Source organism: Epinephelus lanceolatus, chromosome 11 (assembly GCF_041903045.1).
Source record: "Epinephelus lanceolatus isolate andai-2023 chromosome 11, ASM4190304v1, whole genome shotgun sequence".
Taxonomy (NCBI): Eukaryota; Metazoa; Chordata; class Actinopteri; order Perciformes; family Serranidae; genus Epinephelus; species Epinephelus lanceolatus.
Genome location: NC_135744.1, coordinates 2637284 through 2775011, shown reverse-complemented (window position 1 = coordinate 2775011; position 137728 = coordinate 2637284). Strand labels below are relative to the sequence as shown.

Here is a 137728-nt window from a genome sequence, read left to right as displayed (position 1 = left end):
GCGGATAAGGAAAAACTCCCCCAAAAAAAACCCCGTTAACGGGAATCTTACTATATAATCACAAAAACTCTGTCTGTGTGTCTTTGGGTGTGTCTGTGTGTGTCTGTTCCATGTTTTTCTCCTCACTGACTTGGTCAATCCATGTGAAATTTGGCATAGTGGTAGAGGGTAATGTGAGGATGCAAATGAAGCAATATTACATCAATTGGCCAAAGGGGGGCGCTATAGCCACCGATTGAAATTGCAAACTTTGAATGGGCATATCAATGCAACCAGCTACAGGTGGTTAGCAACTTTGTCTACCTTTTCCTTTAAGCTCCAGTACCGCCCCGGGAAGCAGAACAAAGATGCTGACGTGTTATCACGTCGTCCCCATGGCAATCTGCGTGACGACCCATCATCTCAGAAAGAGTGGGACAGGATATGTCAGTTCACACAATACCATCTGTCAGATCCAGATAACATTGACGCTGTGGATCAGGGGGTCGTTCATGCCATCTGTGAGAGACAACTTGTCTATTGTGCCAATGATAGAATGGTCAGTGATGGAAGTATCTCCCTCGTCAAAAGCCACTTCTGGAGATGCTGTACCTGACAGCTTTGAGCAGGAAGATGAGCTCAGAGGACTACCCATTATCCCTCACCTGTCAGAGGTGGATTTCAACAATAAGCAGAGAGCTGACCAGTGCATTAAACATGTCATCTCCCAGACTGAGCGTGGAGAGAAACCACCGCCGACTTTGAGAACAGAGCTTCCAGACCTACCCCTGTTGTTGAGAGAAGCTTGAACTGCGAAACGGCATCCTCTATAGAACACACCAAGAAGAGGGAAATACACAGTACCAGCTGGTCTTACCTGAAGAACTTCATGGCATGGTCTTGACAAGCCTGCATGACAAAATGGGTCATATGGGAAAAGAAAGCACGCTGGATCTGGTCAGAGCCAGATTCTATTGACCGAGAATGGCCTCAGACATTGAGAAGAAAGTCAAAACGTGTAACACGTGTGTGTGCAGGAAGACATTACCTGAGAGGGCCGCACCTTTAGTGAATATAATGACAACACAACCACTCGAACTGGTCTGTATGGACTTCCTGTCCATCAAACCGGACAGAAGCAACACAAAGGACATCCTCATGATCACGGATCAATTCACAAAATATGCAGTGGCTATCCCAACATCAAACCAAAAGGCTCGAACAGTTGCGAAGTGCTTGTGGGACAATTTCATCATCCATTATGGTATCCCAGAGAAACTGCACAGCGACCAAGGTCCCGATTTTGAGTCATGGCTAATCAAAGAACTGTGTGAAGTTGTGGGCATACAGAAAAATAAAACAACACCGTACCACCCCAGGGACAACCCGGTGGAACGTTTTAACCACACTCTGTTAGACATGCTCGACACTCTGGAAAACCAAGATAAGTCACACTGGAAGGACTTCGTGAAGCCTTTGGTCCACACGTACAACTGTACCAAAAATGAAGTGACTGGGTTCACACCATACGAGCTAATGTTTGGACACCAGCCACGGTTGCCGGTCGACCTCGCATTTGGCTTACCAGTGAAAGAGCAACAACATAAATCACACTCCCAATACGTACAGAACCTCAAATCCCACCTCGAGGAGAGCTATAAAATAGCTACACGGAGTGCTGCCAAGGTAGCCGAAAAGAACAAAACACGGTTCGACAAGCATGTGACCCCATCTGCTCTGGACATTCGAGATCGAGTGCTCGTCAGGAATGTACGCATTCACGGAAAACACAAACTCGCTGACAAATGGGAGCCCACTGTCCATGTGGTAGTGAAAAAAGCTGGAGACCTCCCCGTCTACACAGTTAAATCAGAGAACGGAGAGGGCCCCTGGCGCAAGTTGCATCGGGATCTGTTCCTCCCATGTGGGTTTCTCCCCGTAACAACAGAAGAGCATTCACAACCAAAATCAGCCAAAAGGCGTAGGACACGTCAGAACACTTGCAAAGACACTGGAGAAGTTGATCGATCCTCAGATGATGAGGATATCATTCCTGTCACCTGGTCCCAAGAGAAACTGTTACACATGTACAATGATGACGACATGTGTCCAGGTTTTGTTGACTTTATTTGCACAGGACAACTGCAAATATAACAAGAAAGAAAGTCTTGGATGAGTATAGACTCTCTGTGTTGATATCTTGACTGTTTACGCTGTACAACTGAGTTTACTTCCCTACACGCACAGATTGTAGCCAAAAATAATAAAGTGATACATAACGCATCTGTTACTGACCTAACATCAAATGAATACTGAATAAACAACATAACATGTACAGCCTTCTCACTAATAAACTCAATATTGTGGCTGCCTTTATCATTGACTTGTATTGTACACTGAGCACCTTATCTTATATGAAACACATCTTGTAAACTGCTTATAGTGGCTGCTTATATACACAGCTTGATGTTATAAACCTCTGAACACAATGTTAATATACATTAAGACAATAAAACGAAATGGTAAGGTCACTATCATTACAGCGCGACGCCATTACGTCTTACACCCACACAACGTGCGGGACACGGCTATGTTAGCAGCTAAGGCTAGCTGTAGTTAACTGCTGTATTTCTGACATAAATGACCTTATAAACATACACAAATGGCACGAGAAATGAGGGATAAGCTTAACCGAAATTTATTGGGCGCTTGTGCACTTCTCTCACCTGCAAATATAACAAGAAAGAAAGTCTTGGATGAGTATAGGCTCTCTGTGCTGATATCTTGACTGTTTACGCCGTACAACTGAGTTTACTTCCCTACACGCCAGGATTACAGCGGCAGTCACTCAAATTACAGCGCCTATACTGCGACCTACTGGTGAAAATGGGTCTTGCCCTGCAATTACATAAAGTGAAGCAGGTGAGGTTTTATAAGTGACACAAGTCATTTTAAATTGTATTAATAAGAAAAATAATGGTAGGGGGAGTCAGTTAATTACAAGAACTAATAAAATAATAATACTGGATATAATCTGAAATCTCCAGAGTGCCACACCCTCCCCTACTTAAGCAAAAGAAAAAAAAAATGTTGTTACACTTTTTTTTTTCTAAACTCCATAAATGCTTATTCCGATATTACTGGTGCTGACTCCTGAATAATCGCTATGGTTACACCACTAATGGTATTTTCCTGTTCAATAAAAGCATTCTTCACAGTACATTAAATTAAACGCATTTAAACCCATACTAGGAGTTAGCACTGCTCAAATGATACACAATACCCAAGTTTGTGGAGGATAACCAATTATTTTCTATATTACTGGGATAAATTCTCTACTGTAACTAGACTCGATTATTGGCCAACACTTCACTTTAGTCTGTTACCGCACTCCTAAAATCTACAGTTCAAGCACCATAACGTGTTTGTCACCATCTAAATAGTAGTCTGTGACACTACAGTATGTACTATAAAATTATTGTCATATTCTGTCCATTCCTTTTCATGTGTTGTACACTAAACAGTCCATTTGGTCCTCTGTTATTTAATTTTTTTTTATCTTAGTCTGCTATCAGTTTGTTACGTTAGTCTCTAACACACAGTCTTTATGTCTGTGGGCATCCACAGTCTCCACAATGTCTGGAAGCAAGGTGCTGGTGTACACACCTTAATACTGTCCATACCAGCTTGTCTGACAGTGGGTTGTCCTAGTGCATCATACGTCAGCATCCTTGGCCGCCGTCGCTCCCTCTGAGGGTGGATGTGTTGTCTCAGAGGTGATGACCCTGGATCCATGTCAGAGTCTCCGTCTCGTTGCTGATGCTGCTCCTCTTCATCAGATGTTGGCTCTCTTTGTTGTTCCTGTAGATCGTGATGATCCCCTGCTGTCTGCAGCTCAAGTTCCTCTTCTCCATCCACATCCTGTAGCTCCGGGTCATTGTCTCTTGGCTGTACTTCTTCCACCTGTTGTTCCGAGGCCTCCGTCTCAGCATCACCTCTGCCTTTGAGGATGTGTCGGTGTGAAAACCTCCACACAAGTTCGCCTTCATCCTCACTTTCCATGTCTGTATCCTGAAGTAGTGAATGTGGCTGAGTTTTCCCTTTGTTTTGTGTCAGGCCTTTCTTCCTTTTGTCTTGCTCTTTTCTCTCTCTGTTTTCCAGAGGTAGGCTGTCACACGGGAGCAGCAGATTTCTGTGTACTGTGCGGATTCTGCCTCCTCTCTCTGGTTTGATCTCATACACAGGGATGTCGGGGCTCTTTTGACTCACCACCACGTACACCGCATCCTCCCAATGTGAACGGAGCTTGCCAGGCCCTCCTCTTTCAGAGAGATTGTGGAGCAGGACTCTGTTGCCAGGATGAAGTTGGACTCCGTAGGTCTTTTGGTCGTAGTGTCTTTTACCTCTCGATGCTTCTTTCATTCTTGACTGCCACTGTTCCACATACTCCTCATAACTTACTTGCTGTTCCTGTGATGGTAAGTTGAACAGGATGTCTACAGGGAGTCAGGGTGTGCGGCCGAACAGCAGATAGTATGGAGAAAACCCAGTAGCCTCACTCCTAGTGCAATTGTAGGCGTGCACTACTTTTGCCAGCGAGTTCTTCCAGTCTGCCTTTTCAGTGTCAGTCAATGTTCTCAGCATGGACAGGAGCGTCCTGTTGAAATGCTCTACTTGTCCGTTGCCTTGCGGGTGGTATGGTGTAGTGTGAGAGCGACACATGCCACAAACATTTTGCATCTGGGAAAACATCTGGTTCTTGAACTCTCTCCCCATGTCGTGATGGATTCTCACTGGAAAGCCGAAGGTGGGTGCAAAGTGATTGAAGACTTTATCCACAACTGTTCTTGCCAATTTGTTTTTTGTTGCATACGCTTGTGCAAAGCGCGTGAAGTGGTCCATTACCACTAAGATGTATTCGTACCCATGTTTGCAGGTTTCTAGGTGTAAAAAGTCGATGGACACAAGCTCAAAGGGGTAGGTAGTGGTAATGGAAGTCAGCGGGGCTCTGGTGACTTTGCTTGGTCGTTTCCGCTTCAAACACTCACAGGCATGCATCACAAAATGTTCCACATCACTTTGCATTCTCGGCCAGTAGAACCTGTCTCTTATCAGTCCCAGAGTTCTTTCCGCCCCCAAATGTCCCATTTCTTTATGTAGTTCTCTGAACACAGTGTCATGGTGCTCTTTGGGGAGCAGGAGCTGATCTCTGCCATTAGCTCTCCTGTAGAGGACTCCATCATCATTTGCATGCAATCTGTTCCATTGTCTCAGCAGGATTCTGACATCAGGTGGTTCTGCTTTCAGGGCGCAACCTTTTGGAAGATAGTCTTTGGCTTTGAAGTGCAGAAAACGACCAATCACAGCATCTTTCTCCTGACTCACCCTGATTTCCTCTTGTGAAAGAGTCTTTCCAGCAGACAGTGGTGAGGGGTCTTGCACTAGACTGATGGCACTTTGGTTGACTACAGTTGTCTCACGAAAGGCATCCTCTCCCAGCAACACTGCACTCTCCACAGCAGCCCTGATTACAACCTGTGTTACCTCTGCTGTGCACTGGGCCATATAGTGATGGATATCGAGAGGCAGTCTGGACAGGCCGTCGGCGTCTGCATTCTTCTTACCCGGTCGGTATCTGACTGTGAAGTTGAAGTCAGCCAATTCACCCACCCACCGATGGCCTGTTACGTTCAGTTTTGCTGTTGTGAGGATATATGTTAGGGGGTTATTGTCCGTGTAGACAACAAAGTGTGGGGCATAATAAAGGTAGTCTCGGAAGCATTCGCGGATTGACCACTTTAAGGCCAAGAATTCCAGCTTTCCAGAGTGCATATGCTAATTTTTCTCAGGAGGTGTTAATGTCCGTGAACCATATGCAATCACCTTCATCTTGCCTTCTTTCTGCTGGTATAACACAGCCCCCAGGCCCTCTTGTGAGGCATCACAGTGGAGTATGAAAGGCTCAGCAAAATCGGGATAGCCTAGAATGGGTGGTTCTGTTAGACAGCCAATCAACTTGTTTAGAGCATCCAGGTGGCTCTGAGACCATTTGATAGGTGTGCTGGGTGGTGGCCGGCCCCTCTGCTTTGGACTAACCTTTTTTCCTTTTGTTTTAGACACAGGTGGTGGAGTTCTGTCTGGAGGCAGGGTCAGCAGCTGGTACAGTGGTTTTGCCACCTTAGAAAAATCTGGGATGTAGACCCTGTAGTAGGAGAGGGAACCAAGGACTCTGCTCAACTCTCCTACTGTGGACAGCGGTCTGTCTTTGAGGGCTTGAACAGGAGCTATCTCGACTGGATCCATGGTATACCCCTCCTCTGATACCATCCGACCGAGAAAGCGCACTTTCCGCTTGAAGACTTCACATTTCTGTGGACTGAGTTTGACACCGTGTTGTTTGTATCTTTGCAGGACAGCACGGATGTGGTCCACATGATTGTCAAATGAAGGTGAGTGGACTAGATTGTCATCTAAATATGGCTGGCAGATGACATCACGAAGGCCCCTCAAACAGTCCTCCTTTGAAACTCTGCTGGAGCTGAGCTGAGGCCAAAGGGTATGCGGTTCCACTGGTACAGGCCCCAAGGTGTAATGAAAGCTGTGAGGGGACGACTCTCTGGGTCTAGGAACCCCTGGTGATATGCTTTTCCCTGATCAAGGACTGAAAACCAGGAGCTGCCATGCAGGGAGTCGAGCATGTCCTGGATCCTGGGAATCGGGTGCCTGTCTGGTACAGATTTTCTGTTGAGCTCCCTGTAATCACAGCACAGCCTCAATTCACCTGACTTTTTCTGGACGCAGACAATTGGAGAGGAGTACAGTGACCTTGACTCTGCAATCCATCCACGGTTCAGGAGATCTTGGAGGTATTCTTTCACCTCTTGGTGCAGAGGTTTTGGCACAGAAATGTAGGTTTTTCGAACAGGTGTGGTGTCATTCAGTGTGATGTGCATATTTAAGGTGGGGATGCATCCCACGTCCTTGTCATCATAAGCAAAAGCATGACATTCTTCTCGTAACAGCTGTCTCACAACCTGCTGCTGGTCTTTGCTGAGATGATCTAGTTTGACGGGTGGATCCCACTGAGAGGGTTTGTGGCTGAGCTGTGGGTCGCTGGTTACCTCATTTATCTGGATGGGATGCTGCACAGTGTTTTGTTCAGTTGTCTCTGTTGTCTTCTCAGAGGACTCCACTGTGACTGGGTACACTGCTTTGATTTCTTCCAGGTGTCCCAGTATAGTGCGACCACCAAACCAATACCTAAGGTAACCCGCGGCACTGCCACACGAGGTGTACCAAGGAACCATAGTCCAAGCCTTGCTAAAGAGAATGTGACTACAAACCTCAACGAGTTGGTTGATGATGTTCCAGTTAGTGCGGATAGCCTAGCTGATGTTACTCCAGCTAGCCAAAGGACACAGAACCAATGTAATGATGACCAGACTGCAGATGATGGTGAAACCTCATGTGAAGATAACTCACCTGCTGTTGCAGACTTACCTGAAAATGTATCCAATGAACCTGTGGAAAAGACAAACCTACCTGGAAATGTATCCACTGAACCTGTGGAAGAGACGAACTTACCTGAAAGTGTATCAGATGAACCTGGAGAAAAAACAACCCTGCTGGATGATGACAGTTCTGTGGAAAAGAGGGAGTAACTAATGAAGACCCTGTGAAAGACTTGTTGGATGAGGACTATCCTGAACAGCTCTCAGTTCTCTCAGACATGTCGGAGAGTGATGAGATGAATGGCACTGGCAATGAAGGACAGAAGGAGAAAAGTAAGGAGGAGACAATTGCAATGGAAAGGAAGGATGAGACAGTTGCAATGGAGACAAGTGCAGAGGAGACAGAGGAACAAGCGGACACCGATGACCCTGTGAGGAGATCTGAGAGGAAGCGTCAGCCACCGAGGCGACTTGACTATACCGAACTGGTAAACCCCTTAGTCACTGTGGTGAAGTCACTCTTTCAAGGGCTGACAACTGCTTGGGAAGATATCATAAGCAAGAGTGAGGAGCCTGTTTGTTTTCCTGCCCTGTCCCGTCAAGCAATAACCATTTCAACATTGCAATGCACAGGGACGTGCATGAGTTCAGGAGGAGAGAGTGTAATCCACATGAAATATGTGACTACTAAACCCAAGTATGTAGTTTAGATGTGTTGTCCCCTGCCCTGAAAAGCATGCACCGAACTAACAGAAGAACTCCTGGTATGGAAATATGCCATTAAAGTTATAAAACCATGATTAATCCCCTCATACCAACTATTAACGAGTTGTTTGGTTATCAGGACCTGAATCCTGTCCATCTTTTTAGCAAGCCCTCTCGTTACGAGCTTTGGTAAGGATTGCTAAGAATGCTGAAAATGCTAACCGCTAGTTGCTAGTAGGTCTAAGCACCATGTTGGCATGTTACTGGTTACATGATGCCTGTTCAGATAGCGTTTCTTTCTAAAAACCAATCGGAGGTATGATGCCTAACAGTAGTGCCTAACACTACTGCACGTGTCGGCGTCTGTGTGTACCCGTCAGAAGCTCTGTCAAAAACCGAGTTTAATTCAATTTTAGCCTCATTTTTCAGGATACAGTCTTTAGATTATTGTTGTTTATAACCGTATCATTTAAACACACTCAGGAATTTAACCATCAGACTTGGATTTTAAGATGTTTTTATGAACCGCTCTAAGCAGTAGACACGAGCGGCTCACGTCGGCCTATATCCACCAAAACACCGGCTTAACCACCTTCATTCAAGCCTGCAATCCGGGCCCTTCACTTCATAAAGCTAAGTAACATATTTGAATGGCAGCCAGTGTTGTTAGCGCTCAACAGTAACGTTAGCTTGCAAGCTAGCTAGCTAGCATTAGCGCACTCGGTGGCTTTGTATTTTGTAATTAGCATCGGCTGCGTGCACAGGCATTAAACTAAAGCAGTAACATATTTTGACATTGACTACTGTTCACCAGATAGACACTTTAAGGCATTTTAATTGGCTAACGGGTGGCCGGATGCTCGTTGGCTCTCGTGGAGCTAGTTAGCTTAGCTAGCGGCCTTACCTCCGGGATGTCGCCGTCCTCCATCACTTCGGCTCTTAAATTATAACTTTTAACCCAGTTTTATGCCACTTATAATGCACTACATTTAAGATTTTATTTGTTTTAAGGTCTGTATGTTGGCTGGAATGGATGATCTTGTGTTTTCGATGGGCGGATTTTAAGCTTTTGGAACACTTGTGTGACAGGTGCCGACACAGCCACACCCCAAACTACTTTAGCGCTTCGCTAACTTTTAGCAATAAACTAGTTTTTCTCCATTCTACAACTGGATCAACCACAACGATACTGCTCGCCTGGGAGGGAAAGATCCTGTGAACACTTCGGCCACCCCAGAACCCATTTTTACACCCTCTGTGCTGTTTTCTGGACACCGGACTGACTGCAGCTACCTGGCAAAATTCTCTCGTTTTTTCCGGACACCCATTCATTTCAACGGGCCCAGTGTTTAGGCCCGCGCCGGCTACCCCATCTGCCCCCCATGGTTCCACTCACCTCTCCACATAACTGTGACAGCTGTCTCCACAAATACCAGAAGATCGCGGAGCTGGAACAGCGCATTTCCAATCTGTACTGGATCAGGGATGAAGAAGCTCTCCTCAACTCCGTAGTTGCCATAGGTGCTGGCCCCCCTGGTAACCCTGCGGATCTGGACTCCATCGTCGCAGAGCTTGGTGCCGGCTCCACGGCTACAGTGGATCCCGACTTGGCCCCACCTGAGCTGTCAGTCTCGGTTACTCAGCTCCAAACTGATGATACAGCCACCGCAACTACATCCAGGCTGACCTCATCAGTTCCAGCTCCACATCCCCCTTCGGAGGACCCATGGCTGCTGCTGAGGGCCAAGCCACAATGGGCGAACAGCAGTGCAAAGGCTACTTTCACCTTCAATCCTAATCCGAGGCTCAGGGCTAACAGCTCCACTCCCAACCAAGAGCCATGGTCCACAGTACATGGTAAAAGGCAAGAGAGGTCCAGCCCGATACCTGCTCCACTTTGTGAGCTCCAATTGGAGAATAGATATAGCGTCTTGAGTGTTGAGGAATTCCCTCCGCTCCAGACTGTCCATTCCTCTCCTGTTTGCCCTCTGACTCATCCGCTGCCAGCAGCCCAGGGGGTTGGGGGGTCTGCCCCGGGACCCTCGTTCAGGTCTGCGACCTCCTCCTCCCGGCGCAAGATTGTGAAGGAGGCTGCTCGCAGGGCGAGACGCTCCGGTGATCTTCCCTGCCGTGAAGGGTCATGTGAGCCCCCAGCCACCGCTGAGGCTGTGACTCCACCTCACACCCTGCCAACAGTCCCCACAGAGCAGCAGTGCTCGCCTTCTCATCCATGTCCCTTGTTCCCTCCAACTACCGCCATAGTGGGTGACTCCATAACCAGAAACATTCGCTTTTTCAATTCCACCACCCATTGTTTTCCAGGAGCCACCGTCTACTGCAAACATTTCCACACTCAATTAAAAATCTGGTCTTGCACATTGGATCCAACAATGTGGCCGCCTGTACTATCCACGGTTTTATTTTGCAGACAATTTTAACTTATTTTGGAACCGCCCCTCCTTTTATCGACACGACGGACTTCACCCGAGCAAGCTAGGAAGCTGCATGTTAGCTGACAATATACAGCACACTGTACACACCATACCACACACACGCGTGACTGTTTACATGCCACACCCCCTCCTCAGTGCCTTCCTCTTCTTCTACGGAGCCCTCCGTGGACATTGCCTCCCATAACTACTCCCCCTACAGGCTCCAGCTGTCACTAACCTCAATAGACAACGACCTGTCCCAGCCTGTCCAAACTGGTCTTGTCCCTACTGTCAGAATTACCAACAACAGACCAAAAAAACACACCCTGCCCTCTGCTGGCCGAAACCCGAATAACTTGATTTCCATTCATACACAATCAGGCCCTTCTGTTCCACCAAGCATACCTGTAAAGATTAGCCTTTTAAATGTAAGGTCCTTAAATAACAAATCTTTTATTTGCAATGATTTTATTACCTCCAATGACACTGATATTTTTTGTATGACTGAAACATGGTCAAAACCAGATGAATACAACACCGTAAATGAAGCTACAGCTCCGGCGGAGGGGTCGCTGTCATCTACAGAGACAATTTCTTTTATAAGCCTGTTCCCTGTGGGGAATTCTCCTCCTTCGAAAACTTAACATTTTGTGTTAATAAGCACCAGCAGATTTTATTCCTTTTAGTTTACCACCCTCCTAAGCCCAATGGCACTTTAGTCTCTGAATTCTCTAACCTGCTCTCTCTGCTTTTACCTAATTATGACCGGGTCTGCATAATCGGTGACTTCAGCATTCATGTTTGTTGTCCTGGTGATGCTCTTGTGGGGGAATTTCTTAATCTTTTAGAATCGTTTAATTTTGTTTTACATTCCACAGGGCCCACCCATGAGAAGGGCCATATCTTAGATCTTGTTATTTCATATGGTCTGAAGATTGATAATGTGGACCTTATTAACACCTGTATATCCGATCATTTTAGTATTGTTTTAAACTTGTACTACTCTCCTTCGCCTAAAGTCTCACCTGCCCTCACCTGCTGTCACATCATTAACTCAACAACAGGAGCTAAATTTTCACACGCTTTTTCATGCCTCTCTTCCAAATGACCTCTCTCGCATGATACCAACCTCCTGGTGAATTCATTCAGTGACCTCTACCTGAATACAATGGACTCAGTAGCCCCAGTCAAAACCAGAACCAAAATCACTTCCTCAGTCTCTCCATGGTTTAATGACCATACCCGCTCCTTAAAAAGAGAGGTATGCAAAATAGAGCGTAAATGGAAGTCCTGCAAACTTCAAGTTCACTATGAGCATTTGAAAAGCCTAATGAATAATTACAATGCTGCAGTTAAGGACGCACGAGCAACTTCTTCCTCCAACTTGATCTCCCAGAATGCTCAAAACTCTAAAGTGCTGTTTCAAACACTTGACCGAATTGTTGGTGCCCCCACCAATATTAATTTACATGCATCACCTTAACTCTGTGAGCAATTTTCATCATTTTTCACTGAAACAATTGAAAACATTAGATCTCACACCATCAGCAGTTGACCCCACAGTTCACTTGTCCCGAAACCGCCAACTCACCAGTCCTACTCTATGTTAGTCCTCTGCTCGTTTAGTTCAGTGTCACTAACTGCACTAACTGATCTCAACACAATGGTGATGCGCATGAAATCCTCCTCTTGCCCTCTGGATGTGGTCCCTACCAGACTACTGAAGGAGATTATGTCCACTGTTGGTCCCTTCATTTTATATATTGTCAATCACTCTCTGACCTCAGGTGTGGTTCCTGCTCATTTTAAATCTGTTCTAATTGAACCTCTGCTCAAAAAACCCAATCTAGACCCATCCATTCTGAGCAACTACAGACCAGTCTCAAAGCTCCTAGAAATGATGAAGTGAAAAAACTGTATTCAAACAATTAATAAATCATCTATCAGTCAATAACTTATTCGAAAAATTCCAGTCCGGCTTTCGATCACTTCATAGCACAGAATCATCTCTCCTTAAAGTTTGCAATGATCTCCTATTGACTCAAGATGCCGGCAAGTGTTCCATTCTAGTTCTCTTGGACCTTAGCGCCGCATTTGACACGGTAGACCATGACATTTTAATTGACAGGTTAGAGAAGTGGGCAGGAATCACTGACGTGGCCCTTAATTGGCTCAGGTCTTACCTTTTTAACATACTCTTCGGTATCTATAGCTGGCTCTGTTTCTACCCCCACTAATGTCTCCTATGGTGTCCACCAGGGGTCGATCCTGGGCCCTATTATCTTTTCCATGTACATGCTCCCTCTAGGTGACATCATCCGTAAATACAACGGCCATTTTCATTGTTATGCAGACGACACACAGTTGTACATCCCAATCAATTCCGATGATCAGTGTAATATAGCAGCCCTCCACAACTGTATCACAGAAATAAAATACTGGATGTCAGACAATTTTCGCCAACTCAATCAGTCAAAATCCGATGTCATTGTTATAGGTCCATCCACAACAAAAAAACTAAATTTGGAAAGCCTTGGCGATTTAACACCTCTTGTAAAACCCTCAGCCAGAAACCTTGGCATCATTTTTGACCAGGACTTGAACTTTGAGCTTCATGTAAAAAAAGTGGTCCAGACATGTTTTTATCATTCCAGAAACATAGCCAAAGTCAGGTCTTTTATCTCAGCCACAGATTTGGAGAAACTCATCCATGCTTTTATTTCTTCATGCCTCGACTATTGTAATAGCTTATATACCTGTCTCAGCCAGAAATCACTTCACCATCTACAGTTAGTACAAAATGCTGCTGCTCGGCTTTTAACTAGGTCTAAAAAATGTGACCACATCACCCCTGTTTTAGCATCCCTGCACTGGCTGCCTGTTCATTTTAGGATTATTTTAAAATTCTTTTATTTGTTTTTAAGGCCAGACTTAGGCTAGCCCCTTCCTATATTTCAAACCTTTTCTCCTCACACAAACCAGCTCGCAGTCTGAGATCTGCTGATAAGGCCCTGCTAGCTGTTCCAAGGTCTAGGCTGAAAACAAAAGGCGACAGGGCCTTTGCAATCAGGGCCCCTAGACTCTGGAACGATTTGCCTGAGGAAATCAGGTTTTCAGAGTCTGTTCCTCATTTTACATCGCTCCTCAAGACACACTTTTACAGGAAGGCTTTTATGAAGTAATGTTTAAGTTGATGTAATGTTTAATTTTTATATGTATTTTGTGTTGATATTGAGTGTGTGCTGATATTTTATGCTGTAAAGCACTTTGTTATTTATATTGAAAAGTGCTATACAAATAAAGTTATTATTATTATTATTATTATTATTATTAATGTTCAACAGCACAGTGGTACAGATAGTATCACTATAATTGCCAAATATGTTTGGAGAAAAGATTGCTAATAACGTTAGCCCTAAGCTAACAGCAAACGTTTCAATGTTATTTAGTGTGGATGCTAACACTGCAGCTAACTCAGCTATGCTAGCTATCGCCCTAGTACTGCAGTGAAGCAGTGATAGCGTGGTGCAGCATTAAAGGTGCATTACATTCAGTTCTGTTGACTTAACAGTCATTTTATTGTAGAAGCATTCACTCATTTTGATGTTTATGACTCAGATGCCGTTAAATTATTTGATTTTGATTGTTGAAATGCATATGTTGAATAAAATGAGTGATGATTCAGTTAATCTAAATGGTTTAAAAGGGGAATATAGGCTATTAAAAAAAATGTATGTTTGAACAATATCTTAATTTCAAAACATGATTAAAAATATAAATATAGAGATAAGCTGTTAAAAGATAAATAGTGATTACAAGAGATACTTCATGATTTCATTGTTATTTTAAAATGTTTATTCTGATTTAGAAATTCATGATGGATTGATTATTTGCACTAAAATACCTTGTGTAATGCATATTAATTCATTTCACAGTGATTTAAATACTGTATATCCTGAGCAATTGCTTATACGTGGGAAACATTTTGAATGATAGAAATAAGTTAATGAGATAAATAGAAAGAGACGATAGTAACTTGTACACTCTGCACTGTGTGCATAGATTGGTTTTTTGATCAGGATTGGATCAGTCGAGATCTGGGCCCCTGTGGGTTCAGTGGCAAGCTAACCTAAGAAACTGTGGATGGACTGGAACTACGGTGTGGCCAACTGTGGGATCCGTCCCCGGAGAACATCAAGACCATCAACTCATTCCATTCATCCAGACACAGATAAGACTGACACTTTAAATCTACCCTGGTAGTGTTAGAAACAGTGAACACACAGACCTCAAAGGATCGCACACACATCAAGGAACTTTCATCTCCTTCCCTTAAAGGGCCAGTGTGTAATATTTGGCATGGTTTATTGTCAAATCTGAATTTGAATCTGAATATTCTACCCATTAATATGTTTATATACAGTACAGGCCAAAAGTTTGGACACACCTTCTCATTCAATGCGTTTTCTTTATTTTCATGACTATTTACATTGTAGATTCTCACTGAAGGCATCAAAACTATGAATGAACACATGTGGAGTTATGTACTTAACAAAAAAAGGTGAAATAACTGAAAACATGTTTTATATTCTAGTTTCTTCAAAATAGCCACCCTTTGCTCTGATTACTGCTTTGCACACTCTTGGCATTCTCTCCATGAGCTTCAAGAGGTAGTCACCTGAAATGGTTTCCACTTCACAGGTGTGCCTTATCAGGGTTAATTAGTGGAATTTCTTGCTTTATCAATGGGGTTGGGACCATCAGTTGTGTTGTGCAGAAGTCAGGTTAATACACAGCCGACAGCCCTATTGGACAACTGTTAAAATTCATATTATGGCAAGAACCAATCAGCTAACTAAAGAAAAACGAGTGGCCATCATTACTTTAAGAAATGAAGGTCAGTCAGTCCGGAAAATTGCAAAAACTTTAAATGTGTCCCCAAGTGGAGTCGCAAAAACCATCAAGCGCTACAACGAAACTGGCACACATGAGGACCGACCCAGGAAAGGAAGACCAAGAGTCACCTCTGCTTCTGAGGATAAGTTCATCCGAGTCACCAGCCTCAGAAATTGCAAGTTAACAGCAGCTCAGATCAGAGACCAGATGAATGCCACGCAGAGTTCTAGCAGCAGACCCATCTCTAGAACAACTGTTAAGAGGAGACTGCGCGAATCAGGCCTTCATGGTCAAATAGCTGCTAGCAAACCACTGCTAAGGAGAGGCAACAAGCAGAAGAGATTTGTTTGGGCCAAGAAACACAAGGAATGGACATTAGACCAGTGGAAATCTGTGCTTTGGTCTGATGAGTCCAAATTTGAGATCTTTGGTTCCAACCGCCGTGTCTTTGTGAGACGCAGAAAAGGTGAACGGATGGATTCCACATGCCTGGTTCCCACTGTGAAGCATGGAGAAGGAGGTGTGATGGTGTGGGGGTGTTTTGCTGGTGACACTGTTGGGGATTTATTCAAAATTGAAGGCACACTGAACCAGCATGGCTACCACAGCATCCTGCAGCGACATGCCATCCCATCCGGTTTGCGTTTAGTTGGACGATCATTTATTTTTCAACAGGACAATGACCCCAAACACACCTCCAGGCTGTGTAAGGGCTATTTGACCAAGAAGGAGAGTGATGGAGTGCTGCGGCAGATGACCTGGCCTCCACAGTCACCGGACCTGAACCCAATCGAGATGGTTTGGGGTGAACTGGACCGCAGAGTGAAGGCAAAGGGGCCAACAAGTGCTAAACACCTCTGGGAACTCCTTCAAGACTGTTGGAAAACCATTTCAGGTGACTACCTCTTGAAGGTCATCGAGAGAATGCCAAGAGTGTGCAAAGCAGTAATCAGAGCAAAGGGTGGCTATTTTGAAGAAACTAGAATATAAAACATGTTTTCAGTTATTTCACCTTTTTTTGTTAAGTACATAACTCCACATGTGTTCATTCATAGTTTTGATGCCTTCAGTGAGAATCTACAATGTAAATAGTCATGAAAATAAAGAAAACGCATTGAATGAGAAGGTGTGTCCAAACTTTTAGCCTGTACTGTAAGTGTATAATCGCTACAAAATAAAATTTGTTTGGTTTTCGTAGCCTTATAATTATGCTTTTATATATATATATATATATATATATATATATATATAGCAAGGGCCTTGCTTTAGAGAGGTCGCCATCTTGCGCCACCATGTATGTAAGGCAGCCCAAGCGGACAATCCAGCCAGCCAGAGAACGCGTTTTGTGTGTATAAATAAATCAACGAAGACAGCGGAAGGAAGGAAGAAGGAGGAGGAAACAGCAGAGTGTTAGTAGTTCGTCGATGGAGAGTAGTGAAAAGTTTTTTTAGTTCTAAAGTTTTTGAATGGACCACACTTACCACACAACAGGAGAGAATGAACCCGAACCATCATCTGTGAGGAAAAGAAGACACAACTTCACTCCTTGTGATGCACTCTCTGCGGCGCTTTTCCTCCTGATGATATATCTCCCCAACGATGGTAGCACCGAATCCCATTCTGTGCAGCAAAATAGGAGCAGAGGATTCAGCCTCTCTTCTCGCCTGCTCAGCATCCAACACATGGATTTCCTCATCTGTATGCTTCGGCTCAAACGAATGGGTATGGCTCTGGGTCTGTGTCCGCTACAAGAAACTCTTCAAAATTGCATTCAAAGTCGTCCATTGCAGCTACTATAGTCCAGAGATATTGCTAGGCTAAATAAACAGCTGAGCTCTGTTTACAGGCAACGCTGTCAGTCAGTGTGCGGGCTGGAGATTGATGGAGCAGAGAGGGGAGGGAGTACCCGCTAGGTACTGTAAGCGGGTATGTGTGTATGGAGTGTGTGTGTTACGCTAGAAGAGTCAGAGTTTGGGATGGAGTCTTTAGCCCCCTGGAGTGTTACCGGAGTTTTTGGAGCGCTCAAATAAACTGGTCTTTTTCCCGAATGCTACTCTGGTCTCCTGCGCATGAGGGATTCATTACAATATCGTAACATGGTTTAGATTTCTAAATAAATATTCAACTCGCTAGATAGATATGGAGCTATATTTGTGTCTTTATTACATGCGAGAAAATAAATGATATGAGAAGGAAAAAAAATGTTTGAGAGAAAAAAAAATATTTGAGAGAAAAAGTTTTCACACTGATAGCAAAAAATAATAATATTTGAGACTAAAAAAGTTTTGAGAAAAAGTATTTTGTCATAGAATATAAAAAAATAATTTGATTTAAAAAATGATTTCCAAGAAAAAAACTCTCTCAAAAACCTTTTTCTTACTCTTTTTCTCTCTCTCTCTCTCTCTCTCTCTCAAAAAAAAGTTTCTCTCAAAACATTTTTCTTCTCTCTTGCAAAGTCTTTGCTCTTGTGTCAGGATTTTGCTCTCACTGTGAAAATAATGTCACGGGCAGGGCCACGTTCCTATTGGCCAGTCTCAATCGAATTGACAGCTAGGTGAGGATCGTCTTGGGAGTCGAATTCAACTGAATCATTCATCCACCACTGTGGATTCACCGGCATAGATGCGCTGCGTTATTTGGGAGCGGAGACTCCAATGTTTGGGTAAGATGGTGACACACACAATTGATGGGTAGCTAGCTGAGCAAGTTGGTTATCAAAATCATTCCTATAATGAATCCCTTTTCTCACCTAACGTTATTTTACCGAGATTGTGTTATTAATTGCACTAGCCAGCTAGTGTTAACTTTACATCTAGCTAGGTTATCCCATTAACGTTACTTTACTACGGTGCTTTTCTCTTCCAACATTCAATGTGTGGCAGGGTGAGCGCTGCTACACCTCCGCCCTTAATTGGCATCAGCTGGGCCTAATTTTCAGTTGTCGGAGCCTAATTGCGCAGTGGTGGCACCTGCGTTATTTGGTCTTCCCCTCATGGCGCGCTCACTTCTACCTGGCATTTACCTGGCGAGGGCTGTGTGTGGCGTGCTCCGGTTGGCGTGCTTTGTGTGTGTCATGCTCCGGTTTCTGTACCCAAACTTGGGACTCATAAGGTAGGCATGGGTTCTGCAATGTTTGTGTACTGTTTAAGCGTATTATGGTGTCACAGCTGCCGTGACTCTTCACTTTACAGCGGTGTTGGCCGTTTCTGTTGTTTGCAGCTTCGGAGGGGACTTTGAAAAGCATGGTGTCTGCTCTTCCTCACTGCGAGACGGTGACTGGGTTTGAGCTGTGCGCTGTGCATTAAGCTCCCTTCGCTCCGGTAAGCTCGCTCTGTTTTTTTTATTTCTACTTCTGCTAGTTCTGTTAACTTTATGTTAACAGGTTGTCCTGCTCTCTGTCCTGCTGTAGCTGAGGCCACAGCTTATGGCTTCTTCTCCTCCTCGGCGCTCTGTGTGGGGCTGCACTCCGTAGCCCAGTGACGTGGGCCGTCAGCTGGGTTACTTAACAAACTCTGATGGTGTAAAATATTAACACCCAAATGGATACATTTATATTAATTAGCACAATAACAGTGTTACTTCAAACTCTTATAGTGTAACATTTTGACACCAATATGGATAAGTTTAGATTAAGTAACACTACAATAGTGTTACTTAAAACTCTTATAGTGTAACATTTTGACACCAATATGGATAAGTTTACATGAAATAACACTACAATAGTGTTACTTAAAACTCTTATAGTGTAACATTTTGACACCAATATGGATAAGTTTACATTAAATAACACTACATTAGTGTTACTTAAAACTCTTATAGTGTAACATTTTGACACCAATATGGATAAGTTTACATTAAATAACACTACAATAGTGTTACTTCAAACTCTAATAGTGTAAAATTGTGACACCAATGTAGATAAATTTAATTGTCACTACAGCAGTGTTACTTCACAAACCAAGTGTAAAATATTAACACCAGTTTATTTAAATCAACACTATGATGTTATTGACCAGTTATGTTATGACCACCAACACTGATGTAAAATGTATACTTAACTAGTATTTACTGTGCTGCTGATACAGCATATATGGACCACTGGTTAAAATGTACATGAAATAATCACTCCAAAAATGACTATCAAAAATATTTATTTTCCATTGACAAGGAAAATTACTGATGAAATATATTTAGATAACTTAAATAATGCAACCGTCTGGCACAACATAAGTTAGAATCTGCACTGTAAGACATTTGGATATCAAAGGGTTTGAAGTATCTCAAGTCATCAGGTCTGACAACTGAAACATTATGCGCCATGTCAACAACATGAAAGGCATGGAAATGTTCTACAAATTCAGTCTCCATTTCAGATAATAAAAAATAAATGTCACCTTTAAGACAGATGCAAAAAATCTTATTTAGCACTGGCATCTCATTAACAAAATCTGTGCAAACAACAAGACCAGAGTGAAACTCAATGCCATTTTTTTAACCCAAGTTGTAACACTTATTTCACTTGAAATATCAATCTGAAAATAATCTGCCATGTTCAACATCAGTCAGTATTTTAGATGACACAGGTCCAGACTCAATACCTTTAGCAGAATGTGATTCCCAGTGATAGGCAACAGCTATTTGGTGTTTCTTGGCAAGTGTCTTAGTTATGTTCTTGAAATTTTTTATGCTGGACTTAAAGAATTTGTGTTTTGCTTTATACCTCATAGTCCAAACATGTACTAATTGACCAATTTGGCGTATACATTCAGGATAATGGATCATGAAGTGATGTTTTGGGATCAAATTATTCTGTGGATACAAAACTGTAAATAATCTGTGGTGCTCTTCAATTAGATGTTTCAAAAACACAGCCATTCCCTCTGTAATACAAGGTGAAAACACTATGTTCACAATATGCAACAACAGTAACAACAAATGCCAGTGTCTGTCACCTTCTGGTACAAGATTTCCAAAGGTTCCGAATAAGGCACAATGTTTGACTGGCATTAAGCCCAATACCACTGCCAGTACAAAAGATGTTAACACCAGTTGGTCGATTGACCAACCTAACCCTATTTTTTTTTTTTTATCCATGAATCCATAGTTGAATGCATATACACGCTGGAGTATGTTTTCATAAGAAATGAAGTTCTGCTTCAAATATTCAAACAATAACTTAATCTCATATTGTCCTACACCTTCTAAGATATCATGCATAATATCAAACACAAAGTCATCTGATACATTGAAGTATGACAAGGAATTGGGCGGCACGGTGGTGTGGTGGTTAGCACTCACAGCAAGAGGGTTACCGGTTCGATCCCGGGCGTGGGAGCCCTTCTGTGCGGAGTTTGCATGTTCTCCCCGTGTCAGCGTGGGTTCTCTCCGGGCACTCCGGCTTCCTCCCACAGTCCAAAGACATGCAGATTGGGGACTAGGTTAATTGATAACTCTAAATTGTCCGTAGGTGTGAATGTGAGTGTGAATGGTTGTCTGTCTCTATGTGTCAGCCCTGCGATAGTCTGGCGACCTGTCCAGGGTGTACCCTGCCTCTCGCCCGATGTCAGCTGGGATAGGCTCCAGCCCCCCCGCGACCCTCAAGAGGATAAAGCGGTTAGAAGATGAATGAATGAATGAATGACAAGGAATTGAGAATACTGTTGCGTTTGATTCCAAAACAAGAATTTTCTCTTGGATTCTCAACAAGATGACTATAATGCTCCTCATTGGTTGGTCTGGTCCGTAACATCACACGTGGATCACTTTCACTAAAGACTGTTTGAGCGGAGGCTTTATCAATAAGACACATTCTGCAGTAATGGTTGGCACTGAATCATTCCACATAACCCAGAATTGAGTTCAAACCCAAATTGTCACCTGTTACTTGTGCTATGGTGCCATAGATAGGTTGATCAGCAAATGACACTTTCATTCCATGTTCTAGTATCTTTACATCTTCTATAAATTGAGTAAGAATTTTGTCAGTTCCATACTTTTTTGCATCTTGGGAATGAAACAAAGAAATAAGATGGATATTCATCAGGGATGAGTTTAGACGTGGTGGTAAATTGTGGAGTGTGAAATATAAACATCCAAGCTTATGAATGCCTTGTTTTGATCCTAGTGAGTTTGATGTTTCAAAGTCATCATAATACACTTGGATTTGTAATGAATCTTTTGATTTTGAATATAATGGGTGATTTTGATAGTACTTTCCATCACAGAAATCCTGATATAAGCTAACGACAGTGGCAGATTTATTAATTTGACCGCAAACTACTTTATTCTTGAAAATGAACTCCAACGTTTTTAACAGTGGTATGTAAATGAAAGTGTCATTTACTGGAACCTGTCCATATACTCCAGATATTTTGTTTCTCTTTGAGTCATATCTCACTCCTAAATGAATTTCAAGTGGTTCAACAACACCCCATTTTTCACTAAAATACTTTGTCCATTTAGAATTTGTGTTTAAGTCAGCAAACGGATTGAAAGTATTGTTAAAAACCTCTTCCACTGCACTTCTACTGGGATTATCAGCAGGCACTGCACTTAACACTTGTTCTTTGAGATTTGCATGAGCATCATTGACATACTCCTCCATGCTTTCAATAACTGATAAGACAACATTGTTAGCGACACCACTGCCTTGTAACTTTGCTATGACTGAAGCACACATATCTTTTGTCTTATCTTTTGACATTTGGGATGTTGAAGGTTGATTTGACATTTGGGATGTTGATGGTTGATTAGTCATATCTGGAACCATGCCAAATGCATCTTCTTGTAAGCTCTGTTCTGTGTGGTGTTTGTAAATCATCATTACTTGTGTTAACAGAACTATGAGAGCCATTTAAGTGCTTTCTAAAACCTGCATAACTGTTAAACTGCAATGAATATCCTTCTTGGGCACAAATAACAAATTTCTTTCCTGGACATAACCCATGAAACAACTTGAGGTACTTAATTAATGCACTGGGTGCATTGTGCATAGACCTACAAATATGACACCTATACATATTTTTAGGAGCTTGTCTCTTGACAACACAAATCTTATAGTCTAAGAAATTAGACTTTCAACCAAAACATAACCAAAGAAAAAAAAAAGTGCTGAAGTGCACCAAGTGCATTGTGCAAATACAAATGTGCATACACCGTTCATAAATTTGGCTCTTAGCTCCTTCACCTTTGGACTCTCTTTAGTGGTGTCAACATCAATATTGTAGACAGTTGTTTGGAGAAAACTGTACATGTTGCTGAGAGCATCATCATAACTTACACTGAAAACGAAGTGCACTTTGAAGAGTTCGTCAAACGCTGCCAATGACGTTGTTGGGGTCAACATATTTCTACCTCACTCGGCGGCACCATAAATGTTGGGGTCAACACACTAGGCTTCACACGGAGGTACCAAATACACTGAACAAAAATATAAACGCAACACTTTTGTTTTTGCTCCCATTTTTCATGAGATGAACTCAAAGATCTAAAACATTTTCTTTACACACAAAAGACCATTTCTCACAAATATTGTTCACAAATCTGTCTAAAATCTGTGTTAGTGAGCACTTCTCCTTTGCTGAAATAATCCATCCCACCTCACAGGTGTGGCATATCAAGATGCTGATTAGACAGCATGAATATTGCACAGGTGTGCCTTAGGCTGGCCACAATAAAAGGCCACTCTGAAATGTGCAGTTTTGCTTTATTTGGGGGGGTCTAGGGGGGTCAGAAAACCAGTCAGTATCTGGTGTGACCACCATTTGCCTCACACAGTGCAACACATCTCCTTCGCATAGTTGATCAGGTTGTTGATTGTGGCCTGTGGAATGTTGGTCCACTCCTCTTCAATGGCTGTGCGAAGTTGCTGGATATTGGCAGGAACTGGAACACGCTGTCGTATACGCCAATCCAGAGCATCCCAAATATGCTCAATGGGTGACATGTCCGGTGAGTATGCTGGCCATGCAAGAACTGGGATGTTTTCAGCTTCCAGGAATTGTGTACAGATCCTTGCGACATGGGGCCGTGCTTTATCATCCTGCAACAGGAGGTGATGGTCGTGGATGAATGGCACAGCAATGGGCCTCAGGATCTCGTCACGGTATCTCGGTGGATTCAAAATGCCATCAATAAAATGCACCTGTGTTCGTTGTCCATAACATACGCCTGCCCATACCATAACCCCACCGCCACCATGGGCCACTCGATCCACAACGTTGACATCAGCAAACCGCTCACCCACACGACGCCACACATGCTGTCTGCCATCTGCCCTGAACAGTGAAAACCGGGATTCATCCGTGAAGAGAACACCTCTCCAATGTGCCAGATGCCATCGAATGTGAGCATTTGCCCACTCAAGTCGGTTACGACTACGAACTGCAGTCAGGTCGAGACTCTGATGAGAATGACGAGCATGCAGATGAGCTTTCCTGAGACGGTTTCTGACAGTTTGTGCAGAAATTCTTTGGTTATGCAAACCGATTGTTGCAGAAGCTGTCCGGGTGGCTGGTCTCAGACGATCTTGGAGGTGAACATGCTGGATGTGGAGGTCCTGGGCTGGTGTGGTTACACGTGGTCTGCAGTTGTGAGGCCGGTTGGATGTACTGCCGAATTGTCTGAAACGCCTTTGGAGACGGCTTTTGGTAGAGAAATGAACATTCAATTCACGGGCAATAGCTCTGGTGGACATTCCTGCAGTCAGCATGCCAATTGCACGCTCCCTCAAAACTTGCGACATCTGTGGCATTGTGCTGTGTGATAAAACTGAACATTTTAGAGTGGCCTTTTATTGTGGCTAGCCTAAGGCACACCTGTGCAATAATCATGCTGTCTAATCAGCATCTTGATATGCCACACCTGTGAGGTGGGATGGATTATCTCAGCAAAGGAGAAGTGCTCACTAACACAGATTTTAGACAGATTTGTGAACAATATTTGTGAGAAATGGTCTTTTGTGTGTATAGAAAATGTTTTAGATCTTTGAGTTCATCTCATGAAAAGTGGGAGCAAAAACAAAAGTGTTGCATTTATATTTTTGTTCAGTGTATGCTGGGGTTTAATTGGCTATCGGAAATAATTAATAATTATTAATAATTAATAATTATGTTAAATAATGTGACTTAATTAACATTAAATCACCTCGTGGGGCACCATTCCCATAAAGGGAAAAATGATAGCCAGTTAAAGATATCAGTCTCATAAAATACGCTAAACTATTAATTTGGAGTTTGATTAATAATTAAATTAATGACAACAACCAAAATTAACAGTAGCGCCTGAAGGATTTCGGAGTTCTTGACGCAGCAGAGGTTGACTATTCATTCACCCTTGTGTAACATTAAACAGACAGCAGGCATGATTCGAAAGAATTATATTTATTCACAAATTAGCAAAGCAAACCAAAACACACAAATTCGAACTAACTATATACAAGCTTGGTGTTTTTATGTGTGTGTGTGTATGTGTGTGTGTGTGAGAGAGAGAGAGAAAGAAGAGAAAGACAAAGGTGGGTGTGGTGATCAAGGAGCTGTTTGGCCTACAAAGCAAAATGGCTGACAACAGAGAACGACCAAAATGGCCGAATCAAGGCTGCTTCAGTTTCGGGGGAGGTGTTTGTCTGACCGTGTGGTCAGGACAAAGACAAAGGAAAAGAAGCGGGAACTTTGAAATGCCTGTTTGGGTGTAGCTCTGTTGAAAGCCTGTTTGTTAATGAGTCTATGTCAATGTGATGTGTGTTGCAAACGGTCTGGATTAGTGCAGAGATTTAGTTGTGTGCAAGAATCTGTTTGTGAACAGTATTAGCAAACTAAACACTTAGCTTTGGCGAAGCCAACTAATCAATGACCTAACTGCAATATATCACAACAATAACTCAGTAAACAACATCAAATCACATACAACAAGTTAAACAGTCTTGCTTAGCCTGTAAAGCTGTGATAAGCTATGCCCAGTTGTTACATTACCGATCCTTGAATGGATGGGAGAAAGAGTCACTTGGTGGTGTGCTGCTGAGGTGTGAGGTGAGACTTCCTGTGGAGATGGGTGTCTCCTAGCTGTCTTTGTTTGGACAACAAAGAGCATGCAGAGGAAAAAGCTTTTAAATCTCCAGTTATGATTTTACCAAATGAAAAATCATCTGTGGTCCTGTGAATCCCAACAACGTGGTTCCCGTCGATCACAATGTAGTAAGTGTTGATGGACTGCTTGCTGGTTCCAGCAACAAGAGGGTATGGCTGGCAAGTTGCCTCCTGGCTCTCCAAGTGTTGTTCAAGGCTCCGGCATGACTGTGGAGAAACCACATGTCAGGTTGCATTGTAGTATTGTCTTATTCTGTGCCATGTTTCCACGCTTCTAATCACAATCAGATCTGCACTAACCACGGTTTCCACACATTTTCACAGACAAAATTTCAAAACTTTTCAAGCTTTTCACCCATAATACAATATCCAATTGTAGAAAGTTGTTGATGTCCTGAAGAAGATTTAGATGTCCTGGAGAAGATTTTGGGAGAAACAGAGCTCTTGTGCCCATGATTAATGTAAGATATGCTAATTACATTACAGACAACAAAATTCTATCAATTTTCCAAAACTGTTTGATTTTACTTTACTTCATGACTCTTCCAGGCCTAGTAAATGACTTAAAAAATTCCACAGTTTTTCTAGGGTTTTCATGACAATGGGAAGCATGACTTACCTTGTGAAACACAACTAGATGGTCCATGGCCTGAGCTGCACTGATCTTTTGTCTTCTCTTTTTAAAGGGCTGAGGTGGCAGGATATGACGGAGTAACAAGAGAGATGCCATGTCACTGTCCCAATCTGTAGAAAGAGAAAAAAAACTTGTGTATAGTATAATTTGAATATCATGTTCCTTTAATTTCAAAACTATGGAGAATTACATCATACAATTCCACTTTAGATAACAAAAACTCCTCATTAAGCACATGTATATAGGTTTGTGAATGACAATGCATTCAAATTCCATGTGTTACCTGGGCAGTCAGAGGCTTCATCTTTGTTCTGATTCCTGGCATGACCTCAGCAAACTCTGGATGACTGGGGTGGTTGTAAGGCTCTCAGCTTCTTTGATCACCTTCCTTTTAAAGGATGGATGCCACTTTTCAAGCAGTTTGTCGGCTGTTTCTGGTCCAAAAATGAGGCAGAAATCTTGATTTATCTGCAGTGGCAGAGAAATGAAAGAACATGTTTTCTCAAATTTACATTTTTCAAATCACATGTTGCGCTTAAATGTCTAACACTTACCAGCAGGGTGTAAAATTAACACCCACCAAGCGCCAATGGTGGGTAAAAAATGAGTTTGGCATGTAAAACAAAAACACACACCCGCCAGTGGCCGATGGAAAATTTTGAATTGCATGTGGGTTTTTTATATCCTTCGACCATTTCTGCCAGCTGTGTCCAGGGACGGTTTTTGCTATGGGCAATGTGGGCGACCACCCAGGGCGCAATCTATGTGAGGGCGCACGAGCGCCCTCGAAAAAAAACAAAACAACAACAACAACAAAAAAACTCGCCAGTTTTCTAGACTACCGCTCATTTCCACGTCAAGTTAGTGGAGTGGGCGCTGGGGCGCCCCTATTATCACGTTTCAACCCGCAGCAGAAAGGAAAGGCGAATCTTGGAGGTTGTGGGTTGAACGGGGGTCACAGACAGGAACACGACGGAGGCTCTGTGGCGCAAGATAACGGCTTACCGGCCGTCTCCAACTAAGTCCAACTCCAGGTCCAGTAATTTCCTCTTTCATTGGTGTCATGACTGCCCAGTAGTACCTGGACAACCGAACCGTGGCGGTATACAGGTATGTGGCGTGTCAGAGGAGAAACGAGCCATTCACATTTCCACAAACCTCACTGCACTTCAGGGACTGTTCTTTACTTATGGAGGGACTGTCAGGGGAGGAGGGTGACTGGTTGACTTTTATTTTATTTTGATCCCCCCTATGTTAATCACTTATTGATGCTGTTTTTGAAGTATGAATAAGTCAGTAAGTAATTTATTCCATTGAAATATCATTGATGTATTATAGAAAAGTGATTTATCTTTTTATAAATGACAAAAGGCACATCTGCCTCATTTTTGCTGTGGTATCGTGATAGGCCTACTACTACTGCAGCCTTTGCCGCAAGCACGCCAAAGAAACACAGAGGACAGGGTTGGATTTTCCTAAAGTTGGATTTTCATACTAAAAACGTAAGGTAATTATTTTTCGTCACATAAGGCACAATTTTTTTATTTGGCTGGTGAAAAATATGTCTGGCCAGTAAATTTTTGGAGGTCACTAGCCAATGGCAGATGAGGTAAAATGTTAATTTTACACCCTGCTTACAAGCCCTTTAGTGTCCAGCAGCCTTGGAAACACAGTATGTTACCCGACTCATCAGGATTGTGGATGAGGTGCTGTCTATACTCAAAGGTTTCCTTCATCTTCTGCAGGATTATTTCTCTGTCAGTGATGTGGCTCATCAAGGATATGATCTCTTTACAATGCTCCTCATCCAACTGACCACCAATCTGAGGCAGCTCCCTCTTTTGTCCTGGACCGCTAACTCCTGCTGTCTGCATTTTTGGTTCCTTGAATGGAAGTTTTGTGTTCCTCTGAACGGTCTTGAGCCGCCATGCCAGAAATCCAGTGCCACTTTGGCTGTCATAGAAATGTTCCTGACCAAAGACAGACAAAAATTAGTGAAAAACAAAAACCATAAATTTGACAGGATTTTACCACCAAGATATGAGAAAAACAAGGGATAAAAAACTCCTAATGCTGTGTATTAAAAAAAAAAAAAAAGTTTTAGAAAAGGAATTTTTTTTTATACATAAGACGGCAGTAGTGCAGAGTTTGATTGCATCTTAAAGTGATAGCTCAACATTTTGGCAAATTCGCCCATTGCAGTACTTTATGTAATTATACAAGTAGGTTCATTACCTTTGATTAGCTTGCCAATACTTACAAAGCAGAGACGGAGTGCTAACTGTAGCACACAGAGTTGAAGCAGACTGTACAGCCCCTCTTTCAATCAAAACAAATCAATAACACACCCCAACAATTCCAAAATACTCTTATGGACACGTCATGGCTTGCATATTCACCACACTATGTAAAAATAACATGACGTTACAAGACAGAAATTTTTGAGGTAAATACTGAGAAGCACTGTATCACTCCGCCCAGTAGTTCACACAGGAAGTAGTTCCAAGTATTTGTTACGTTATGTTTTCATACCGTGGTGAATGACAGTCATAACCTGTCCATATGAGTGTTTGAGTTGTTGGAATGCATTATTTGATTATTTTGAGAAAGGGGGGGCTGTACAATTGTTCCCATTCATTGCTTAACAGGTAGCACATCTTCACCTCTGCCAGCACAGATTCTTAAAGGTAATGTACCTCCCCACTGCAAGTAAGGCAATGAGCAAATTTGCCAAAATGTTGAACTATCCCTTTAAACTATTCAGTGAAATACATTTTGTGATGTGCCTCAGTCACATATGAGGAGAATGTTCATTTTATTTCATAAGGTTAACATGATTATTCTGTACTTTTTTGAAAGTACATGATTATTCTGTACTTTTTTGATTATCTGCAATTGAGATATGCCTGGGTCAGACCAAAATATATCATTTCAAAATGATGAATTTTATACACTTTGCTTTGTCTGTGTCAGATGTAACCAATTATACTTTTTATAATTTCAAAAGTGAAAAAAAATATTTCCACAAAGCCTCAGTTCTGTTCAATTACAGCTCTTTTGTGTTTTTATCCACATTTTGATGTACCTGTGGCATTCAGGATTAAAAGGAGAAACAATTAATAGACACTACATGTCTCATTCATTAGGCTGAAATAATTCACATTGGTTTGAAATTTGTCATTACAATGTTTGGCCAAGCTTAAGGTCATGCTTTTGAAATCTGGCACAACTGAATTTTTAAATTGAATAGCCCTGGTGTACACAGTATATTAAAGACTAAAAAGAAATTCATGACTAATGCATCAACATAGCCAATGTTGGGACCTCAGCCACATGTTTTAAACAATAGAGAGGCCTTGACAAAACCAGCCAGTCTAAGAACAAAGGAAACGCGCCAAGCTTCCATTGGTCCGGTAGCTATAAAAGTGTAAATCACTTTTGAAATTCAAACTCTTGCTCCCCATTGGGCGACAGCAGCCAGGTTCAGGTGGAGTCAGAAGGAACCCCCTATGACGTCACTGAGACTTTAATTGCCGCTGCGCGCTGACGCCCCTCGCGATCCCTGAGTGACGAGCTGCTGGAAGGAAGCCAAAGCTTTCTGTGCGCAAGTTACTGCTAGGGAGCACCTCAAAAGTTTGAATTTAACCGACCTAGGCCGCCCTTTTGTTTCTTGACTCGCTGGACGAGGAAAGACGCTTTTTCTTTTGTTTTTAACACTCCACGGAGCACCAGAGGAACGCCGCGCAACCCCGCCGTTCCTCAGCATCTGCAGATTTTGGAGAACCCCCTTTTTCTCCCGAGGAAGACGGAGTCACTGAGGCCCCGTTTCTTCAACTGAGTCGACTCAGCTGATCCCTCTTCTGCCACACTGAGGACAGCATCTTTCATTCCTACAGCGGCCCGCGCACTCATCCCACAGCAACAGACGGGACACATGTTGTCGTGCTGGCGACTCAAGTAAGAGAGCTTCAGTCTGGGCAGAGACTTTATATATAGCGTGACTTAAGAGTAACTGTAACTGTGATTTTGTGAACTTTGAGGACCGCCATGTCCCTTTCTTTGATAAATCTAATCATTGATTGCTGCTTGTTGTTGCGCTCGCCAGAGCAAATTGATTGCGCCGTTAGTGTGCCGGCCGCGCGCTCACAATACGCCGCATTCCTATCTGTAACAAGGACCAGTGGACGGTAGGCTGACCCAGTTAGTCTACCGGCCTCTGAGGGATAGGAAAGTGACCATTGTGTTCCTCCACGGCCGCTTTTACCTCGCTGATTACGAGCGCCCGCTTGCCTTTCTTCTCTCTCTCTCTCCCCCTCTTTTAACTAACCTACTCGCATGCACACACACACACACACATACACACATTATACCTGTGGTAAAATCACACATTGTCTTGTGAGCAACTCCTTAAGGGCAGTTCGCCATTACCACACTCTACACACCTACACGTGTTGGCACAGCTATTCTGTTAGAGCATACAGTGTGTTTGATCCCGCCGGACGCCATCTTGTGCGTACTTTAAAGGTGCACATGTAGCCAGCTGTTTTATGACCCATTGTCTTGCTCTAGTATCCCGCCTCAGTACTTCTTCCCTCAAATTTCCTGCCTTACTCTTATCAGTACCTGGCGTGACGTGGCTGTCCCTCAAGAGGCCACGCCTGCCATTCTCTTTCTCTCTACCTCTTTCCCTTCACTCACACACACACACACACACACACACACACGCACACAGAGACCCACTTGCATGCTTTGATTTGTTGCTTCTAGTAAGTCAATTTAGTGTAGCATGTTTATTAAGTGAACAGCTTGTGATTGTTGAATGATAATTGTTTAATAAACATTTGTGACTTTACTATAGCAGTCCTCTGGTGATTTGTGCATCGTTTTTGTATCAATAGTTGGTTGTAATGATCAGTGCTTGGGTTCACGCCTTCTAATTATTTGATTGTTAATATTTACCTATATTAGCAAACTGAGACGAGGATTTTTCCCTTTTTGTCTAAAAACCGGTTGGTCATTGATCCCTGTATCCAGGGTGGTGCCCCTGAATTATTAATACATATTAATAATTTAATTTCTTAACTAATTACCATTGGTAATTAACAATTGATAACCAACTTGCCTTTAGCAAATCCCTACACCATAGTTATCCAAAAAAAGTATATGTTTCTGTATAAATACATTTAAATTTTTAAATTAAAAGGAATAAAAGGAATTTCTGGATACAGTTCAAAGTACAATTCAAAGTTAGGTATGTAATCAAAATAAGACTTACATATCCCTTCCTGGAGAGGGGATCTTTCAATGCAGGGAACAAGGTAACAATTCCCAGTGCGTATTTCTCTTTAGTGGTTCGCTCAGGGATTCTCCTGAAAAGAAAAATAAAGTTGAATCTTGTTTGTTTACCAAGCTATACCAATTAAGCATTGGTGCTTTATAAGGGTGGAATAATACTATTACTTAAGTAATGTTTCTTACTACTATAATTGCTGCCTTTTCTCCAATTTCACTCAAGGAAAAAGAAAAGAAGAAAAAAAAATAATGTCCTTTCCAGAGTTCACATTAGCCGACACATGCCGGTTTAGTGTGTAATTGAATGGCAGATGAAAATATCAGCGACCAAAATGAGCGTGGGAAATAAGCCAAATACATAAATAAATGAATAGCATATTAAATTACCTAATTTGTGTAACCAGTAAGATGTGCTGCAAAGACAGCGATGTTGAGAGAAAATTAAAATTCAGTCATTATGTACTGACCCTCATGCCTACGGAACAACAGGGAAAGTTTTTTGATCATCTGTGCACTCCTGGAGTTTCCTGGAGCTTTGTTTGACCAATAACTGCAGCAAACAGTAACAGATTCAAAAGTTCCAAAAATACATAATTAATCCATAAATTTCCCCCATACCAGTAACCCAAAGAAATTCAAGTGTCCTGAAGCAGAAACATGCAGCACATCAAACAAAACTTAACACAAGTTTGAGATGTTTTTTCTTTCCAAACGTCTTGGCATATGTAAGATACAGGACACTTGGATTACTTTGAACGAGCAGTATGGAGGCATTTTATGGATTTATTATGTATTTTTTGGACGTATGAATCTCAGTTACCGTTCATTGCATTTGCTTGAAAAATGAAGCTCCCATTAAACTCCCGGAGTGCACAGATGATCATAAAACTTCACCCATCAATCCGTCGGAATGAAGGCGAGTAGCTAATAACTATTTGCATTTTAGGGTTAACTATCCCTGTTAAGTGTTTTTTTTAATTTTTTATTATTGCTGTTTAAACGCTACTATAAGGTTATTTAAAATATGGTGGTTGTTCTACAGTATATGGCCAGAATTCTGGAATATTAAGGGTGGTCCAAAAACTAGCATAAACTCTAACCCTTTCACAATTTAACATTACTAGGAAAAAAACATCAGTAATCAGGCCCTACCGTACCTAAATTGTAGTTATTCACAATCGTTTAAAAACAAAATAAGTTTAATAGCTGTTAACTCCCCAACCTTTGTATTTTAAACTTACCCTTCTTTCTCAACCATATGTCCTGCAAGAATGTTAATCATCTGCCTTCTTCTACTGTCACTGAGAGTCCCAGTCTCTTCATATTCCTCAAGCACTGTTGTCCTTCCTGGTTTTGTCTGTCGAATCTGCTTGATCAGCTAAACGGATCATAACAGCAGTGTTAATGCAAGACAAGAGCAGCAAAGTAATTTCAGACGTCAGGATGATGGTAGGACTGAAATGATTAAGACAAGCCAGATTTTAAAGAAAAATCCATTTTTGGGGGAGCACAGCATCAAGTGTTTGAAACTTTAGTTTGTACAATGGCAATTTAAAAATAAATGCATGAAATTAATCAAAGTGACGACTACAATCTAAATTAGCAATCAGATTCTACAATTTCATTTAGAAGACGCTTTTATCCAAAGCGACGTACAATGAACGCTAATATATCACAAGCAAGGAACTAGTTAGATAATGAACTTACATCACTGGATGAAGAACTTTGGGATGCCTTTTCATCACTTCTCTTTCGCTTGAGTGGTCTTGCTTCACAGTCACTGCTACTGCTGGACACAGACAGGAAACTTCCACCAAATGTGGATGGTGGTGTGGATAGAGGTGACACAGATGCACCTGAATCTAAAACAAAAAGGTGTATAAATACTTAACATTGCCGCATTATTGTACATACGATTTTGCAATCAACCATGCTAGAAGAATCTACAAACAGCAGCCAAAAAACTATGCCCAACTTTGTGCTCAACAGCCCTGTCCATCCATGGAATATAAAGCTTTATTTTTTGTTAATTTACCATTGTTGTCACCGTCCTGGATGATGAAGCAAATCCCATTATGTGGGGCCAAGTCTGCAAACACAGATTCATCCACCTCGGTTCCCGAATCATCTTCCACACAAATCTTGTCCACGAGGATGGAGAACTTCTCTCTCACTAAATGATGAGTTAAAATACCACATGGTTGTTTGTTTAAATCAGAAAAAAGTCCAGTCAGTTAAAGTTACTGGTTAGTCATATACAAATCGGGACAATTACCTTCAGAAATGAATTCTTCATAATCAGCAGCTTGTAATTTGATGTATTTCTTGCGGTCTTTGTACTGCACCTTAAATAGCATCTTGCAATCTTCAGCGTGATCCTGCAGAAAAATTACATTTTTTTTTTTTTAATCACCTATACAAAAATGTGAAACTTTCACTACACTCAAATGGTCTCTGATGGACAAAAATATACTTTTTGTAACTGAAGCTGTTGGATATGAAGATGTCTTTCTGTCTGACAGGTCTGGAACTTAACATACTGCTCTTCACACTTTATTTTATTTTTATTTAACCTTTATTTACCCAGGCAAGCAATTAAGAACAAATTCTTATTTACAAATGCAGCCTGAACTTCTTATGATGACTGCGGTATCTTTGTATCTTGTCAAACAAACGCACTGAAAAATACAATATTCCGGTTATCTAACAAATTATCAGCCAATTAAATGGCAATCAAGTACAACTGGCACACTATGGAATGAAAGTCATTTTGTGACTATTTTTTTATTATTGCAATATGCAAGACTGATCATTTGCAAATGACCATTTTACTGTGGCCACAAAAGAAAAAATAAATAAATGATAATGTGAAATCTGGTTTGGATCTGATATACAAGAAGAATTCATGTGTTAATGGAATACACAAGTTACTTTGACTTCACAAGTAAAACATAATCTTGAGGGATATTAATCTAACTTATGCTATTCCATGAACATTGTACAAACTTTTAACCTTAAATTTTCACTCCAACTTCACTTACCTGAAGGCTGAGAACATACGTTGGGGCTCGTTTGGTCCTGTTGATTGCTAGTGCTACAAATCAAAATAGACAACGTTAATTGCATAAGCAAAAGAGTGACATGTGCATCAGTGTTATCTTAAGATTTGAATTAAAAGACATGAGTAATCATAGAAATTGTAGAAAATTGAATCAGAACGTAGAAACATTCTGATCCTCAATTAACAATAGAGGGTGAAGCAGAACACACTTTTAGGAAAAGTCAAAGATTGAGAGGCTTGACTATTTTATCTAAACAAAATTACATACAATCCAACTAGTGTTGTCACGGTACCAAAATTGGGACCCACGGTACGATACCAGTAAAAGTATCACGGTTCTGAGTAGTATCACGATACCACAGCAAAAATTAGGCAGATGTGCCTTTTGTCATTTATAAAAAGATAAATCACTTTTCTATAATACATCAATGATATTTCAATGGAATAAATTACTTATTGGCTTATTCATACTTCAAAAACAGCATCAATAAGTGATTAACATAGGGGGGATCAAAATAAAATAAATAAATAAAATAAAAATCAACCAGCCACCCTCCTCCCCTGACAAGTAAAGAACAGTTCCTTCATAAGTAAAGAACAGTCCCTAAAGTGCGGTGAGGTTTGTGGACCGTTACCTGCCACAAAGGGAGAAATATGAATGGCTCGTTTCTCCTCTGACATGTCACATACCTGTGTGCTGCTACGGCATGGCTGTCCAGGTATTTCTGGGCAGTCATGACACCACAAAGAGGAAATTATTGGACCTGGAGCTGGACTTCTCGGTCGCCGGTAAACCGCATTGTTATCTTGCGGTGGCCATGGTGCTCCGCCATATTCCTGTCTGTGACCCCCGTTCAACCCACAACCGGCAGGATTTGCCTTTCATTTCTGCTGCTGGTTGAAATCTGTACTCGCACAGCGTGCTCCTGAATGATTTCTTCTGCTCGCACAAAACTATTTTTAGTCGCAAATGCGAGTAAAATGCTTGCACCATAGAGCTCTGTGGAAAACAAATGAGAAATAAATAGCCTAATAACTTTCACTGCTTTCAGATACTCAATAGCTCAGCTAATACTTGAAATGTCACTGGAAAACAAACCACTGCAGCAGCATATTGAGTGCCAGGTGGCCAGCCAGACTTTGAACTTATCCCACAGTAGTGGTACCTGAGGTACCTTAGTACTACGGTACTCCAACATGATGGTATCATATGTACCTTGGTGTTTAAGTACTGTGGTCTATCGTTGGTACCAGTAACGTTATACTGTGCATCACTAAATCCAACCACAGCTGCGGACAAATTTGACCGGTTGGCGGTTTGCCCATCGGAGGCTCCTCTGGAGGAATCACGGGGAGAGGTGGCTCTGAACTAAGGATGTTCCTGCTTAACCGACTAGTCGTTTAAATGTTTCTATCATTGATAGTAGTCACCAGAAATACTACGCCCGCGTTGTTCTTTCAACGACAGAAACCGTTTTAACTCGACCCAAACAGCTTCAACAGAGTTACACTAGTTTATGTTACCGTTTATTTACCGTGTGTGGAAACACTAACCAAGCCCTAACGTTAGCATGAAACATAAGTGATACGTGCATGCCCTGGCATGTCTGCTTAGCCTGCATGTACGGCGGCGGTAATTCGTTAGTAAGACAACAATAATATCGCCATTTTCCTGTATTTGGAATATCGAGCTAACACAAACACATTTTTGTGCAAAATATCAATCAAACAGTGAGCTATATCGACGTGATACTCACCTGTCACTTGCGTGGTGTCTTCTCATTGCGAGTATGCGGGGGAAAGACAATGGCTGTCGTTCAAATTTCTACCGGAAGTGTGCCTCGCCAAATGCCCGGATGTGAAAACCACACCCGCAGGTGTTGGATACCATTAACTCTCCACAACCTCAATACTTCACTTTAAAATGGCCTAACACTAGGATTCTGACTCTGAGATTGGTGGGGCAGAGCTGCCTGCTGCTCAGCGCACAAAATGGAGGTGGTGTCCACAAGAGCGTTTTGGAGTCATTTGATGGTGTATTTGATTCGTTTTGAGGGAGAGAGAGGGCCGTACCGTTCACCTCCATTTTGTGCGCTGAGCAGCGGGCAGCTCTGCCCCACCGATCTCAGAACAGCAGACACTGACAATTAAAGGTAATGTACCTACTCATATGACTATAGGGATTACGGCAATAGGCGAATTTGCCAAAATGTCGAACTATCCCTTTAAATGTCTACTCTGCCAGCAGGTGAAAAGGTTTTCCACCCACAGCCACATGGCAGGTATACTGCGGTGATAAGGGCTGAGTTTCAATGGAACTGAACTTTGCTCCACATTAGAGTTTTACAGCTTCAGGTGGAGTCCTGCTGTTCACTGGCTATTCAGGAAATGAAGCGTTACACACACCGCAACTTGGGCTCTCAAGCAGTAAGTTTGTTTAACTGACGATGCTGTTAGTTTTGTTGAATATTTAATAATGAAGACAGAGATTATATCTACCAAGGTGATTATGAGAGTTGTATGTTTTGACATCAACACTAACAAAGTGGAAAGATCGGTTTTATTTGCAGTAAAGTCACAAAATCTCTGGGGATTATTAGAAAAATGTGTCCTTTGGTACATCCATCTTGTTTTTTAGCATTGTATTACCATCTAATATATCCATATATCACTGTTAAATTGTCTGGGAAAACACTTACCCCACATATCTTCCTTAAATTCTTATGCTGCAAAAATGTTTTATTAGAATAGCAACGTGCTCCAAACCATGCTCAAACATTTCCTCTTTTCTTGAAATGTAATGTTTTGACCATTTGTGATATTAACATTCTTCAATTATGTGCTTTATTTTTAAATTTAAGTATACGAATACAGACTTACCATTACAGCTTAAATGATTTTTTTTTTTATCTGTAATTCTCAGGTTAATTTTTATCCAACTACACAAACCAATAACCTTTATTTACCAATGTATTGTTCATCAAGAGGACAGTATTCATTGAGAACTTGAACTTTTTAACTGACTTTATGTCTTTGTCCCAGTAAAAAATAAACTTAAGGTGGTTTGATAACAGAAAGATTGTAAAAATCGTCACTGTGCTGTGTGGCTGTAGTGTTTCTGCATAGTACTGATATATTTTATGTTGTGATTATTTTTCCTAAGTAGTGCTGATTGTGTGGAAAATATTTTACTTTGCATGATGACAGCATATACCACATTAAAAAAGTTTGGTTTTGCATATAGGATGTGACAAAAAAGAAGGGATGAAACTGTATAATATAGGCTCTCATTTTGTGTGAATGAAAAATAAAAAACACCTCAGAGTAATTAAAAAAAAAAAAATTTAAATTATGTCAGTCCGTTCCTGGAAACAGAAACAACTCTCCCTCCAAACTAGACTCAAGCTAAGCTGCTAGTTGAGGGATTTTCTTGAAGCCCTCTCCACTGCTGACAAACAAAGGAGTTTTTGCTTTTGTGTCATTTGAGGTTCAACTCAGATGGATAATGGACTTGCTGAAAACTCTTAACAGCTGTCTCTCTTTTACCTTTCAGGATAACAGCACCAGCATGACTGTTTCCTGGAAATCATGGCCTAACCTCTTCCACATCTATATACTTCTGTGTGCACCCGGAGGTCAGTCTTCATTTTTCAAATAAATATATAAAGTCTGTGCAAACCTGTTGAACTAGACAGAATTTAGAAAAATACAACATATTCTCATCCCCATAGTGTAAATAGGTTCATTTTGTCTACTCAAATTAAGTTCAGTGTAGAAAGGTTTCTTTTTTTCAGACAATGAGTTTTTAAGGAGATGTAGTTTACCTTGACATGTTTCGACTGTCACTGCAGTCTTCTTCAGAAGTGTCATCTGACGTGCGTCATGACGTGTCTTTATTAGCTGGTAGTATCCCGGAGGTGTGACCAGCCTGGCAAATCGGATTGCTAGAAACTCATTGTCTGAAAAAAAGAAACCTTTCTACACTGAATATTCTCATCCCCACTCATCATATACTGCCATTCTTTCAGTGGATCTTTGATGTTTACATATTACCCGCTAGGTATCCTGGATGCATTTATTGTTGACACTTCTGCATGTAAGATACATACAGTCTTTTTCAAAATAAACACTGATAAAACACCTTGTATTTATGTTTATTTCCTTGTGCAATAAAAGCATGTGGTAAGGTTTAGAAAAACAAACATCATGGTTTGGCTCAGTATTCATACAGACGGTGAAAGCGAGTGATAGTTCGGGGTTTATTGGACCCATCCACCACCCCTTACCAGCCGCCCTATAGGGACTCTACAGCTCCTTAAGGTACGTTGTTTACTGGTGGCATTTCAAACTGACACCATCCAGCTGCGTGTCATACCGCCATGAAAGGATGACTTTTCTTGTTGGTGTCTGACACGGAAATCACTGACTAAGTAGTGATATTTGATGACTTTGGAAAAATATTACTCTCCTTCCAAAGTCATCAAATATCACGGACTAAGTAGTGATATTTGATGACTTTGGAAGGAGAGTAATATTTTTCCAACATATTCTCATCCCAAGTTGTCACATGTCACCACTTTGTCAATGACCTATCTCATCCAAATTGTACATGTTAGGTATCATCCTGTATCCGCTTTTGACATTCCAGGATGCTGCTACCGACAAAAGCACGTGGTTCATTTAAAATAAAACAAACTAATACTAATGTGAATGATTATTAAATGATTTTGCAAATCAAGTCACAACAATGGGATAAAGCTAATCATGACCAAGGACTTAAGTACTTTTAGAGTAATACTTTCTAAACACCACAGCAGGTCAGACAGGTTCTTGTGCTCTAAATATTGTAGTTATTAATCATTACCCTCTGTGCTGCCTTGAAAGAAAACAACTGAACCAAAGTATTATCTAATCCGGTATTCTCATCAAAATATAACAGTCTTGCTCAGTTTAGACTCAGGTGGAAGAGGAATGCAGAAGAGCAGTTTTCCTTCTGCTTACTATTATAGGATACAACAACAGCAAGAAACATCCAAGGAAACATGCTCAAAGTTTACTGCAGCTTTAATGCTCGACGTGAAGGATTGGTCCAGATTAATGTTGTGTTTGAGTTTCACTCTTGTCAAAAACCAACAAAAGAAAACAGAACCAACCACCTTTGTATTATTTATGTAACTTGAGCAAACTCAAACATGTCTCAAGCACTTATTTGAACAAAGAGCATTATGTGCTTCCCTAACATGCAGCAGCCTTCCATTTATCCTGAATCAAAAGTTGCCTGACTGATTTAAGTCAGTTACTCTTGCTTTATGTTATTTCTCTTAATTTTCTCTTAATTGCATTCCACTGCATGTTTAGGCTTAACTTATTTTATTGCATCATTTTTGCAGTGGTGTGAACATCTACAACGTGCTGGTCTTCACATAGATTGATTGATTGATTGATTTTATTTAAGTGTCGTGCACCAAGTGGTGCCCAGCCCATATGGGCTTACAAGACACTAAACAGAACAGCCTGGATGGCCACATGACAGATCAATAACAAAAAGTCCACAAAAGGAAAAGCAAAAATTTCAGAAAGGCCAAATTCCATAACAGAAACATCTTATGTTGGGTACGTTCTCTGTCTTAAGTGCCAAGCATTTTCTATAAATCTTGCCAAGGCAAAGGTCTCCTCATCAAAAAGCCATCGCGACATCTCACCCCCGGACAACCAAAATAAATCAGGATTTTTCCACTGAATTTTTTAAAACAGGTGGTTTCTTAAATCACAGTATAAAGGGCAATGAAACAGAAAATGATATTCATCTTCAACAACATCAAGATCACAAAGAACACATATACGTTGTTCCTCCGGGATACCTTTATATCTGCCTAATTCAATAGCCAGAGGAAGGGTAGCATTTCTTAACTGGGCGCAAAGGGACCTCTGCCCCCTCTTCAGATTAAGGCCCAATCCCAATACCCCCCTTATCCACTACCCCTTAGACCTTGGCCCTACCCCTAGCCATTGCCCACTACCCCTTGGCCCTCGAAATGAAGCAACAGGGGTTGAAATCTTTCCCTAGGAATTGGGACACCACTCACTACGTCACCGTGTTGGTTACGATCATGCATATGTAACTATTTTAAACAGGAAGCTGAGAGCCATCTACATTTCCAACCGGCATCTACAATGGAGTCTCCGGTTGAGTTCATCCTACCTATCGCGTTTGCTGTATTCATCATGCTTCGTTTGATGAACGACAGACAACAGGGGACTTCTGCTAGCTAGCTAACCAGCTAACATTATGAGGCAGCATAGTTATATTAGCTGGCATGTTATCATAATGTGAAAAATCAGACAATTTTGCAGAACAGGAAAGATGACAGATGCCAGATAGTGCGAGCTAGCTAGCTAACTAACAAGCAACCTGACGACGGTAACGTTAGCTATGTATGAACTTCTTTCCCCGTCTCTTGCTCGGTGGTAGCCATGGCGACGTCTACCCCTCGCTGGCAAGTAAGCATCTGATATCCCTCGCTCCGAAAGGCTAGTTTCATACCCACTACCCCTCGTTATGCCCCCTACCCCTACACACAAAAAGGCATTGGGACACCCCTACCCCTTGCGGGAATGCGCAAATGTAGGGGTAGGGCCAAGGGGTAGGGCTAAGGGGGAGTATTGGGACAGGCCCTAAAAGTTACATAATGTCCTGTATGGAACCCCACTATGATTTGAATGTAGTTTCTGAACTACAACTGTCCCTTGCCTACAGTCAAGTATAGTGGTGGCAGCATCATGGTTTGGGGCTGTATGAGTGCTGCCACCACTATACTTGACCGCAGGCAAGGGACAGTTGTCTTGGTGCTCTTTCAGCATGTGTGGCACCTTGGTGAAGAGCACCAAGACAACTGTCCCTTGCCTACAGTCAAGTATAGTGGTGGCAGCATCATGGTTTGGGGCTGCATGAGTGCTGCCGACTCTGGGGAGCTCGGTTCATTTAGGGAAACATGAATTCCAAGCAGAGCATGATCGCCCCTCTTCAGAAACTGGGCTGCAAGTTTTCATTATCAAGTTTTCCAACATGATAATGACCCAAAACACACCTAGTAGATGACAACTGCCTTGCTGAGGGAGCTGAAGGTGAAGGTGATGGACTGGCCAAGTATGTATTCAGCCCTAAACTCACCTGTGCACCTGTGGGGCATCCTCAAGCTGAAGGTGGGGTAGCGCAAGATGTCTTCACATCCATCTGCTTCATTATGTCATCATGGAGTGGGAGAGGATTCCTGAAGCAACCCGTGAGCTCTGGTGAATTCCATGGCCAAAAGGGTTAAGGCAGTGCTAGATAATAATGGTTGGCACATAAAATATTGACACTTTAGGCACAATTTGGACATGTTCACTGTGGGGTGTACTCACTTATGTTGCCAGCTGTTTAGATGTTGATGGCTGTGTTTTTAGTAGTTTTCAGAGAAAGGTAAATCTATACTACTATACAAGCTATACACTGACTACTTTAAGTTATATCAAAGTGTCATTTCTATAGTGTTGTCCCATGAAAAGATATAATGAAATATTTGCAAAAATGGGAGGGGTGTACTCACCTATGTGAGATACTGTATATCAAAAGCTGCATGGACAATGTCACCACCACCAAACAAATACAGGTGTTCCCTAACAACAAGCCCTGGATGACTGGAGCTGTACAGCTGCTACTAAAGGCCTGCAATGCTGCTTTCCGCTCGGGTGACATACAACAGTACAGCCAGGCCAGAGTGAACCTGAAAAAGGGCATCAAGGATGCAAAAGCCATGTACAGGCGAAGGATTGAACATCATTTCGAAAGCTCTGACCACCGCCGGGCTTGGCAAGGCCTGCAACAAATCACAGGGCAATACCACAACAGCAGCCTGACAATAAGCAGTGACTCCTTGGTGGAGACACTCAACCATTTCTTCAGCCGCTTTGAGGTGGAGACAGCAACAACTATCTCCCCAGCTCTAGCCACCGACAGCCAGCCACTCATCCTGCAACCTGCTGATGTGAGACGCACTCTCCAGAGCATCAACACCAGGAAGGCAGCTGGACCAGATGGAGTTCTGGGGCGGGTTCTCAGAGACTAAGCAGCAGAGTTAACCGAGGTATTCACCAATATCTTCAACTTATCTCTGTTGCAGTGCTCTGTCCCCACCTGCCTGAGGACATCCACCATGGTGCCAGTACCCAAGCAGACTGCAGTGACATCGCTAAATGATTACAGGCCAGTGGCACTAACACCTGTAATTATGAAGTGCTTCGAGAGACTGGTGCTAAATCACATCAAGGCTGGCCTTCAACCCACCCTGGATCCTCATCAGTATGAATACAGGAGCAAGAGATCAACTGATGACGCCATTTGCACTGCCCTCCACACGGTCCTGCACCACCTGGAACAACCGGGGACATATGCATGGCTGTTCATGGACTACAGCTCTGCGTTTAACGCTATCCTACCCAGCAGGCTGTTCTCCAAAATGTTGAACCTGGGCATACAGCACAACATTTGCCTGTGGTTAAAGGACTTCCTGACCAGCAGACCACAGTCAGTCAGGATGCCCCCCCACCACTCCTCCACCCTGATATTGAGTACAGGAGCCCCACAAGGTTGTGTGCTGAGCCCTTTCCTTTACTCCCTGTACACACGACTGCACCCCATCACATAACACCAACGCAATCATAAAATTTGCAGATGACATGACTGTGGTGGGGCTGGTCAGTAACAACAATGAGGTTGCCTACAGAAAGGAAGTACAAGGGCTGACAGTGTGGTGAAAAGACAATAACCTCACACTAAACATCAAAAAGAACTTATAATTGACTTCAGAAAAAAGAGACACACACACACCACTACACATCAATGGTGAGGTAGTGGAGAGGGTTGCAAGCCTAAAATTCCTGGGCACTCACATCACAGAGGACCTCAAATGGTCAGTTAATACCAGCATGCTCGTTAAAAAAGCCCAGAAACGGTTATACTTCCTGAGAACATTAAGGAAGGTCAACCTATCACAACAACTGCTGGTGTCCTACTACCGCTGCACCATTGTCCTGACCTGTGGCATCATGGTGTGGTATTGGAGCTGCTCTGTAGCAGACAGGTAGGCTCTGCAGAGAATCATTAAAACTGCAGGGTCCTAAGGACAGAGGGATGTCGTATGCTGTAAAGCCCTGTGAGGCAAATTGTGATTTGTGATATTGGGCTTTATAAATAAAATCGATTGATTGATTGCACAGAAAATCACCAACTCCCCACTACCAGCCCTGAACAACATCTTCACCTCACGTTGTCTGCAGAAGTCACACAACATCCTCAAAGACTCTTTCTACCCTGCCCATCACCTTTTTGAACTGTCACCCTCTGGCAGAAGATACAGATCCATCAAAACACGCACCACACGATTCCTGGACAGTTTTTACCCCACAGCCATAACTGCCCTGAACAATGAACTCAAAAACCATGCAATATAGACAATACAGCACTTTCATGTTTATCTGCAATATATTAGTAAGTAAATGGTCACTTTTAAATGAAATCTACCTCTATGCACACAATGGCACTGTAAAATGGCACTTTTGACTTTTGATTTGACTGACTGGTTGACTGTGAATGTGTTGGAATGTATGGAAGGACATATTCTTTTATTTATTATTACTTTCCATTAACTATGACTGACTGTGCAATGAAATTTCGTTGTAAATTCTTTTACATTGACAAATAAAGTATCTAATCTAAAATTGTTCCTAAATATATAATTTAATCAGAAAACGAAAATACAGAAACCTCTTTTGCTCAAGGATGATTATGAGTTCTATCCCAGTTAAAAATCTTTTTGGTCAGCCTATCCTCTGGCAATTGAACAAGGTGGATCCACAACCGAACTATTTCACATCTGTTCCACAAGACACAACACCCACCCCATGTCCCCTTCAATAGCCCCTTTAGCAGCGAGGCTGGTTCTACGCATGGGCAAGAGGGGGCAATGCCCCCTTAAACAAATGTCTTGCCCCCTCAAATCAAATCTGCAGAAAAAGGGCGCAAAACAGACAACAAAGTTTTCTCATCTGTCTCCGCTCCACTCCGTGCTGTGTGCCGGCTGTGTGTGACTGTCTGCAGTTGGCAGAGACCCTCCCCCCAGTAAACACCCAATCACTATTTAGTATGCAAATGAGCCAAAAAGTATCGGCGTCAGGTTTCTCAGTCTCAGTGAGGCAGAATGCAGCAGTAAAGTGAAGCTCTGTTAAACTTGTCATAGCGTCTCCTGTAGTGAGATACTTAAAGGGCCAGTGTGTAATATTTGGCATGGTTTATTGTCAAATCTGAATCTGAATCTGAATATTCTACCCATTAATATATTTATATAAGTGTATAATCGCTATAAAATAAAATTCGTTTGGTTTTCATAGCCTTATAATTATGCTTTTCTATATATATGTATAGCAAGGGCCTTGCTTTAGAGAGGTCGCCATCTTGCGCCGCCATGTATGTAAGGCAGCCCTAGCGGACAATCCAGCCAGCCAGAGAACGCGTTTCGCCTGTATAAATGAACCAACGAAGACAGCGGAAGGAAGGAAGAAGGAGGAGGAAACAGCAGAGTGTTAGTAGTTCGTCGTTATAAAGTTTGCGAATGGACCACACTTACCACGCAACAAGAGAGAATGAACCCGTACCGTCATCTGCGAGGAAAATAAGACGCAACTTTACTCCTTGTGATGCACTCTCCGCGGCGCTTTTCCTCCTGATGATATATCTCCCCAGCGATGGTAGCACCGAATCCCATTCTGTGCAGCCAAATGGGAGCGGAGGATTCAGCCTCTTGTCTCACCCGCTCAGCATCCAAGTTCCTCATCTGTATGCTCCGGCTCAAACAGGTATAGCTCTGGGTCTGTGTCCGCTACAAGAAACTCTTCAAAATCGCGTTCAAAGTCGTCCATTGCAGCTACTATAGTCCGGAGATATTGCTAGGCTAAATAAACAGCTGAGCTCTGTTTACAGGCTACGCTGTCAGTCAGTGTGCGGGCTGGAGATTGGTGGAGCAGAGGGGGGAGGCGATACGTGTGTGTGTGTGTGTATATATATATATATATATATATATATATATATATATATACACACACACACATACACACAAAAATCCCATCTGCGCCCCTGATCATGGGGTGTCAGTGGCTCAGGAGGTAAAGTGATCATCTAGCAATTGTAAAGTTGGCGATTTGATCCATGGCCCCGACAGTCTACCTGTCAAAGTGTCCTTGGGCAAGATACTGAACCCCATATTGCTTCCAATAACTGTGCAATTGTGCGTGCTTATGTTTCTCTGATGAGCAGGTGGCACCTTGTATGTTAGCCTGGCCACCACTATTTGCATGTGTTTGTGAATGGGGTGAAAGCTGCTTGTGCAGTAAAGTGCTTTGAGTGGTTGCTAAGACTAGAAAAGCACAATAACTAACAGTAACCATGAGTTAAATAAAATAAAAGCATTAATCAATAGTTTTTGTGAGACCTAATATATTGTAATACTCAGCAGCAGCAAACTTCTTCTGTCCCTGTGTATTTACATTTTGCCGTATCCCTCAAACTGAACATGAACCGGCACTGTGTGTATTTTATGAAGGAAAAATCTGTTTAAACAGCAAAGCCTAACAGTTTTCAGTAATTATAGAAGAAATGACTATTTTCAAATATAGCCTCAAGCAGCAAACCCTTTTGACCAACAGCAGGAAGCAGCATCTGTTGGCTGCAGCAAGCGGGTTTTCAGCTTTACAAGGCTGAGCACTTCAGCTTCTTTATTTCTGTCTCAAGGAGTAAGACCAATCACAAACTTGTCCCACCATTCTAATGTATGCAGCATTTCAGAAACAGCACACTCAGTGTCACAACATTTGCTATCCGTCATGGAATTAAACGAAACATGGTCCATACATTAAGATGTTAGTACTTCATAAGTCCACTGAGTTTAATCAGGATTGGAAAGAAACTCAAGTTATGGCCTATTTCCTGCTAAGCTCTGCATTTGTCAAGGTTTTTTCATTAATGGCAGCCATGTTTTTTGACCGATCTTGCTCATTTGTAATAGAAAGTTGTGTATTCATCCAAAAATGCTGTACACTGCATTTTGTGTTGATAAACTCAAAATTCATAAAATTGTATTCATTTAATTGTTTTTAACACTTTTAGAATGGTGGAAAATCTAATGAGTCAAAGAAGCATTTTTGTAGAGCAAATTGAGCTGGACTTGTGTGTCAAATTCCAAATGATTTGGGCTTATTGTGTGAGGGGCATGGCCTTTCCAATATTGGCCTTAATTACAGCACAATCATCTAGTTGATTGGGATCATTTCTGGTAGGCATGTTAAGAGTGTCACTCCAGATGTCTCCAGTGAATTTCATTAGGATTGGTCAAAGTCATCTTGAGTTATGAGTCAAAATCTAATAGGCCACGCCATTTTCACCAATCATGGCACTTAAAACTGTGGTTATTACTTGGCCCCAGAGCATCCATACCGAATTTGGTGAAATTCTGACTGCTGGTTTATGAGGAACATATTTTTGGCTTATTTGGGTAATATTTCTTGCATTATTCCCCAATCAAGTCTATTCTACTTATAAAAAATAAAAATGAAAAGAATTTTATTTTTAAATAGGGCAAGTTGGCAAGATGCAGATGTAAATCTTTTTGAAATCAAGAAGTCTGTCCATAAAAACTAAATCCTAACACTGTTAATGTTTTCTTTTCTATTTCTTCATTGATGAGTTTGTTCCTGCCTGACATGTTGTGTCTTTTTATTATATAGTGGTGTCAGGACAGTTCCAGCTAGAGCCGCTGAATTCAACGGTGCTACAAGGTTCTGATGTGCGATTCAACACCACTGTACAAGGAATATGGAAGGTTATGACCTGGACTGTCCAAGGATATTTGGTCCTCACGATTTCTGTCACCGGTAACATAACCTCATCTTCAGAGCAGTTCTCTACTAGATTCTGCTCCACCGGTGTGACCAGCTGTGTGGAGTTCACCATCCATAATGTCACACGCAAGGAGGCTGGCCCGGTCATTTGCAGCGTGCTGGGGGAGTTTGGATCAAAGACGGCACAGCTCTACGTACAACGTAGGGTCAATTAACGTCTGTCAGGTTGCTATATGTGTAATGACTTGGGTTTGGGAGACATTTGATGTCTTGATACTTTTTGGGTGTTCTTTGACCTTTCAGGGGTCAGGGTCTATATGCACACTGCCCTCACCCCAATATCATAGTTCTGAGTTTAAAATTCATCTCAATATATCTACATTCAGACTAAAAAAAAGCTCTCAGCATAGTTGTATGGGAAATGTAGTGACTGTGACATACTGTGGAGTGAAGAAGTGAGCCTCTCAGCAGCCTCTGGCAACAACATCCAATGAACCATTGAGTACTATGCATTCAGACAAATTATAGTTACTTATTATCCTTACTAAAAAAAAAATAATAAAAAGAAAATATTGGAAATACTACATGACAACGGTGTCTTTGTGTGTAAGGTAAGGTAAGGTAAAACTTTAATGTCCCCGTGGGGCAATTTGATTTGCAGCCAGTAGTCAATAACAACAAGACATCAACAACAACAACAACAACAATACCAATAAACAACATTCACAGCACAGGACACAATGCATTCAAGAAAAAACAAACAAACAAATGACCTAATCAGTGCTTATTAAGAGCCACTATTGCAGACGGGACAAAGGAAAGTCTATACCTACATTTAGGAACGCTAAACCTTCGCCCTGAGGGGAGCTGCTGAAACTCAGTGTGCAAAGAGAGAAAAGGGTCCAAAACAATGGACTGAGCCTTTGAAATTAGTCTTTCCTTATATGTCTGTTCTAAGGTTGACACCAGCAATCTTGCAACACAGCCTGACCATTTTTTCCAGTTTCTTTTTGTTATGAAGATTAAGGTGACTAAACCAACATATTACATTAAAGGAGAGGAGAGATTCAATAAAAGCAGAGTAAACATTTTCATTATTGTCTTGTCCACATTAAAGCTACGCAGCTTCCTTAAAAAAGAACAAACGTTGGTTCACCTTTTTACAGAGGGCATCTGTGTTTGCATCAAATTTTAGCCTGTCATCCAGAACAGTGCCCAAGTATTTATACTGCTGCACTACTGTTACTGTCTCTCCTTTGATCACACAAGGAGCAGGAGGACAGGGCTTTCTCTGAAAATCAATAAACATTTCCTTTGTTTTAGCGATAATTTGACACCCCTAAGGAGAGTATTACTCATAGAGTCTAGTAGAGGGCTCTGCCTGTGCCAACAGAACTATGATTGTAATATTTTAACCCTCGTTTTGGCTTAAATATTAACCCTTAGATGCATGACCTACCAATACCTACACTCTTCCATAAGTGGGGTCAAAAATGACCCCAGTTAGAATCAATGCGTTTTATGTGATAAACTTAAGACTTAGACAATTTCTTTCATTTTGGTTAAAGATAATGATTTGTATTATATTTTGGTCAACAAAAGAATGATTTCATGTTTGACATGTTCATTTATCACTTTTTATTAACATTTTGACAACTAATGACATCATTGAATAATCAATAATAGTATAATAGGCTACCTAACGGGTTAGATTTTATTACAAGGAAGCTAGAAATATCATAGTAAGTCTGCTTATCTCTACACAACAAATGCAGTGATGAACTACACACACACACACACACACACACACACTAATGACATCATTGAATAATCAATAATAGCATAATAGGCTACCTAACATGCACGCATGCGCACTCACAATAATGGTAAGACTGTATTACAAGGAAGCTATAAATATCATAGTAAGGCTGCTTATCTCTACACAACAAATGCAGTAATGTTAGCTAGCTAACATTACTGCACAAACATTACATAGTAGTTAGCTAATTAGTACCTACATTGTAGTTAGCTAACACTACTAACACTAGCTAACTTAGTGTAATGCCGGTGTTGAGTTAGCATTAACTGTATAATACTGTATATGGTGTAGCGTGGGTAATAACAGCACAGGGACAACTTCTCCGGAGGAAAACATGTGTATACTTTAATGTCTGTCCAGAAAAGTAGGACAACTGACTATTCATTGACACGTATCACTCCGCCCAATGTAAACAAACACTACAAAGCAGCTTATGTATATAGTTCCTCATTCCAACAAATGTAAATGATGTATTTATCAAATAATGAGCCATTAGCTAAATCATGAAATATTCAACTAATACCCAAAACAAAACAACATTCAGACCAACACTAAAACAAAATTAAGTCTCATCTTACATTAGTTGGCTAGTATTAGCTAACTACAAAGTAGGCTAATTTGGTGACAATAATACTATACTTTATCACACAAAAGTCATGGATGTGGAAAATAAGTTCATATTTTATAACGTCACATGTATTCCAAGATATAAAACGAATATAATACTAACATGTCTGTTGCTGTATAAAAATCCTCCCGGGTGGTGAGACTGCTGGCATTAGATGTGTAAGTGCGACAGTAAATGTATACCTGACAGTCACAGTCGATAAGAATCAAAGATTCCTAGGTCTAACCTTGATATTCCATAGGAAATGCTTGGGGTCATTTTTGACCCCATTTATGGAAGAGTGGGTTAGTGATACAAAAACAACAATTTCTTAAAATGTATATAATTTTTTTTAAAATGCAAATGGCCTCATGTCAGAAACATGTTTTATGAGGAATACCTGGAATATGAAATGATAAAAACTTTTAATTCCATAGATATTGAAGAAAAACAACCCCTGGGGTCATTTTTGACCCCACTTATGCATCTAAGGGTTAAATAAATATTATATTGTGGTAGTATCAGAAGAAGAAGCATATCTTCAATACTTTTTTTCTGTGAGGCAATTTTCCAAATAACCAGTCTCAACCATATACCTATGGTGCAGTATAAAGTAAATCTAACAAAAAGCATTACATACACCGTCTCCTTTTCAGGTACAAACAGTTAAACCTGACTGTAACCTGAAGGTAATCTCACAGTGGCATGTCTGGGCTCCAGTCTCTGGCTGTGAATGGAAACTGATCATAAAACTGTCAGAGTACCTTCATGACAGCAGACATTCTCCTTGCATGTAGCAAAAACTGCAGCCAAAGCTAATAACTCCACTTAACAGACGTGCCAGTTGAGCCCACCGATTGCTTTTCTTGAAGGGACGTTAATAAGTGACACTGACAGTTTAATGGCAAACACTGCTTAACAGCAAACTAAAACTAGAGTGTGTCTCAAATTGCACACTTTCGTTAGCACACTTCAATGTAGTACACTATGTACTTCTTGCATGGTGCACTAATTTCAAAAGATTAGTGCTGTCTCAAATTGCACATCATTTTGCACCTGCCGGAAGTGACAATGGCTTTTTCATTTTTAACCGCTTTTTCTTCTCCGCTATCTTCTTTTTAAATGGCGAATTGCAAATAGATGGTGGAGCTTTATTGCCAATATTTCAGAATCAGAATCAGAATCAGAATCAGAAATACTTTATTTGAACGCTCTCTCCGCGGAAGTTAAACTCAAGCCAAAACGTCAGTGCAGATTAAAATGTGCTGTCGTAGCTGGACCAACCTGATCTCACAGAAATACATGAAATGACCATGACCTCTTAACACCGCATTCCGTGGTGGCAGCACGTAATGGGTTGAAATTACGTGCTGCCACCACGAAAACAATGCCAATGTAAAGTCAATTAGGGTCCTCTCCCGTGGTGGACACACGGATTCCCTGATTCAATCACGTCACGTCAACCTCGTTTTCCTCAATGATATCTTTAACATTCCTGTATACACACAAAAACGCGGAAGTGTTCTTGATATTAAAACGGCAAATACATTCCCCTGTTATAATTTCCCACCAATAATAATAATAATAATGATAATAACGTGATAGTTCGGCTGTTCTAGATATTTGTTATAGCCTATTCAAATATTCAATCACAAAAACACCGTTTCTAGAGAACTTGCTAAAATATCTGAAATGAACCATCATGCCTACTTTTTCTTAACATATTTCATCTAGGTGCAGTGTCATTACTAGTTCAGCTTTGCTAGACATTTGATATACTCGGTAGATGTATCTTTTTACGACCCTGTTTTACAACAAGCCGCAAAAAACCTACCGTCCCAAAAGCGCCGTTTTTAGAGTACTATCTAAAATAACTACGATTAGCCAATATCCTTGCTTTTTTTCTTAACATAGTCCATCTAGATACAGTGTAATAACTACTTCGGCTTTACTAGATATTAGATTTATTCAGTAGATCTAGCTTTTTACAACCCTATTTTACATGCCGCAAACAAACCTACTGTCCCAAAAACGCTGTTTCCAGTGTATTAGCTAAAATATCGAAAATTAGCGGACATCTTTACTTTTTCTTACCATAGTTCATCTAGGTGGAGTGTAATAACTAGTTCGGCTTTACTTGATATTAGATATATTCAGTAGATATATCTTTTTACAACCCTATTTAGAGCCCTACTTTGCAAATCAGAAGAACTACAACTATGTTGCTGATATGTATCAAACTGCATGGCGCGGTCCCAGGGAATTGTAGTTTTTTAAAAATCTAAGTGTTTTTCCCAGATTTGGAAGTTGTAAATATTGAATTGAGAGTACACTGTGGACTTTAAGGGGATGGTAAACACATTGGTGAAATCAGATTTTAAATATCTAATTTCTAAATGGGTGAAAATTAATTTTATCCATATTTTATCCATATCTGACAGCACCCACAGTTGTTGACTACACTCACATGATAGCTGAGGTCAAGAGCTCTCTATAACAGTTGGTCCCATGTCTGTACCCCCTTTCGTTGCTGAGTTATAAGCCCTCAAACATGCACTGAGGTCAAGGTTCAAAGGTCAATGACTGAAAGCAGGAGCCATGTAGAATCTTCATACTGACATATGTCACTCTCCAGGTTGAGACCTTTCCAATGATGTATTTGGTTTAGCTCTACAATGAAGTTTAGATTTTTTCATTTTTTGGACACAAGCCATGCCAGGTGTAGTTTCAGAGAGCACTTTGAAGGCCCCGTGTATAAAATGAGTTTTGTTTGTTTCTTTGCTTGTTTTTATCTTTTTTACTGTAGATAGTTACTAAAATGAGTCATCCTCAGACAATACAATACTACTAAAAAGTAAAACCAATAATAACAATAATGAAATAAGCAAAAATAATATTAAAATCATATTGAAATGTTAAAATGTATTTACAGAGTGGAATGGTAGCCTAATAGATAACTTAGATAATATTTATTATTGTTTAAACACTTTATTATTGCTTAGATACTATTTAGCTTATTATTGTATTTACTTTTAGCATGTTCTACTTTTGAGTAATTTCCGAGAAGTTATGATAAAAAAAATAAAAAATTACAGACTATAGGAGACAACCTCTTCAATGTCTCACGTCAATTAATTAACACGATTTGTCGGGTTTTTATAACGCCTTTTTTTTTTTTTTTGCTGCTGTCTCCAGTTGAGAGTGGTGATTTGCTAAATACATTCTACAATAATAATTAGATTAACATTTGGTCTATAATATTGTTGGCTATATTACGCATTTTAATTTAAAAAAATGGAAGAATAAAAGAAATAAACACTGAAATAATTACTTTTTTTTTTATTGATACTCCTCTCTGACACACACACACACACACACACACACATTGAACACGCGATTGAATGAATGAATGAATGAATGAATGAATGAATGAATGAATGAATGAATATTGGAAGTGGTTCAGCCGCAGTCCCGCCGGCTGGCTCACATTGAGATTACATTTGTTTTTTATTACTAACAAAATGTTTTATATTGACCGTATGAATGGTTTCGTTTTCAAATAAATATTTGGAAACGAAAATATGCTTTGGTGTACTTTTACAGAGTTTTGCAATATGTATATAGCCTACCTGTATCAAAATATATAATGTATAATTTTCAGCAGCGGTTTGTGTGACAGCTGCCACGGTCGGACGTATAACCAGCGGGGCAGCCGTTCTGTGGTGCTGGCTTGGGGTCCACTCTCCCCTGGTGGAGTGGAGGGTGGCTGGGTTGCCAGGGGCAGACGGCTCCATGTGATGGTGTTTCCTCTCTGGTTCTTCCGTGCTCAGCCTTATTTTTATCTTCTTATTTATTTATTTATTACTGGCCTTTGGATTCAGTTATGGCAGACGGATGGCAATCTGAAATGGAATGAAGCCCACAGACGGCAGACAGCAGCTACAAAACAGTAGTGGAACGCGCCCCATCCGCCCACAGCACAATGCTCTTAAAGCCCCACGCTATCAAAAGCTGGCAAAATACATTTATTTTATTTTATGGCCTTGACATTAATCTGTCATATTGTTGAGTTATCAAGGACACTTCCGTGTTTTTGTGTGTATACAGGAATGTTAAAGATATCACCGAGGAAAACGAGGTTGACGTGACGTGATTGAATCAGGGAATCCGTGTTTCCACCACGGGAGAGGACCCTAATTGACTTTACATTGGCATTGTTTTCGTGGTGGCAGCACGTAATTTCAACCCATTACGTGCTGCCACCATGGAATGCGGTGTTAAGAGGTCGTGGTCATTTCATGTATTTCTGTGAGATCAGGTTGAGCTGGACACATGTTAGCTAGTAAGCTAACGTTAGCACACATTTTTTTGTGTGGTACCAAATCATTAAAGATCCAACAAACATCACTGACCGTCCTCTATTCAACGACAGTTTTGGTACTTAGTGCAAAAAACATGTATAACAGTCTCCTTGTTGTCCCCAGCAGCCATGTCAAAAGTTGAGAAGTTTGTGATGTAGCTTCTGCTATGTCACAGAGATGGTGACTGTTGAGGATGAGAAGTGTCCATCATTCCACACCCAACTTTTGGACCGTTTTGAGTGTGCCAGTAGTACACTGCATTTTCCCATACTATGTGAAAGCACTTAGCATTTGGTGTAGAAGTATGCGATTTGAGAAACACTCAGTTATAAAGTCTCATTATAAAAGCATACTTTTAAAAAAAATAAATAAAAAAAAGTTTGCCTCATTGGTTTACATGATGTCAGGAATGAAAATTATCTGTGTGCCTATCTTAGTATAGTGTATATGATGGTTTAACTTTTAACTTTCAAGATTATTTATTTTTCTTATTTTTCAGCTATTTACTATCAGTTCCCCATGTTAGCATGGAGCACTGAACAACATATTTGGGACACTATGTGTTCTCATCACTCAATGACTAAGCTGACCATTGGGTCAGAGTAATTAAAGAACTTCACCTCTCCTCTGTCCCTGTCTTTATTACTCAGAGAGCGGTACAGTTAACATCATGGGAGGAAATGTGACGGCAGTGCAGGACCAACAGGTGGAGTTCCAGTGTATAATATCTGCCTGGTTCCCCAGACCCACTGTCACCTGGACCCAGAATGATCAAGCTGTGGACAAAAACCTGTACAACACCACAAACGTGGTTGATGGGGATGTTTTCAACTCCACCACTGTCTTGAAGTTTCAGGCAGTCAGCAACATGACAGTGGAGTGTCAGGCAACCCTGCCGACACTACCAAGCCCAGAATCCAACTCTGTGTTCTTGGTGGTTGGTAAGAAAATCTTCCACAATTTTTTCTTTCTTTTAATCTCAGTCTGTGCGTTCCAACACTCATACTACCATACTACCATACTATATAGTATGCCAGTAAAAGATTTAGTATGTCCCAATACATGTCAATTGCAGAATGCCAAAAATACCAGGATGTTCTACTACATCCAGTCTGATTTTGCAGTATGCAAGCCAGCATGCTTTTCTGGCTGTTCTGACCCACAATCCTCTGCGCAGTGGACGATATGTCACATCAAGTGAGCCGCAAACAGATGACAGCTGTTTGATAGCTGATTGACAGCTGCAGAGGTCGCAATGGCATGACATGGATAACAGTGCATTCAAGCAACGATTAGCAGTACAGGAATATTAATTATTCAAGTAAACAAAATAATCACAAATATCACTAACAACAATAGGACATAACTATAAAAATGACAACGACAGAGAACTGCAGATATAATTTCACTGTCACAAATAGAATATGTTAGAATCTACAGTCTGTGCAGTTATAACTTCAAACTACACACAGTGCAAAATAACAGCAGAGCTCTCCGGGTTGATCTTCATCTCTGGCAATTCAGTAAGTGGCATATGTTTTTCTCCAAGGTAACAGATAAAAAAGCAAAAAGGTAAAAGTTCAGGGCATAATGTTATGAGAAAGTAGTGTGCCCCAATTGTGTGCATACTACATGCAACAGTACGTTCTTTTTAAGGGCAGATGCAGTACCTACTAAAAGTAAAAAGAACAAGTATGCAATTCAGAAAGCACCCAGTGTGTCTGCTGGCACAAAGCCTTTTCCCAGTCTTTCTTTTTCTGAACTCTTCCAGGTTAGAATAATCCAACAGTTTTTTTCTGATTAGTTAGTTGCCCATTAATTACATGCAAGTATAGGATGTGAAAATGTGGTTCTTTGGTTGGCCACTGGCAGTAGTATCAATTAAGTCTACTGCTACACTGTAGGGGTGCTATAAGAATGTCATCAGTTTTGTAGGTATTTGGTCCCAAGACAGAGACAAGTTGAATTTTGACTTGATGACTTGTAAGACCTTACATTTTTTACATATAGAGCCTTTACAAAACAATCAAATATTACTTTCTAAATATAGAGAAAAGGGTGAAACCTATGGTGGTCCATTTACCATGCCTGAGCTCCTATTTTTCAGGGCAAGACAGCTGTATGAGTTAGAGTTTTGAAACACAGCAGCACACACTGCATGTCCTGTGACAATGACCAACCACAGCCAGCAAATGTCTTTCCCGTCTTCCCATCAGTCTGTGATAAAAATGGAGAAGAAGTTTATCATTTTAGTGCAGGGCTACCAGAGCTTTACATCTATCCCATGGACATTTTTTTGATTTTTTTTTTTTTCATATTTTTGGCCTAATACACACTAAAACAACACCTGGAAGAGGATCAGCTCTGTGCACAGTAGGCTATGATACAGTGCTGGTTATGGTCGCTTAACAACCTCAGATGTAACCTGCCTCCGCGCACTTGAAAGTTGGTGCAGAGTATGCACAAGAGTAAAGTAATGCCCAGCTTCCGACCTTGCATTTTCCAGGTGGTTAAAGACACTGCATATGTATGGTGCCTCAGAATATGTCAGAACCTGTAGGAACCTGTCAGATCCTGATGGCTCTGGCCATACGCGGACAAAATTTTAGAAATGAAGTCGAGCATTGGGCCTACTTCAGTCACTTCAATCAATCAATCAATCAATCAATCAATTTTATTTATAAAGCCCAATATCACAAATCACAATTTGCCTCACAGGGTTTTACAGACATCCCTCTGTCCTTAGGACCCTCACAGCGGAAAAAAACGACTTCAACTTCAACTGACATGGTACTTTCAAGTAATTTAAGTGAAAATATGGTTTAAAAGTAGGCTTAATTGTTAATGTGCTTTCAAGATATTTCACAAAAAATATAGTCTAAAATAAATAAATATAGTGTAAAAGTAAGTGACATTAAAGCTGCAAGCAGCGATGAACGGGACCTCGGGCTCACATAGACAGTGCGAATTATTCGTAAGAGTCAAAATGTCGATAAAACAAGCAATGTCAAGAGAACGCAAGGTCATTTTTGGCAATAGATGGACTTTATATTACAGTACATTACAATATGTATTTAATTTTCAACCGATGTATTAACCAAAATGTACCTGTGATATGTCAGCTATGGGAACAAAATGTCTTGTCCAAAACATCCACATTGAAATGAAATACATTGTCATGATTAAGTAATTATATAATGTTAACAGCAACATGGTGTCTGTCATACTGTTAAGAATTGAAGTGTTCCCCATGTACTGTAAAAAACAAAGGTCTGTGGTGACAGTACTCCTGCTTTGTTGTGTAACACATTGTGATGTAAGTACATGAATATATAAATACATAATATACATTTTAACAGGATAACAAATATTAACATGGACAAAACATGAATTATAAAGGAGAGTAAATCATAAAAGAAAAGGATTTTTGCAAAGACTAAAGTGGTGATTAAACAAAGGAGCTTGTAATTTTGGAGTGTAACATTTCCTCTAGGATGTGTATACTTTCCTGATGTAACAGCAGGCAGACACTAGTTAATTTCAATGGAGAAACTGAGCAGGACTACATGTATTTGATCGTATACTGCTGCAGCACATTTTTAGCTACAGATTTGATTCCGATTCTAAATAAGGCAAAAGAGTTTGACCTGGAAATCTTGTATTTACATGTTTTTGCTATCAGGCATTTATTTAGGAAAATGTAGGAATGAGACACATGAGCTGGTCAGTTTGGTCAATGTTATCCTGTCAGGTGTGTGTGACCACACACACACACAGGCTTGTGTCTGTCAGAGTGAAGCCATTGTTATGCTAATTAATGACAGCATGTAGTTGAGTGAGAGGAAGGGGGAGAGGCCAAGAACTTGAAGATGGCTTTCAAATTTCTCAAACTAGTCCTTCCTGCTCCCAAACCATGGGTCCGATTGTCAATCTGAAGCTATCACCAGAGAGATACAGTCGTTCTGAATGCAGACATATATAGCTTTCATGTTTGTGGAGACAAAAAAGCGATCTTAGTCGCAAGTTTACAATGTCTAGCTCACAGCTGACACATTTGCTCATGTTACTTTCAGAGGCACTAGCTCATTTCCTTTTGGATTTAGGTCAGTGGTGTCAATGAGTGATTTGTAGGTCTCGAGGAGACAAAGAAGCCAGGTTTGGTTTGATCTTTCTATGTCATTCCTACAGGGCGCAGCAGCTATTTTAGTGTGTCTAGGTGTTGCAAAAATTGTCAAGAGGAATCAAGTAATGACAAAGTTGTTCAGAGGAATTGTTTAGCAGGGCTTGGTCTGTCATGTGTGCATGTTTGAAGTCGATACGATAAACGGTGTAGTAGGAAATATTTTTTAGTAAGAGAATTTTTGAAAAATGACATCTTACTTTGAAAGGGCAAATAGCTCACTTCCTGTTGGATTTAGGTCAGGGGTTGTTGTGCATGATTTGTAGGTCTCGATGAGATGAACAAGCCAGTTTTGGTTTTGTCTTTCTACGACATTCATACGGGTCGCGGCGGGCATTTTAGTATGTATAGGTGGTACGAAAATCGGAGGTTTTGTAAGACATCACCTGTAAGACGCCATAAAATCCAAACCATTCGAGTAATGACAAAGTTATACAGAATATCTGATTAGGACGAGTTGATCTGTCATGTGTGCGAGTTTGAAGCCCATACGATAAATGGTGTAGGAGGAGATGATTTTTTAAGAAATTTTTAAAAAGAGCATTTTTGAGGCGAAATCTTACTTTGAAAGGGAAATAGCTCACTTCCTGTTGGGTTTAGGTCAGAGGTGGGTCTCGATGAGATGAACAAGCCAGGTTTGGTTTGATCTTTCTATGTCATTCCTACAGGGCGCAACAGCCATTTTAGTGTGTCTAGGTGGTGCAAAAATTGTCAAGAGGTTTTGTGACATGTCACCTTTAAGAGGGCATAAAATCCAAACCGTTCGAGTAATGACAAAGTTGTTCAGAGGAATTGTTTAGCAGGGCTTGGTCCGTCATGTGTGCATGTTTGAAGTCGATACAATAAACGATGTAAGAGGAAATATTTTTTTAGTAAGAGAATTTTTGAAAAATGACATCTTACTTTGTGAGACAACAAATAAGGTAGTACAGGTAGTAACAGGGACGCTTGTGGATATAAACTAGTGACAGGGATGCTTGTGGATATAAACTATAGACACGGTACAACAAGAAGTAAATTCTTCAGTGCAATACAGTTGCGAGTTTCTAACAGACATTAGAAACCGCTGCAGAGATCTAACGCTACAACCAAGAGAGCTCAGGATGTGTAGCAAGCTTGGTCTGCTACGTCGAGCTAGCCCTGAGATGACCGTGGTTTCGCCTGGAGCTGTCCCGACTGGGAGACGCCGGCAGCGCTGTGACAGAACGTGGGAGCGGGGGAAGCGTGGAGGGGTTAGCTCTTGGCTAAGAGCTCTAGGCTAAGTGCTAACCCCATCAAACCAGCATGCGACATACATCCGACTGTGGAGATCCACTCACTGAGCAGTGAGGGACTGCTGCGTCCTTGTGTTCACTGAGACATGGATGAATGGTGACATATCAGACTCCGGTGTTGAGCTAACGGGGCTAACACTACATAGAGCAGACAGGGAGGCTGCATCATCTGGTAAGCTCCGGCAGTAAACAATTCATGGTGCTGTGATGTGAAGGGGATTCCCAGGTCTGCTCTCAGGATGTGGAGTTTTTGACTGTGAAATATCGACCCTTTTCATCTTACTATTGCACCATATGTTCTTTCTTATATGTTGCACAAATTGTTTTTAAATGTTTTGTTTCTTCTTGCCTGGGGTATGTGAAATGTCATTTCATTTTTGTGCTGCGCATAAAAATGGCAAATAAATAAGTTCAGTTCATAACATTATGACAACACAGCATCTGGTTGCTAATGGCTAACATTAGCCTACTGTAGCGTAGTCTCTGAAACATTAACGCTATCTTCCTTTTGCGTTTCCACTTACTAATAACATTAATGCTACTATCTAACGTTAGCACTGTAACCTTATTCTAAAACTCATCAGTCATCACTGACTCCGGTTGAGTTTTAAACTCCGGGGTTGCGTTTGTAACGTTACACTTGCTCTCCTCTTCCATGTCTCTAACATTACCTTGCCAACGCCTGTTGTGGTGTGGTAACTACTGTATGTGAATGCATGAATGGGTCAGACCTGTGCAGCACTGGATTTGAAATGAACTGTAATAAACCGGAGTTTCTGTGCTTTGATTACCTGCTGTGAATCAACATGACCCTCATCCATTTAAAATAAACCTTACTTCTTGTGAGCTTATTTTGGTCAAAGTAACCCTAAAGTAGTAACTTCTGACTCTACTCAGAGCGTAATATTGTGTAACATTACTTTTAGATGAAGGTAACTAGTAATATGTAATACATTACAGTTTGAGAGTAACTTGCTCAACACTGTTTAACATAAAGTGAATATGCTTCTTTCCCCCAGTTGGGTAATTTCAATTTGTCTGTTCAGTCGGATAATAAGCTCTGCTGGATGTCGCCTCTGCAACAGTTCCCAAACCTCCTGACTGGACCGTGCTGATAGCTGTGGTCGTGTCCATTGGAGGTTTTGCTTTGCTGGTTTTGCTCATCATTGGAATAATCTTCTGCTACAAAGGCAGGAAAGAAAAACGTAAGGCCCTAATCATATCAGTCTGACACAGCTTACGCTGTACTGCATGCCCAACATTCTAAATGAAATCAAACCACCGACACAGCACATAATTATGTATGTCACTTTTACATTAATGTAATTGTTATCTTCCAATCCTCTTCAGAACCCAACTACCAAGATGAAATGAGGTAAGAAGCCACAGAAATTATAAATATTTTGTCACTACTTTGTTATTCAACCTCTACATAACACCATGTGCTTCTAAATGTTTTCACATACAGTAAAATTCTCTGTTGTCATTCATGTTTGTGTGTAGCAGAAGAGTGAGGACACAGAGCCAGATAAGTAGTGTCAGTGCAGCTGCACTGAGACAGGGCCAAGTGAACGCAGGATATGTGCTGGAGGGTCAAACAAGTAAGACCAATAAATGCATGTACATGAGCTCACACAGGGATGAAATCCCTTGACAAATTGGCACTCCATTAGCATATGCTACCATGCTATACTACTGCCATTATCTACTCATGACACAAAGTCAAAATTCCTCATTTCCATTTCTTCTCTCTTCACAGGTGTCACTCCCAGTGAACACAGTGACTGTGACTTTTACCAGGCAAATAGCTCCAAGGTTTTTGAGGTAAGGTTGTTCAGGAGTACTCATTGAATGCAATAGTAGCAAAGCAAGGCAAGACAAGGTAATTTTATTTATATAACACCATTCATATACAAGGCAATTCAATGTGCTTTAGAAGAGAAATACATTAAAAACAATAGATCATTAAAAACAAGAGCTAAAAGCAAGACAATAAATAGTTAAAAACAGTGCAGAAAATGCATTTAAAAAGCAAACATAAAGCAAAAGCAACAGCAGACAAATATAAAAACAATAGCTACAGATTATCCTAACAATAAGTTACATATCTAGTTCACTGGTAAGCTGCAGTAAACTAAGCCCTGATTTAAATGAGTTGACAGTTTCAGCCGACCTCAGATATCCTGGAAGTTTGTTCCACAGGCGGGGAGCATAGAAACTAAAGGCTGCTTCACCTTGTTTGGTTTTGATCCTGGGAACACTGAGTAAACCTTTTCCAGATGATCTGAGGCGGTAGTAGGCTGATTTAGTAATTGTCTTAATGTGACTATTGAAATTTAGGTCTGAGTCCAGAACTACACCAAGATTTCTGGCTTGATTTGTAGGTTTTAGTGTCATGGCGTCAAGGTGAGCACTGACTATTGATCTTTGTTCTTTGGGGCCAAAAACAACTATCTCAGTTTTGTCTGTGTTTAGTTGTAGAAAATTCTGGCACATCCATGTATTGATTTCGTCAATGCACTTATTTAGCAGATGTAGGGGACTGTAGTCATCTGGTGACACTGTTATCTGCATAAGTATGGTAGGAGATGTTATGATATTCCATAATCTGAGCAAGAGGGAGCATATAGATGTTGAACAGAAGAGGCCCAAGAATGGACCCTTCAGGAACTCCACATGTAATTTTTGTTTGCACAGATTCATAATTGCCAAGTGACACAAAGAAATCCCTGTCTTGTAAATAAGATTTAAACCAATTTAGCATTTAACTGAAAGTCATCAAAGGAATTGTTTTGCTCCAAGAAGGTGTTAAGTTGCTGAAAAACAATCTTTTCAATGATCTTTCCTAAAAATGGTAGGTTTGATATGGGCCTGTAGTTATATATTACTGAGGCATCCAGATTAGGCTTTTATAAGGGAGGTTTAATGACTGCGGTCTTCAGGGCCGTTGGAAAAAGGCCTGATTGAAGAGAACAGTTGACTATCTGTAGTATATCTGATGCTATGCAGTTAAAAACATCTTTAAAAAAGCTTGTAGGCAGAGTGTCAAGGCAGCAGGTAGTGGACCTAAGGTTTCTAACTATGTCTGTCAAAGTAGCATAATTTAATGGGTGAAAAAGTGCCAAATTAACTGGAGTAGTCTTATAAGGCACAGATGAAGTAGCCACTGTGTTGGAGTTACAGACTGTCTGTCTTATCTTTAAAATCTTGTCTGTGAAAAAAGAAGCAAAGTCATTGCATGCCTTGGTGGATAGCAGTTCAGGAGGGACTGACGCTGATGGGTTTGTTAGTCTGTCAACAACAGTAAATAAAGTCCGTGCGTTGTTGTTATTTTTGTTGATAATCTCAAAGAAAAAGGACTGCCGCGCCCTTTTTAGCTCCAAGTTATAGATGTGCAGACTTTCCTTATAGATGTCATAATGAACCTGGAGTTTGGTTTTTCGCCACCTGCATTCTGCTTTTCTACATTCTCTTTTTTGAGCTTTTACCTGTAAAAGCAGTAAAATATTGACATGCAATGGTGTGCATTGATCCTGTTAGGGGATAGTGGCAAGAATGTATCATACAAAGTACTGGGCAAATGAAAATCTTGCATGATGATGACACGAGGAAAAGTCAGGGAATAGCCTAAATGATTACAATACATCCTGAAGGGAACCATTCAATAGGTGATGAGACATTTCATTCAAAACCACAAATGTGTGAGAGCGAGGAAACAGGGAATAATAATAATAATAATGCAATAAAAACCAAAAACAGTATACAAGTAAGAATAAAGATAAAACTATACAGTATAACTAAAACATGAGACACTCTAGAAGATACTCTGAACCTATGTACAATCAAGGTGATCAAGGTGTATGTTAGAGCAACCTATAGTGCAAATGACCAACAGCAGCAGATATGGGGTGGTGCAAATGGTAAAAGTAAAGTGAAGTAAAGTGCACAGTGTATAAGACAGACAGAACACTGGGATGCAGATGTAGTGAGTCTATGTGCAAGACAGCAGAGGTAGTCTTAAAGGGGAACTAATGTTTTTTTCAACCTGAGCCCTACTTTTGTCTAAATGAGTGATAGGATGTTCAATATTTGACATTTCTCCAGTATGAAGCTAGGGCTGACCTGCCTGCAGCCCATTAATGCTCGATATATTAAATAATAGGGCACTCAGACAGCATCAAACAATGTCAAAATATGTCCACTAAAAGTGAATTTTTTTCCACACAGATAGGCTCAGATTGTTAGTATAATTATCGGACAACATAATGGAAAGGAGAAATGACGGCTGTGTTTACGTTACCTTTAGCTGGATTCGGACATGTTTTTAGTATATGTGCTACGGAAGTAACACTGCTCCCTTTCTCTCCTCGTCCACTCTTCAGTTTCAATGAGCTCTGCATCCGTGTACGTCCATGTACTCCGTGTTCAAATAAATACGGGCGGTCATCAAATTCAAATGGCTCATCCAGATCCAGTTGGTCAAAATCGGGTAAAAATTCAGCCATGACTACTCCAAACAGAGTAACTCCTCACGTTTGTAAGGTCACTCCAGCGGTAACTTCCTGCAACAACTCAAATCTCGCGAGACTTGAGATTTCAGAGCCAGACTTTCACTCTCTGAGTGAGTGTTTTGACTTGCCACAACAAACATGTCCGAATTTTTACCCGATTTTGACCAACTGAGTACACGGAATTACACGGATGCAGAGCTCATTGAAACTGAAGAGCGGACAACCCTCATTTCTCCTTTGCGTTATGTTGTTGGATAATTATACTAACAATCCGAGCCTATCTGTGTTAAAACAAAAGCACTTTTAGTGAACGTATTTTGACGTTGTTTGACGCTGTCTGAGTGTCCTATTATTTAATATAGCATGCGCTCACGGGCTGCAGGCAGGTCAGCCCTAGCTTCATACTGGAGAAATGTCAAATATTGAACATCCTATCACTCATTTAGACAAAAGTAGATCGGAAAATAGGGCCCAGGTTGAAAAAAACATTAGTTCTCCGTTAATGGGCAGTGGGTGGAATTACAATCCAGGGGCAGGGGGCATAGTGGGGAGGTAGTGGGTAGAGTTCAACATCCTGATAGCCTGGTGGATAAAGCTGTTTTTTTGTTTTGTTTTTTTCCTACTTGTCTGCATTGGTCTTCATAGCTTAGCGCCACTAAAGGGTGTAAGCTTCTTGTGAAGATTGATGCACTGTTAATCTTGCAGTCAAGTATTTTATACCCATAATGCGTGGTTGTGACCGTCACCCACCCTCCCTGGAGACTAGCCTAACAGCCTTTATTGGAAAAACTTCCTAATATGAGTCAGAGAGGGCCGTGATACACCAAAGTGTGTCAAGGGGAAAGTAAGGAAACAAGCAAGGGGGAGGGGGCAGGTGCTTAAGTCCTGAGTTATATAGTGACAGTGCATGCGGAGAAGAAGGAGGAAAAACAAACAGACAAATAAACAAACAAACAAAAAAAAAAAACGGGAGAAACAGGCAGTGTAGCTGATGTATTGTGGCCTTGAGGTGGTTGTGCTCCATGCAGATTATCAAAAATAAACATATACATGTCTACTATACTGTACTGAAAAACAAAAACAAAAGAGAAGTCTATACTGAACACCAAAAATGTGAGAGTCTTGGTGGAGGGGGAAAGCCCGATTGCAGAGAAGAGTTGCCAGCGCGGTGTGGTAGGTTTGAGAAGCAAGTGGGCCCCTTTGGAGTGATCCCATTGGTTCTTTGCGATGCGTCACGGAGCTGAAGTATCGAACATGCATGTTTTTATTTGAACCTTCCCAATGTGTTTATGAAAACCATCACCAGGGTCCAGGGCCAGCCCTGCGGGGGAAGGGGGGCAGTATGGCACCCCAAGACCGCAGGAGCACCCAGACCCCAAGACCAGGGAGCCGCAGAGGCCGAAGGACACCACGCAGGCCCAAGGACCGAGGGCGGCAATGGCCGGCACCGCCAGAGAGCCAGAGACACACCCCAGACAGGCAGGGCAGGAGGGCCCGCCCACCCACCGCCCGACGCGGACCGCCCCCACCAACTCCCAACCACCACCCGCACCCGACCACCCGCCTGCCCCCACCCACGGACGCACCCAGGGACCGCCCCCGACCCAAGGAGCCAGGCGCAGGGGCCCGGCACCGCCCCCGGGGAGAGAACCAGCACCGCACCGGACGGGCCCGCACCAGGCGCCGGCCACCAGCAGACGCCGGACCGGACGGTAGTGAGAGCCCACCCAGGCCCGGGCGGACGCGGGAGGCAAGGAGGCGATGCTGCAAGGCATATGTCCCCGGCGCATCGGGAACCAGGGGACCGCGAAGGGCCACCCGCCCGAACCCCCCAGGACGGGCCCCCACCAACACACAGGAGAGAGCGGCCCGCCACGAGCAGTCAATCCCCCATCGGGACCCTCTGGCAGAGGGCCCATAAACCACAGCCGGTCAGGAGGCAGAACCCCGGCAGGAACCCACAGAGCCCCCAGGGCGCCACCCAGCCCACCCGTCACAGGGCCACGGGACCCCCCAGACACCGGGAACCCAGCCACACCACCATGATGTAAATGGGCTCCCTGGCTCCAACCCTCAGCCCAGGAGGGCGGGGCCCCACTAGCCACGCCATGCATATCTACAGTGTGTGTAAACCCACCATCCCCCCTCTTACTATGATTCTCCGATCCCTGACGGAGAAACATTAACCCTACACCGTGAATGTGAATGTGAGTGCCCATAAGCTGTTTTTGAGTCTTGTGGAGTGGGCCCGGAGGTGCCGGTACCTTCTCCCCTGTGGCAGGAGGCTGAAGTGGAAGTTTGAGGGGTAGGAAGTGTCACCAGCAATGCTGATAACTCTGCAGGTGAGGTGGGTGTTGAAGATGTCTGTGAGGGAGGGCAGAGTGGTACCAATGATCTTGCCGGCTGTATTCACTATGCGTTGCAGAGTCTTCCGGCAGGAGGCAGTGCAGCCTTCGTGCCACACAGTGATGCAGCCAGTGATGACACTCTCAATGGTGCCTCTGTAGAAAGAGCACATGATGGGGGGTGGGACTCTTGCTCTCCTCAGTTTGCGGAGGAAGTAGAGGCATGTTTGAGTTTTCTTGGCCAGCGATGTGGTGTTGTTGGTCCAGGAGAGGACCTCAGAGATGTGCATTCTGTAAGGGACCAAGCTGGCAAGCACGAGGAAACACAGGTGTTTTTTCCAAAAAAAACGGGGTGAGTGAGTTCTGGTACTGGAGATGTGCAAGCCTGTACCTCCTGCTGCAAAAGCCTGAACTGATGATGTAGCGCCTAAAACCGTTGCTCCTGCCGTGTAGCTTCCTCCTTCAATTTCACCTCAGGGGCCGTCTGTTGCCCCATGAAGGCTTGAATAATACCTGTCAGGTCTCTCACTGTTGGCTCTCTGCTCTCTTCACCCCCAGTGCCTGATGCTCCCTTTAAAGCTCCACCCTCTATCGCTTCCTCAGTCCACCAAATGTAAGAGACCGAGCCGGCACCGAGCCGGCAAGCATGAGGAAACAGGTGGTTTTTCAAAAAAAAAAAAAAAAAAAAAAAAAAAGTTTTACTTTCCCAAAAAGTGCAAAAAAATCTTTTACAAAAGATATAACAAAGGTTTGGGCCCATAAAAGAGGTCAACCTAATAGAACTTAAGTCAGGAATTACCAACTCAATATAAATTGAGTTAACCAACCAACAAAGTAACTGCCCAACAAAGGACAAAACAGACCTCCTGAACTCAACACAAAAGGGCATATATATAATGGCTGATCAGACCATTCTAAACAAAAAGGGGGTAACATACAAACACTAAACACTAATAACTAAATTACAAACAAAACAAAACAGGGCAATTACATTGTCAGTATAAATATATTCAACTACTAACCTAACAAAATGAATCAATAAACTAATACAGTCTAAAGCAATAATAAACTCTTAAACTAACCTGGTCTTGGAGGTGTTGCTGCCGACCCGCACATTTTGTGTCCTCCCTGTTAGGAAGTCCAGCACCCAGTTACAGAGAGAGGTTTTGAGTCCCAAGTGTCCGAGTTTTTGTATGAGCTGCTGGGGAATGATTGTGTTGAATGCTGAACTGAAATCTAGGACCAGCATTCGCACATATGAGTTCTTTGAGTCCAGGTGGGTGAAGGCTTGATGGAGAGCAGGGCAAACATTTCTAGAAACAGATAAAACAGTTCACATTTTAATGGTGTCTGCATTTGCTGAAGCCAGCTGTACTGGGTCTGTGTTAGTACTGACTGAGGATGGATGTAGATTAACTCAGTCTTTACTTGTATTGGTTGATGATGACGTACCTCCTCTATTGACATACTATTCTCCCAGATTTCCTTTAATACATTTTCAAATATAATACTATTTATAATATGGTGTGGCTGGTTGCTTGGTGGTTATTATTTACTGAGAGCATCCGTATTGCCCAGTATGCCCAGCCAATCAACAGTTTAAATTCAATAGCATATTAATTAAAAAGTCAATGTCAACCCATTGCTTTCCATCCTGCATTAGTCCAGAGTTAGAACTAAACCTTGACTGGAGACTAGATAATTATTGTCTTGTTATAAAATTATATACCCCTCTCAGAAGTGCCATCACCCTTATATTTGTCTGAACTGATCACAAAGGTTGCTAATGTTACTGGAAAGTAAGAGTTTCATTTTGTGCACATGCATACAGTACAGGCCAAAAGTTTGGACACACCTTCTCATTCAATGCGTTTTCTTTATTTTCATGACTATTTACATTGTAGATTCTCACTGAAGGCATCAAAACTATGAATGAACACATGTGGAGTTATGTAGTTAACAAAAAAAGGTGAAATAACTGAAAACATGTTTTATATTCTAGTTTCTTCAAAATAGCCACCCTGTGCTCTGATTACTGCTTTGCACACTCTTGGCATTCTCTCGATGAGCTTCAAGAGGTAGTCACCTGAAATGGTTTTCCAACAGTCTTGAAGGAGTTCCCAGAGGTGTTTAGCACTTGTTGGCCCCTTTGCCTTCACTCTGCGGTCCAGCTCACCCCAAACCATCTCGATTGGGTTCAGGTCCGGTGACTGTGGAGGCCAGGTCATCTGCCGCAGCACTCCATCACTCTCCTTCTTGGTCAAATAGCCCTTACACAGCCTGGAGGTGTGTTTGGAGTCATTGTCCTGTTGAAAAATAAATGATCGTCCAACTAAACGCAAACCGGATGGGATGGCATGTCGCTGCAGGATGCTGTGGTAGCCATGCTGGTTCAGTGTGCCTTCAATTTTGAATAAATCCCCAACAGTGTCACCAGCAAAACACCCCCACACCATCACACCTCCTCCTCCATGCTTCACAGTGGGAACCAGGCATGTGGAATCCATCCGTTCACCTTTTCTGCGTCTCACAAAGACACAGCGGTTGGAACCAAAGATCTCAAATTTGGACTCATCAGACCAAAGCACAGATTTCCACTGGTCTAATGTCCATTCCTTGTGTTTCTTGGCCCAAACAAATCTCTTCTGCTTGTTGCCTCTCCTTAGCAATGGTTTCCTAGCAGCTATTTCACCATGAAGGCCTGATTCGCGCAGTCTCCTCTTAACAGTTGTTCTAGAGATGGGTCTGCTGCTAGAACTCTGTGTGGCATTCATCTGGTCTCTGATCTGAGCTGCTGTTAACTTGCGATTTCTGAGGCTGGTGACTCGGATGAACTTATCCTCAGAAGCAGAGGTGACTCATGGTCTTCCTTTCCTGGGTCGGTCCTCATGTGTGCCAGTTTCGTTGTAGCGCTTGATGGTTTTTGCGACTCCACTTGGGGACACATTTAAAGTTTTTGCAATTTTCCGGACTGACTGACCTTCATTTCTTAAAGTAATGACGGCCACTCGTTTTTCTTTAGTTAGCTGATTGGTTCTTGCCATAATATGAATTTTAACAGTTGTCCAATAGGGCTGTCGGCTGTGTATTAACCTGACTTCTGCACAACACAACTGATGGTCCCAACCCCATTGATAAAGCAAGAAATTCCACTAATTAACCCTGATAAGGCACACCTGTGAAGTGGAAACCATTTCAGGTGACTACCTCTTGAAGCTCATCGAGAGAATGCCAAGAGTGTGCAAAGCAGTAATCAGAGCAAAGGGTGGCTATTTTGAAGAAACTAGAATATAAAACATGTTTTCAGTTATTTCACCTTTTTTTGTTAAGTACATAACTCCACATGTGTTCATTCATAGTTTTGATGCCTTCAGTGAGAATCTACAATGTAAATAGTCATGAAAATAAAGAAAACGCATTGAATGAGAAGGTGTGTCCAAACTTTTGGCCTGTACTGTATAAATGCATGTTCACACACAATGCAGTTCTCTTTTCCTAGCTGACATTTATTAAAGCTGTTGCCCATTGGCGTTTATAAAACGTAATAAATAGTTGTATTTTACTTTCACTTTTGTCAGGCACAAAGTTGCAATACAGCCTAGAAGTGACTAGCAAACAAGCGAGATACAGCCAGACCGAGGGAGTTACTGCCCAGCTAGGTTAACAAGACAGACAGACTGACAGGCTAGAGTGATGTTACTGTTATTTACTGATATCAAACTTGGAGATGACAGAACCTAACCCTTTACCTGACTGCTGTCCCTGCAATTCACTCTCATGGTGTTTTTTTCTCTTTTCATGACCAAAAGGATAGTTCCATTTCATCTTCTATTGGAAGTTGGAAGGAAACATTGACACCTGCTTTGATACAAGGGAGAGGAGGAGACCTCATGTAATTTGCAGAGCCTACACAGCTTGCCTAGTGAGCATACGGCTGCCCGACTCTGTGGGACATTTGAAGCACTCTGTGCTGACCACGGGGCCCTAAGCAGCCGCTTAGTTTGTGTATGCATCAGGCCAGCTCTGGGCAGAGTGAAAATCTGTTACAAATGTAATGGCAATCCATTCAATAGTTGACATATCACTAAAAACACAAGTGTCAACACCACAGTATACCAACTGACTGACCTAGATTGCCATCCCTAGAGCCAAAGTTTACCTCTAAATCATGTCACTGTTTACATGTCAGTTATTTACCATAGGAAATAAATGCGGACCATATTCTATACATAATTCTTGGTAAATTCTCAAGAGAACCCATGACACATTTGGCATACAGTGTTCACCCTTGCGAAGTCAAACATGCAAGTATAAATCAAAAAGTTATCATTCCTCTCAGCTTATGCTGTACCCTTCTGCATGCCTTTCAGAAACGTGAGAGGTGGTGATCAATATACAAATAAAATAATGAAATTACTAGCCATGTGAAGTTGTTAATTTGTTAGGCTAATCATTTTACCTTGCATTATCAAGACTTGGTGCATATGGATAATTCATTGCTTGATCGTTTAACTGATTGAAGTAATGACTCCTCTCATGTTCTGCATATAGAGCATGCGCTGCTGCCCTTTGGTAGGAGATTTAGAATGCCTCATTGCAGACTGAACAGATTTAAAAATTCATTCATAACTCTGTCTATAAAGCAATGACAGATAGAGCCAGAACAGGCATTGGATTATGACAATTTGCATTTTTGTAGAGGTATTTTTAGCATATGATGTTATTACCTCCGCCAAGGAGGTTATGTTTTCGCCGGTCTTGGACTGTTTGTTTGTTTGTCTGCAAAATAACTTAAAAAGTTCTTAACAGATTTTGATGAAATTCAGGAAAGGTTGATAATGACACAAGGAACAGATGATAAAATTTTGGTGGTGATCGGTTGAAGCGAAGTGGATAAAATAATAAAATGGCTGGAAATCCGAGCTGCTTCACAGAGGTCTGTGCTCTCCGAGTGCTTTTCTAGTTTACTTATCTATCTTTTTATGTTTCTTATTGTATATTGGGTATAATGTTGAGTTGTCTATGTACTGTGTTGTATGTTGTATTTCTATGGCTGCAGTATGGGTTTAGGGCCCAAGACAAATTTCCCACTCTGTGGGACAATAAAGTTGATCTTAATCTTGATTCTGAACAGATACAGTATATTATTCAAATCTACAAGTAGGGCCTAGTATTTCCAAGGTGATTGCTTTTTCCCGTGGAACAGTAGTTACACAGTTGTGTTATAAATGTTGTTTTTAATAGCAAGGAGGCTGAAATATAAACAGGCCTAAATGGAATCTGCAGGGTTCAGGTTTTTTAAACCATCCAAAGTGAAAATCTGCTGAATTCTGCCAGAATATCCCCCCCCCGCTGGTAATGTGATAGACAATATTATTTCATGATAACAGTTGTTTTTTGAAGAAAAAAAAAGAAGAAAATCCTCACACAATAGATTAAAAGCTAAAATTACCTCAATCAGGCTAAAATAATTACATAGCAGATTTTAGTAGAAACTTTAAATCAGAAATTTTATTTAATCATGAATACTTTAAGAAAAAAATGTAACATCTGTTGGAATTGTCAGTCAAAAAACGTGGGAACACATTTGGGGGGACACATGGCCATTAGAAGGTTCAACATGGAGCAGGGAGAACAAAATTAATGTGACAATCTATTAATCTCTTAACAGTAAATGTTTTTTTTTTTTTTATTTATTCTCTCTACGCTACTAGCTTAGATTTTAATGCTAACTGAATACACACACCTGCATGTCACACACATGCATAAGGCGGTGGAGGAGACAATGACAACAACATTCTGAGCGAGAGACAGTTCTGTGGGAGCAGATTCCATATGGGTCTGAATCTACTGAGTCTGCACTGTTTCAACTGCAAGCTTTAGCTAACTTTAAGAAACAAATTAGATACATTTTTAATATCAAATGTGTTTTGCTTTTGATTTTTAGATACCCGATGTTGTGAACAGTAACCCGGCAGGAAATGGCTACAATAGTGCCTACACCACTGTGGATGAATCACGCTTCAGGAAACACAGACATGTCACCATTGTGTGAGGATAAACAGAGGACATCTGCAAATGTTTAGGAGTTTTAAAACAAACTTGTACAGCACCTTTAAGCCTTACTAGTTTGGTTTCTGTTCTTGTGTAAGTGAAATGATGTGACAGAAATAGACGTAGGTGTCCATACAAGGTAAACAAGACAGTCATAATAGACATAGAGAAAATAACATAAAGCAGTTGTGATGTATGTGGTGATTTGAGAAGAGTCTGGAGTAGAGATTAGATGATAGGTGTGTGTGTGTGTGTGTGTGTGTGTGTGTGTGTGTGTGTGTCTCAAACAATTTATGTTTCCTTTGGGTAGACTTTAAAGAGGTAGCCTGCACCTTTGATACTAACTTGTAGGAAAAGCCTGTGCCATTGGTGTATGACTTTGTAAATGTATTCTATTGCACATTAAATATTTGTATCATTGTATGAGTTCTTTTTACGTGGACATAAATAAATTGTTATTACAGTTACAAACGTCAATTGTTATAAATACAATTGATGTTTGTATGAGAGGCTTTAACGTGAAGAATGAGATAGTATTGTGCTCAAGGACCGTCTTTATCACATGATACTCAAGAACAAATGCAGGTGCTCTTGAAGAAAAGGGTCAGCACATGGGAACAAAAGATGAACTTCAGGCACTCATGCGTGGAGCAGAAACAGATGCATTTAAATTAAGTTTAAAAGCCTTTATTTCAAAACATGGCTATTTACATTAAAAACACCGACCGGTTTCGACTCTCTGGTCTTCATCAGGGTGCAAAAGGTTAGAGATTAGTTAAAGAAACCCTCAGGTATCTTCAAGTTTCTCATTAACACATGTAAGTACTGTCCTAATGAGGTTCAAACAAAGACCTTCACTGATTTCAAGAGGACATATAAGGACATATAACCAAAGGAATTTCATTAACTGCAATACAATTTGTTGTATATCGTCTAATGTGCCCATGCAACTGTTTTTATGTAGGACGCACCAAAAGACGACTTAAGGACAAACTTTCAGAACATAAGTACGCTATTAGGACACATCGGTTACGCAGACTTCTCCAGAGAGAATCTTTTTGGATCTTCAAACTCGATGCAGTGATTTATCCTGGTTTAAATGAGGAAACTGATTATACACCCTTCCTTTAACTTAGAGATTTAATTATATGACGAGTGATTTGTTGCTGTTAATGTTTGTCTTGTTATTAATCTTCATTATTCTGATTTTTTAAATTATTTTTCTTTTAAATTTTATTTTAAGTTTATTATTATTATCATCATCATCATCATCACTCGTCATTATTATCATTATTGTAATCAATATTATTATCTTCTTTTTTTTTTAGATTACTGAACATCAAATAAGAATAAGAATAACTTTATTCATCCCCAAGGGGAAATTCAATTATCTGACAGCTCATCTATTATATGTCAAAGAATTATAAAACCTGATGGCTGTTGGTATATAGGATCTTCTGTATCTCTCTGTCCTGCATCGAAGAGAGAGGAGCTGTCCACCTCAGTTTTTTTGGTCCATCAAGGTGTTGTGGAGTGGATGATCTAGGTTGTTCATGATGGCCTCGAACATCTTCAGTGTGCATCTCTCCACCACCTCCTCCAGTGTGTCCAACCTGACTCCAATCACAGAGCCAGCTCTTTTGACTAGTTTGTCCAGTTGCCTTGCATCTTTGTGAGCTTCCTCAAGAAAAAAAGGCGGCTCTGCCCCTTTTTGTAGACAGCGTCTGTGTTTAGGGACCAGTCCAACTTATTATCCAGGTGTACACCTAGATACTTATAGCTTGGCACCACCTTGTCCACCCCACAGGTATTCACTGGCTGAGGAGGGGGCTTGGACCTGTGGAAATCTATGATCATTTCCTTGGTCTTTGAGGTGTTCAGGAGGAGACAGTTCTTGTGACTCCAGTCACTGAAGGCTTTTATCAGGTCCCTATATTCAGACTCCTGCCCATTCCTGATACACGCCACAATAGCAGTATCGTCCGAGTATTTCTGGATGTGGCAGGACTCAGAGTTGTATTTGAAATCCGCCGTGTACAGTGTGAACAGGAATGGAGCCAGGACAGTATCTTGTGGAGCCCCCATGCTGCTCATTAATGTCCCAGAAACACAGTTCCCCAATCTGACATACTGTGACCTTCCTGTCAGGTAATCTGTGATGCAGGAGATAAAGGAACGATCAACTGCCATCTCTGAGCTTGTCTTTGAGTACGTTGGGTTGGATGGTGTTGAATGCGCTTGAAAAATCAAAGAACATGATTCTTACATAAGCGCCAGGTTCCTCCAGATGAGCTAGGGCACGGTGAAGCATGTAGAGGACAGCATCGTTCACTCTAATGTGTTGTTTGTCTTTGACCTCAAGTCTCAGTAGGCGTAGAATCAGCCGCTCCAAGGTCTTCATGATGTGCGAAGTGAGGGCTACTGGTCTGAAGTCATTAAGTTCAGCTGGACATTTAATTTTTGGTACTCGCACAACACAGGAAGTCTTCCACAGTGCCAGCACCCGCCGCAACTGTAGACTGAGGTTGAAGATCTTGTGGAGAGTTGGAGAGACACAGTTGGGCAACACAGTCTTTGAGGAGCTTTGGACACACACCATCTCTGGGCCAGGAGCCTTCTGTGGTGGCAAAACAATATTTAATAAACAGTTCAAAGAAAAAGTCTTCACACGTCAGCTGTCTTTCTTGAGTTTTAATAAGCATTCATGAATGGTGTCACACACAACCGCATGAACAATCAGTCAGTGAGTGAGTGCCTTGATGTCCTCTAGCCCTGCTATCTTTATAGTTCCCATAACACATGCACTTCAATAGTCAAAATATGTGGCGCCTGCAGCAGATAGGTTGGTTTGACATTCCTAAGACACAACATCTCCTGAGACTAACAAGGACACTTGGTGTCTGAGCTTGCCTGGCTCGTAACCTTGGTGTCTCTCACTGCTGTCACAGTAGGGGTTAAATGAGCAACACACATCATACATCATACATACACCAGAATTTTCCATCACACTCCACCCTTTTTAGCATTCTCATGCTAAACCATGAGCATGGAAAATTCCTCATTATCTAACGACCTTATGACCTACGAGTACCACCCGTACCAGCCAAACACCAGTGCCGCCAGCCTCCAACATGGGAGATGAAAAACCCAGGCAGAAGTCACAGGCCATAAGCATGGGCAAGCCAAACATCCCTCTCCTATGTGACGAAGGAGAGGGTAAAAGACTTTGCCATATAACTACACTACCTAATGAGGGAAAAAACCTCAATATGATGAGGACAAAAAAATCCCTTAAACTAAACTCTAAGTTAAAGCAAGATAAGCATAAATGAAAAATGTCATCTTTAATGAGACTACACAATGGCAAAATCAATAAAGGGAACACTGATTGTCATGCGAATGCCTTTATAAAAGCAAATGAAGATGAATAAAAGCAAATGAAGATGAATAATGAAAAAATAAAAATGAAAGTGAAAATCAAAAGAATAAATTGAGTAAATATGGTGTCTGCTAAACTAGTGCTGAGTGTAATCAATGTGAAGTAGTAGTGTAGTGTAATGTAAAAATGTATTTAAAATGTGAATAAATGATAAATGTGATTTGCTAATCAAACTACTAATGAATCAACTTTAATGATCAAAACATTTCTAAACTAAAACAGATAAATGTGAATCAGAAGAATAACTTAAACGAGTGACTTCTGTGAATTGTAAGGAGGAGTCCACAGATCCATCTGCACGTAGCGCCCTACAGCAGATGATACCATTGATGTAATCAGAGATCTCACACAGGGAACGACACAATACATAACAATGCACAGCACCAGCAAAACCACTACGACAGGGGCAAACAGATGCATTAATGATGCTTTCCATCCACTCAAAGAAAACCAGGACCACAGGTCCACACTTGCTCCTAGCTCAGTGTCACAGCTCTTCTCCAGATGTAACAGATCATTAAGATGAAAAACCACATGTATCATGTTATCAGTGATGTCAGGTATGTATGTACAGCAATCAGTACCCATAATGTGACAAACCCCCCCTGGCTGGCCAGGACTAAATCCATAGCCATCCTGTTCTGCAGAGCCACATTTGTGAGGCCCTGTACCGATGGTGTGAGTGAGCCAAATCTTGTAGCCACGTTGTCTGTGAGATTTTCCAAGTCCACAGCTACAGTATCAATCTTGTGTGCATTGTTTACTGTTCCCCACCATGGCAGGAGACCCCCAAAACCCTTCTCCACAGGAGGTACCCTTACCACAGCTCGTCTTGCTCTGTGCGGTGGGTAGTAGTGATCACAGTCTGTGTGAAAATGAGTCAAATCAGGAACAATAGTCACACAAGGCAGTGACTTAGCCAAGTAGCACCTGCCACACCATCCAGGCTGAAGGGCCTGATGAACATGTCTGCCACACACCCAGACGTGATGTCTGAGCGATCCCAGCCCATCACTGGATGTCAGTAAGCCATCTCCATCACCAAAAGCACCTGGAACGGACTGTTCCACCTGCGAGCTTTCCAGTTCTTTCGTCTCAGATCTCTCACTACAACGTAGTCGCCTGGCTTGAGATCATGCAGCTTCCTTTCCACTGGTTTGGGCAGGGCAGCTTTCACCTGTTGGTGGATTTCAGACAAAACAGAGGACAAGGTTGCACAATATCGTAACATTTCATCCTCGTAGTGACCAGTGTCTGGCAACTGCCTTTTAACGGGCCCAATCCCAGTATTGAGAGGTCTGCCAAATAAGATCTCAAATGGACTGAATCCATTTCTGTTCCTCCTTCTAGCCCTCATGTGCATCAACACAATAGGAAGAGCTTTTGTCCATGACATCTTAGTCTCCTCACACACTTTCACACGTTTGTTTTAAAGCATTTTCTCTCTCACATGCCCCTCCAGAGGCTGGGTGATATGCACAATGGTGTCTCAGATCAATACCCATGAACTCACCAGTTGGAATTCCCCACCTGGGAATTATCAGAGTCATCAAAGCCTTTGCCACTGCTGCTGCATCCTGTTTAGCTGTGGGAAAAGCTTCAACCCATTCTGAAAACATGAAGACAATCACCAACTGGAAAACCCTCTTGTAAACCAGTATCTCTGTATCTCATCAACCATTCCCCCCTTTGACACCTGGTCCAAACCATGTGTCAATTCAGCAAAGAAATGAAAAAGGTAGTGAGGGAGACAGGGCAGGCCATCAGGGCCTGTCCACACTTTATCAACCACAGTACATCCTGCTTTTTTCCAAATGGCCTTCTGCACCGGAGAGGCCCTTATCTGCAGGTCTGTTATCTTAGCCGTAGCCACGGCTGTGGGAGTACAAGCAGGGGTTAGTTAGGTGGCATGCAATTGGGCGGTGGGGTCTGGGGTGTGTCTCCGGCTCTCTGAGGGTGCTGGCCATTGCCGCCCCGGGTCCTTGGGCCTGCGTGGTGTCTTGCGGCCTCTGCGGCTCCCTGGGCGTGGGGTCTGGGCGCCCCTGCTGCCTTGGGGTGCCTTACCGCCCGCCTTCCCCTGCGGGGCTGGGACATTGGCCCTGGACCCTTGTGATGGTTTTCATAAACACACTGGGAGGGTTCAAATACACGCATGCATGTTCGATACTTCAGCTCCATGACACATCGCAAAGAACCGATGGGATCACTCAAAAGGGGCTCAGTTGCTTCTCAAACCTACGACACTGCGCTGGCAACTCTTCTCCACAATCGGGCTTTCCTCCACCACCAGGACTCTCACATTTCTGGTGTTCAGTATAGACTTCTGTTTTGTTCTTTTTTTTTTTTTTCTTTATTATACATTTATTTGTTTGTTTTTGTTAATCTGTATGGAGCACAACAATCTCAAGGCCACAATACATCAGTTACACTGCCTGTTTCTCCTCTGTTTTTTGTTTTGTTTGTTTGTTTGCTTGTTTGTTTGTTTGTTTTTTTTCTCCTTCTTCTCCGCATGCACTGTCGCTATATAACTCAGAACTTAAGCACCTGTCCCTCCTGCTTGTCCCTTACTTTCCCCTTGACACACTATGGTGTATCACGGCCCTCTCTGGCTCATATTAGGAAGTTTTTCCAATAAAGGCTGATAGGCTAGTCTCCAGGGAGGGTGGGTGACAGTCACAACCACGCACAGTATGGGTATAAAATACTTGACTGCAAGATTAACAGTGCATCAATCTTCATAAAAAGCTTACACCCTTTTGTGGCGATTACATCGCTTCTTGGGAAGAATCCCTCATCTTTCAGCGCATGCGTGGCGTTTCTCAGTCCTCCGTCTGTACTACTCCTAAAAAACTGATTTTTTAACAATTTCTACAATCCTTTTATGGCTCTTGTTTTAGACGTTACTTTTTAAATAGTGTATGTTTTATCCGGTCTGTGGATTTTAAACATCGGCCTGACAAAATGTAAGATTTTAACCGGACCGCCCAAGCTGTGCAACATAGCCGCACCAACAAGTGCTAGCCTTTTTAGCCAGGCTGCTAGCCACCACCAGCTGGAGCATACCCAGCCAAGGACTCTCCGGGTGTCAAGATGCTTCTTAACACCTGTTCCACAGCCTGAAGCCTGATCTCCGCACCGGGCCCAAGTGTAGGGCCCGTGCCGGTAAGTCCCGCTGCTGATATCCTGCCCTGTGCTGTGCTTTCCGTGAGTCACTTCTGCTATGCAGCTTCATCGCTGTGGGCTCCAGTTGGAGCCCCTGCGTGTAAGTCCCCGTGCCCTCCCTGCTAGCTGCCTCTACCCCCTACCTGCTACCCACATCACCAAGCCTGAACTAAGCACTTTTAGCACTTGTACTGGCCTCCCCTTTTCTCTCTATCCTCAGTTACTACATTCAATCTATGGCTCCACTCACCTCTCCACCCGGCTGTGTCAGCTGCACCCGCCTCACCGACAGGATCACTGAGCTGGAACAACGTATATCCTCGCTACATCAGATCCGTGAAGCTGAGCTGCAAATGGACACCATCATCTTCGGTCCTGCACAATCTGAGTCTCCATCTGCGACCTGTCCTGTCGCTGATGCTGCCTCTCCCCTGGCGTTTGACGTCACCGCTCCCGGTCCGGCTGCTGCTGTGCCAACCCGGATGACACCTGGATACAGCAGGGGGCCAAACCCAAGTTCCTGCCCAGCTCCACTCCATGTGAGCATACATCCTGGACCCTGGTTGCTCCTCGCGGGAAGAGATGCCCCCCCCCCTCATGCAGAGCATCATAGCATCCAGCTGGAGAACAGATATAATATCCTCAATCTGCATGACTTCCCTCTCTTAGCTGGAGAAGCCCCAACTTCACCGCCATCCGCCCAGCAGTCCAAAAACAAAAACAAACCGTCTCCGCACCGCACTGTGCTCCTGTCCGCCTCTCTGCCCGTCCATCACTTTCCACCTCAATATCGCCCGTTAAGTCTTCTTCAAAATCCACTCTCCCATCACCCAGCCCAGTGAGTCCACTGTCAGCATCTCCGCGTCCCCTTTTTCCTCCGACCACCCTGATAGTTGGTGACTCCATCACCAGAAACATCCGTTTCTTCAATGCGGTAACGCGGTGTTTCCCCGGAGTCACAGTCTCTGTTATCTTGGCAAAACTCCCCGACCTGCTACACTCACTACCACCGTCTGTCCACAGAATTATTATCCATGTTGGTTGCATGGATGCATCCCGCCGACAGTCAGAAATCACCAAGGCTGAGTTCAACAAACTTTTTCAGTATCTCAACACCTGTGGAAAATCAGTGTTCATCAGCGGGCCACTCTCCCCTCTTGGCTGCGGTGTGGAAATCTTCAGCAGAATCCTTTCCCTCCACACATGGCTCCTATCTGCCTGCAGGACATGCAATGTGGGCTTCATTGACAATTTTAATTTATTCTGGGGCCAACAGTCCTTTTTAAAAAGCGACGGCTTTCATCCCAATAGGCTGGGCAGCCAAATGTTAGCTGCCAATTTACAGCACGCTGTGCAAAGCTACCCACGTGACTGACTGATGTTTACCCACACACCGTCTTGCTCACTGGTGTCATCTCTGGGTACCTCCTCCTGCCACAGCTCCTCCTACAGGCCCGAGCTGTCACTGTCCCCTCCTGCTGCTGCTCTGTCATTGTCCCCACCTGCTGCTGCTCTCCCCATTCAGTCTATCATCTCAGTCAGACCACTCCGTCCCTATAACAGGTCCAACTCTGTGAACAAATGTAATCTCTCAATAAAACATGTCAAACGGTCCAACCCCAACCTCCACCAACTCCCCCATTCCTCACAGCCAATCGCACAGCAGCATTTCCTCAAACTGGCACTGCTAAACATCCGTTCACTCAACAACAAAGCACTCATCTTAAATGAATTCATTACTGACAACAACCTAGACTTCCTCTGCATCACGGAAACCTGGCACAAACATCTGGACTATTTTTCGCTCAACCAAGCCACCCCCTCTGGATACACGTATATTGACCAGCCCCGTCTCACTGGAAGAGGCAGCAGCGTGGCCTCAGTCCATAAGAGAGACCTAACAATCACCATCATATCCACTCCCTCCTTTCAGTCGTTCGAACACATTGCTTTTAAACTCCCCGGCCCCGCTCCCCTGGTCACTGCTGTTATTTACCGCCCTCCCAAGCCCAATCCATCTTTCCTCGCTGATTTCTCTGATTTTGTCACACAGCTCTCAGCAATCTCACCTTCTGTTCTTCTCCTCGGCGACTTCAACTACCACATTGACAACATTAACTGCAAACATGCCTCTGAATTTCTTGATCTACTGGACTGCCTCAATCTCACTCAACATGTCAACTTCCCCACTCACAATCATGGCCACACTTTGGACTTAGTCTGCTCCACCGGTCTCACCATCCAACAACTCTCCAGCATCAATCTCCACATCTCCGACCACTTGGCTATCATCTTGGACATTCATCTCCCCACCCCCCTCCCCAAGACATTCATCTCCCCACCCCCCTCCCCAACCTCAAATCCATCTCCCCTCAAGATTTCTCAACTTCTCTTTCCAACACTCTGTCTACCTTCCCTCCCCCGCTGTCTGATGACCCCAATGAGCTTGTCAACTACTACAACAACACTCTCTCCTCCTGTCTTGATCAACTGGCCCCCATCAAAACCAAATCTGTCTCATTCACACACTCAGCCCCCTGGTACACCCCCGAACTCCGCCAAATGAAATCCCACAAGCGTCAGCTCGAAAGACTGCATAAAAAGACCGGTTTAACAGTTCGGCTCCAATAACCAAAAGGCTCTTTTTTCCACCGTAACAAACTCCTTAATCCCAGTGACAATATTTCAAACTCATTCACCGTTGAAAAATGCAATTCCTTCCTCTCATTTTTCCAAACCAAAATTGACACCATCCACAGTTCTCTAACCAACCCCCCCACCCTCCTCACCCCCCTCACCCCCCTCCACCCATCTTATCACCCTGCCCCTCTCCAAATTCGCACCTGTCTCCCCAGCTGAGCTGTCTAAAATCATTTCAACCATGAAAACTTCCACCTGCATGCTAGATCCCATCCCATCCGGCATTGTTAAGCACTGCTTCCCCACCATCTCCCCGCTTGTCTCCAAAATTGTCAACTCCTCCGTCAGCTCTGCCTCTGCCCCTCCTTCTCTCAAACTGGCTGCAGTCACCCCCATCATTAAAAAACCTGGTCTCAACCCTGACATTATGAGCAATTTCCGGCCCATTTCCAACCTCCCATTCCTATCAAAAATCCTTGAACGTGTCGTCGCCTCACAAATCAAATCCCACCTCAACAATAATGACCTCTTCGAACAATTTCAATCTGGATTCCGCACACAACACAGCACCGAGACTGCCCTCTTTAAAGTCACAAATGACCTCCTCCTCTCCTCAGACTCCGGCCTACTCTCCATCCTTATCCTCTTTGATCTCACCGCCGCCTTTGACACCATCAACCACTCCATCCTACTCTCCCGCCTGCAAACCCTCCTCAACATCACTGACAATGTCCTCACCTGGCTACATTCCTATCTCACTGACAGAAAACAATTCATCTTCATCAACAACTGCTCCTCCTCAACTGCCCCTCTGTCCCAAGGCGTCCCCCAGGGTTCGGTGCTTGGTCCTCTCCTCTTCATCCTCTACCTCCTCCCCCTTGGTCAAATCATCCGTCGTCATGGTCTCTGTTTTCACTGCTACGCTGACGATATCCAGCTATACATCTCCACTAAATCCATCACTCATTCAACCCACTCTACCCTATCAAACTGTCTCTCCGAAATTAAATCCTGGATGCAAGCAAACTTACTTAAACTCAACTGTGACAAATCAGACATGATCCTAATTGGTCCTGATTCCCTCACCCAAACAGCCAAAGACTTCCACCTCACCATCGACAACTCCACCCTGTCCCCCTCCCCTTACTGCCGCAACCTTGGTATCATCTTCGACAGCAACCTCTCCTTCGACCAACACATCAAGCAAGTCACTAAAACAGCCTTCTTTCACCTTAAAAACATTTCTCGCTTCCGCCCCTCACTCTCTCGCAATGCTGCCGAAGTCCTGATCCACGCCTTCATTACATCCCGCCTTGACTATTGCAATAGCATCCTTTATGGCACAACCTCCAAACTCCTCAATAAACTCCAATATATCCAAAACTCTGCCGCCCGCCTCCTCACTCACACCCGCTCCCGCGACCACATCACCCCTGTCCTTCAGAACCTCCACTGGCTCCCTGTTCCACAACGCATCCACTTCAAACTCCTCCTTCTCACCCATAAAGCTCTCCACAACCAGGCCCCCTCTTACCTCACAGACCTCCTCCACCCTTACACCCCTTCCTGCAGCCTCCGCTCTTCCAATGCCAACCTTCTCACCGTCCCCAAGACCAAGCACAGAACCTGGGGGGACAGAGCCTTCCCCGTTGCTGCCCCCACCCTCTGGAACTCCCTCCCAAAACACATCCGTGACTGCACTGACCTCCCATCATTCAAATCACTACTCAAAACTCACCTGTTCCGTTCTGCTTTTAATGTTTAGCTACTTTTATTCATTTACTTATTTACTTGTTTTGTCACTCCCATTACTGTTCCCCTTTGTTTTTGATGTATTTGCCGAAAATTGTTGTTTTATTTGATGTGTTTGAACTGTCTCTGTAAAGTGACTTTGAGAACTTTGAAAAGTGCTTTTTAAATAAAATGTATTATTATTATTATTATTATTAAGCTACGAAAACTAATGCAGACAAGTTTAAAAAAAAAAAAGAAAAGAAAAAAAAGAAATCCCTATTCTTTCAAATTTGTCCAAAATCGTGAATCACACCCCAAGCATATCTGCTGTCTGTGTAAATGTTAACAGACTTGCCCTCTGCCAGTTTACATGCCTCTGTCAGAGCCACCAATGCAGCCGCTTGAGCTGAATGTGAGGATGACAAAAGACTTGCGATCACTGTCTCTTGCAGCGTTGTGATGGCAAAATCTGCAACATTTTTACCAGTGCTGGGGTCTCTACAAAGAATTCAAAATCAGCATTGGCAATTGGTGTGTCTCTCAAATCTGGCCTGGGAGAAATCAGAGGCCTCATTTATCAACCGTGCGTACGCACAGATGTGTGCGTAATGAGTGCGTAAGAACATTCCCATGCAAAGTATGGAATTTATCAACTTGTACTTGTGCTTAGGAACGTGTGTAAATTTAAGCACGGCTCTGACCATGCTTACACACAAAATCTAGTGGTAGAACAGTGAAACTACAAATAGAACCCATTGAAGGAGTCACGGTGTTCAGCAATCTCAAACGCCACACATGTTCCCTGTTTCCTCTAATTTATACAAATTCTCAATTAGTAAGTTAGCAGACATTTTGAGTGATTGGTGTGACAAGCTATAAAAGACAGCTGTGACAGGACAACCTGAAAAGAAAACTTGAAATACAAGTACCATGGCTTATCTTGCACTATTGGAGGATTTGGAGAACCATATGCTCCGCAGGGAGCGCGTTTTCAAAGAGCGTGCTGATCTGTTAAGTGAGAGCACAGAGTGGCTTCTCAGCAGGTACCGCTTCCCCAAAAACATATTGATGGATTTATGCCATGATTTACAACCCATGTTGGAGCGGGAGACAAAACGCACCAAAGCCATCCCAGTGCACATCCAGCTCCTGTCCACCCTGGGATTTTTGGCCACTGGAACATTTCAGCGAGAGATTGGAAACATATGCGGCATTTCGCAGCCGACACTAAGTAGAACCATGCCGGCAGTGTTGGATGCAGTAATTTCTCTGGCCCCAACTTACATCCAGTTCCCATACAGACATCCCCAACAAGCCGAAATTAAACGAGGATTTCACGCCATCGCCGGATTCCCAAACATAATTGGAGCCATAGATTGCACCGACATCGCAATAAAAGCACCTTCACACAATGAATTCAGTTACGTGAACAGGAAAGGGTTTCATTCAATCAATGCACAAATAATCTGCGATGCAACTATGTCTCTGTTAAACGTTGTTGCCCGGTGGCCTGGAGGAACGCACGACTCATTCATTCTGCAGAACAGCTCTGTGGGTGTGCACCTCCAAGCAGGAGCTGTTGAGGATGGCTGGCTTATTGGTGAGTGTTACAACATTTCGAAATTATTTTCTGGGCTTCGCATGGTTTATTAAAACATCTCTATAGGTGATCGGGGATATCCACTAAAGCCATGGCTGATGACCCCCGTGGCCAACCCGAGGACCGCGCAGGAGCAGCACTACAACCGGGCCCATGCGCGTTCAAGAACAGTCGTTGAACGTGCAATAGGCCTGCTAAAAGGCAGGTGGCTGTGTCTGTCCAGCGCGGGGGGACACTTCAGTATAAACCTGAAAAAGTCTGCCACATCATCTTGGCTTGCTGTGTGCTTCATAACTTAGCCATCAGACAAGGCATCCCTCTGCAGGAACCCCCCAGAGCAGACGAGCCCATGCCCAATGCAGAGCCTTTCCCACCCACTAATGCCGCTGCCATTCAAACAAGAGAGAGGATCATACATAGATTTTAGGTAAGTCTGTCTGTTAGCTGATCTTTGAAAAGTGAGAAATTCAAGATTGAAAGCGTGCGTGAGAAAATAATCTCAACATCATTCAACATTTTAAAGTTTATTTATTTAACATTTGCAATGCGCATGCAGCAATCTGTTTAAGTGACTCGTTAATTTGCAGTAAAGTATTTGCGATGTTTGTCAGCTGATCCTTTATTTCATTTATGGAATTGGTGGTGTCTTGTTGATTTTGTAGCACTGCCTCTGTCAGCACCCTCGCCCCCCCAGGACGCACTGAATGGGTTTTGGATGGCCCCAGCTGCTCCTGTTCCTCCAACTCCCCCAGCTCCTCCACCGCCTCCGGCTCCTGAGGGCAGGCGTGACTGGCTTGAGTTTCTGAGTTATTGAAGAAACATCACATTATTGTCACGTTTATTTTAATTCAAATTCACAAATTAAACTGTCTAAATAAATGTTTATGAAACACCTCAGCCCGGCTTTTTATTTTACCTGCAGTGTGACTGGTCGATGGTACAGCTGGTTGTGTTGGGAGAGTGTCTGTATCTCCATCAGGAATAATGCCACATAGTGCTGTGTCTCTGATGATGCTGGCAATGCGGTTGTCGATGGATGACAGCTGGGTTGTTGTTGCTTGTCCTCCTCCAGTTGCAGATATTTCGTGTCTGTGGGCTGTGACGCGTTTTTTGGCTCTGATTTTAATGTCAAACCATTTCTTTTTTACTTCTGAGAGTGATCTTTCCTCTGACCCAACGGAATTCACAGCAGTCGTTACTTTCTCCCACGCAGCGTTCTTTCTTTGGTTGGTCACACCTGCATTAAGTGTTCCAAATAGTATTTTTTGGTTTGTTTCCACTTCTCCCACAAGTACCTCAATCTTGGTGTCGGTGAAGTTCCTCTTCTTCGCCATCATTGCCATGATTTCGGTGAGGGGGAAAAAAATCCATTCATGCATTATTAGGGTCCTTGCCTTTGGCGAGGACTGAGCAGTCCTCGCCGAAGGCGAGGACCCTATTGTTTTTGCTCCGTTTATTCTTTATTATTAGGGACCAAGCCCTAAGGCAGAGAACTGCTCACAGAGCAGTCCTCGCCAAAGGCGAGGACCCTATTGTTTTTGCTCCGTTTATTAGGGACCGAGCCTAAGGCAGAGGACTGCTCACAGAGCAGTCCTCGCCAAAGGCGAGGACCCTATTGTTTTTGCTCCGTTTATTGGGTGTGAATGCTGCAAGCATTCACAACCTATGTTCTTCTACTACCAAAATTCTTTATTTTTCTTCTTCTTATTATTATTCTTCCGCCGCGTTTTTCAACATCAATTATCTTCAACATACTTCAACCGATTCAAACCATTCAAACTTCTTCAGATTCAGCTTCATTAGGACATTATCGGAAACTTTCAAATTTTTCCATAACCTTCATATTTTCCTGGGAATTCAACGTTAAAATTCCGACTTCTATTAAAGCGGATGGAGCAAAAACGGTTGGACCACTACTAGTTCTACAAACTTCAACCGATTAAAACCATTCAAACATGAAAACGTTCAGCTGAATTAGGACATTCACGGATGTATTCACTTTTTTCCTAAAATTCATACTTTCCGAGATATTTCCGATTTTTCCCAAATCCTTTTCCCATTGGGAATGCATTACGGAATCCTCAAAAATCTAAACATTTCACCTTTTTTCAAACTGTGACTACCGATTCATACTTTCAGCTAGAAACTCCATTCAAAATGGAAAATATTCATCATTTTGCTGACATTTTACATATGATTCAACTTTTCAATCCCATTCAAACTTTCAAAAATATTCAGCGTTTTCTGAACCTTTGTTATAATGGAAGTCAATGAGAAAATCCTTCAAACTCACTCATCTTCACCCACACATCACGAATTCATACACTGACGTAGAAACTCATTCCAACTCTCAAATGTTGACGCTGTTGTCGACTTTCAGGAACTAATTCAAATTTTCAATATCTCTTTTAATTTTTCTACAAAGTCAGTTTAAAATACATGAAGTTTTCAGCCCTTCTCAGACTTTATAATGGGTGTGTATTGCGTGAGCTAGAGTGAGTGATGTCATCACTAGAGTGAAGAGCAGCTGAAAATTAAATAAGAAATTTTCTCTTCAACTCGCTCATACGGCCACAATTTTCACTGTACATACACAATTTATACCACAAACCGTAGGAAAATTTGTCCTGCTTGCTCCTCTGCTCTCTCATGAGCTGTCTGTGTGTGCCCCTCAAGTGCAGGCAAGTCAGGAATCGCCATGGCAACGGCTGCACACACAGACACACACACAAAGCCCTCTACTCATACTTGAATTTTCTCTTCAACTTGCTCATACAGCCACAATTTTCACTGTATATACACAATTTATACCACAAAACGTAGGAAAATTTGTCCTGGTCACAGAAATGTTGACATGGAATCTGTCACATGTACACATTTTTGCTGAGCAGCTCCAAAGCGAAGGGAGCGCCGATTTTTTTCTCATTCACTCCCATGTAATCTGAGAGGAGAAATTTCTGGAAACAGCTGAGGTGCAACACATTTGTAACTCGCTCTGGTGACCCCATTTTGGACTCGAGAAATATAAAACACGACACGTACGTTCACGAGAAGTGGCTGTCTTTCACTATCACTTTATTTTCATGATGGGACCAACGCTTTGGGTATGCGAAGAATTTGTTCGAGGAGTTAAATCTCCTCTAAAAGAGATCTCTTCTCTGTGTTCTGTCTGTCTCTCTCTGCTCTTCTGCCAGGTGCACCTAGTTTATTACCATGGCAACCGCTGTGCCACACAAACTCACAGAAACATGATGTGTGTGTGTGTCTACATCTTACATGCAGACATGACAGGGGCACAATCTCCATTTTAACCCTTTAGTTGCCAGAGTTATTTGAGGAAAATATTCATTTCAACATTTCAAAAGGCTTTCGCATGAAAGTGGTGAGAGATAAAGGCATACTGTAAATGAGAAAACTATTCATCATGACCCAAAGTTTGTGATGGGAGTAAATTAACTCATCTAATTTGCATATTGTGGCGTCACTAGGCGGCGGCCATATTGGATTTCATAAATCTCAGTAAAACAGCATTTTGAACATATTTACACAGTACATTTCTTTTGTTTTGTGCTGTTTTTGTCGTCTCATCCTCAAAATAAAGGAAGAGGAATCTGATGGGAGTAAATTAACTCATCTAATTTGCATATTGTGGAATCACTAGGGGGCGGCAATATTGGATTTCATAAATCTCAGTAAACATTCAAATATTCTAATCATTCAAACTTTATTTTATTAAAGGCAGCTATTCAGTGTGGCGTCAGCTTTTCAACAAACTTTCAAACATTCAGATCATTCAAACTTCATTGTATTCAAGACAGCATTGCAGCGTGGCTTCAGCTCGCAGCATTCACACCCGCAATTTCTTCAGAAATTGCTTCTCTAGTTATTCTTTATTCTTTCTCCCGCCGCCTCTTTGAACTGGAATTTGACCCCCTAAACATGCTCAAAAACTCACCAAAATTGGCACGCACATCAGAACCGGTGAAAAAATTTAGAAAATCATGACATTAACCCCTAAAGTGCCAAAATGGGCTCTCTAGCGCCACCTAGGCACACAAAAATGGCCGCTACGGCCTGTAGGAATGTCGTAGAAACATGAAACCAAAAGTGGCGTGTTCGTCTCATGAAGTTCTAAAAATCACGCGCTGACACCCCTGACCTAAATCCAACAGGAAGTGAGCTATTTGCCCTTTCAAAGTAAGATTTTGCCTTAAAACTGCTTTTCCTAAAAAATCTTCTTCTCATACACCGCTTATCCAATCGGCTTCAAACTTGCACACATGACAGATCAACTCGTTCTAATCAAAAGTTATTCGTAACTTTTTCATTACTCGCTTAGTTTGGATTTTATGGCCTCCATAAGGTGAGATGTCAGAAAAACGTCCTGGCGATCTTCGAAAGCTGTCCCATAGGAAATGAATGGCAGCAGGGGGGAAGAAAGAGACCAATCTTAGGGCTTTTTCTAGGATTTACAGCGTCTCCGTACTTTGTGTTACAGACTCCATTCCAACTCTCAAATGTTGCCACAGGTCTCATCTATTCACTCATGTTTTCATCTTTTTAATATCTTTTACCGTTTTTCATCTGTGCCTCTCAAAGTACCATGAGCAAAAGTGGAGAAATTCTCAGTTTACAATGGGTGTGTATTGCACGGAATGCTGTGAGCTAGAGTGGAGAGGGCTCTAAAAATCGTCTGACAGCGTGACGTGTGTGGTTGTGCTGCTGCCGTGGTCCTGCCAGATGCCTCCTGCTGCTGCTGCCATCATTAGTCATTAGTCATACTTCTACTGTTATTATACACATATGACTATTGTCACACATGTATACTGCCAGATATTAATACATACTTTCAACATATTGTACCACAGTAGCCAGAACTATAACTATAATATTATTACTTTCAATAATGTTGTTGTAAGCTACTGTTATTACCTGCATCTCTCTCTCTGTCTCTCTCTCTGTCTCTCTCTCTCTCTGTCTCATTGTGTCATGCGGATTACTGTTAATTTATTATGCTGATCTGTTCTGTACGACATCTATTGCACGTCTGTCCGTCCTGGAAGAGGGATCCCTCCTCAGTTGCTCTTCCTGAGGTTTCTACCGTTTTTTTTCCCCGTTAAAGGGGTTTTTTTGGGGAGTTTTTCCTTATCCGCTGCGAGGGTCATAAGGACAGAGGGATGTCGTATGCTGTAAAGCCCTGTGAGGCAAATTGTGATTTGTGATATTGGGCTTTATAAATAAAATTGATTGATTGATTGATAAAACTTTTGTCTTTAACTCGCTGCCATGGCCACAATTTTCACTGTACACACACAATTTATACCACAAAACGTAGGAAAATTTGTCCAGCTCACAGATATGTTGACATGGAATCTCTCACACATACACATTTTTGCTGAGTGGCTCCAAAGCGAAGGGAGCGCTGATTTTTTTCTCATTCACTCCCATGTAAACTCAGAGGAGAAATTTCTGGAAACAGCTGGGGTGCAACACATTTTAAACTCGCTCCCCTGACCACATTTTTGACTCGAGAAATATAAAACGCGACACGCGCGTTCACGAGACGTGGCTGTCTCTGAAAATCACTTTATTTTCTTGCTCCGACCAACGGTTTGGGTATGCAAAGCATTTGTTCGAGGAGTTAAATCCCTTTATAAACAACCTTTGGTGATCTGCTTTCCTGACGTGTCTGTGTCTGCCACAGGTGCGGGCAAGTCATTAATCGCCATGACAACGGCTGCACACACAGACACAGCCACAGGGCTCTCTGGTCTGTGTGTCTCACAATCTTTAAAGGACAGATTACAGCAGCAGAAACTTCATTTGAAACAGAACACACACATTATTAACCCCTACAGTGCCAAAATGGGCTCTCTAGCGCCACATAGGTGCACTAAACTGGCCACTGCAGCCCGTAGGAATGTCGTATCAAGATCAAACCAAAACTGGAGTGTTCGACCTACAAATAACACGCTAACACCCATGACCTAAATCCAACAGGAAGTGAGTTATTTGCCCTTTCAAAGTAAGATTTCCCCTCAAACGTGCTCTTAAAAAAAAACACATCTCCTCCTACACCGTTTATTGTGTCGGCTTTAAAGACGCACACATACCAGTTCACCTGCTGCTAAACAGATCTTCTGTATAACTTTATCTCTCTCATGATCACATAATTTTGATGATTGGACCAGCGGTTTGGGAATGGGAAGAACTTCTTCGAGGAGTTAAATCTCCACTAAAACAGGTCTCTCTGTGTTCTGTCACTCTCTCTCTCTGCTCTTCTGCCAGGTGCACTTACTTCATCACCATGGCAACTGCTGTCACACACAAACTCACAGAAACATGATGTGTGTGTGTGTCTAAATCTTACATGCAGACATGACAGGGGCACAATCTCCATTTTAACCCTTTAGGTGCCAGAGTTTATTGATATTATTTATTTATATTCCATTTTCATTTCAACATTTCAAAAAACTATTCATCATGACCCAAAGTTTGTCATGGGAGTAAATTAACTTATCTAATTTGCATATTGTGACGTCACTAGGCAGCAGCCATATTGGATTTCACACATCTCAGTAAAACAACATTTTGAACATATTTACATAGTAAATTTCTTTTGTTTTGTGTTGTTTTTGTTGTCTCTTCCTCAAAATAAAGGACGAGGAATCTGATGGGAATAAATTCACTCATCTAATTTGCATATCGTGACATCACTTATCCATACCTACAGCTACAGAAAGCATTCAAACATCAAAACGTTCAGCTCTGTAAGGATTTTCTGATGTTTGTGGCAACATGTTTGATATTTCTAAATAATTCACAGTGACGACATAAGCTGGGGCCCGAAACGGGCGCGAGTGCGAGGTCCCGCCAAACGCTGCTTGCAGCTTTAATTAAAGGGATGGTTGCTGCCATATATGGTCAGTTGGAGGCGTTTCTGAATGCAAATGACCCTAATCATGCACGAGCATGGTAGTTAAGAACAGGTGGGATTTATCATCACTGATTACTTACTAGTGTGCGTATGACCAGTGTCCACACGTTTGATAATTACAGATTTTTTTGTACTTACACACATTCTAAGTTTCATTCTCAGGACAGAATTTAGAACCTTTTCTACGCACGGTTGATAAATGAGGCCCCAGGCCGGTCCAATTCCTTGCAACAGAAGCATTCCTCTTCTGTGGGCATTGGGGCACAGCATTCACAGGTACACCACCAATCTCCAGTGCTACGCAGCCTTGCAGCAACCATTCCTCCTCTCTCGTCCTCTACCTGTTGCGCCTCTCTCTCTCTCCTCCTCTGTTCTTCAATTTCATGAAGCTCTTCGTCAGTGTATTCTGGCTCAAATAAATAAGGGCGGCCATCAAACTCTGCAAAATCAAATTCCTCCTCCACAAAGTCTAAGTCTGGCAAAAAGTCAGCCATTATTCTATAAATCTTTCATAAAATAAATGAATGAACTTTTCAGGCTACTGTCCGGTTCTGCCTTCCAGCTGTTGCTGCTTGTTCTCCTGAGATTTCGATATGAGGCGGTCTTTGTGGAAAAAAAAGCTTGTTTAGTGGACTAACTTTGCACTTGAAGTGTGCCGTTTCACTTACGTTTTAACAGGTCTGATGCTACTATGGGCCCCAGCTGTATCTAGGCTAACGGCTAACATGCTAACTATTATATTTATGTCACTAGTCACTTGAAACAAATTTAGGACGATAGGAGACAGGTTGAAATAAACCGAAATTTCCCTTTAACCATGCAGAGACACAGAGACAGTACAATTAACGTCATTCCAATACAACCAATCCTGTTCCTGTCCTGTATTACACCAGGGGCCGGTTGCACCAACAGGTCTTAAGCCTGGTCTTACGCTAAGTCGGTCGTAACTTGGCGTTCTAAGTCCGACCTAATAGTTACGCCGGTTGCACCAATAGGGCTTAAGCCTTCTTCTCACTAAGACCGGGCGTAAATCTTACACTTAGTCAAGAGCAGGTGTAAGGTCATTATCAAGCTGCTCTCATGCGCTCTAGAGCGCAGAGAGCGCAATTTGATTATGGCACGTCTCATCCACCGTCTGTATATGAGCGGGCATTTAGACGGAAGAGGGTAATTAGGGACAGAAGCAGTTGGACATAGCCTATATAATGACGAGGAGCTGATTGAGAGGTTTCAGTTCTGTAGGAGAGATCTGTTTGAACTTACTGAAGAGCTGTCACTGGATTTACAGTTTGTGTTGGGCTGCAACGCAGCACTACCACCAGCCTTCCCACCAGGCAGGGGAATCCTACCCAAATACGTCAACAATGATGTCACTGTAAATTGAGGTTTTCGGGGAGGACCCCCGCCAGTTGGATGATTTCTTTTGGAGGAGATGTATTTTTTGCCTTGCTGAGAAGATCTTTCCACTTCTTCCTCATGTCAGCCTCTGTATGAAGGCAGCCAGAGTCTAAACACGTATTGATGTGCCCCGTTATCTCTGCCCATACCGACTGTTTTTTCTTATTTGTGATACGTCTCTGTGCTGGCTGTACAGCTTGATTAATTTTCTAATTTCAGTGTCGGTAAAGTTTTTCGTTGATCCTTCATGTTTTCTTCAAATCTTAAACTGTAAATAAACTGTCAACACAGATGAGAGGGGCTGTCAACTGTCTCCTCTACGCAGGCCGCGTGGAGCATTTCGGGTACATTCACATGGATGCGCACAGCTAAAACCAGCGTAGCTAAGACCAGGCGTAAGCCCTGTTGGTGCAACCGGCGTAAGTCCACTCCTTAAGACTGGTCTTAACAAAGTCCGTCTTAGGAGTTATGACCAGGCGTAGTAAAGACCAGTTGGTGCAACTGGCCCCAGATGTCTTCATAATCACGGTCAGTGTGTGACATAGGGACCATGTGTGCTGTGCAGTGCAGGCATGTGACGTCAGCGTGTGTGTGTGTCTCTGGGAGCTTCAGCAAAACAGAGGGAGGGAGCTCTGTCTTCCACTTGCACACAAACTGTCCCTCAGCGTGTTGGAAAAAAACAGAACTTTCCTTCATTTCATTCACTCTCCTCACCTGAATGCCTTCAGGTGTACAAATCAAAACAATTCCCAACATACACATGAGATCTCATCCCATCAGATTGATAGGGCATTTGTCGGAATACAAGAATGAGTGTTTGAAAGACTTCCCCGACTCAGAATCAAAACAAATGCAAAGCAGTGTATTTTTCAATAATCGCTACTCCTGCAACCCCAATTGTTTTCTGGTATCTCCCACTCAGTTGAGGTTTAGCCTTCAGATGAAAATCACAACGTCTTACGACTGATTCTGTGGCCCCGGAATCCACCAAGAAAGAGAGTTCAACACCTTTAACTGACACTGTGTGCATTGAGGCATCTGTTTGTATGCCTCCGCTGAAAAATCAGCCAACATATTGCTATGCTCACTCTCTCTCTGTTTAGATTCAAGGTGCAGAATCGCGTCAGAAACAAGCTCATACTCAGCATCAGTCATGATGTGCATGTTATATGTTTCTGTATTTGTGTTAGTGTTAGTTTTCTCACGTGTCTGAAGCGTTGGTTGGTTTTCCAGGTCAGTGTCATCACCAGATTCATCCATCCTTGTGCTCTCACCACATAGTCAATCTGACTCATCTGTCCCATCTTTTTTTCTTGTTGTTTCCCCCTTTACAGCAGTTTTTTGCCCAATGTCCCTTTTTTGCCGCACTTGAAACAATGGTCATTGTCTTTGTGCCCCCCTTTCCACTTTCCTCAAGTTTGGTCAGTCCACTATACTGTATCGCTGCCTGTCCCAAGCGGTAGGCTATAGATAAGCAGAGACAGTCTCATCTGCATCCTGCTTAACTGCCACCACTTTTCCCCAGTCCAAACGAACAGGGAAACCCGCTTTCAATCTTCTCAACAGCCGAAGAACAATGTCTCTGTAAGCAGCGCTGGTTCAGAGAGGCCAGCTGCTCCCTCCGGTGTGTGGTGTTCAACATACGTTGGGGGCCATTCAGATGGAGCCGAGTCGAGGTCCGAATCCAGCTTCGAACACTGCGCCAGGAAATCTTTGGGGCCCTGCCTGTGCTTGGCTTCTCTCATCCAACTTCTAAAAGCTGACCAGTCTGCCTGGAACTTGACCTTTCCTCCAAACTTCCCTTCTAATCCCCTTCTTTCTAAGTCTGTCAACCTCACCTCTAAAGCCTCGAGCTGTTTAGTACTCAGGCTGCCTGGTCTTGGGAAACAGCACTCATTGACCCACAGATCTAACTGAGCCATGCTCTCCTTTCCATAATTAATCTCCATAAATCTCACATTGGGAGCGCCATAATCAGGCTCAATTTTACCCTCTGACGTTTTGCTCTGACCAGATCCCATTGTAATCAAACTCTCAGTTTTCTCAGTAGTATTAGAAGCAAATCAAATTTGTGGAAGCAAAAATCAATCTAAAAAAATGCACAAACTTATCACTTTAAAGGAATTTTTTTTTACCTTTACCCGAAAACGTGCACGACTTGCAAAAAGGAAATAGAGAAAAAACGCGCTTCACTCACTCTGTCTGTTCCACTTTGATAGCAAGTGTTTCTAATTCTCCTCTAACTCAGACAGCTTCTCACCACCTTTTCTTCCGCCTTTAACGGCTGAAATAATCAGGTGTCGTGTTAGGTTCCTAACCTACACAACTTTAGGTCACTGACCTAAACTGAGCTCACCACTTTTCCTGCACTCAGCTTCCCAGAAACGGTGCCTGGCATGTCTGCCAACCTATCTCAATAGGTGGAAAAGATTTTTCCTGCGCAGTCCTCAAAACTCACCAGAAAAGACAGCGAGGTGTTGACAGCCACCAAGTTCGTTGGACCCCAGCGATGAAGGGAATCCTGGTTTTCCAGACGTCAGGCCCTCCTCTCAACCTTCCTTTGTGGGGGAGTTTGAGGTGGCTGAGCCTTGGCACAGTCTTCACACCTTCAGTCCAGAATTCCAGAATCCGCTGACAGATGAGGTCCCTTCGTGGTCACCAATTTTGTGGTGGCAAAACAACTATTTAATAAACAGTTCAAAGAAAAAGTCTTCACACACTGACTGTCTTTCTTGAGTTTTAATAAGCATTCATGAATGGAGTCACACACAACCGCAAGAACAGTCAGTCAGTCAGTCAGTCAGTCAGTGAGTGCCTAGATGTCCTCTAGCCCTGCTATCTTTATAGTTCCCATAACACATGCACATCAATAGTCAAAATATGTGGCACTTGCAGTAGATAGGTTGTCTGAGCTTGCCTGGCTCGTAACCTTGGTGTCTCTCACTGCTGTCACAGTAGGGGTTAAATGAGCAACACACATCATACATCATAGCAATACCAAATACCAGAATTTTCCATAACACTTCCCAGAGCAAAGTCTTCCCAGCTCCAACCTCCCCCCCATCTCTGTGACAGACAAGAGTGGAGGCACAGGTGTAAGTGGAGGGGTAGCTGCCACATTGGAGTTGTACACAAGTTGTGGAGGAGGAGGAGGAGGAGGAGGAGGAGGAGGAGGAGGAGGAGAAGCAGCATTGGAAGTGGGAGTGGCTGCCGTATTGAATCTATTGAAGAACTGATTGAGTTCATCAGCTCTTTCTGCATCACCCACCACTGGCTGTCTTTTTTTGTTGTTGTAACCAGAGATGGTGTTGACTCCTCTCCACATTTTAATGGATGTTGCTGTGTTGTAGATTCCTCTCCAGTTTCTTTTTGTATTCCACCTTTGCCATCTTAAGTCTCTTCTTCAACTCATGTTGCACTTGTTTGAGCCATGCTTTGTCACCATCTCTAAAAGCTGCCTTCTTCTCATTGAGGATTGCATTTATGTCACTGGTAATCCAAGGTTTGTTATTGTGGAAACAGCGTACAGTCTTTGTAGGTATGACTGTGTCTCTTCAGAAGTTGATGTAATCAGTAAAACAGTCAACCTGTCTATCAATGTCCATGATGTTCTCCTCTGTTTCCAGCAGCACGTCCCAGTCTGTGCGTTCAAAGCAGTCTCTTAGAGCCTCAGTATCCTCTGGTGTCCATTTCCTGACTGTGAGTTTAGTTGCAGGCTGCCTCCACACACAGGGTTTGTTTCTTTGACATTGGCATACAGCAGATCAGGGTTTCATTTTCTCTGGTTGGACAGTTAACAAACTGCGTAAATCCAGTCAGGTGAGAGGAGAGGGAAACATGGTTGAAGTCTCCTGATATTATCAATAGTGCCTCAGGATGTTTAGTCTGGACAGAAACACTACTTTAGGGACACAATTTAGTAATATTTCTAGTATTATTAATATTACAAGTATTATTTACTTGTGGAGGCGTGCCAGTTTCAAAATGGCTTCTCATTATAATCAGTTGGTGTGACCCACCCGTACTCACTCATTAATCAAGATTGGGGGACGCCCCCTACCAAGCTTATAAAATGCTTGCTTGACTCCTGTCCACCCTTTTGCACCCTGAAGAAGACCAGAAAGTCGAAACCGATCTGTGTTTTTAATGTAAGCCGCCATGTTTTGAAATAAAGGCTTTTTAACTTCATCCAAACACATCTGTTTCTGCTCCACAACTCAGAGGCCGTTTACATGTTGCCGGCTATTTTCAAAAACGGACATTTCACTGTCTCTGTTTTCAAAAAGATCTTCGTTTACACCCGTGTATATATACACAAGAGCATGCCACACCTGTAGGTGGCAGTGTAACGAGAAGCTCAAGCCTTCCATGTATCCATTGTCACCATAGCAACATAGGTCACACTTTTGACACAGGCGCAAGTTCCGGCGCATACTGTGATGTCGACTGCCTATAACTCCGTTTATCTCCGTTTATCTCACACCAGTATTTTTGTTGTTTTTGCAGATTTACTATGCTACACAAAACTTAAACTAAGGGGGCATTGCAAAACTCTGTAAAAGTACACCAAAGCATACATTTTCATTTCCAAATATTTATTTGAAAACAAAACCATTCATACGGTCAATAAAAAAACATTTTGTTAATAATAAAAAACGAATGTAGCCTAATCTCCACAGTGACCGCGCCAGCCGGCGGGACTGCGGCTGAACCGCTTCCAATGTTCATTCATTCATTCAGTCGTGAGTTCAATGTGTGTGTGTGTGTGTGTGTGTGTGTGTGTGTGTGTGTGTATGTTTAGCAAAGCCACTTATAACTGGCGACACGGCGCAGCAGCAGCGCAGCAGCAAAAAAAAAAAAAAAAAAAAAAGGCATTATAAAAAGCCAACAAATAGTGTTAATTAATTGACATGAGACATTGGAGAGGTTGCCAGTCCTATTCTATAGTTAGTTAGTTATAGTTTTTAATTTTTTTTTTTTTATTTTATCACAACTTCTCGGAAATTACTCAAAAATGCATTTTTGTGTGCTTCTGAGCACACGGGCAGCATAAACAATGAAGTTAGCCTACATATGACGGTCTGGCCGTTGCGGTGCTTGGAGGGGCGCTGTAATCCTGGCGGTCCTATAGATATAGCATTCCTTTGTGAGACAGTCAGGTTTCTTTGCTGTAGCTCATTTAAGTGTTTATTGGCCTCATCTACCAACACCTCTAATTCCATAGGGTCGAATTTCACTTTGTGCTTCCTCTCCAAACTTGCCATGCTGCAAACCATAAAACACACAAAACCCTCATTTAAATAGGGTGTCTCCAACACGTTTGCACCTGTTGTCATTTGCGCAAGCACTCTTAGTAAATCACCTGCAAACCGGATTCAGCCCCACATGCAAAATTCTAGACTGCGCAGGCAAATTAGTACAGGCAAATTGGGATCTTAGTAGATCCGGCCCAAAGTGTTTTGTTTTGGGATTTTTTCACCCCCTTCTTCCTCTTTTAAGGATTATATATTATTATAATTATTACAACATTGTATAATTTAAATCTGTACTGCAAATATTGTCATTATTCATTTATTTATTTATTTATTTTAATTTATTGTATAATTTATTGTACGATGTCTCACTGGGTGACACACCTACACACATTATTTATGTATGTCAAAATTGTTTTGTCATCGTTACATAGGCTATATAACATGGGTTAAATGTATGAAATGCCATGATGACACTAAAATAAAGTATTAAAAAAAACAAGTGACACAGATTTGGTTAGGAAAAACGATAAAAGCAATGCCAATAAGGCATAATATATAATCATAATAAGGCAAGAGTACTCATGGATGTAGTACTGTGTTGTTGTTTGTTAATTAAACTTGTGACCTATAATCTTTCACATCAGCGTCATCAATGGGAACAATTCATTAATATCAAATGACAGCAGGGGGCGACAGTGTTGTCCATCCATTCATCCATCCATCCATCCGTCCATCTTCATTCGCTTATCAGAGGCCGGGTCGCGGGGGCAGCAGGCCAAGCAAAGCACCCCAGACAGCTCTCTTTCCAGTTCCTCCTGGGGGACCCCAAGGTGTTCCCAGGCCAGATGAAGACGAGATGTTGTGTATAAGGAAATAGAAGAACCTCTCCGCTCGCCCACACTTTGGCGTACGCTGGTGAGATGAGGCAACATCCCTAATCTGTTTCATGCTAACCAGAGAGATGTAGATGGCACTGCTGTTAACCTACTTTACAGCAAACATATGGTGGGTAATAACTTGATATTTACTGGCACAAAGCAGTCTGGTTTGTGGCTCATGTCAAATGTAGCGTTAACTGAACAAATGAAAGGTGCTGGAGTTGTAACCCAGGTGAAAACCAGGTTAACGAAGTTAAAAGGGTAATAGATTGTGATTATGAATCTTTTCATTTACACAAAAGAAATGCACAAGTGACATGTAAATGTAGATCAATATATATGGGTTGAATGTGTAAAATCTGAGGTGTACTTGAAGGCAGCTTATCAACCACGTATCATACAAACAGTCAACAGTCAATCAGATAGCAAAGTGAAATTGGTTTTATATTCGACATTTGCTTGTTTTTTTCTGTTTCTAACCTCAACAGCGTCATGAAAACTGCACCAATTTCATCCAGGTTGGTATTATTTTGTAGAGATAAGTAAGCCAGACATTTCACAGGTCTCATCGACTCACCAACCTCAGTGGTTGTGGCGAAAACTCAAAGGAACAACGCTGAATGTCCTTCCGAGTACCGTGCGGCAGCCGGAGTGTTTAGGGACCGTCGTAAAATTGCAATCTCTGATTTTTCAGTCCAGATAACCAAAAAAATAATGACAACAACACACAAATACTGTCATTACCAGAAAGCTAAGAGTCTCACAGGAGGTTATTATTCACTCATACTCAGTCGTGCCACCATATGGTCAGATATTAAGCATTTTATCTTTTGGCTAATAACTCATGAATCAAAACAGTATTTGGACAGTAGGTTCCTTGGATATCTCCAAAACAATTAGTATTCATTGAGCATATTTTCTGAATATTTCTCCCTTTAATTTTGAAATAGCTCACAGGAATTTCAACCTACAAACACCATTCTAGTTGTCATCTCTTTGTAAGCTCGGCATTGATCTTTCACAACCATTGTCTCCCAGAAAATCATGTGAAATCATCCCAGAAACAGTAAGTATTCATTGAGCATATTTTCTGAATATTTCTCGCTTTTATTTTGAAATAGCTCACAGGAATTTCAACCTACAAACACCATTCTACTTGTCATCTATTTGTAAGGTTGGTATGGATCTTTCACAGCCATTATCTCCCAGAATATCATGTGAAATCATCCCAGAAACAATTAGTATTCATTGAGCATATTTTCTGAATATTTCTCGCCATTGTTTTGAAATACTTCTCCGGAATTTCAACCTACAAACACCCAGTGTTTCCCATTAATTAACAAAACTATGGCGGCCCGCCATAGTTTAATTTGACCCGCCATAGTTGCTAAATAAAAGATTTAGGCTGCCGAAAGTATTGACTTCTCATGATATAAATAATATCTCGAACGCCGTAGCGTTTTGTGCCGATGTGCTCAGGCTGTCAGATCCAGCGCTCGACAGTGCAAGCCTTTCGCTCGACTAAAAATAAGTGTGTGCGAACTGTAAAAAATATTTAGGGGCACATGTGCACATAAAAAAAAAATCAGCCGAAGCAGCCTATATTTTTGTCAATAAAAATATATGATAATCTAACCGCAAATGTTGGAGGAACTCCAGCCACCTTCCCTCTTCCCTCTTCCCCGTGTGACACGGTTATGGGCGGTTTTCCAAGCCACTGTCGGCACAATGAATATAAGTCCCACTGTTGGCTGGGTGGAAATAAGTCAAAGGGCTCTAGTTTCCCGGCGCAGCGCAGGGTGGCGAACCCCGCGCAGAACTAGTTTCGAGAAGCGCAACCCGAGGCGCACTCAGTTTGGTAGTTTGGCAGACTGAGGTGCCCTGAGATGGGTGTGGTGGCGCAGCAGGGGGAGGTGTCGACAGATCCAGTTTGGCGCAGTTTTGTGCCAAAAGGCTTCGCCGAAGGTGCGCTAAAAGCTCGCCAGCTGAAACCAGGTCTACTGTCAGCGCAGGGGGAGCGCAGCCGGTGTAAGCCGAAGTTTGGCTGACCGGCGGACAGTGCGCACACGTCACCAAAACCTCACAGGCAGGTTTCCAGAATGTCAGGCACATTAACGATGCAATAAATACCCACAAAACCACTATTCAAATGCAACTATCTGCAATCAGCACATAAATGTATCTCTATATTGACTGTCCCGTCACATCTGATGTCAGATCAAAGGGGATTGGCACCGTTTGGCACGTTCGGCACGCGTAATGGAAACCCAACCTGATTTGATTAAACAGCTGCAAACTATTGAGTTCACACCCCTCTCAGCCAACCACAAACAGCCACAGCATCAGATAGGGAGTATATCATATTATATTCAGCATCTGTCATCTTAGAAAAGTCAAAAGAAAAGAAACAGAGTGAGACTGCGAGAGAGAAAGAGAGAGCGCGCACGCACGAGAGAAACGCATCATTGATTTACAGTTGTGGTGACCTCCTCCCAGGCTACCTTTGCATCATCAGCCTGTGGAGGTCTGCTCGCAGTTCCGTATATTCGAACACTGCGAGCTTGGACCTCCCGGACCAAAACATCAGGTTCCTCCTGGGAGAAGTTTGGCCGTCTGACGCTGCTGCTCTCTTCTGCAATGGCGAATTGAGTAAACTCTCATTACGCCTTCGTGCGGCACATTTAAGGGCGAGGAGAGGGGCTCATTTGATTGGTGTGATGTGTGTAAAACCCACTCCATGCCTTCTCTCCTCCCTTTTTCCAACTTGCGCAGGTAGGAGGGACGGAGGTGGGACAGACGAGTAGCTGCGCCAGCGCGCACGGTGTGCCAAACTTGCAAAATCTGCCTGGCCACACCCAGTTGGCGAAGCACAGATGCGCTGCGCCCCTGCCTCGCCCGGTCTGCGAAACTAGAGCCCAAAGTGTGGAGAAGAGGGACCAGGAAAAGCGACGAACCTCCGGGGAAGCCTGCTCCGTTCTCCCCGCAGTTAGGGACCGTTCGCCACGGTACTGCTGCTGGGCAGGGTGGAAATAAGTCCTGCAGAGTTTCAGAGGACCTGGAGAATGTTTTAGGATAGTAATAACATTATATAAGATAATCATATTACAAAGATAATATAAGATAATAACATTAAAGACAAAATGAAATTGCAATACTTTTTCAAAACTTGATGATTTTACCATTCTGCACATTTTGTATACAAATTCATTTCAATTTCAATTTACAATGTTCAAAATTTTCTTCCCCCCATAGTTTCCCAAAATCCTGTGGGAAACACTGAACACCATTCAACTTGGCATCTGTTTGTAAGCTCAGTATTGATCATTCACAACCATTGTCTACCAGAAGATCACGTGAAATCATCCCAGAAACAATAAGTATTCATTTAGCATAATTTATGAATATTTCTCACTTTTATTTTGAAATAGCTCACAGGAATTTCAACCTACAAACATGATCCTACTTGTCATCTGTTTGTAAGGTTGGTATGGATGTTTCACAACCATTGTCTCCCAGAAAATCATGTGAAATCATCCCAGAAACAATTAGTATTCATTGAACATTATTTATGAATATTTCTCGCTTTTATTTTGAAATACCTCTCTGGAATTTCAACCTACAAACATGATTCTACTTGTCATCTGTTTGTAAGGTTGGTATGGATCTTTCACAACCATTGTCTCCCAGAAAATCATGTGAAATCATCCCAGAAACAATTAGTATTCACTGAGCATAATTTATGAATATTTCTCACTTTTACTTTGAAATACCTCTCTGGAATTTCAACCTACAAACATGATTCTACTTGTCATCTGTTTGTAAGGTTGGTATGGATCTTTCACAACCATTGTCTCCCAGAAAATCATGTGAAATCATCCCAGAAACAATTAGTATTCACTGAACATAATTTATGAATATTTCTCGCTTTTATTTTCAAAACCTCTCTGGAATTTCAAAAGAGCCAACAGAACCAAACAAAACCAAACCACACCAAACCAAACCAAACAATGCTGGGGTGCCTGGAGGCACAAGCCATCCAGGAGGGAGAGAGAGAGCCATCTTTGAAAGGCCATGCCTTTATAGTTGAGGCCACAGGTGGAGTGGATCTCCCCGATGAGGTGGGAGGGAGACAGGCAGGGAGACAGGCAGGGAGAACCTGGGAAGGGAGGAGCACAGTGAGGCCAGCAAAACACAAAATGGCCAAGGGCCATCACAGATTATATATTTAAAAATACATTTTCAATATCAATGTTGAAAGTTTTCTGACACATAATACCTTTTTGAAATCAACAGAGGCCACACTGCCATTTTGATGAGGCTGCAGTGTTTTCCTCATCCCACTCTGCATCAGACATTGCCCCACAACATGGATCCATACCAAGCTTACAAACAGATGACAAGTACGATCATGTTTGTAAATTGAAATTCCTGTGAGCTATTTCAAAATAAAAGCAAGAAATACTCATAAATAATGTTCAGTGAATGCTAATTGTTTCTGGGATGATTTCACATGATATTCTGGGAGACAATGGTTGTGAAAGATCCATACTAAACTTACAAACAGATGCCAAGTTGAATGGTGTTTGTAGGTTGAAATTCCAGAGAGGTATTTCAAAACAAAGGTGAGAAATATTCAGAAAATATGCTCAGTGAATACTAATTGTTTCTGGGATGATTTCACATGATATTCTGGGAGACAATGGTTGTGAAAGATCCATACCGAGCTTAAAAACAGATGCCAAGTTGAATGGTGTTTGTAGGTTGAAATTCCAGAGAGGTATTTCAAAACAAAGGTGAGAAACATTCAGAAAATATGTTCAATGAATACTAATTGTTTCTGGGATGATTTCACATGATATTCTGGGAGACAATGGTTGTGAAAGATCCATACCAACCTTACAAACAGATGACAAGTAGGATCATGTTTGTAGGTTGAAATTCCTGTGAGCTATTTCAAAATAAAAGCGAGAAATATTCATAAATAATGTTCAATGAATACTAATTGTTTCTGGGATGATTTCACATGATTTTCTGGGAGACAATGGTTGTGAAAGATCCATACCAATCTTGCAAACAGGTGACAAATAGAATTATGTTTGTAGGTTGAAATTCCAGAGAGGTATTTCAAAACAAATGTGAGAAATATTCAGAAAATATGCTCAATGAATACTAATTGTTTCTGGGATGATTTCACATGATTTTCTGGGAGACAATGGTTGTGAAAGAGCAATACCGAGCTTACAAACAGATGACAACTAGAATGGTGTTTGTTGTCATTATTTTTTTGGTTATCTGGACTGAAAAATCAGAGATTGCAATTTTATGACGGTCCCTAAACACTCCGGCTGCCGCACGGTACTCGGAAGGACATTCAGCGTTGTTCTTTTGAGTTTTTGCCACAACCACTGAGGTTGGTGAGTCGATGAGACCTGTGAAATGTCTGGCTTACTTATCTCTACAAAATAATACCAACCTGGATGAAATTGGTGCAGTTTTCATGACGCTATTGAGGTTAGAAACAGAAAAAAAAACAAGTGAATGTCGAATATAATACCAATTTCACCGTGCCCAATCAGATGCCGAGTTCAGTCTGTTGTGGGAAGTGACCTTGTGCGCAGTAGTTTTCTTTTCTGCCTTGGACATCGCAGCGAGAAGCCACGCACGCAGCGAGCAGAAGCTCCCAGATATTGAGGATATTTCTCCTCATTAACTTAGTCAGAGGTATACAGCCTTGTGCCGTGTTTAATCCGACGCAGGAGGAGTCCGACGCTGACTTGAGGCTGCATAAAACGTTAATCACGTCGGTAAGATGAAAGCTTTCTTCACTGTTTAGCGGCTTGCTAATCGCACACTGCTAGCTCTGTGCTACATGTTGCTAATGGCTAGTGCTAATGTTTACACAGGCATACGCTCTCTCATCTGCAGAGAGCCTGAACCTTGACATTGCTCGGTAGTGGAGCGCACGAGAAATCGGTGAGATATCTTTTGGCTGTTGACATGTTAGTTGCTGCTGCTGTTCACTAATGCTGTGGAGAAAATATAAAATTCATCTCCATTACTTGGTTAAGCATTGAGTGTTTATTTGAGTCACGAAAGCACCTTGGTATGTGTATTAGCACGCTAAAATTCACATTTCTTATTTGTTTCAGCCACATAGCTATTTTGTGCTGATGTGTGAGATGTTTTAAGAGAGAAAGTCAATGTAAAATGGTATAGACAAAACAAACAGAAATTTATTCATGTGTAGAGTGTTAATCATTTTACTCTATATGTTTCTACATTAGGAAATAATTTGTCAAGCAGTATTCTTGTACTGATGAAAGTGCATTATAAGATTTAGGTTACTGTTATTGTTAGATGTATTTGCAAGATTTATGGTGTTTACACAACCAATGAAACTGGTTCTGTGAAATACAGAAAATACTTACCATGTTTTCTAGAAGTGGTGAAATTTATTGGTTTAATGTTTAATATATGAGATGTTATTCTCTATTGTCACTTCAGCAGTTTAATACTAATCTCATGTTTATTTGTACTGTCAAAATGTGATGAACACATATTCTGTTAGGATAAAACAATTCTACTGTAATTTCATTTGAGAAATTTGAAGTTGAATTGCTAGAGTAATTTTCAAACAGGTTTGCATTCAGCAGCACTTAAATGATATTATAATCTGGTATTATGTTGTACAACAAAAGAGAGAAACGTAAGAGAAATACTGAAAAGATGCCAGTCATAGAATAAATCAGAACAGACTACAAGCCTGTGTTTTTAAATGCAGGTCAGGGGCCTCATTTATAAAAGAGTGCTTAGGATTCATACTAAAAGTTGACGTGTGCCCAAAAGCTGAAAATGGCGTGAGCCAAAAAAAAATCTGATTTATAAAACTGTGCGCACGCACATTTGCACGCAATGTTCTCTTTATAAATCACAGACTTCCTGGAGTTGTGTGCACCCAGATCCGCCTCATATTCCGCCCTCTACACGCTCTAGTTCAACCATAAATGGTCATGCAAATCACCTCATTAAATAAGCCGGCATGTGAGTGTTCTCTCGTTGTGTCAGTCACGGCGACAGGTGAGAAACGAACCAAAAAACGGAATTTCTCCGAGACTGAGCTAGAGACCCTTTAACGGGAGGTGGAGGACTGAAGAAAGATTTTATTTGGGGGCCACAGCAGCGGGATCACTAATAAAAGAAAGTGAAAAAAAGTGGCAACACATCAGCGCTGCTGATGCTGTCAGCTGTGTCTGTGGGACTGTACGGACAGTGACAGAACAACAAAAAAAAAAAAGTGGTCTGATCTAGTTAGTGTAGTTAATGTGTTGCTTTTAAATTTGAGGATGTTTGACATTGATGTGCGACATAAAAAATCACATTTATTAAAGGTGGAGGCAAAAAGGAGTATGTGCCAGTGCCATCTTGCGCAATTACGCACGAGGGTCACCGCAGTATTTATATGTTTATGGCAATTAGTCTGATCAGACTCCCGGCTTGAATTACAGCATGAACCAGTGGTATCCCTGTCCCAAAATACAATGTGTAATTTGATATACAATTCAAAGATGAAAGTGTAGTAGGCGAACACGTTTCTTCATGCCGGTGTTGTCATGAACAGCACGTCTACATGTCACATGTAGGGCTGATGAAATGAGTGTAACGGTTGTGCTTAATGGCTGTATTTCGAGACATGATAAATGCACTGGAAATATTTAGCTAAATAAAGAAATACATGCCCTGCAGTCGCGCCATCCTCTCCCCCTCCTGCGCTCACAGAGTGGACAATGAGACTTGAGAGGCAGTGCGGATTAAATACGTATTTAGAAAGAATTTCAATTCAGGATTTCAGTTTTTATGAAACAATTATCACTCACTCCAAGCGCAAAATAAGGCTGCTGGATTTAATTTCAATGATAACGTGGATCTAAGGTGGCTATAGCGTGACATTAAATTTGTGTGAGACATCAATAAAAATCTGACTCCACTTCTCCACCTCACCATCTGCGTCGCCACTTCCCAGTGTCTTCCAAAATGTGTGCACTCATGACTCAGAGTTTGCTTACAGGTGTGCACATTCTCCCGCCAAGTTTATTTTTATAAATCACAACCTTTGCGTGGTAAGTGGCGTACGCCACTTTCAAGCCCCGTTTTGTGTGGCATAAGCAAGCTTTATAAATGAGGCCCCAGGTCTTTAAGTTGAGTGAGAAGATCCATGAAGACGGTCCAGAAGATTCCAGTAGATGGCGAGCCACCCAGCTTGATCCCAGGACCAGCGTCTACATTTCTGCTGAAATAGCAGATGAACTATCGTGCCAGTAGGATCGTGCCAGTCACCTGGATTGGTACCGACTCAAACTCATATTAGAAAGAGTGCACTCCAACGATACTTTAGATCCCGTGGATTCCTGACGTTTTTGAACTATGGAGTGTTAGCTCGCTAATCATTTACTAGCTACCGGATGTTCACATCCAAGCTAACGCTGTGCGTCCAGCTAAAAGAGTAAAGCGTTAACGTTACCCTGCAGTGTCATTACATTCAATGCAATAGAATATAATCAATCAATCAATTTTATTTATAAAGCCCAATATCATAAATCACAATTTGCCTCACAGGACTTTACAGCATACAACATCCCTCTGTCCTTTGGACCCTCACAGCGGATAAGGAAAAACTCCCCAAAAAAAACCCTTTAACGGGGAAAAAAACGGTAGAAACCTCAGGAAGAGCAACTGAGGAGGGATCCCTCTTCCAGGATGGACAGACGTGCAATAGATGTCGTACAGAACAGATCAGCATAATAAATTAACAGTAATCCGTATGACACAATGAGACAGAAAGAGAGACAGAGAGAGACAGAGAGAGAGAGAGAGATGCAGGACAGACGGCAATGACAGTAGCTTACAACAACATTAATGAAAGTAATTATATTATTGTTATAGTTCTGGCTACTGTTGAAAGTATATATTAGTATCTGGCAGTATACATGTGTGATAATAATCATATGTTTATAATAACAGTAGAAGTATGACTAATGACTAATGATGGCAGCAGCAGGAGGCATCTGGCAGGACCACGGCAGCAGCACAACCACACACGTCACGCTATCCAGGCACCGCTGCGATATGAATTAACCTGAGAGACAGTGGAGCACAAAGGCTCCGGAGAAGAAGCCAAGTTAGTGACATCCAGAATGGCCGAGTTAACAAGATGCAGTAATAGGATACGAGAGAGAGAGAGAGAGAGAGAGAGAAGGAGAAGGAGAGAAGGTGCCCGGTGTATTATAGGGGGGTCCTCCGGCAGACTAGGCCTAAGTCAGCCTAACTAGGGGCTGGTACAGGGCAAGCCTGAGCCAGCCCTAACTATAAGCTTTATCAAAGAGGAAAGTTTTAAGTCTAGTCTTAAATGTGGAGACGGTGTCTGCCCCCTGGACCGCAACAGGAAGATGATTCCACAGGAGAGGAGCCTGATAGCTGAAGGCTCTGGCTCCTGATCTACTTTTGGAGACTTTAGGGACCACGAGTAACCCTGCGTTCTCAGAGCGCAGTGTTCTGGTGGGATAATAAGGCACTATGAGCGCTCTAAGATATGACGGAGCTTGACCATTTAGAGCTTTGTAAGTTAACAGTAGGATTTTAAATTCAATTCTGGATTTTACAGGGAGCCAGTGCAGAGAAGCTAAAACAGGAGAAATATGATCTCATTTCTTAGTTCCTGTTAGTACACATGCTGCTGCATTCTGAATTAGCTGGAGAGTTTTTAAGGACTTACTAGAGCTACCTGATAATAGAGAGTTACAGTAATCCAGCCTTGAGGTAACCAAAGTGTGGACCAATTTTTCTGCATCTTTTCGGGTCAGGATAGGCCTAATTTTCGCAACATTACGCAGATGAAAAAATGCAGTGGGTTTGTGTCTTACAGACACAGAAACATGCTCAGGTGATTTTATTCACATAGGAACTTTCAGTAAGCTAATCTGCTAACGTTACTGTCCTGTCGTGCACTACAGCGCTTAAATTAGCTTGCGACTCGTCGCATCTGATTCAGGATGAAAGGAAAAGTTTAGGGGAACATAAATAATGATATGTAGCGGCAGATTCTCCATTTTTGCACCACTTATACTTATTAAAATGTTAGTGTTAGACATCGAAGCAAAGGTCTTAACACTGTCAAACACAGTTTAAGAATTTTGAAACCTTTATTTTGCTTATGAAAAAAGGGTGATTTCACTGATATTTATGAATCAAAAACCACTAACGTTATTAGACTTGTCAAATCTAGACTAAATTACTAAGGACACTTACTGAGACTCACTAAAACACAGTTTAAAATTTGTGAAACCTTTAATCTTTTGGGGAAAACTGAAAAAAGGCAATTTCACTGCTTTTTTCCCACCCAGACCACATTAAACAGATTTGACAATGTATTTTTAAGAGATATTGTGTGATCGTATTTCAAAAGGTAAAAATATGTCTAAGTATAATAAGCATAGTGTTATTTGATCTGGACCTGGTCTAATGTGGTTGATGGAAAAATATCAGTGAAATCACCCTTTTTCTGTTTTCATAAGCAAAATAAAGGTTTCACGATTCCGAAACTGTGTTTGAAGGCTTTTGCTATGATGCGTAACACTCTTTAATAAGTGTAAGTGGTGCAAAACAGGAGAATGAGCCATTAATAATGTTTCCCAGAACTTTAACTTAACTGGGAATCGGAAGCTACAAATCAGAAGCTAACTTTCCTGTTGTTAGAACTTATATACACTTATTATTGCTTTACTGCCGATTAGCAGCATATCAAACATGTTCTATGCTGCATTTAGGTTTTGTCAGTAAAATAAAATTAAAGGGAAAGTCACTCATGCTTCTGGTTTCATGGCTTATTGCTAGATGACTACTGTTGTTGCAAGCTTGTTCCACACGGTAATTGGAAATTAACTGCAACTTTTCCATTATTAATGTGCTGCATATTTGTAATGGTCTGTTGACAAAGTAGAAATTAGGCGCTGATTTTAGTTAGCTATACAGTATTTCTTGTATAGCCTTACGTAGACCATTAATATTGTATTTATTCACATCTAGAGTGCCAGCGATGATGGCTTTGCGGCTGTGTGGCCAACAGTTTGATGGCTTCTCACCAACTGGGAGACATCATGGCTGTCAGAAATCCAGATATCTCAGACTATATATTATGGTTAAGAACCTGAAACTAACAGTTTTTCTCTATAGGTTCAACATATGGCCAAGGTGCACCAGCTTCTTTCCCCTCATCTCAACCTCAGCCCTGTCATCTTCATCAGGAGTGGAAAGGAAGATGAAAAAGAAGAACAAAATGAAGCGATGTAAGAAAAACTAAGAAATAAAGAATTAAATGCTATCAGTTTACTTATTTTGAAATAAGAAGTATGTTAAGTAATGGCTCTAAGTTAAGGATGTAATATTTTGTTTTTTTATATGATATACAATGTACAATTGACATTTAGTATTATAGCTCGCATACCCTGTACTTACCCTGTAACTAAATGTTACTACGGGGGAACTATTACCGCTTTAGAATACAGCCCGCATATCCTGTACTTACCCTGTAACTAAATGTTACTACAGGGGAACTATTAGCGCTTTAGAATACAGCCCGCATATCCTGTACTTACCCTGTAACTAAATGTTACTACGGGGGAACTGTTAGCGCTTTAGAATACAGCCCGCATATCCTGTACTTACCCTGTAACTAAATGTTACTACGGGGGAACTATTAGCGCTTTAGAATACAGCCCGCATATCCTGTACTTACCCTGTAACTAGCGCTTTTATAGCTGTATTTACCCTGTAACTAAATGTAACAAGAGGAAAACTACCACTGCATAGCCTATATCACTTGTTCTGTAAATACAGACAACAATGTGAGATGTTTGTTTTGATTTTACTTGCCTCAAAACATGGAAGAACAAACTGTAAATTAACTGCACAGTAAGCTGTCAGTAAAGCATATCAAGCATATGTGTTGTGTTTTATCTTGCTATATTTGTATTTATTTCCTGGGATGAAAGGAGAGCGAGCACAGAGCTGGAAAAAAGTGAGCTTGCATGTTGAGGAGCCGTAATGCCGGACAAACACAATTGCCAGGGAGAAGACCTTCAACATTTTAATGACTTCAAAATTGTCAGCGTGTTTACACCAAAACACAAGTGAGTCACATCTAGGGTGGGTGAATTCTGTCTGCCGATGGCAAGCAGAGTCATGTAGTTGTATAGGCTACCCGCTGAAAATATAAAGGAACAATGTAGATTGACTGTTTGTAATTAGGTCATTTTGAAATAAAATCACATCTGATTTATTACTTGCTGCAGAAGTCTTCCCTCCATCTTCCCTCCAAATTTTCAGTTTTATTGTCATACTGTACCCTGTAATAATAGAGTAAGTAGGCTACCCTGTAATTAAAAATACCTGTTGTATAAGTTCTCTGTAAATTCCCCCCAAACGTCCATATTATTGATCAGCAGGTTGCACATACCCTGTTATAATAGAATAGGTACCCAGCACTTAAAAATACCTACTGTATAAGTTCTCTGTAAATTCACCCCAAACGTCCATATTATTGATCAATATAGGTCGCACATACCCTGTTATAATAGAATAGGTACCCAGTAGTTAAAAATACCTACTGTATAAGTTCTCTGTAAATTCCCTCCAAACGTCCATATTATTGATCAGCAGGTTGCACATACCCTGTTATAATAGAGTAGGTACCCAGTAGTTAAAAAAAACCCTATAATATAAATTCTCTGTAAATTCACGAATTGTTAGCCCCTTATTCCATAACTTAATATCTTGTTCCCCTGTACCTACATATATGTATTGGTACATACTACACTGGTACACCGTTAGTACAACAGATTACTCCGTAACTACCCGATAGTTACGATGTAAATTGCGGGCTGTAATCTAAAGCGTTACCTTACTACCTTCACAGTTTGAGACACTGGGAAATACTGATGACCATTTCTCAGGGGACTTCATTGGCAAAAATCTCATACAGTTCACATGCTTGGAAATAACTGAGGTAAGTCTTTCTCCCCTTTTGGTTGAATTAAGATAACACTTTGAATGAGTTAAGTAAGGAATTAGGTCTAATTGTTAACTTCACTGGGCTTGACTGTTTTTCTGTCAATAAATAATGATAACAATACTGTTCATATGCCCAGTTGCAGCAGTCGTTTACTGCAGTATTGGATGCTGTGAACATTTCACCTCTCCATGCTGTTCATATACACAATTCCAATGTGAATATTAATCCCAAAGTATTTTCTTCCTGAGCTGCTGAAGAAATTTTGTTGCAAAAAGACTCACATTCACAACAGCTTAATTATTTCTCTGTTCAAACCTCATATGAGCTTGAGCTGAGATTTAGAATGAATTTTACACAGAAAGACTGTATTGTTCCTCATCACATTTATTAGAATCCCTTCACGGCCTCTTTGGGGAGAAGAATGACTGCAGTATCACTTAAGTATGGGATAACTGAAAAGATGTGCAAGTTTAAGTGGGGTTTTTTTTGCCTTGTTTGCTTTTCTTCTTTTAGAGAGAGCTGCAGGACGTTGCTCACCTGTGGAATTGCCACAGAATTCGCCCCAGTAGGAATGCAGTTTCTCCAAGTGGATGATCACTACTGATGTACCGCCTTCCCCACCTGTTTGGCGGTTTGGACCTGCCAAGAGGTCCACATCCATGTGATGAGACTGTTCTTGACATTTGTTGCCTTGCAATGTCAGAAAACTATCTGCACCCACCTACTTCTTCCAAGGAGGCAATTGAACTCTACCTTTTCTTACAAGCCTCCAGACTCCTGACGCCCCTACCAAGAATCACTGGCCTAGTAGGCCTAGAACCACAGTATACTAACATCAGCAACAAAAAGCAAAAAAATGTATGTATGTATAAATTAAATGTATCAACAATAATAAAGTGTGTTACAATTACTTTGATTCTTACACTATTCATAAAATGTCTCGAATGACCCCGCTGTTTCAATTTATTAGATTAGATTAGCTTTATTAATCCCCACGGGGAAACTGATTTACCACCGGGGGGTATTCCATCAAGCAGGCTAAAGGCAAATCCAGGCTTAAATGGCCACGTCTGGTTAATGTGAGCCAGAGTTCTGTTCCATCAAAGTGGCAAAGATTAGCCTCACAGTGGTAACCATGGAAACCATGGTTCTGGCTAAGCCTGATACATTGAGCTAAATTCTGGTTTCCGTTCCATCAACCTGAGTCACAACTCTGATGATTAACCTGAATCCCAGACTAGTAACCATGGTAATTTATGCTGCTGGGCAATCCTAGTCTGTAGCAGGATTAAGGTGAGGATGAGCTCCATCTATGATCAAAAAATGTTCAATAGACAAGAACAGACACCTAAAAGATAGGTATGTCAGTAAGACAGTTTTGCTAGTGCTTTTACACACTCACAACTGTCATAAAATGATAAAATTAAGCAATTAGCCCTAAGAGGCCGTGGTTTGCCGGCGATTTTACCACGGCTAAGGGGCGTTGTTAGGCACGACGCGAATGGGGCTAATTGCTTTTATTTAACAGTTATTACACATACCTGGCTGGGTTTCATAAAATAAACACACATTAATAAGAGCTGCAATAATTTATTAGTGAGAAATAATCATTCTTTCACTCTTCCACCAAAGAAATAGTTCCTCAACAAGCAACAGACGAACGCAAAAACACACAGGAACACAGTGGAAAGCATGCTTAAAGCTTATTAACATTTATCTGGGTTGACTATTTAGCTACATTTATCTGGATATCTCCATTAATTTTGCAATTGCTGAAGTAGTGTTCAATTATGTTAGCACTCCTCTTTGCTAGTACGGGGGTGTCTGACTCTGGACAGGTGCATTTTAAAAGAAGCAAGGATGTTGCGCCAGGATTTTCTCTCATCATAGCTTGGGCGCCAGTATGACTGCAGGGAGGATTCACATTTATGCCCCGTTACTGACATGATTTCTCTCGCCTCTAAGCCAGCGTTAGAGAGTTTTTGTACAGTGGTGCTTCGCAGGCAGTGGTTGGTGTAGATGGTCTCGGTGCCGGCTGCTTTACAGATCCGTGGCAACATGGAGCTGAGAAAGTTGGGCTCATGGGCTCTCTAGTATACCTAACCATTAGGAGAGAGAAAAATCAGTAACAACACAAAAGTAATAACAAAACAAACAGACATTACATGTTAACTTACCATACATCATCGGTGTAGTTTCTCCGCTTTGGATGGAGATAAAAGGCCAGTGGATTGGGTGGCAGCAGTGACAGACATTTCTCCAGTGAAGCGACAGGACACAGTGGGTTCCCTGGCTGCTCGAACATAAATCCCCGCAGACTCTCTTTGTTTCGTTCACCGGCATCCTGGTGGTTTTTGGTGCATTCATTAAATGACAGCGTTGCATATTTCTGACCATTTTCGTCCTGTCGGATGATAAATGAGTCAGACTTCATTTGGCGGTTGCCCTCATTAGCTCTGCGTCCCATATACAGCTGCACATCAAACCAAACTTTGTTGACAAGACCCTCAGGTGTGTTTGGATTCAGTGCCCGAGAGAGCTTGATTTTCTGAAAGTTGGCCTTTGTTAATGCTTGGTGGTGGGATGTTTTGTTGGGACCTTCTTGGCAAAGTTTCTTCACTACTCCAATGAAAATGTTGTTGCTGGTGGTGAACTCGGTATCATTCATCAGACACCAGGATCGACTGATAGGCAGATCATTAATGTGACGGTTAAGCCCCGGATGAAGGCCAACATAACTGCTGAAACTGTAAGCTTCACCTTTCCTGTTTTTCACAGTGGCATAAAACTGGCAGAGAACCTGGTTTAGCTCAATCTTGGTGACCATTTTAAAATCAATAGCCACCTCCTTCTCGGCACACCAGGTCTGAAAACAGCAAACTGACCACAGAGTCTGTTTAACGGTCCCAGCTCCACTTCTTGCCTTTTCAATTTCAATTCAATTTCAATTTTATTTAAAAAAACACTTACAACAATAAAGCCAAAAAAAAATCAAACTAATAAAAACAAAACTATAATAAAATGAAACTGAGGCATTAAAAAAAGATTGTATATGTATACCAAACCACATGAATATGTGATTGCCTTCCCATCCCCACCCTACTCTGTTACCAATTATTTAGTTTTTATTTTTATTCATATGCACAATGATAAAAACAAGGATTATATTTAATAATACAAGGGCAAATAATTGTGCAGGAGAGGAAAAGAAGCAGAAAAGGGAAAGAGACAAGGAAAAAACACAACAAACAAACAGAGAGAAAAAAAGAAGGAAGAAACGACAAGGACAAAGATCGATAAAATTAGCTAGCAAATTTACAGCCAATTAAAGCTGCGAGCAGCGTTGGGTGGGACCTCGGACCCTCGCTGTCGGCTTCCAGCTCACGTAGACGTGTGAATTAGCCTATTCATAAGAGTCGGAATGTCGATAAAACAAGCAATGTCAATAGAACGCAAGGTCATTTTTGGCAATGAACCCATGACTTGGGAGTAGAACTTTGATGGCTTCTGAAAACCAAACTACTGATGAGGACATCAATCAATCAATTAATCAATCAATCAATCAATCAATCAATCAATCTCACAAATCACAATTTGCCTCACAGGGCTTTACAGCATCCAACATCCCTCTGTCCTCAGGACCCAATGAGACAGAAGGGGAGACAGAGAGACATGCAGGACAGACGGTAATTTTAATAGCTTACAACAACATTAATGAAAGTAATAATATTATAATTATAATTCTGGCTATTGTGGTACAATATGTTGAAAGTATATTTTAATATCTGATAGTATACATATGTGACAATAATCATATGTGTATAATAACAGTAGAAGTATGACACACACAGACACACACACACACACACACACACAGACAAACACAAACACACACACACGCACAGTCTTGTGTCTGTCAGAGTGAAGCTTTTGTTATGCTAATTAATGACAGCATACAGCTGACAGAGAGACAGGATGAGAGCAAATTGGGTTTAAAATTTCTTGAACTAGTCCTTCCAGTTCCAAACTCTGGGTCCGATCGTCAATATCACCAGAGAGATAAACTTGTTCTGAAAGCAGAAATATATAGCTTTTATGTGTGTGGAGTCAAAAATGCGACCTTAGTCGCAAGTTTTAGATATGTTGGCCCTCATGTTTTCTTCCGAAGATCGTCATGAGTCTTTGTGTACTGCACCTTTGACAATTATAAAATCCAAACCGTTTGAGTAATGACAAAGTCCTTCACAAGTAATGTTCACCAGGGGTAGAGCTGTCATGTGTGCAAGTTTGAAGCAGTTATGATAAACGGTGTAGGAGCAAATCTTTTTTGAGAGAGAGAATTTGTGAAAAACGTTGTCTTACATTGAAAGGGCAATAGCGCACTTCCTGTTGGATTTAGGTCAGTGGTGTGAGTGCATGATTTGTAGGTCTTGATGAGACGAACAAGCTAGTTTTGGTTTGTTCTTTCTACGGGATTCCTACTGGTCGCAGCGGGCATTTTAGTGTGTGTAGGTGGCACAAAAATCGTTTTGTAACGTGTCACCTTTGAGAGGCCATAAAATCCAAACCGTTCGAGTAACGAAAAAATTGTACAGATGATTTGTTCCCCGGGGGTTGATCTGTCAGGGTTGCGAGTTTGAAGCCAATACGATAAACGGTGTAGGAGGATTTGTTTTTTAAGGATTTTGAAGAAAGAGCATTTTTGAGGCGAAATCTAACTTTGAAAGGGCAAATAGCTCACTTCCTGTTGGGTTTAAGTCAGGGGTGCGAGTGCGTTATTTGTAGGTCTTGATGAGACGAACAAGACAGTTTTAGTTTGATCTTTCTACGTCATTCCTACAAGCCGCAGTGGCCATTTTAGTGTGTCTAGGTGGCGCTAGACAGCTCATTTTGGAACTTTGAGGATTAATTACTTCATTTTCTAAAATTTTTCACCAGTCCTGACGTGTGCCAATTTTGGTGAGTTTTTGAGCAGGTTTAGGGGGTAAACTGATTTTTTTCCACATCAATGGCCCCTCCTGTTGTGCAGTAGGTGCCCTTTTTTCCTTTTCACTCCTGACCTACAAACATTCTAAGTCCACCACTGACAGAGAGAGACAAGTTGAAGAGCAGGCAAATGAAGGTGGCTTTCAACTCAGTCCCAAACCGTAGGTCCAATCATCAATCTGAACATACCACAAGAGAGATACACTCGTTCTGAACACACAGATATAGGCTTCATGTTTGTAAAATAAAAAATGCAATCTTGGACGCACGTTTATGATGTCTAGCTCACAGCTGACACATTTGCTCATGTTACTTCAGAGGCACTAGCTCATTGCCTGTTGGAGTTAGGTTATTGGTGTCACTCAGTACGTTTACATGCACAGTTTAATTCCACTTTTAATCGGAATGAAAGGCCATTCCGAGGTCAGAGGTGTGAGTGCGTGATTTGTAGGTCTCAATGAGACGAACAAGCCAGTTTTGGTTTTATCTTTCTATGTCATTCATACAAGCCGCAGCGGCCATTTTAGTGTGCTTAGACTGCTAGGTGGCACTAGAGAGGCCATTTTGGCACTTTTCAGATTAATTTTGTCATTTCCTAAAAGTTTTTGCCAGTCCTGACATGCGTGCCAATTTTGGTGAGTTTTGGAGCATGTTTACGGGGTCAAATTCCAGTTTAAAGAGGCGGCAGAAGAAGGAAAGAATAATTAAAGCTGCAAGCAGCGTTGAGAGGGACCTCGGCCCCTCGCCGTCATCCCCCAGCTCACATAGACGACGCGAATCAGCCTGAATGTATGTTGAATTAATATCTGATAGTATACATATGTGACAATAATCATATGTGCATAATAACAGTAGAGGTATGACACACACACACACACACACACACACACACACACAAACAGACAAAGACACACACACACACAAACACACACAGGCTTGTGTCTGTCCGAGTGAAGCCATTGTTATGCTAATTAATGACCATGTAATTAGGTGAAGCACAGGCACTTCAAGCTCAGTTTGACTAATGACTAATGATAACAGAATCAGCAGGAGGCATTTGACACCACAGCAGCAACACAACTTCACACGTCACACTATCCAGGCACCGCTGTGATAGAAGTTAACCTGCGAGACAGTGGAGCACAAAGGCTCTGGAGAAGAGGCCAAGTCACTGACATGCAGTACGGCCGAGTTAGTGACATGCAGAGAGAGAGAGAAGGGAGAGAGAGGAGAGAGGGGGGAGAAAGAGAAACAGAGAGAGAGAGGGGGGACAGGGAGTGGAGTGTGTGTGTGTGTGTATGTGTGTGTGTGTGTGTGTGTGTGTGCGTGTAATTGTGTCGCTAAAAATAGCAAATTATGAGCTGCAGGTTGCTTTAAGGTTACATTATTCTTTTTCTCCATGTCTCTCTCTCTCTCTCTCTCTCTCTCTCTCTCCCCCTGTCTTTCTCTCTCATACATACACCCACAATGAATATTTGGTATGTATACTCTGACTAGGAGTTAAAAATCAATAAAAAATATTTATATTTTTATGGTTGTTTTACAAGAAAGACAAAAACAGTACTGAAGGGCAACAGTGTCTATTTTTACTGAAAAAAATGATAATGCATCAAAATTGGTGTTGTTATTTATCATTCACATGTCACAGACTGTGATAAATAAAATAAAAAAATCCATCCAACATTTATTATATAGTTAATCTTAATTCATGTTTTTTTTTTTTTTTTTATTAAAGTAACAGTGACTTCATGTAAATAATGAGACGAACACGGCTGTTTTGGTTTGAGCTTCCTAAGACGTTCCTACTGGCTGCAGCGGCCATTTTAGTGGTCTGAACTGTTAGGTGGCGCTAGAGAGCCCATTTTGGCACTTTTCAGATTAATTTTTTCATTTTATAAAATTTTTCGCCAGTCCTGACATGCGTGCCAATTTTGGTGAGTTTTGGAGCATGTTCAGGGGGTCAAATTCCAGTTTAAAGTCGCGGCGGATGAAAGAAAGAAACAATAATAATTAAAGCTGCAAGCAGCGTTTGGCGGGACCTCGCACTCGCGCCCATTTCGGGCCCCAGCTTATGTCGTCACTGTGAATTATTTAGAAATATCAAACATGTTGCCACAAACATCAGAAAATCCTTACAGAGCTGAACGTTTTGATGTTTGAATGCTTTCTGTAGCTGTAGGTATGGATAAGTGATGTCACGATATGCAAATTAGATGAGTGAATTTATTCCCATCAGATTCCTCGTCCTTTATTTTGAGGAAGAGACAACAAAAACAACACAAAACAAAATAAATTTACTGTGTAAATATGTTCAAAATGTTGTTTTACTGAGATGTATGAAATCCAATATGGCCGTCGCCTAGTGACGTTACAATATGCAAATTAGATGAGTTAATTTAATCCCATGACAAACTTTGGGTCATGATGAATATTTTTCTCATTTACAGTATGCCTTTATCTCTCACCACTTTCAAGCCACAGCCTTTTGAAATGTTGAAATGAAAATGGAATATTTTCCTCAATAAAGTCTGGCACCTAAAGGGTTAAAATGGAGTTTGTGCCCCTGTCATGTCTGCATGTAAGATTTAGACACACACACATGGTGATGAAGTAGGTGCACCTGGCAGAAGAGCAGAGAGAGACAGACAGAACACAGAGAGAGATCTGTTGTAGTGGAGATTTAACTCCTCGAAGAAGTTCTTCCCATTCCCAAACCGCTGGTCCAATCATCAAAATAATGTGATCATGAGAGAGATAAAGTTATACAGAAGATCTGTTTAGCAGCAGTTGAACTGGTATGTGTGCGTCTTTAAAGCCGACACAATAAACGGTGTAGGAGGAGATGTGTTTTTTTTTTAAGAGCACGTTTGAGGGGAAATCTTACTTTGAAAGGGCAAATAACTCACTTCCTGTTGGATTTAGGTCATGGGTGTTAGCGTGTTATTTGTAGGTCGAACACTCCAGTTTTGGTTTGATCTTGATACGACATTCCTACGGGCTGCAGTGGCCAGTTTAGTGCACCTATGTGGCGCTAGAGAGCCCATTTTGGCACTGTAGGGGTTAATAATGTGTGTGTTCTGTTTCAAATGAAGTTTCTGCTGCTGTAATCTGTCCTTTAAAGATTGTGAGACACACAGACCAGAGAGCCCTGTGGCTGTGTCTGTGTGTGCAGCCGTTGTCATGGCGATTAATGACTTGCCCGCACCTGTGGCAGACACAGACACGTCAGGAAAGCAGATCACCAAAGGCTGTTTATAAAGGGATTTAACTCCTCGAACAAATGCTTTGCATACCCAAACCGTTGGTCGGAGCAAGAAAATAAAGTGATTTTGAGAGACAGCCACGTCTCGTGAACGCACGTGTCGCGTTTTATATTTCTCGAGTCAAAAATGTGGTCAGGGGAGCGAGTTTAAAATGTGTTGCACCCCAGCTGTTTCCAGAAATTTCTCCTCTGAGTTTACATGGGAGTGAATGAGAAAAAAATCAGCGCTCCCTTCGCTTTGGAGCCACTCAGCAAAAATGTGTACGTGTGAGAGATTCCATGTCAACATATCTGTGAGCAGGACAAATTTTCCTACGTTTTGTGGTATAAATTGTGTGTGTACAGTGAAAATTGTGGCCATGGCAGCGAGTTAAAGACAAAAGTTTTAGACGATTTTTAGAGCCCTCTCCACTCTAGCTCACAGCATTCCGTGCAATACACACCCATTGTAAACTGAGAATTTCTCCACTTTTGCTCATGGTACTTTGAGAGGCACAGATGAAAAACGGTAAAAGATATGAAAAAGATGAAAACATGAGTGAATAGATGAGACCCGTGGCAACATTTGAGAGTTGGAATGGAGTCTGTAGCACAAAGTATGGAGACGCTGTAAATGCTAGAAAAAGCCCTAAGATTGGTGTCTTTCTCCCCCCTGCTGCCATTCATTTCCTATGGGACAGCTTTCGAGGATCGCCAGGACGTTTTTCTGACATCTCACCTTATGGAGCCCATAAAATCCAAACTAAGCGAGTAATGAAAAAGTTACGAATAACTTTTGATTAGAACAAGTTGATCTGTCATGTGTGCAAGTTTGAAGCCGATTGGATAAGCGGTGTATGAGAAGAAGATTTTTTAGGAAAGGCAGTTTTAAGGCAAAATCTTACTTTGAAAGGGCAAATAGCTCACTTCCTGTTGGATTTAGGTCAGGGGTGTCAGCGCGTGATTTTTAGGTCTTCATGAGACGAACACGCCACTTTTGGTTTCATGTTTCTACGACATTCCTACAGGCCGTGGCGGCCATTTTTGTGTGCCTAGGTGGCGCTAGAGAGCCCATTTTGGCACGTTAGGGGTTAATGTCATGATTTTCTAAAATTTTTCACCGGTTCTGATGTGCGTGCCAATTTTGGTGAGTTTTTGAGCATGTTTAGGGGGTCAAATTCCAGTTCAAAGAGGCGGTGGGAGAAAGAATAATAATAATAAACGGAGCAAAAACAATAGCGTCCTCTGCCTTAGGGCTCGGTCCCTAATTAAAGCTGCAAGCAGCGTTTGGCGGGACCTCGCACTCGCGCCCATTTTGGCCCCCAGCTTATGTCGTCACTGTGAATTATTTAGAAATATCAAACATATTGCCACAAACATCAGAAAATCCTTACAGAGCTGAACGTTTTGATGTTTGAATGCTTTCTGTAGCTGTAGGTATGTAGAAGTGATGTCACAATATGCAAATTAGATGAGTTAATTCATTCCCATCAGATTCCTCTTACTTTATTTTGAGGACGAGATGACAAAAACAACACAAAACAAACGAAATGTACTGCGTAAATATGTTCAAAATGGTGTTTACTGAGATTCATGAAATCGAATATGGCTGCCATGTAGTGACACCACAATATGCAAATTAGATAAGTTAATTTACTCCCATGACAAACTTTGGATCATGATGAATATTTTTCTCATTTACAGTATGCCTTTATCTCTCACCACTTTCAAGCCACAGCCTTTTGAAATGTTGAAATGAAAATAGAATATTTTCCTCAATAAAGTCTGGCACCTAAAGGGTTAAAATGGAGATTGTGCTCCTGTCATGTCTGCATGTAAGATTTAGACACACACACACATCATGTTTCTGTGAGTTTGTGTGTGACAGTGGTTGCCATGGTGATGAAGTAAGTGCACCTGGCAGAAGAGCAGAGAGAGAGAGTGACAGAACACAGAGAGACCCGTTTTAGTGGAGATTTAACTCCTCGAAGAAGTTCTTCCCATTCCCAAACCGCTGGTCCAATCATCAAAATAATGTGATCATGAGAGAGATAAAGTTATACAGAAGATCTGTTTAGCAGCAGTTGAACTGGTATGTGTGCGTCTTTAAAGCCGACACAATAAACGGTGTAGGAGGAGATGTGTTTTTTTTTAAGAGCATGTTTGAGGGGAAATCTTACTTTGAAAGGGCAAATAGCTCACTTCCTGTTGGATTTAGGTCATGGGTGTTAGCGTGTTATTTGTAGGTCGAACACTCCAGTTTTGGTTTGATCTTGATACGACATTCCTACGGGCTGCAGTGGCCAGTTTAGTGCACCTATGTGGCGCTAGAGAGCCCATTTTGGCACTGTAGGGGTTAATTTCATGATTTTCTAAAATTTTTCACCGGTTCTGATGTGTGTGCCAATTTTGGTGAGTTTTTGAGCATGTTTAGGGGGTCAAATTCCAGTTCAAAGAGGCGGCGGGAGAAAGAATAATAATAATAAACGGAGCAAAAACAATAGGGTCCTCGACTTCGGCGAGGACTGCTCTGTGAGCAGTCCTCTGCCTTCGGGCTCGGTCCCTAATAATAAACGCAACAAAAACAATAGGGTCTTTGGCGAGGACTGGTCTGTGAGAATAAACGCAGCAAAAAGTATAGGGGGGGTCCTCGCCTTTGGCGAGGACTGGTCTGTGAGTAGTCCACTACTGTTGGAGTCGGTCCACAATAAACGCACGCAGCAAAATCAAGAGGGTCTTTGCCGAAGGCGAGGACTACTCCTTGAGCAGTCCTCTGCCTCTAGGCTCGGTCCCTAATAATAAACACACCAAAAACAATTGTGTCCTCGCCTTCGGCGAGGACTGGTCTGTGAGAATAAACGCAGCAAAAAGTATAGGGGGGTCCTCGCTTTTGGCGAGGATTGCTCTGTGAGCAGTCCTCTGCCTTTGGGCTCGGTCCCTAATATACGCAGCAAAAACAAGAGGGTCCTCGCCTTTGGCGAGGACTGCTCAAGGAGCAGTCCTCTGCCTCTAGGCTTGGTCCCTAATAAATGCTACAAGAACAAGAGGGTCCTCTGCCTCTAGGCTCGGTCCCTAATAAACCTTACAAGAACAAGAGGGTCCTCGCCCTTCAGCCGAGGTCCCTAATAATAATAATAATAATAATAATAATGATAATAATAATAATAAACCTTACAAGAGCAATAGGGTCCTTGCCCTTCAGCCGAGGTCCCTAACAATTAAAGCTGCAAGCAGCTGTGATCGGGCCCTCGCTCCCCCATGCAACCGCGGGGGCCTGAGGCAAGCGGGGGCTGTGGTGTAAAGCGAGAAGGGAGAAAAACCTGGCAGGAGCAAAAAAACACAATGTTTCGTTCATCCACCAGGTGGTGCAATGAGCGTAACCAGATGTGAGCAGGTGCGTTCAGGGGTGGACCGTCATCACACGTGTGAAGGTTGCAAGTCCAAGAAAATTGGACAATGTCAATGTATAATAGGGCATTTCCTATTTCCACAAGGAGGCGGCATGAGCAAGATTGCCTACGAGCATATGGAGGCGTTGAGGGTGGGGCTCTTATCATGTATAGAAATTTTGAAGCAGTTTGGATGAAGTATGTGGGAGAGAGACCTGCTTCAATATGCATGGCGATGCATCAAATATGGTGGTGCCATGGAGGCCACGCCCCTTGACATAGAGAAAAGCTTTTAATAACTTTTGATCAGCATGGTCTCTGGATAATCTGTAAAAAAACTGAAGTCGATTGGATGAGATCTCTAGGACTAGTTCATTAAAATACAACATGTGGAAATCACGCCAAAATGACAAGTCAAAATCAAAATGGCCGCCTTCCTGTTTGGAGGAGACCATTGGTGCCAGAGACTTTTATGTGCATCTGGACAACATTCACATGTGTACCAATTTTCATGTTCCAACTACAAAAAAAAAACCCTATGGGGAGGGGTTTTTGAAAATTTCAAGGGGGCGCTATAGAGGCATTTTATCCACCCCATGGGGGACGCCCCTATCAGATGCAAGAGCTCGCCATTCTTGACCTGTGTATCAATTTTAATGAGGAGATGAGGCCGTTGAAGCCATCAAACAGCCAAACGTATTTGGTGGTGACGGATCGATAGTCGCCACGCTGCCACATGGACACCATTAGACGTACCTTCACAGTGTTCATAAGGTAGCTTCACCAACTTGTTCTGCATGCATTAGAAGTGGAATGACGTTGATGCGGTCAAGTTTGTGGCATCAGTACATGTTAAAGTAAAAACTGCTCACTTCCTTTTACCACTGGGGGGCGCTATGAGTAAGGTGGGATATTAACATATCAGGGCATTCGGGGTGGAGCCATCATCATGTCCAGCAAGGCTGAAGCTGCTGAGATCAAGTATGTGGGTGTGAGACCCGTTTGAAATTCCATGGCTAGAAAACGGAAAATCGCCAAAATTTGTCATGCCCTAGTGGCCACGCCCCTTGACATAGAGAAAAGCTTTTAATAACTTTTGATCAGCACTTTCTCAGGATGATCTATACCAAATTTGAAGTCGATCGGATAAAATCCCTAGGAGGAGTTTGTTCAAACATGTAAAAAATTCAAATCAAAATGGCTGACTTCCTGTTGGGTTTACGGCATGGCTCCATGAGGAATTTTTGTGTGTCTTGGCATGTTCTATCAGCACACCAATTTTCATGCGTGTAGGTGAAACTCACAGGCGGGGCTCGAGGCACGAAATTTTCTAGGGAGCGCTATGTCGCCATTTGGCCCCGTCCACATAGAACACTGCCGAAATATCAAATTTTTCGTCTGACCAAATGTGTGTGCCAAATTTGGTGAGTTTTTGCATTTGGGAAAGGGGCGAAATTGGGGATTAAATGTTCGTAATAATAATAATAATAATAATAATAATAATATTAATAATAACAATAATAATAATTAAAGCTGCAAGCAGCTGTGATCGGGCCCTCACTCCCCCATGCAACCGTAGGGGCCTGAGGCACATGGGGCCTGTGGCACAAAAAGAGAAGGGAGAAAAAGCCTGGCAGGAGCAAAAAAACGCAATGTTTTGTTCATCCACCAGGTGGCGCAATGAGCGTAACCAGATGTGGCCAGGTGCGTTCAGGGGTGGACCCTCATCACACGTGAAATTTCGAGAAAATCGGATTATGAATGAAGGATTTATACCAAGTTGATGTTCCGTGGCGAAGAATGAAAAGTCACCACCACCACCGCAGCAGCCTGCAACATGACAGGACACGTGTCACTGTGGAGATTCATCGACTTGATCGTGATGTGGCCACAAAATGTAGTTGATTAGGTCAGGAGCTTGAGGTTGGTGATTGTCAGTGTAAAAGATGGCATTTCCTGTTTCCACAAGGGGGCGCCATGAGCAAGATTGCCTTATCATGTAAAGAAATTTTGAAGCAGTTTGGATGAATTATGTGGGAGAGAGAGCTGCTTGAATATGCATGGCGATGGATCAAAAATGGCAGCACCATAGCAGCCACGCCCTTTGACCTACAGACACGCAGAGCGCAATTTTCGATCAGCATGGTCTCTGGATGATCTGTAAAAAAACTGAAGTCGATTAGATGAAATCCCTAGGACTAGTTCGTCAAAATACAACATGTGAAAATGACGCCAAAATGACAAGTCAACATCAAAATGGCCGACTTCCTGTTTGGAGTAGACCATTGGTGCCAGAGACTTTTATGTGCATTTGGACAACATACACATGTGTACCAATTTGTATGTTCCTACTCCAAAAAAAACCCTATGGGGAGGGGTTTTTGAAAATTGCAAGGGGGCACTATCGAGGCATTTTGTCCCCCCCATGGGCGACGCCCCTATCGGATGCAAGAGCTCGCCATTCTTGACCTGTGTAACAATTTTCATGAGGATATGAGGTCGGTGAAGCCATCAAACAGCCAAACGTATTTGGTGGTGAGGGAGGCGCCATCGCAGCTACGCCCCTTGACATAGAGAAAAGTTTTTAATAACTTTTGATCAGCATGGTCTCTGGATAATCTGTAAAAAAATTGAAGTCGATTGGATGAAATCCCTAGGACTAGTTCGTCAAAATACAACATGTGGAAATCACGCCAAAATGACAAGTCAAAATCAAAATGGCTGACTTCCTGTTTGGAGCAGACCATTGGTGCCAGAGACTTTTATGCGCGTCTGGACAACATACACGTGTACCAATTTTCATTTTCAAACTCCAAAAAAAATCCTATGGGGAGGGGTTTTTGAAAATTTGAAGGGGGCGCTATAGAGACATTTTGTCCTCCCCATGGGCGACGCCCCTATCAGATGCAAGAGCTCACAGTTCTTGACCTGTGCATCAATTTTCATTCAGGAGATGAGGTCGCTAAAGCCATCAAAATGCCAAACGTATTTAGTGGCAAGGGATCGATAGTCACCACGCCGCCACATGGATACCATTAGATGTAGCTTCACAGCGTTCATAAGGTAGCTTCACCAACTTGTTCTGCATGCATTAGAAGTGGAATGAAGTTGATGCGGTCAAGTTTGTGGCATTAGTACACGTTAAAGTAAAAAGTGGTCACTTCCTGTTACCACCGGGGGGCGCTATGACTAAGGTCGGATATTAACATATCGGGGCGGAGCCATCATCATGTCCAGCAAGTTTGATGCTGCTGAGATCAAGTATGTGGGTGGGAGAGCCGTTCGAAATTCGATGGCAAGAAAACGAAAAGTCGCCAAAATTTGTCACGCCCTAGCGGCCATGCCCCTTAACTTAGAGAAAAGCTTTTAATAACTTTTGATCAGCATGTTGTCAGAATGATCTGTACCAACTTTGAAGTTGATCAGACAAAATCCCTAGGAGGAGTTCATTTAAATTTAAGTTGTGGAAATCGCTGTGACAACAAAATTCAAAACAAAATGGCTGACTTCCTGTTGGGATTTTACCATGACGTTAAGAGACTTTTTTGTGCGTCTGAGTATGATACATGTGTGTACCAAATTTCGTTTGCCTACGACAAAGTAACCCCAATGGGGAGGGGTTTTTGAAAATTTCTAGGGGGCGCTATTTCGGCATTTCGCGTCGACCATGTGCAACCGCCCAAAAATAACGAATTTCGGATGTGGCTGGATGAATGTGGAAAGTTAGAAGCATTTTGAAATTTGGGAAAGGGGCGAAATTGGGACACAAAGTCAGGTAAAGAATAATAATAACAATAATAATAATAATAATAATAATAATAATAATAATAATAATTAAAGCTGCAAGCAGCTGTGATTGGGCCCTCGCTCCCCCATGTAATCGCGTGGGCCTGAGGCACGTGGGGGCTGTGGCGCGAAGCGAGAAGGGAGAAAAAACCTGGCAGGAGCGAAAAAACGCAATGTTTCGTTCATCCACCAGGTGGCGCTACAAGCGTAACCAGATGTGGGCAGGTGCGTTCAGGGGTGGACCGTCATCACGCATGTGAAGTTTCGAGCAAATCTGATAATGTCAATGTATAATAGGGCATTTCCTGTTTCCACAAGGGGGCGGCATGTGCGTAACCAGATGTGGGCAGATGCATTCAGGGGTGGACCTTCATCACACGTGAAATTTCGAGCAAATCGGACAATACATGAAGGATTTATATCAAGTTGATGTTCCGTGGTGAAGGATGAAAAGTCGCCACTGCCGCGGCCTGCAACATGATAGGACACGTGTTTCAAGTTGATCGTCATGTGGCCACAAAATGTAGTTGATCAGGTCAGGAGCTTGAGGTTGGTGTTTGTCAATGTAAAAGATGGCATTTCTTGTTTCCACAAGGGGCGCCATGAGCAAGATTGCCTACGAGCATATGGAGGTGTTGAGGGCGTTGAAAATGCCAAACGTATTTAGTGGGGAGCGATCGATAGTTGCCACGCCACCATATGGACACCATACGTAGCTTCACAGCGTTCATAAGGTAGCTTCACCAACTTGTTCTGCATGCATTAGAAGTGGAATGAAGTTGATGCGGTCAAGTTTGTGGCATTAGTACATGTTAAAGTAAGAACTGGTCACTTCCTGTTTGGTAGGAGTAAGGTGGGATATTAACATATTGGGGAATTCAGGGCGGAGCCATCATCATGTCCAGCAAGTTTGAAGCTGCTCCGATCAAGTATGTGGGCATGAGAGCTGTTTGAAATTCGGTGGCGAGAAACTGAAACGTCACCAAAATTTGTCACGCCCTACCAACCACGCCCTTTGACCGACAGACATGCAGAGCACAACTTTTGGTCAGCACGGTCTCTGGATGATCTGTAGCCAATTTAAAGTCGATCGGGCAAAATCCCTAGGAGGAGGAGTTCAAATGTAAGTTGTGGAAATCGCCGTAACGAAAAAATTCAAAACAAAATGGCTGACTTCCTGTTGGGATTTTACCATGATGTTAAGAGACTTTTTTGTGTGTCTGGGTATGATACACGTACCAAATTTCGTTTGCCTACGACAAACTAACCCCAATGGGGAGGGTATTTTGAAAATTTGTAGGGGGCGCTATTTCAGCATTTCACGCCGACCATGTGCAACTGCCCAAAAATATCGAATTTCGGATGTGGTCGGACAAATGTGGAAAGTTAGAAGCATTTTCAAATTTGGGAAAGGGGCGAAATTGGGACACGAAATGATCGTCCTTCGGCCGAGGTCCCTAATAATAATAATAATAAACAGCAAAAACAAGAGGGACTTCGTCCTTTGGCAGAGGATGATTCACATAAAATAGTTTGATTAAATGCATCATCTGAAATGTACATAGGAATCAGTAGATAAATGTGATAAATAGTCTACTAATATTAATTTACACATTTGGTAAATTTCATTAGGCATACTTGAATTGTTAGATTTAATAGGTGTTCTTATCTACATATATTTTGTCCCTTTGATGTGGGATTTATATAACATGATATTATGCTGAAATGCTGAATTTTCTTTGTCACTTACGCATTTAGCCTGTCAGCAATATTCTGCCACGCCACCTCCCTTGCTTTATTAATTGCTGCAGTATTGCCTTTTTTTGTAATTATGTCCTTATAGTCCTCATACACTGCGATGAGGAGCATTTGCTCCGCCGCAGAAAAAGCCTCCGCTCTCCCCTTTCCTCTGCTTTTTGACATTTTGCAACATTTTTAGCACTCGACTACTGTGGGCTTTTTATTTTCCCTGGGCGTGTGCATGAGTTGAAGCTTAACAGGTGAGGCTTGAATTAGTGTTAATTGGAGCCAGCTGATTTCACTTGATGGAATGGGTTGGCGCTAAATTGGGAGTTGGCGTTTAGTTAAACTTCAAGATTACACCTTAGTCTGGATATTCTGAGCTACATTGATGAAATACCCCTGGATGACATTACCAGAAGTTGTCTTTGTCATGACAACTTGACATTAAATTTGTTTGGGATGTCCTTATTATGACAACTTGACATTAACCACGATGACATTACCAGAAGATGTCTTTGTCATAACAACTTGACATTAACAAAAAAAATGCACCTCTTTTTGTGTTTATGACATGTTGACATAATGATTGTTATAATTAGATGTCATTCTTATTTTGTTCAATTGCTCCGAACATTTTAGTAAGATTGTTATTTGCTTGACTAACTTTTGTCATACTATGTAGGTTTCCCAAAGATACTGCTCGGAGGAAACAGTGGGAAGTAACTCTCCGGAGGGAAGGGTTTTCTGCTTGCTCGTCTTCCATGCTCTGCAGTGAGCATTTCAAGCCGGAGGACTTTGACAGAACAGGTCAGACAGTCAGGATCAGAGATGGAGCTGTCCCTTCTGTCTTCAGTTTCCCAGCTCACCTCCAGAGAGTATGTATATCACCATAGGCTGTAAGGTTTAAATAAATGAATGCCATACCATGCTGATTTTTTTTCTTTTCTGAGTGTGAAGGAATCAATTATGTATTTTGTAATAATACACTGTGATAAAAATTAAAATATTGTATCCTTCACTTTAGCCTGTCGCTACCAGGACAACTGATACCTCAAAGAAGGCTCAAGAGACTCTGGCAGTGGACTGTTCCCAGCTTGTCCAAGACACTGATGAACCCCTGCCTGTACCCAGTGTTGTGAGTACCAAACAGATTATGCCTCAAATAGTTGTGAGCATCATGATCCTTGTTATGTTCAAATCTCTTGTCATCTCCCACTCTGTCACTATTTTCAGACATACTCACATACACATATGCACATACATGAAACATGTCAGTGATTAATGTGTATCCCTGACACACACACACACACACGCACACACGTACACACACAGTGCTGGCAGAACAAATGTGGAGTGATGGGATTAAGAATGTGGGACAGTGACATCACTTTGTACTAGCAAAGATGTGACTGACTGTGACTGGGTGATTGAGTAAGTGTCATATAAACATGAGTTATGATATTTTCATCCTTTGTTTCTACTAGGACCACTCCTATGTCCTGCCTTCATCACCTGATGATCTGAGGGCCAGACTTAGTGATGCCTTGGCTAGGGTGGAGAGTCTGGAAAGAGAGAAGAGGAATGCAAAGGATAGAGAAAGGAGGGCAAAGAACACTGTGTGCAGTCTTCTGGAGGATCTCAGAGGAAAGAAACTCATAAATGAAGAGCTGAAAGACAAGCTTTTTAAATTAATATAATGCTTAATTTAATACATTGTACACATTTCCTACTGCACAACTTTCCAGGCTCACAAAACTTTTATTGTTTTAAGCCCTGTGTGTGTCTATCAGAGGTGGGTAGAATAGCCAAAAACTGTACTCAAGTAAGAGTATTGTTACTTTAGAACAATATTACTCAAGTAAAAGTAAAAAGTATTTTGCATTTTGCAGGTGACTACCTCTTGAAGCTCATCGAGAGAATGCCAAGAGTGTGCAAAGCAGTAATCAGAGCAAAGGGTGGCTATTTTGAAGAAACTAGAATATAAAACATGTTTTCAGTTATTTAACCTTTTTTTGTTAAGTACATAACTCCACATGTGTTCATTCATAGTTTTGATGCCTTCAGTGAGAATCTACAATGTAAATGGTCATGAAAATAAAGAAAACGCATTGAATGAGAAGGTGTGTCCAAACTTTTGGCCTGTACTGTATATGTATATACATATATATATATATATATATATATATATATATATATATATATATATATATATATATATATGTATGTTTATTTGTTTATGGATCCCCATTAGCTGACGCCTGGACAAACAGCTAGTCTTCCTGGGGTCCATATTCATAAAACTCATAACATAATACAAAAAGTATACAAACAAGAATCCATAATTAAAAAAATAATAAAATGGATTATATTAAAAAACTTACAACAAATGAATTAACTCAAATAACTAGATTGCAAGTGTATTCTCAGTTTTCTCTTGAAACAATTCCTCTCTCTGGTTCTGTGAATATATCTTGGGAGTAGATTACATAAACTTGTGGCTCTATACAAAACTGATTTCTTCAAGAAATTGGATTTAGGACGTGGCAGAATTATATGCTCACTGGTGGCAGCTATTGTGGAGTGTGAATGAATTTCATTGGTGTAGATTATCTTTTGAGCAAGAAATTGTGGAGATCGTTTTTTTCACAACACTATAAAAATTAACCAATAAATTCATTAAAATTATTTTCTCAACATAGAGCCAACCCAAATTGTAATGCATATCAATTGTACTCGTCAAAGGGGGACAGTTAAGAATAAGTCTGGCAGCCTTGTTTTGTGCTACTTGTAATTTTTTTATTAAGTGTTTAGACGCGGATGACCAGATAACCGAGCAATAATCCAGGTGACACAAAACCAGAGAATGAACTGTTTGACAGAGCAGTGATGAAGGAATAAGAGGTGCACATTTTCTGACAATTGAAACTGCTCTACCCATCTTCAGAACAATCTTATTTACATGTTCAGACCAACACAAAGTGTTATCAAGCCAGAGACCCAGTAGCTTTGCCTTTCTTACATATTGAATCGGTTGACCATCTATTTGTAAATGTAAATGTATATGTATATATGTGTATACGTATATATACTCTGTATTGTTTTTCAGCACTACCTTGTTCTCTATAGCTGATGTAATGTGAATTACTCCTGTGTGGGATCAATAAAGTTCTTATCTTAGCCATCTGAGAAGATCAAATACATTGTTTTTGGTGCCTGTTTCCCAAGTATATTAGTGTGTGTGTGAATGAATAAACGAGAGGCATTAACGTAAATTTCTTTGTAGAAAGGCGCTTTATGAAATTAAGTCCATTTACTTGTATTAGATTACAGCGCAGCCTTGCCACATCCAATATGGCGGCAACGTTGACGTATCGCAGCAGCAGGCAAACCCACTCGATGAGGTGGTGGTGCTATGGTCATGACATCATTATTTTTAATTTTTTAATTTACTATGCTTTATTAATCCCCGAGGGGAAATTAAATTTTTCACTCTGTTTGTCAATTACATACAGGTCCGTACACACACATGCACAAACTGGACCTATACATGCACTAAGTGGAGAGATGTCAGAGTGGGCTGCCCATGACACGCGGTCCGAGCGGTTGGGGGTCTTGCTCAGGGGCACCTCGGCAGTGCCCAGGATGTGAACTGGCACCTCTCCAGCTACTGAGCTACTGCCGCCAGTATATGCAGTGTAATGAATAAATTCTTTGACCTCAAGTAAAGTGGTACCATTTTGATTTGTCATTAAGATATCATGATATATTGGGGTAGTTACTCAAAAAAAGTAATGCATTACACATTACTAGTCACTTTTTTTAAAAAAAGTAATGCCTTACTTTACTTAACTAATCATTGCTGAAAGTAATTAGTGACACTGCTACTTACATTACTTTTGGATTACTCCGTCACATCACCTGAGATGCACCATAACTCAATTGCCAATTAACAATATAAAGTTAAACCTTATATATGCCCAGATCAGCACAAATCCTTATTCTAATACGGAGGACATACACAAGATCTTTCTTTTATGCTCTTTACTACAACAAAGCCGACAGCAAAGTTGTGAGAATCAGCCCAAACAGCACTTCACAGAAAAAGCCAAGGCTACAGTACTGGCAGTATGCAAAATGTCTCAAAATAAAATTATGATTAAAACTTTCATTGCAAACTTTTATCATCGTTAAATGTCTATTTCTATTTTGAGGCCATGAGATAAGCATCGTTAAACTGAATTTCTTTACAATACACAACATAACTTAAAAGAGGTTGCCCTTCCAACCATCTAATGGAAACATGAATTGGTTCAAAATAATATGAATAAATAAAATACGATACTGGCCTTCATCATCATATCAGATGATGATGAAACTTCAGAGGAAAACAACATTGCATATGAAATGTAATTTGAACTGTGGGCTTTACAGCACATTTTTCCATCTTACTGGACATGCTTATCAAAGAAGTGGTTATACTTCATGAGGAGGAGTCTCTCAAATTGTTTGTCAGACAACCTGTTCCTCCTCGGAGTCAGCACAAACCTGCCCAGGCTAAAGAGCCTCTCCACCGGTGCACTAGAGGGTATCGCTGTGTTGAATTTCATACATTCAGGGCTCTAGTTTCTCGGCGCAGCGCAGGGTGGTGAACCCCGTGCAGAACTAGTTTCGAGCAATGCAACCCGAGGCGCACTCAGTTTGGTAGTTTGGCAGACCGAGGTGCACTGAGATGGGTGTGGCAGCGCAGCAGGGGGAAGTGTCGACAGATCCAGCTTGGCGCAGTGACAGTTTTGTGCCAAAAGGCTTCACTGAAGGTGCACTTAAAGCTCGCCAGCTGAAACCAGGTCTACTGTCAGCGCAGGCGGAGCGCAGCTGGTGTAAGCCGAAGTTTGGCTGACCGGCGGACAGTGCGCACACGTCACCAAAACCTCACAGGCAGGTTTCCAGAATGTCAGGCACATTAACAATGCAATAAATACCCAAAAAAACACTATTCAAGCAACTATCTGCAATCAGCACATAAATGTATCCCTATATCGACTGTCCCGTCACATCTGATGTCAGATCAAAGGAGAATGGCACCATTTGGCACATTTGGCACGTGTAATGGAAACCCAACCTGATTTGATTAACACAGTTGCAAACTAATGAGTTCACATCCCTCTCAGCCAACCACAAACAGCCACAGCATCAGATAGGGAATATATATTCAGCATCTGTCATCTTAGAAAAGTCAAAAGAAAAGAAACAGAGTGAGACTGCGAGAGAGAAAGAGAGACCGTGCGCGCATGAGAAAAACGCAACATTGATTTACAATTGTGGTGACCTCCTCCCAGGCTACCTTTGCATCATCAGCCAGAGGAGGTCTGCTCGCAGTTCTGTATATTCGGACACTGCGAGCTTGAACCTCCCGGACCAAAACAACTGTGAATGCAATATAGAATGATTTGATGAGCTTGGCTATGTACAGTGTAATTTGCGCTGCATAGCTCAGCGGGAGGCATCATGTGAGTTAATGAGGTACTGTAACATATCTGCGGATTCACTACAAAAAAATAATAATAGATCAAAATAAATACAAAAAAACAAACAATGTATTTGGCTTTCAGATTTAAAATGATTAAAAACAGACCTACCTGTACTATGGCACTATTGGCAGACCTGCTGTCATCCAGGAGAGCCCGTTTTGCAGTGCCAGTGACTTTGACATCAAAATCTCCAGCACTGGCAGGAGACTGCCATAGTAGCAGTTATTTTCACCTTGCAATATGTCCAAAGCCACAGTAAGTGGTTGCATGACTGTGCAGTATCCTTAAGGAACTGATACTCCCGTTTAGTGAAGGCTTTAATTCTTAGTCGACTGCAGAGGGAGTTCAACTCTGGGATGGGAATGTCAGTGATACGGGACAGAGCATCATGGAATAAGTTCCATCTTGTTGTTGTCGGCACCATGAGTTTTCTTTTACACATATCCTCAACAATAAGCTGAGAGGCCACAGTAGAACGGCTGGTCTCAGTCCAGAGGGCAGAACACTTCCCAGTTGCACTTCTGTACACTGATCTGGACTCGGGGTTTGCTGACATCTCAAGTGAGGGGGTAGAGAAAACTCTCCCTCTGGGTCGGTGCTGCTGGAGAGCACTTCTTCAACACCTGTGAACACCACATCTTGATTTTCACCCCCCTCCTCATCTGAATCTGACACAGCAAGCTCATATATCTTTAAAGCTTGATGAAATTTGACCCATTGTCAGTTACAGTAGCGGTCACCTTGTGTGACAGTCCATACGCTGAGTGTTCTTTCCACCTGGGAAAGGCTACCCGGATGTTGACCCTTGTTTTTTGAATTTGCTGGTCACATGTCCTTTATGATTCCCTTTTGAGCTTTCTTGGCGACGAGGATTCCGTCTCCCATGATGCTGCATATGTATGATCCTGCATTATGCTCAAAGAGTGGGACTTTGTTATGCTGCAGTAGTGCAGGCTTTGAAATAGTAGCGAAGCTCCTCTTGCTCCTCTTCTTTGGCTTCTCAGTCACGCAGTGCTGGCCTGGCTCTCAACGAAAATGCTGAAGGCGGGGCTATTCCCTGTCGGATGTATTTTCAAGATGGCAGAATGTTATGGAACCCCCCAAATGACTTACCCGCCCAATAAGTCAGATTATTGGTGGAGGTAACAATACACCAATCATGACATATTTATGAATGCATTAAGGTCCTGGAAAATTAAAAATAATTATGAGACTTTAATAATAATTAAGGAACTGTAGTGTAATGTACTAATTTACTGTAGTGTTTATACTGTACCTTTAAGTTGACCTTTAAAGATATGTGTTGAAGCAATGTACTTTGTGCACTGACAAGTCACACACTGGTTTATTATTTTATGTATTTCTATGACACACACATACACTCATTGAGCACTTAAGCATTGTGGTGGAAAAGTACCTAAGATTCACTGTGCATCCTTTTTAAAAAATAGCATGAGGATGGGCTCAGAAATATTGGTGAAAAGTTAAGGGAACTCCAGCTTGGCCTGATATGACCCAGGTAATAGGAGGCAGGCCTAGACTGCCCAGGAAAGCATTACACGGTGAGACTGGCTCCAAGGGAAAAAGGGAGAGCTGGGATACCAGTATGTACATGCTCCAGTGGGTAGGCTGGCTTCAAGAGAAGAACAGAGAGCCGTGACACTGTTATGTTCAGCCCAAGTGGGTAGGATTAAAGGAAAAAGGTTTAGACTCAACAGAATTTTCACTCCTTAAAAAGGGATGAACAGAAGGGAAAACTTTAGTCCTGCTCCGGAGCTTGACTCATTGAGTTTATTCTGGTTCTGGTTAGCTTAGCAGATAGCTAACATAAGATCCTCACAATAAAAACTCAGGAAACTGGAGTAAAGTTGATGCCTTTAGTGAAGATTTTCCCATTTTTTAAAACTGTGGAAACATACATACATGGCATTACAAGCTGGCAAGATACATATATATGAACATAAAACTCAAATTCTGCATACAGCTATCTCTAAAGAATAAAATAAGTAGCTTTGATGCTAACTAGGCCTGTAAGCCATTTAACACAGATGTTAATGGACAATGCTGTTAGCACTTAACATCTATTACTACAGCCTAACTGTAAAACTACAAACACTTAACAACAGACATACGTAAGGATTACATCCCAGTAGGCATTTATATGTCACAAAAACTCCAGAAATAATCTTTACTTACAGACTTAGACCCTCAAAAGCTACCAAAAGCAACAAGGGGAAAGTGCAGCATGTCTTCTCAATAGGCAGAAACAACAGGAGCCTACAGCAAGAGAGGAGGGTCAAAAGTAGGAACTCAAATACCATAAACGTTTGTACCAC

General features: G+C 41.9%; 2 protein-coding genes and 1 long non-coding RNA gene across 5 annotated transcripts; 2 read left to right on the top strand and 1 right to left on the bottom strand.

Annotated features, from left to right (window-relative positions):
- Positions 1-24833: 24833 nt before the first annotated feature.
- Positions 24834-36625, bottom strand: LOC117263066 (uncharacterized). Of its 2 annotated transcripts, XM_078172131.1 has the most exons (12): positions 36290-36625; positions 35223-35532; positions 34513-34565; positions 33747-33849; positions 33507-33644; positions 33179-33333; positions 32713-32849; positions 31455-31548; positions 27861-28149; positions 26463-26647; positions 26165-26289; positions 24834-25752 (listed from the first exon to the last, which is right to left on the bottom strand). In XM_078172131.1, exons 4-10 carry the CDS (start codon positions 33826-33828, stop codon positions 26592-26594), a joined length of 951 nt encoding a protein of 316 aa, XP_078028257.1. In that variant the 5' UTR covers positions 33829-33849; positions 34513-34565; positions 35223-35532; positions 36290-36625; the 3' UTR covers positions 24834-25752; positions 26165-26289; positions 26463-26591. The 2 variants fall into 2 exon arrangements, with proteins under 2 accessions (XP_078028257.1, XP_033492089.2); XM_033636198.2 differs by lacking the exon at positions 35223-35532.
- Positions 36626-36827: 202 nt separating this feature from the next.
- On the top strand, positions 36828-73036 carry LOC117262779 (immunoglobulin superfamily member 5-like). 2 transcript variants are annotated; one of them, XM_033635913.2, is made up of 9 exons: positions 36828-36959; positions 38086-38167; positions 47349-47663; positions 54900-55190; positions 60789-60908; positions 61054-61078; positions 61210-61304; positions 61463-61527; positions 72507-73036. In XM_033635913.2, exons 1-9 carry the CDS (start codon positions 36921-36923, stop codon positions 72612-72614), a joined length of 1140 nt encoding a protein of 379 aa, XP_033491804.1. In that variant the 5' UTR covers positions 36828-36920; the 3' UTR covers positions 72615-73036. The 2 variants fall into 2 exon arrangements, with proteins under 2 accessions (XP_033491804.1, XP_033491795.1); XM_033635904.2 differs by having other exon boundaries at positions 61207-61304.
- Positions 73037-110315: 37279 nt separating this feature from the next.
- Positions 110316-113563, top strand: LOC117263907 (uncharacterized). Its single transcript, XR_013492265.1, has 4 exons — positions 110316-110995; positions 111701-111838; positions 112624-112713; positions 113233-113563. It is a non-coding gene; the product is annotated as an uncharacterized LOC117263907 (long non-coding RNA).
- The last annotated feature ends 24165 nt before the right edge of the window (positions 113564-137728 follow it).

Coding starts and splice junctions, on each gene's coding strand:
- LOC117262779 (XM_033635904.2), top strand. CDS start 36,921: ATGAAGCGTTACACACACCGCAACTTGGGCTCTCAAGCA. Junction 38,168..47,348: donor ACTTCTGTGTGCACCCGGAG/GTCAGTCTTCAT, acceptor TTTATTATATAG/TGGTGTCAGGACAGTTCCAG. Junction 61,305..61,462: donor TGTGCTGGAGGGTCAAACAA/GTAAGACCAATA, acceptor CTCTCTTCACAG/GTGTCACTCCCAGTGAACAC.
- LOC117263066 (XM_078172131.1), bottom strand. CDS start 33,828: ATGCTATTTAAGGTGCAGTACAAAGACCGCAAGAAATACATCAAATTA. Junction 32,850..33,178: donor AAAGTTCTTCATCCAGTGAT/GTAAGTTCATTA, acceptor TGATCCGTTTAG/CTGATCAAGCAGATTCGACA. Junction 26,648..27,860: donor CCACAATCCTGATGAGTCGG/GTAACATACTGT, acceptor CTGCCACTGCAG/ATAAATCAAGATTTCTGCCT.